Source organism: Cervus elaphus, chromosome 8, assembly GCF_910594005.1.
Source record: "Cervus elaphus chromosome 8, mCerEla1.1, whole genome shotgun sequence".
Lineage (NCBI taxonomy): Eukaryota > Metazoa > Chordata > Mammalia > Artiodactyla > Cervidae > Cervus > Cervus elaphus.
Window position 1 is genome coordinate 23,928,768 of NC_057822.1, and position 121,896 is coordinate 24,050,663.

Sequence of the window (121,896 nt, forward strand, 5' to 3'; positions counted from 1 at the left end):
TCTCCTTGCAGCCCAAGGGACTCTCAAGAATCTTCTCCAGCACCACATTTCAAAGGCATGAATTCTTCAGCGCTCAGCCTTTCTTATTGCCCACCTCTCACAGGAGAGCTTTGAGGAAGCAGCATTTGAGTTGAGTTTTGAAGAACTGTTTTTTTTTTTTTTTAATTTTTTTATTAGTTGGAGGCTAATTACTTCACAACATTTCAGTGGGTTTTGTCATACATTGATATGAATCAGCCATAGATTTACATGTATTCCCAATCCCGATCCCCCCTCCCATCTCCCTCTCCCCCCGATTCCTCTGGGTCTTCCCAGTGCACCAGGCCGGAGCACTTGTCTCATGCATCCCACCTGGGCTGGTGATCTGTTTCACCCTTGATAGTATACATGCTATTCTTTCGAAACATCCCACCCTCACCTTCTCCCACAGAGTTCAAAAGTCTGTTCTGTATTTCTGTGTCTCTTTTTCTGTTTTGCATATAGGGTTATCGTTACCATCTTTCTAAATTCCATATATATGTGTTAGTATGCTGTAATGTTCTTTATCTTTCTGGCTTACTTCACTCTGTATAAGGGGCTCCAGTTTCATCCATCTCATTAGGACTGGTTCAAATGAATTCTTTTTGACGGCTGAGTAAAATTCCATGGTGTATATGTACCACAGCTTCCTTATCCATTCATCTGCTGATGGGCATCTAGGTTGCTTCCATGTCCTGGCTATTATAAACAGTGCTGCGATGAACATTGGGGTGCACGTGTCTCTTTCAGATCTGGTTTCCTCAGTGTGTATGCCCAGAAGTGGTATTGCTGGGTCCTATGGCAGTTCTATTTCCAGTTTTTTAAGGAATCTCCACACTGTTTTCCATAGTGGCTGTACTAGCTTGCATTCCCACCAACAGTGTAAGAGGGTTCCCTTTTCTCCACAGCCTCTCCAGCATTTATTGCTTGTAGACTTTTGGATAGCAGCCATCCTGACTGGTGTGAAGAACTGTTTATAAGACTTGCACATAGGGAGATAGGAGGAAATTATATGTGTGTTACTCACCTAGGTACTCTATCCAAGAATTCTCTTCAGTGTTACTTCCTGATTATCCCTTTGGCCACATGACTGCCCTTTCTACGTGCTCTCCAAGCACCCAATACTCTCTTGAACAGCACTTACTATACTTGCATTTAATCAATACTTTCATTAATTAGCATTTAAATATTTATTTCATATGTATCACTCTTCTCCAGTAGACTAGAAGCTACAAGTGGTCAAGGTACTCACTTTTATATACCCAGGTCCTAGCAAAGAAACTGACAGAAATTATTAGTAAATAAATAATAAATTCATGATTTGTTTTCTATAAATCAAGTTATCATTTCACCTCATTCAACTCAGTGTGGAGCACGTGTACTCAATGTGTGGGCTGGGTCCCTCAGAGAGTTTACACACTGGTTCTATCACTTTCTCCAGGCGAATGTAGGGCAAGCTAGCTCTTTATAGTCCTATATAGATCAGTGGATTGGAATTGGAGTTCATCTGCATAAATACTTGTTACGTATATCCACTATTGATACAAAGTATAAAATGGATAACTAATGAGAACCTGCTGTATAGCGTGGGGAACCCTACTCAGTGCTCTGTGGTGACCTAAATGGGAAGGAAAAAAAGAGGGGATGTATGTACACGTACCGCAGATTCATTTTGCTGTAGAAAGTAACACAATATTGTTAAGCAGCTATACACCAATATAAATTAATTTAAAAAAATTTTTTTGTTACAAACAAGGGAATGTCTGTAAAGCATTTTTCACTGTGCCTACTGCCTGGTGGCTCAGAAGATAAAGAATCTTCCTGCAATGCGGGAGACCCAGGTTCGATCCCTGGGTTGGGAAGATCCCCTGAAGAAGGGAATGGCAACCCACTCCAGTATTCTTGCCTGGGAAATCCCAAGGACAGAGTAGTCCGGTGGGCTACTGTCCATGGGGTAGCAAAGAGTCAGACATGCCTGAGCGATGTGAAAAATGCTCAAAAAATGGTTGCATCAATATGATTCCCTTCACCCAACTCACAGAGTCACATCACTCCACCCATGATGTTGTTATGCGAAAAACATGTCAAAATGTATGTTCTGATATCAAAATGTATGAGAACACTCCTGACTATATAGACCCTTCTCAAAGTCCTCCCCCAACTCCCAACTAGCAGACTGTGGAATAAGGCTCACTATGCTTGGTCTCCATTGAGTGTATCTCACCCAAGAGTGCATTGCAGAAAAAAAAAATTCAATAACAACTGTTTGATTTCCCTTTCCTTTCTACCTACCCAAGATTGTATTTTCTAATTTTGCCAATAATGAGTTTGTGAGTTCTGCAAAAACATTTTAGAATTTACAAAAATCTCACACCTACTCTATCTCATTTTACATTTAGATTAACCTCATTATAACATTTTTCAATATGGGATTAGAAAATTAGAAACAGACAATATAATCTGTCCCAAGACACAAAAAGAGCAGGGGGAAGGGCCAGGATTTCAAATCTAAGTCTTCCAGCTCTGAACCTTGTGTTCTTCAGCTTCTGATCTAGAAATAATTTTCTAGGAATTTCTGCCATAGAAGAATGATATTTCTGAGTGTCTTTCGGTCTGGGTATGATGAGGCCCAACATCTGATTTCTTCTGACCCCAGGTCTAAACTTCAGGAAAATCAGATTGCACTTGATAAGCACAGGCTGGGGCTTCAAGACTTTAATTAGTCAATGTCCTTGTATGAATTTTCTGGAGTAAGAACTCAGCTGAGTCAAGTGCAATCTCCAGCAAGTAAACATCACTTGGGAAACTCCCACCCTGGAGAAGTGGTGAAATAGCCTGAAACACTAGTAGAGAAAAATAAAGTCCTAAATGTAACAGTCTCCAGAATTAACCAGATAGGATCATCCAAACATTTGCTGAACTCTGCTTCTATTTTTATTTTCTGCATCAAATTTATTCAAATCCAATGAGATGGAGTTATTTCCTTTTTATATACCTTGTTAATTATCTCCTTGTGTGTGTGTGTGTACAGTTAAGGGTAATTGTAAGAGTTCTTCTTACCTTAATAAAGCTACCAAATTCTAATGAGGAGATAAGTGTTGTGAAAGTACCTAGGACTTGTCAAGGCACATGTGGGTGCTTCATAAATGCTTATTAACCTGGAATCTGTTGAAATTTCTTTCTGAGAGCGTTTTAGCTTTTCAAAGTGGACACCGAAGCCAGTTTTTATCCTAACCCTACCATGGAACTAAATATACCCAGAATAGAGAGCTCTTTTGAAACCTTAGTTTCTTGCCTAAGGATTTCCAACCCGTCAAAATACTACTAAGTGGAGTTTCAAAGTCAAAATAATCAGACTACTTTTCACCACAAACCCTGGAGAAATAAAACTGCTAGCAACTCGTTAGAAAGGCTGAGGGAAAGCTATCTTGTGGGCTGGCCAAAATAGTCTATCACTGTTCAGAATTTTCTCTGGGATGTTTCTTCTCTAAATATTGTAAGGAAAAAAATTAGCTCTTTCACACATGCATATGTTTAAAACCATTGGCTCAACTTTCACACACAGAGACACTGACAAGCTCCTTCTCTCTGAAAGGAGAAATGCAAGCCATAGTGACGCTCCCTCATTTGCATTTCCCCCTCTCTGAGCTGCTTTCTCAGTAAATGCCATGATTTTAAAATGAAGTCTGGTTTGTTTCCAACATCCGAAATGTCTTTATTTGCACCCTGAAAATGCTGACGTCAATTGCCTTACAAATCCAAGGAGGAAAAAAATACCAATTAATTGTAGTCGAGAAGACTGTTGAATCTCTAATAATGTTAGGCCCAGAGCTTGTCAGCGCTGTATCTGTTGCCATAGTTACCTGTGAGGGATGAGAACAACTGCATATCACTTAGCTAAATGATCCCACATGGCACCTTAGTGATTATTAGAGGAAGATCTGATATTCCTCCAGTGAAGCTAGTAACCAAGTGAAATGGTCCCTATAAGCAGGTTTTGTTTTTTTTTTTCCTTCCAGATCCCAACAGAATGATCCCTTGATAACTCTTAAAAGCAATTTTTCAACCTTTGCTTTCAGAACAATTTAGAAATGCAATGTGACAAAAACTGACTTGCTGAATCACTCTGGACTATATACCAGCTTTTCCCTCTACCAAAGAGTGAAAAATATGTTAACGTGCATTGTCATAGCTTACAGGATAGCAACCAAACTGATCTTTTCTCGTAAATGGTTGATTTCATTCCAAAGTAGTGTGGAGGGAATCAGTCCAAGGGTATACTTTAGTAGGTGTATATTTTACTAACTTAAACGAATGAAGCACATTGTCGCATTTGTTTAAACTGTTTATACATGTAGCTGTGCCCACAATTTAAAGATTCTTGGCAGCATTTACTGAGCCCCATGCCCCTTCCATGGAAGGAGAGGGTTGAGAATCAGAAACAATGTTTAAGGTTGGCCCTGCTTGTTCCAGAAAGCTCACAGAGAGCCATTCTTAGCTCCTTAGAGGCTCTTATAAGAAAAACAGACACAAGAGTCAAATCTCTTTAGAGAAATAGTGTTAAATTTAATATTTAGCAAGGAGAGGATTTAAAGTCTTGATGATAAGAGAAATAATGCACTTGGCATAGAAGACTAGATTGTGTTGTTAAATGAAATACACATACACACACACTTTCTGCGGTGAAATATACTAGAAGGCAGTGAAATACACTAGAAGGCTGAGGTCCAGCGCCTCAATCAACATGTGCAGTGCTGGACACTCTATATTTTCCAAGATGAAGGATCTTCACCAGTAACTGCTCCAAAAATGTACAGAAAAGAAGCTCTTTTTGGCCAAGAATTGAATAGTGTTTTTTGCTTTTCAACAAGAAAAGCAAACATAATGCAAACGGGGTATTAATCTTTCCCATCTGATACAAACTTTGAAGGAGAAACATGCACATACCCAAGCATACCTACACATCTACATAGGCGTAATATATTCATAAGCATTAGGATACCACTGGGATTTTGGAGTCCTAGGATTTAATGAGTAACATTTTTGTTCCTGTGGTTGTTTCTCCACTGCCCGGGATAACCTGAAAGTTTCTAGCCTCATTTCCCTAGTGGTTCTGTGTCAGAGAAAAGAGCGGAAAATGAAATCAAAGGCCCTTATTTCATCAGCTGTCACAGGAGGGGACAGCAGAGGGAATTTGCAGGCTCAGGCTGGCAGCCAGCCCTTTTACTCACAGAGGAAAATTACCAGAACTCTCTGCAGAGCAGACTCAGAGCAGCCAGCAGCATTGCCTGGTGCTCCCCTCTCCTCCGAGACTGAGCAGACACGGCTCTATAAACACAGCGGCAGAGAGACCGGGATCCGGGGCGAGGCAGAGCAGGCCGCCTCCAGCCAGGTGGCCTCCCACCCTGCCTGTAGACACTGAACAGACGGCATGAAGCACTCATGGCAGAAGCACCGTCTAGAACAGCCAGCTGTTCCTAGAATAGCTGCAACACTGGGAGCCGGCAGAACGGCCCTCGTGGCGAGGGTGGGCGCTCTGGCTTGTTCATCATACGCTGTAGAAATGGTTGCCCCCCCAGAAACCCACTGGCTTATCCAGTCACCTGGCAGACATGAGTGCACTCCATGACTCTGTCCTCCATGCCTCTGCTCTGGGATCGCAGAGTTGCCAGGGCCCACGGGACTCCCAGCACAGAGAACAGAGGAGGGAAAAAACAACTGAATACTGTATTGTAGAGATAATCGAGATGTCAGTTTCTTGCCTTAACTTATATGAGTTTTGAGTCTTATAAGGTAAAGACCTCTGACTGTACCCTGCTATATTCCAGCTCCTAGGAGGAAAACTGGTTCAAAATGGGGCTCAGAGTATATGACATGAATGAATGAATGAACAAATGAATGAATGAAACATTACCTACTTTTCCTCCCTAACCAACCCTAATCATCGAAAAAGCTATGTGCATGTGTGAGGGGTAGTGTGTGTTTCTATTGAAATCCAACTTCTGAAGTACAGTTGGCCTTCTGTATCCACAGTTCTGTATTTGTAGATTCAACCAACTGGAGGTCAAAAATATTCAGGGGGAAAAAAAAAAATTCCAGAAAGTTCCAAAAAGTGACACTCGAATTTTCTGTATGGCTGGCAACTATCTACACAGCATTTACTTTTTAAAAGCTTTTATTTTGTATTAGGGTATAGCCGACTGATGAACAGTGTTGTGATAGTTTCAGGTGCATAGCAAAGGGACTCGGCTATACATATACATATATGCATTCTCCCCAAAACTCCCTTCTCATCCAGGTTGCCACATAACATTGAACAGAGTTCCATGTGTACAAAGCACTTACATTTTATAATCACAACTATTTATATAGCAGAGCATTGTATTAAGTATTATATGTAACCTAGAGATGATTTAAAGCATACAGGAAGATGAGCAAAGGTTATATGCAAATACCATGACATTTTGCACAAAGGACTTGAGCATCCTCGGACTATGGTACTCACAGAAATCCTGGAATCCATCCCCAGTGGCTACCAAAGGATGACTGTACTAAAGCCCAGAGGAAAATAAGACCTTTCTCTACGTATATAGTTAGACCATGAACGTAAAATAAGGTCTGGTCAAAACATCCTACTAATTGGAGATTTTTTGAGTCTAGCAATCCCATGGATAATCCATACATCTGAATATTTTAATATTCAATTCTTACCTTCCCTTTGTGGGTAGGAACCTGAGCCATCCCTCAGTTTTGGGGAAAACTGAACCAAGATCAGCACTCTAGGGAAGGACTCTTAAGGCCACTAGTAAGAGAAAGGGGCTTCCCAGGTGGCTCAGAGGTAAAGAACCGCCTGTCAGTGCAGGCGATGCAAGAGACACAGGTTCGATCGCTGGGTCCTGGAGAAGGAAATGGCAACCCACTCCAGTATTCTTGCCTGGAGAATCCCACAGACAGAGGAGCTTGGCAGACTACAGTCCATAGGTTCAGACAGAGTCAGACACGACTGAAGTGACTTAGCACACACACATGGAAGGTGGAGAGCAGGCAGCTATCAGCTGGCAGTGGACATAGAACTGCTAAAATGCAACCGGGTATCCTACCACCATCATCATCCACCGTCTCCTGGTTAACCCTCGGGTTACTTGTTGCCCCTCTCTGGTACCTCCCAGCTAGGCTTCCTGATGGAGATGCTCTCATTCCAAGATCACATCTACTCCGGACATTCTCTTTGACTAGATTTTTTTTCTATATTCCAATTTCAGGTGAAGGGTACGCCCCTTCCCTCACCTCTGGTGCTTTGGAGTACTGAACCCAAAGGAGGAAAATTGGTCTGGATACTCCAGAACAAGGAATAAGGACCACTGTGAGCCATTAGCCCCTTTCCAAGCAGACTCTACTGAGTGAGGGAGCTTTCAGAGCTTCTAGAGTAGCACAATCTCCTGGGAAGATCATTGTCAGTGATATTGGCAGCTAGGTTCTAAGTGCTCTTTCCTCCAGCATGATCGTCTCTTCTTTAGGCTAGAGCATCTTGCAAAAGTACTTTTTCCAAGCTGTATTCACATAAAGGGTAAAAAGATACAGCACTAAAGATTCTTCACCTAAACCTGCTTCCCCAATTTAGACAAGTCAACAGTGCTGCTGGCCATTCACCCACATGGAAAAGGCAGCGTGTTTCCATATTCCTACTGAACACAGCCAAGACATTACATGCTTAGTTCTCAGGAAAAAATGAGTTGTCAGTGGAAGACCATTAAAATCTAGCTTTTAGATTTTAATAATGGATGGCTAAATGGGTCCCAAAGGCCCTTTGGGGTTGCCAAGGTCATGTTTTCTTGTGATCTTCAGCTGAACAGGCTGGAAGGGAAGATTCCGAAGAGCTGGGAGTGAGTATGAAAAGGAAAATAAACAGAATGGAGAGACAGCTGGAGTGTGGATGCCCGAGTTCCTTCTGAACTCTGTACAGGGAGACCTCACGTGGTCTCCTCTCTTCCCTTGGAAGCAGGGACAAAAGGACAGGGCCCTGCCTCAAAGCCAGACCGGGAACCCCAGCTCGCTTTTTGAAAGTCCATGGGGATTTTTCTCTCTGGTCTTGAACTTGATACTCTAATATCTAATATCAAGAAGGGACTCGATCCTATTTGCAAAGAAGAAATAAAGACAAGATGTAGAGAACAAATGTATGGACACTAAGGGGCAAGGAGGTGGGAAGAATTGGGAGATTGGGATAAACATATATGCACTATTGATACTATGCATAAAATACAGAACTAATGAAAGCCTACTTATAGCAGAGGAAACTCTACTCAGTACTCTGGTGACTTGAATGAGAAGTCCAAAAGAGAGGCTGTACATATATGAGTGATTTACTTTGCTGCATGGTATACTCCAATAAAAATTAATTTTCAAAAAAAAATGATGGCCTTGTTTTCACTTCTTTTCTATCTCAAGTATTACTCTCTCTGTTTTGCTATTCTTGTGTAGTCACTAAATTGTAAATACTGCTCTTTGCAACCTCGTGGACTGTAGCCCGCCAGGCTCCTCTGTCCATGAGGTTTCCCAGGCAAGAACACTGGATCAGGTTGCCACTTCCTTCTCCAGGGTTTTTCTATGCTTTAATCTCTTCTAATTTCCTTCCTTTCTCTCTTTTCCATAGCTCTGTTCTTAGCCCTCCATCCCATTCTCACCAAAATAAACGGGAAAAGAATTCTCAGGAGGGGAAAATATAACTTTCTCATTACAAAAATAAACTTTTGGTGTTTGTCCTTAGAGATTATCCTAAATAACATATAGGTTTCCACTCATTCAATAAACTATCAAACTCTCCACCAAGCCCCGTGCAGAAGACATCAAGGAGAACAGAATAAAAAACCCTGCTAGCCTAGGAATCCTGTTGTTAGAATAATCTTTTTGTGTGTGCCTTAAGGTTTTCATACAGATAGAAGCCAGGCATTGTGGAAATATAGTGGAGTAAACTCTTAATTGTCCCCAGAAATATAGAAGAAAGCTTCTTAGAAGCAGTGACATTTGAGCTTAAAGGATGAATAGTAAATATCTATGCAGTCAAAATAGGGAAAGAGCTTATGAGACTGAAGGAAAATCATCTTAAAACACGAGAAGATGAAAAATAACTTATATATTCATGAGACTGCATCCACCAGCAGCATTTAGAGATGAGATTAGACAAATAGGTGGCAGCCGGGGGAAAGGGTCTTACGATCTGCATTTAAAGGTTGAGACATTGTCTCATTTAGATGGGGAAAATGGAAGTGTTTACGTCACAGAGCATCATGATCAAGTTTGCATATTACAAAAATTCCTCAGGGGACTTCCCTGGTGGTCCAGTGGCTAAAACTCTGCACTCCCAATGTAGGGGGCCCGGTTTGTTCCCTTGTCAGGGAACTAGACCCCAGATGCTGCAACTAAGACCCAACACATCGAAATAAATAAATAATTTTGTTGTAATTCTTCCAGCTATGGTGCTGGAGATCATGCAGCCAGGACAACACCAAAGGCAGGGAAACTAGTGAAGAGGTACTGACAAGTCCAAGCCAGAGGCGGTGAGGATCTGAACTGGAGCAGTGGCATGAATTAGCAGAAGGGACTGCACATTTTTTGGCATTCAGTTCTCAAGGTAACATTTTTTTTCTGCCTCACACTGTGATGTAGAATCAGACAAGACATTTGCGTTCTAAGGCAAGGATTGTGCATTTCTTTGCTTATCTTTGTTAAAAAGTCTCTTGCCCTGAGCCAGAGTTAAGCTCAGTTAAGTGACTAGTGGTGGGGGTGGGTTGTCATTTTTGATGATGATGATGATCTTGATAATGACCATGACAACCCACATGGAATGTGAAAACAAGCTTCATAGTCCTTTGAATTAAGATTGAATACCAATTATTCCTTCAAAAGGTTTGAGGTTAGGGTGAGAATACCATCATTGGAGACCATTCTTCTTCAATTAGGACACACCCAGACTCTACTAAACCTCCAAACCAAAGAACAGAAATATCTACTGAGTTTATGATGCTGAAACTTAAATATAGAGCTAGAGGCTTCCTCGAGTGCATTCTTTAAAAAAAAACAAAAAAAAAACTTTTCATTTTATATTGGAGCACAATTAACAATGCTGTGATAGTTTCAGGTGGACATCAAAAGGACTCAGGCATACACATACATATACTCGTTTTCCCCCAAACTCCCCTCCCATCCAGGCTGCCAGAGAACATTGAGTAGAGTTCCCTGTGCTATACAGCAGGTCTTTGTTGGTTACCTATTTTAAATACAGCAATGTGTACAAGTCCACCCCAAACTCCCTAACTACCCCTTCACAACATCCTCCCCCGACTTGCATGCATTCTTGCTGATGTTTACTCTGCTCTTTAGTGCTCCACCAACACCAATGGCTCCCCACTCCAGTGCTCTTGCCTGGAAAATCCCATGGACGGAGGAGCCTGGTGGGCTACAGACCATGGGGTCGCTAAGAGTCAGAAATGGCTGAGCGACTTCACTTTCACTTTTCACTTTTCACTTTCATGCATTGGAGAAGGAAATGGCAACCCACTCCAGTGTTCTTGCCTGGAGAATCCCAGGGACGGTGGAGCCTGGTGAGCTGCCATCTATCGGGTCGCACAGAGTCGGACACAACTGAAGCAACTTAGCAGAAGCAGCAACACCTCCAGGCTCATCTACTATCTTGCCCCTTCTTGTCAAACTTTCACCAGATTTTTCACACCTCTCACCCTTGTACGTGTTGTTCCATCTGACTAGGCATCCTTCTGTCTGTCCACTCTGACTGGGAGACTTTAGCTCATCTCTCAGTTTTTAGGTCCAAGGACATCCCTGCCTCTGCAACCTTCTCTGATTCCAGAATGAGGTTGGTTGTTCAATACTTTGTCCATAATACTATGCTCAACACGGTGTTGCAGTATTTACATACTACATCAAAAGAAAGAAAACTTGATTGAATGAACAAATTAGTGAAGAACTTAAGAAATGGCAACCCACTCCAGTATTCTTGCCTGGGAAATCCTGTGGACAGAGGAGCCTGTTGGGTCCATGAGGTTGCAAAGAGTGACACACGGCTGAGCGACTAACCAACAAACAACATAATCATAGGAAAAGACAAATATAACAGTGAAGTATAGATTAGAAAGCTAATATAATCCAGTAATGACCAGTGATTAAGACCAGGGACAAAGTAGCACCTATATGTGTATTTTTCTGGAGAGGGAGACAACAGCTTATGTGATTCTCAAGGGGGTCTACAAAACAAAATATTTAGAAACATATTTGTTCTAAAAAAGTGAGAAAAAGTTAACAAAATATTCTAAAAGAAAATGAAATGCTCCAATATATTTCTATTGAGGCTTGTTATACAATTATTTTATGGAACTGATTCATTAAATGCATCAATAAGGAACAGAAATAGTAAATGTAAATATACCAATTAAAAAGCAAATTTTAGCTTAAGCAGGAAAAATAATGGAAATGATCCAATGAGCTTGGCTCTCAAGTCAGAAGCCAGATAAGCTATCTAAAATCCAACAGCACACAATTTTAGAATCTTTAGGTGTTGAAAGTCTCTAAGGATATAAAAGGTTATAAAAGTGTATAAACTTACATTTCTTAAAATTCCATCAAATTCAAAGATTTGGACAAAGAAGGGAAAGACATGTACATATTATGAGCTTATCAACTTAGTGGGAGCTGGGAGCTTCTCCCATGAGACAGAGAAGTTAAAGTAAAATCAATTAAAGTGCATAACTTGCATTCATGAAAATGGAATAAATGATCATTCTCCTCATAAAGTTAAGGAATCTTTAACACTACAACATAAATAGAGTTAGCACATACCCTTAAGATGACAAACAAGAATCCGGATATATTCCAAGCCTAAATCTCTGCTGGTAATACTATCAGTAGCAACAGAACAAGCTTCTAGGGCCCAAGGTCCTTCCATCTGTCCTCACATGGTCCGCAGGAACAAGACCTGAGGGGCCCTCCTAAAGGAGTCAATTCTTTTCGAGTTATTTCTTCCAACACCCAGAAGACATGTTGCTGCCATTGCCCTTCAACAGCACGAGAGCCAGCTAACAAGCCAATAGCAAGCTTCACATCAGCACATCCTGTCCATCAAGAGAATGTGTCCACACAGAGCCTGAGGAAAGAGCTGTCTTGCTGCCAGAGGGACTGGGTCCCATGAAATTCTCCTGACCACCTTCACAGGTAGAGCTTCCCTTCTAAGTCAATCAAGCACCAGAGACCCAGAGACCACAAAACTTACCCTTGTACAAAGTGCCACCAAACAATGATGAGCTTGACTCTTCTGGAAATCACAGATACCTTGAAAATCTAGGAAGGAATGCTCATTGTCTTTGCTCTGTGGAAGCTTTAACCTAGAATACAATGGTGGTTTTCTGAGGCACCCTGACTGATCAACATAACACCACAAAGAGCTATGAGAAGACACAGGACAAGAAACATCAACTGCTAGCATGTTCTGGAAAACCCCTAAGCTGATGATACTCGCTGCGGAATAAGAAAGTCTTGACCTTTTCTCTAGTTGCGGTTTGCTTCTGCCCACTAGGAAGTGCCTCTTTCCCTTCCTCATCTTGTCCACGTCCTTCAAATCCCTCTTACAGTAACAGCGAAGAATCATAATCCCTAGAAAGTCATACTATCAGCTTGGGACTTTCCCAGAGGTCCAGTGGCTAAGACTCCACCTCCCAATGCCAGGAGTGTGAGTTTGATCCCTGGCTGAGAACTAAGATCCCACATGCCGTGGGATATAGCCAAAAAGTAAACTAAAAAAAACTTATAATATCAGCTAAATTAGAATATAGGTATAACAGAGAGGCTTGGCGTGCTGCAGCTGATGGCCTGGCATTTTTCCACCCAATATTCATCCAGAATAAGCTCCTTACTGCCAACTGGATTATCATGTAGGTACTTACTACCGAAAATGTGGTCCCCAGACCAGAAGAAGCAATAGCACTTGGAAACTTATGAGAGAAATTCAGAATCTCAGAGCCCCTGCCCAGAGCTACCTGATCACAATCTGAATTTTTCTAAGATTCTCAGGTGGATTCTTGTGCATGTATTAATGTTTGAGAAGTCCTGATGCAGAATATGGGCCTCCCAGCCAGGCTGTGCTAGGGGTAAAGAACCCGCTTGCAATGCAGGAAATGCAGGAGACATGAGTTCAGTCCCTGACTCAGGAAGATCCCCTGGAGGAGGGCATGGTGACCCACTGCAGTATTCTTGCCTGGAGAATTCCCACGGACAGAGGAGGCTGGTGGGCTACAGTCCATGGGGTCGAAAAGAATCCAACACAACTGAAGTGACTTAGCATACATGCATGCCCGCACAAACGGTGCAGAATATACTATCTTTCCTATCACTGGCACCTGGAGGACAAGAAAGGAGGAATGGCAGTCACATTTCTACTTCAACTATTGGAGGAAGGAAGGAGCAAGCTATGGGCCCCAAGGTGTTCTTACTCAGTACAGGAAGAGATTTGGATGTGATGGTGGTATGCCACTCTCAGATAGACTGGGGCCTTGCAGACTTGAATGATTTTTATAAATGGAATTCAAACTCCATTCTAACTAACATTTTTTTTTACCATTTACCGTATGCACAATGTCATATAATCCTTCTAATGATCTATCAGTAGGTTCTGTTACTTACCACCATTTGCAGAGATGGAAGCCGAGGCTCAGAGTCATTAGTTAACCGGCTCAAGGTCACACAACTAGGACTCTGTGTTTCCCTCCAGGCATGTCAACCGCAGCATCCACGCTCTTACCCTCAACACCAATGTCACTGCTCCTGTGTGGGACAGAGGTTCACGGCATGGCAATGAGCAAAACCTTTATGCACATCCGTATTCACATGACTGAGCTGCAGATGGTCGGCCAAAGAAGATAACAATGAAAGCTCAAGGTCGCAGAGAGTCAGAGGCACATATTAGCTTTAAAGAGAAGGTCAGTGCTTTGTGGGGAGGGGCCTTCCTCTGGTCCCAGCGAAACGGCTCCCAGGCTGTGATGTAGGGTAGCCGGGGCTCTGTGAAAAGGCTGCTTTTTGAAGCATTTTGCTGAAAGAGGGATGATCAAAGCTGATATCCTCCACAGGACTTTCCTGGCGGTCCAGAGGTTGGGAATTAGCCTTCCAATGCAGAGCATGGCGGCTCTCTCCCTGGTTGGGGAGCTAAGATCCCACATGCCTTGGGGCCAAGAAATCAAAACATAAAAACAAAAGCAATATTGTAACAAATTCAATAAAGATTTTTAAAATGATGCACATCAAAAAAATCTTAAAAAAAAAAAAAGCTGATGTCTTCCCTGAGTGAAGCACTCAGAGCCACTGAGAGTCCCACGATAGCATCCCTGAGATGAGTGCCTGTCCACTTCTGTGCTCCCCCTTTAAGAGGAGCGTGGGCAAGGTCATGTTACTAAGGGTGCAGGTAGAGGGAGGGGCGAGCAGTGGGGACAATGACTAATAGTGGAAGCCCCGTAGAAGGGTAAGTGGGAAGATTGTCACAAGCACAAGCGAGAGACAGGGGGCAGACATCCAGAGGAAGTGGTTTTCCTGAAGGCTTGCTAAGAGCACCAGAGGTTCTGGGAACACTGAGGACGCCGTGGGAAGGTGAGTGACCCAGAGCTTATAATATGTGTGTGCTTCTTAAAATCAGAAGATGTCTACTGACTGGCCCATTTTTTAAATTGGAGCCCTCATGGATAAACAAGGCTTCCAAATCTGAAAATCTTCATTTTAGTCAAATTCAGCCTGATTTCCATTGAAGGCCGTATTGTCGTGGCTTCAAGACAAGGCTTGAAAGCTCCCCTGAGCTTTGGAGCACAGGTGCCAGGCTCCCAAAAAACTGAGTCTACCTTCGAGGATCAGAAGGGAAAGCAAGAGCAGAAGCACTTGGTCTGTTGCAAAGGGGAGTTGTTTGTGTGAGACACAGGCTGGCCTCGGGTCTCCCAGATGTCAAAATCAAAGTGACTGTATCCAGGCAAGTGACTATATCCAGGTGGCACAGCGCTAAAGAATTCACCTGCAATGCAAGAGATGCAGGAGACGTGGGTTCGATCCCTGGGTTGAGAAGATCCCCTGGAGAAGGAAATGGCAACCCACCCCAGCATTCTTGCCTGGGAAATCTCATGGACAGAGGAACCTGGTGGGCTACAGTCCATATAATAACAGAGTTGGACACGACTTGGCGAATAAGTAGACACATACCCAGTGCGAGAGGCCAAGGTGCCCCCCACTAGCCAGATAGGTGTCCTCTGGATTCCCCAAGGCCCTCGGCCTCCCTGCAGAAACAGGGCTTGAAAAGATGAGAGTTTTCAGGAGCTGCTCCCTCTGAGATCCTGGGGTTCAAAGATGTCTACAGTGTAGCTCATGAGGGAAGCTGGCCAGCAATGTTGCTTTCTTTAATCTGAGCATTTAATTTTATTTTATATGGGAAGTTCTCTTTAATCTTACAACAAAGAGGTTTATTTTAAGTCTTTGAAAAATCCCTTAAATTAATGTTTGAGCCATCGGGCCAAAAATAGAGACATGCTACATCCAGAAATGATCGTTGAGTTGTCTTGTGTTGTCTTGTTTTCTTTAGTTTGTTTTGTTTTCTCATCCCCCCTTCTGGATCTTTGTCCTTTTATTTGTAATCTATTTAATAAAAGATGAAAGTGGACTAGTTCTGAAGACAACGCCGAAAGAAGGTTCTTTTCCTCCAGCGAGAGTGCGTCCTCATTCAGTAAACAGGGCTGGGCAGATCTGAGCAACAAAGGGAGGGAGATTGATGTCTTACTCTACGTCTTGTCATACTGCTTATCCATTAACTAATCTGTGAAGTTATGTGCTTTGCTGTGCTGTGATTAGTCACTCAGTCATATCTGACTCTTTGTGACTCCATGGACTGTAGCCCGCCAGACTCCTCTATCCATGGGGATTCTCCAGGCAAGAGTACTGGAGTGGGTTGCCATGCCCTCCTCCAGGGGATCTTCCCAACCCAGGGATCAAACAGGAGTCTCCCACATTGCAGGCAGATTTTTTACCATCTGAGCCACCAGGGAAGCCCTTGCGAAATTAGAGACATCCTTAATTCTTTTTTTAACTTTTACACTAAAATTAAGAGCAATTAACATACAACCATCAAACTAGGGGGCTTCCCTGGTGACTCAGTGATAAAGAACCTGCCTGCCAATGCAAGAGACTAGGGTTGGGTCCCTGGGTCAAGAAGATCCGCTAGAGAAGGAAATAGCAGTCCTCTCCAGTATTCTTGCCTGGGGAATCCCATGAACAGAGGATCCTGGTGGCCTACAGTCCATAGTGTCGCAAAAGAGTCAGACACATTTTGGGCAACTAGACAGCAGCAACATTCCACTAGTACCGTATTCCATACCTCTCTTTATATTTACCTCCATAAAGTGAGTTTTGTACTCACTAAATTGCACACATTTAATCTGTGCAATTTTTTTGCATACCAATAAAGCAGTTTAGAAAATCTAATTTAAAAAAAAAAGAGGAGGAAGAGGAATGTCAGACCACTTTGTCACACCCTTAGGCACGAAGGAGGAAAGTGTCAGGAGAAACTTTTAAAGAACCATGGACTCAAAGGGACTTCTGGGTTGAAACAGCCTTGGACTATATCTTAACCCCAAAAAGACTCACTGTCACCAAAAGCGGGGAGTCTGGTTGCTCCCCGCTCAAATACCATTAAAGAGTCAAAGTGGGTGGAAAGGAAAGTTTGCTTTATTTTGGATGCCAGTAATCCTGGGAGTGGTGGGGAATTCCAGTCCAAAGACTGACTCCCATCAGTAACAGCCAGTGGGCAAGAGCTTGTGTAGGCTGAGGGAGGGGGCTCCATGCAGAAACAGCACAGTCAGCTCTGACAGTCATCTTCAAATTGTTCATCGGTGATCTGACCAGAGTCATCTTGATTGTTTTAAGTACAATTAACCTTCACTTCCAGGGTCGGCTTGTTCCCATTTCCTTGAGGCCAATTCTTGGAACTGGGGCGGCTTATGTCATGGCCACGGTCCGGTCATCATGTAGTTAACTTCTTCCACCTGCTGGGGGTTGCAGTCTCTACAAGACAGCTCACAGGATATGGCTCAGAATATTATCTAGAGTCCTTGAGAAGAAACTAAAGGTCCTTGGCTATGCTTAATGACTAAATTATTATCCGGTCTCCTTTGACTGTTTTCCTTTGTTTCTGCATTTTCTCACTTCTCTGAATTAAACTTGACGGTGGTGGTTTAGTCACTAAGTTGTGTCCAATTCTTGCCATCCTGAGGATGGTAGCCTGCCAGGCTCCTCTGTCCAGGGGATTCTCCAGGCAAGAATACTGGAGTGGGTTTCCGTTTCCTTCTCCAGCAGATCTTCCCAACTCAGGAATTGAACCCGGGTCTCCTGCATTACAAGCAGATGATTTACCAACTGAGCTATGAGGGAAGCCCTCATAACTTAGTCTTTGGCTAACTAAATTTAGTCTTTGGCTAAAGTTTTTCCACAGACAAAAGCAGGTGGAGGACCTGGCCAGAGGGGAGGGGAGGCGGGGGTGGGGAAGGACCATAGGGTCCCGCTCCATTTCATTACCACTACCGCAGATAGTCTTGAAAATGAAACTGTTAGCCACTCAGTCATATCCAACTCTTTCTGACTCATAGACTGTAGCCCACCAGGCTCCTCTGTCCATGGAATTATCCAGGCAAAAATACTGGAGTGGGTTGCCATTCCCTCCTCCAGGGGATCTTCCCAATCCAGGGACTGAACCCAGGTCTCCTGCATTAATGGCAGATTCTTTACCATCTGAGCCATTAAAATCCCCCAAATACTGAAATCCCCAAGAACACCGAGAAGGGGGAGGACAACAGTACAGAAGTTAACATGGAAGCCAATTGAGAGCAGTTAATGAAGGATGGAGGCAGGGTGGTGGAGCAAAAAGAACCTCCAGCCTCACTACAGGACATAATCTACACAGATAAGTCAGGTGTTTTTGCCAGATCAGCTGGGTGGTTTAAAAACTTGCTGGAGGAGGAGATAATAGCAAATGAAGCAACTGACAAAGGATTAATCTCTAAAATATACAAGCAGCTCTTGCAGCTCAATATCAGAAAAACAAACAACCCAATCAAAAAATGGGCAGAAGAACTACACATTCATCTCTCCAAAGAAAACATACAGATGGCCAATAAACACATGAAAAGATGCTCAACATCACTCATTATTAGAGAAATGCAAATCAAAACTATGATGAGGTATCACATTATACTGGTCAGAATGGCCGTCATCAGAAAGTCTACAAAACAATAAATGCTGGAGAGGGTGTGGAGAAAAGGGAACCCTCTTGCACTGTTGGTGGGAATGCAAACTGATGCAGCCACTATGGAGAATAGTGTGGAGATTCCTTAAAAAACTACCATATGACCTAACAATCCCACTACCAGGCATATACCCTAAGAAAACCATAATTCAAAAGACACGTGAATGCCAGTGTTCATTGCAGCACTATTTACAAATAGCCAGGACATGGCTAGATGTCCTAGATAACCTAGATGTTCATTGACAAATGAATGGATAAAACTGTGCTACATGTATACAATGGAATATTACTCACCCATAAAAAGGAACAAATTTGAGGTAGTTGTGGTGAGGTGAATGAAGATAGGACCTGTTATAGAGGGAAGTAAATCAGAAAGAGAAAAACAAATATTGTCTATTAACACATATATATATGGAATCTAAAAAAATGATATTTGCAATAGCTACCATCAAGTTTTTCAACATAGGATCACTGGTAGGAAAAAATTAGAATCAAACTAAGTTGAGGGTGAAAGCAAAAGTTTTACTCGTTCGGTCATGTCTGACTCTTTTCAATCTCCGTGACTGTAGCTCACCAGGCTCCTCTGTCCATGGAATTCTTCTAGGCAGGAATACTGGAGTGGGTTGCCGTTTCCTTCTCCAGGGGATCTTCCATACCCAGGGACCGAACCTGGGTCTCCTGCATTGCAGGCAGATTCTTTCCTGTCTGAGCCGCCAGGGAAGCCCCACGTTGAGGGCAGGTAGGGTATTTAGCATCATGCTAGGGTAACCATGGGCTCCTGTAATACACCTGAAGACCATGTTGGTGTCCATGAAAGGACCCTTTCTGCCTCTTAATTTCTATAGCGCCTTGCTGGAAAGCTTTCTTAAGATATCCATTATAGTCTCCCTTGTTTTGTGTTTATTTGTACATTTTTCTTTTCCTTCATATTAGATTGTAAACTCCCTAAGAACAGAAACCCAGTCTCTTCACCTTGTTCACACTCACGCTCCGGGAGCTGCACCCACCCACCTGCAGCTCGATGACCACGATGTGACAGGTAGACCAGCAGCCTGAGTACACCTCCGAGGTGAGAATAGACCCCCAGGCGAGCGCACACCGGAGACAGCTCCTGATACTGAAAATGCATCTTCTTGAGCCCGAGGCACTGCTTCTTTTCTAAGTGAAAATAAATTGCTTGAATTCAAGAAGACATTTCAGTGAAATAGATACCAGGTGAAGACAGCCCTTGTGGCAACATAAATAGCAGACAGAGAAGGATGGAGAGGTGTTTTGAAGGAGAAAGACAAGGTCACCCTGCCCTCGGGGCTCATTAGTGGAAATAACACTTCCAGGGAAATAACATCCTTTAAAGATGTCTGGAAGTTTCCTGCCTGATCATAAAATTTCTGGTGGCAGTTTGAAGTCTCCAGAATATACAGAGCATGCTGTCTGAAAGCAACTTGATTGGCAATTAGGACTGCACAGATTCATGGAGCTAGTCTCTCTCTCTTTAGCTGATAATTTAAAAATCAGTGACATAGTAGGGGCTTGATGCTACCTAATGGGATAACACCCTTGATGGCAACAACTAATAATACTGGTGAATTCAGGATTTAATCCTCAACTTGATTTCCTGGGATGATTAGACAATGAGCAGCAAGAAGAGCCATTTATTCACTTATATCACAATAAAGCAGGCTTCCCTGGTGGCTCAGACAGAAAAGAATCTGCCTGCAATGCAGGCAGATGCAGGTTTGATCCCTGGGTCTGGAAGATCCCTGGAGAAAGAATGGCTACCCACTCCAGTATTCTTGACAGGAGAATTCCATGGACAGAGGAGCCTGGTGGGCCACAGTCCATGCGGTTGCAGAGTCAGACATGACTGAGCAACTTACACTTTCAATTCACTTTCATGATTCCCCACAGTGGGAGCTATTGCCCTCAAGTTGAGGTCAGCAGCCTTCACATACCGATGGTGTTCTTGGAAAGATATACAGGAATCCACATTGGCCAAACTACTTCTGGATCCAGTGCCCCCACGGTGCAGAGATCATATCCAAAGCCCACAGAGGGCAGTGTAGCAAAAACGTTTGAAAAACATGAAGTCAAGAATCAAGTGGACTGGCTTCATGCCTAGTTCTGCCCTTTAACACCCTCTTCTTGTAAGTTTCTTAACCCTTCTGAGCCTCAATCTTACTTATCTGTAAAATGACCACAATGTTAATACCTCCCTCAAGATTGTTGTGAAAATTAAATGAGATTAGGCTTAGTGGAGTGTCTAGTTGCTGATAAGTGCTAACAGAAATCATATTATCATTATGTTTATTCATCTCTGAAAATGCCTTATAAGTGAACCATCTCTCTTCACAGAGAATGAGCCATTTTGCAGATATTACTCCACTTGGGAAAGAAGAAAGGACCCCTGCTAATGGTGGGGAAAACAAATGAAATGAACACAGGTAGCCTTCTGCCTCCAACTCTTAGATCAAGTCTAGCTAGGACTTTGCAGGGAGCCTTAAAGATCCTACAGAGGAGACACTCCTTAACTATTTTACATCATTGTATGTTTATGGTTTCAGAGTAAATGAGGATCTTTGAAGAGTGATCTTCCATCAGTCATGTTCTTTCCACTGCTCATAGAAAAAGATCACTTCATTTGGTGCTGGGATTTGACCATAAAAATAGGGATGGCAGACACAAGGCAGTGAAGTAAAACCCTGCAAGCTGAGTGGGACTTACAAAGTTTGCATCATGACTAATGAAAAAGGGATGACATGACGAGGCCATTCATTAGGAAACGTTCGACTTTCCCCATCCTTGATGATGGAGTTATACAGCCAAGCTTGCCAAAGATACCCTGAAGAGGACAAGAGGGGTGAGTTTTTTTGAGACTGAGACCTCAAAAGAGAGAAGGTATGAAGTCCATCACTTCAGCTGATCATACACCAAGATGCATAAACTATTTTGACAAATGCACACCAACACGTATAAACTACTTTGGCCAGCAGAATCTCATCGCAGGTGCCTATGTCAGGCCATGCATGTGAGTGTGTGTGTGTGTGAGTGACTCAGTCACTTCAGTCGTGTCCAACTCTTTACAAACCTATGAACTGTAGGGCTGTAGACTGTCGGGCTCCTCTTTCCATGGGATTCTCCAGGCAAGAATCCTGAAGTGGGTTGCCATGCCCTCCTCCAGGGGATCTTCCCAACCCAAGGATCAAACCGCCATCTCCTGTGTCTCCTGCATTGCAGGCAGGTTCTTGACTGCTGAGCCACTGGGGAAGTCCTGCCAGGGTATCACTGGCCAAAGTACAATAGCGCTAAATGGTAGGGTTCATGGCCAAGGTGAACTGGAAGAATTTTTTTTTTAAAGAGAGAAATGAAAAAGTTTGCCAGATGTTCAACAGGAATCTCCCTAAAACAAACAAACAAAAAAATCAAAAAGCCATTTTTCTCAGCTATATATCTGCTATGATCTTAACATCTTCATTTAGATATCAATTTGTTGACTTTTAAAAAATGGAGAAGTCAGGGTCACAAAGTTAAAGCACCTCTCCCTTGTCTAAGACCTACAATGTCTTCATTTCTATTTAAATTGGGCAAATAATTCCCAAATGCCAATGGGGAGTCCAGGGCTATCAGAATCACCAGGGGAACATATGGGAACTACAGATGCCATGAACTTATCCCACACAGACTGACCTGGGACTCCAGGGGTGGGGCCCCATGGTTTTAAGCATCCTTGATGATTGTGATGGGTGACTAACTTCGGGAACTGTAGGAAAAGGCCATTTCCTTGCTCAGCTTTACAGAATCTGCACCAGAACGTCATCTCCTCATTCGTGATCATCCTTGGAACTCGCCATTGGGAAGTTGTCCAGCAAGTTCCAAGAAGACAGTATGACACTGGTAGCCCCTTCCCTCTACGTATCCAGGAGTCTTCCTGTTCCTCTGCTCCAAAAAGTCCCTCCTTCCAAAGTCCTCACACTTTCTGCTTAAACCACCCATTACCTTGAGCTCTCTCTGAACCTCCCTACTCTCAAAGCAGAATCCAGCTTATCCCTTTTCACACTGAAGTCTTTTCCTGTTGAGAATCTGGTAAATGCAACATAAGTTTACCCTTGGAACATAGTGGCTAAATGTCTAGTAAAAGAATAGTGGGAAAAGTCCTAATGCATCCATGGAGTTTCTGCTTTAAAAAAAAAAAAAAAAAAAAAACTGTTTTATTTAGGCTTGGTGTGTGTGTGTGTGTGTTGGAGGGGAAGAGAGATTTTGAGTCAGATTTAAGCAAAGCAATAAATTAATTGTGTGTTCCAATGGGGGGAAAACGATTTGACCTGGTATTTGGAAACTGGGGGAAAGACAAGCTTCTCTTTTATCCTTTTGGAAAGATGCCAGGGCTGGAGAGGCAGCAGAGGTGAGGGCTGTGGAAGAGTAGTTTTCTTTTTCAATCACGGCTTGTAAATGGTTTAATACGTATTGCTTTGTCTTCATCTCCCTAAATCATATTTCAGAGAAAAAAAAAATCCTTTAACCTGCAGCCTTCCTTTGTGAGGAAGAACGATGTCATGGAAATTTGCTTGTGCCAAAAGCCGGAGACGGTAGAAATGATAGGGTTGTTGCCATGACTCTGAAAGAAGTTGTCGGCCTCCCCACAGAGCTGGTTGTCAAGCATCAGGAATGGTCCCCTGGCTGAGATGCCCTGGCCCACTCTGTCCCATTACCCCTGCCAGTATTCTACCCAACCTCTAAAGTCACATTCAGGTTGATCAGCTCTTCCACAATCTTCCTCCCCACTCGGTGAGAGATCTTCCTTCCCCTGAACATTAGCTCTTCAGACTTTGGGTTGGAGCGACGGTTCTTAATCGCAGGTGACTGTATGACTCAGGGGACTTGTGACAGTGTCTGGACACATTTTTTTTTTAATTTATTTTTTAACTGGAGAAAATTTGCTTTACAGTGTTGGTTTCTGCTGTACAATGAGAAATAGTCAAAATTGTATATATAAAAATATATGTATCCCCTCCCTCTTGAGCCGCTCTCCACTCCCTACAGTTCACGCTTTAGGCCGTCACAGAGCACCAAGGTTGGACTCCTTGTGTTATGTAGCAGCTTCCTCCTGGATAGGGAGGATACAGGATATCCTTTTATGCAGGATAGTGTACACATGTTAGTGTTACTTTCTCCATTCCTCCCACCCTCTCCTTCCCCCGCTTTGACCCCAAGTCCATCCTCTACATCTTTGTCTCCATTCTTTCCCTGCATACAGGTTCCTCAGTACCATTTTTTTAGATTCTATATGTATGTATTTATATACGATATTTGTTTTTCTCTTTCTGACTTTCTTCACTCTGTATAGTAAGCTCTAGATTCATTCACTTCACTACCACTGACTCAGATTTGTTCCTTTTTATGGCTGTAATATTCCATTGTATATACGTACCACATCTTCCTTATCCATTCATCTGTCAATGGACATTCAGATTGCTTCCATGTCCTGGCTGTTGTAAATATTGCTACAATACATATTGCAGTACATGTTGGACGCATTTTTGTGATTCGAGTATAGTTAATTTACAGTGTTATGTTAGTCTGTACAACAAAATGATTCAGTTATACACACACACATATATTCTTTCTCATATTCTTTTCCATTAGGTTATTACAAGACAGTGATAACAGTTCCCTGTGCTATACACCAGGTCCTTGCTGTTAATCTATTTTATAGAGTAGTGTGTACCTTGTTAAGCACACACTCCTAATTTATCCCTCCCTCTATCTTTCCCCTTTGGTAACCATAAACTTGTTTTCTATGTCTGTGAGTCTCTTCTTGCTTTGTAAATAAGTTCATCTGTTTCCATTATTTTAGATTCTACATATAAGTGATATCAGATGATAAATCTTTCTGAATTACTTCACTTAGTATAATAATACCCAATACCTGTGTTGCTGTAATTTGCATTATTTTCTTTTTTTCATGGCTGAGTAGTGTCCCACTGTGTATATATAAATATATACCACATCTTCTGTATCCATTCCTCTATCGGTGGACATATAGGTTGCTTCCACGTCTTGGCTATTGTAAATAGTGCTGCTATGGGAAAACTCTAATTCAAAAAGATACATGCACCAGAGAACTTAGCTCCGAGCTCTGTAATAATCTAGATGGGTGGAGGAGGGGGGATGGAAGGTCTAAGAGGGAGGGGATACATGTATAAGGGTGGCTGATTCACTTCATTATACAGCAGAAACACATTGTAACGCAATTATGCTCCAATAAAAAATATTTTATTTAATAATGAACAAACTAAAAGAAACATGCACTCCGATGGATTCTTTTGTTTTTATTGTCACCACTGGCAGGGAGGTCCTACTGGCATCTAGTGGGGAGAAGCTGGGGGGTTCTCAAAACATCCTGCAGCTCACAGGACAGCCCCCCAACAAAGGGTTTCCAGCCCCAAACAGCAGCAGCTGAGGTTGAGAAACGCACCCTGCTGGAGAGTGACTCGTGTGCTGGCCCAGATGACACGCAGAGCTCTCCCTCCTCTGCCCTTTCTCCTACTTGGCTTCCAGGACACCACGCCTGTCATGTTTCCTCCGGCCTCCCTGATTTGTCCTCCTGTCACCTCTGTGGCCCCGCCTCAACGCCCCAACTTCTAAACATCGGTGTGTGCCAGCCTCGGTCCTTGGATTTCATCCTCCCGCCCAGTCTCACTCCGGTCTACACCTTGAAATATCTGCACCCCTACCCAGACCCCTCCCTTGAATTTAAATATTGGTCTGGTCCCCGCCTCCCCCACTGATTTCCAGGTTCACAGATGTTAATCGTTTTCCATGGACATCTCCAAGGCATCTCAAAACTCGGTACCTTCAAAAGTGAACTCCTGATCTTTCCCCCCAAAACCTGCTCCTCCAACCAACTTCAGTTTATGGCAATTCCATCTGTCCAGTTGCTCAGAGAAATAACCTTGCAGTCTTCCTTGACTCCTCTGTTTCTCTCACACTTTCAGTTTACTATTAAATCCTATTGACTCAAAATACATAGAAAATCTGTTATCATCATGGCCCAAGCCACCATCATCCCTCGACCAAGAGCATCACAGTGGTCTCCTAACTGGTCTCCCTGCTCCTACCTCTAGCCCCTTCTCGGTTCGGGAGCCAAGGTGATCCTTTTAAAAGATAAGTCAGAATCCTGTCACTTCTGTATTCAGAATCCTCAGTGGCTCTTATCGATGCCAAAATAAAAGCCACAGTTGCTATAATTTCTTACAAGGTTTTACACGATCCATCTGCTTCAAAATCCCCTAGTCTACCCCCCAGCAGCGTCTTGCTGACTCATATCCTACTGCTCTGCTTCCTTCATCTGCAGCCACACTGGCCGGCCAAACACACCCCCAACTTCAGACTTCTGCCTTTGCTGTACCCTCTGCCGAGAACTATCTCCCCCTAAAATTCCCCATGGCTTGCCCCGTCAGTCTTTCAGGTCTCATCCAAATGTCACCTTCTCAGAGAGACCACATGATTTAAAAATTGCAGCCTTCCACCTCCCTTTGTCAATTTTAATACTTTTCCCACAGTGCATATCACCATATTTTTCTTATCGAACTTGTCTAATCCTCCCAACAGGATGCAAGCTCTCTACAGGCTGGGGACTTTGGGCACAGCCCCCAGAGCAGAGCCCTCTGCAGTAAACGCCCAATGTGATGAAGGATCGAATCCTCAGCTAGACTTCAAGATGCTCTGGGAACGCGAGATGCTTTGCATCACCCCACCCAGCATTATGTCCAGTCTCTCCTTCCGCTTCCGTCTGGCACTGATCCCTCGCAGAGGCACTTGTACACATTCGTAATTTCATTTATTAGGAACTCCATCCATTTCTAACTGGACATTCAATCTGAATGCTTAAAATGTCAGAAGGTATCTTCGCCACGGTGAAGGCTTCATTTATCAGTCTACGAGGAGTCTTGCTGAGACTACAAATCACGCCTCGGAGGAGAGGCTAAGAGCGGAGTTTCTACACCATCTTGTGGACAGAGTGGGAACTACACTTCCTGGACCGGTTTTTCCTGTGTCCGAGCGCGTGAGATTTGAGGCTTCTGTTTATCTCTCTCCTCCCCGTCCTAAAAGCAATGCAACTCCTTCTCTCCTCACCATCTTGACGTCCCAAACTCCTCCATGACTGGGAGTGTTTTAGACTGGTGATCTCCTTTTTCAAGAATAAGTCGGTTTCCTCCTGGCCCAAAAAAGGAGAGAACCGAGGGTGTTTGAGGTTCTGTCTTCTCCCGAACTTCTTCTGCTAAGCAGCTTCACCCAATTCTAGTCCTTAAGTCAGGACATACTACAGGTAACTTCAGTGTTTCATATGGAAAGCAGCTACCCTACGAGGCACGATTTCCATGTCATCATGGAAGGCCAGCCATCTCACCCACTGGCCTGTTGGGAGTCCTCTAATAGGGCGCCTTTGATTTCATTGTCAGAACTCAGGCTTCAGATTAAATACTCCTGAGAGAAGTGACAGCTTGATTTCCAATCACATCAGCTTACATGTCCGGTGTCCAACCTACAGGCATGTGTTAAAGAGTGAGGACAGAGGAAGGTCACTTGTCAGCCAGAAGGCAAAGTTTAAAGGTAGACCCCAAGGAGCAGAGCTTGGGACAAAGAAAGTTCAGCAGAGCCTTCAAATTCAACTTCATACACCCTACCCTTTGCCTCCTGCTCAGCCCATCTACCCCCAGAGTGATCTCACTACCTCCGTCCTGTGTATTTGGGCTTGAGGAGGGGAAAGGAGCAAATCAATCTCCATTTCTGAAAACTCAACATTAAAACAACTGATAAAGCAGTCCTATTACTCTCAAGAATCCCAAACTACAAATTAACTACAGCCACCAAAGTCTGAAAAGAGACTATGGAGACAGGTGGATGGTCTGTCATTAGCCCATGAGTTGTTTGAAAGGGGCTGGCACTTCCAAAGGATGAGAAGTTTCTTGAATCACTTTAGCCAAGATGCAGGGGGGTTTTCTATTTGTTTGATTTTGTGAGATCTGTAAAGAACATGAAAGAGTGTGGAGTCTTGAGTAAATGTAAACAGGAAGGAGAAGGGAAGAGAATAAACATTTATTGAAAGCCTACTTATGGAAAGTTCTATCTAGACTTATTACACACATATTTATCTAAATGTAACAACTCTCTTTAGAGACCAGCTCTGTGACCTTGGACTAGTAATGTAACCTCTCCAAACCTCATTTTCCTCATCTGTAAAATGATTCTGATGCTGCAGAAAACTTTGATGATTCCTTAACACCTTAAGCTTAGAACCACCCTCTGGTCCCACAGTTCCTAACCTGGTGTTACCCCCCAAGGAAGCGAAAGCGGGAACTCAAGCAGACATTTGTACACCAGTGCTCAACACAAGCGTTCTTGTTCCTCAGCCGCCCAGCGGTGTCCGGCTCTGTGTTCAACACAGCATTAGTCGCCAAAAAATGTTAAAATGGGAGCAGCCCAAGTATCCACAAACAGATGAATGAATAAACAGAATGTGCTACATTCATACATATAGTGAACCCAGCTTTTAAAAGGAATGAAATTCTGACACATTTTACAACATGGATGAAGCTTGAAAGCATTATTCTGGGTGAAATAAGACAAACACTGTACTTGTCTAGGTACCTATAATAGGTCAGTTCAATTCATAGAGAAAACGCTGAACAAGGATCACTGGAGGGCAGGGCAGGTAATGGGAATTAGTGCTAATGGGCACAGTTTTAGTTTGGATGATGGAAAGTTCTGTAAATGAAGAGTGGTAGTACTGGCTCAACCTTGTGAATGTGTAAATTGCTCACTCAAAATGCTTAAAATGGTAAATTTTATATTATACATGTTTTACCACAGTAATAAACAGAAAGACAGAAAGAGAATGATGCTGAGTTACTATTCAAAGTTGTGTGACTCAGACTCCCAAAATCAATGTTCTTTTGACTATATTGTCTAATTCCAAATGGGTTGGATTATGGATTTATTAAATCTGATTCTGTGAGAACGTATCTTGAATAGATGTTGTGAATTAACTGTGGTGGTTTTATTAACTACTGAAGCACAGAAAGAAAAGACATGACCATGAATTTTCCAAGTACACAATATGAAGTAGAAAAGAATCTTCCAGCTTTCCTCCCAAGCTGGACCAGGCATGTCCGCTGGGAGACCCCAGCAGGACACCAATTTTTCTTTTTCTGCAGTTTGATGAGAAAAGTCTCCATGATGGACTTTTTTTTCCATGCCCAGTGTAGAGGAATGACTTTTGTCCTCCACATTTAATTGAGATGGAACATTCCAGGACCAAGAAAAAGCCATGCATCTGAGGATGAGTAAGCTGGACATTATGGGAATGATGGTTACAGGACATAGCTATTTGCCAAAAATGCGGCTTATGGGATTTCAGGACTGTGTCACATTGTTCCGCTTGATAGTTTTTATTTAGATGAAACAGAAGTACCAATTTGATTTTCTTTTGAGGGGAAAAATGTCCAAAGTATACTAGGGTGTGTTGGGGGGTCATGCAAGGGTGCTCCCCAATATATTCAGAGCCATGGGGAAGGGGGGGTGTCACCCCTGACCCAGAGAACTCTAGAACAAACAAGATGAAATAGCCTATGCTTCCCAGTGAACCAAACAAGGCAGGAGACAAGGGATAAAATGTCCAAGTTATGCTTTCCCCTGGAAAGAAAATAAGCCAAGAGGACTATCACTCTGAAGACAAGTTACAGAATGAATTTCTCTAGATAGAGTACTTACCATATTTTCTCACCTTTTTCAAATCCTGCAGAAGTGCATAGTCAAGACAGAAAATAGAAAGGCCATAAAGTGAAGATTCAAATGGCTCTCCAGATGTTAAGTCCATTTTAGGAGAAATTGCACTTGTGAGGATAGATAAAATGGAAAACAGGAAGAAAAATGGGGAGCTTAAATGTTAAAGCTCAGTTAATGGAGCACCCACATAGAAAATATTGGGTTAGAGTCCATGAAATAGAGAATAAACATGATCCAAAAGAATATATGCACACACACACACACAACTGAACCTCTTAGTTGCACGTCAAAAGTTAGCACAATATTGTAAATCAACTATACTTCATTGAGGGGGCTTCCCCAGTGGCTCAGCAGTAAAGAATCCACCTACGATACAGGAGACACAGGTTCAATCCCTGGATTGGGAAGATTCCCTGGAGGAGGGCATGGCAACCCACTCCAGTCTTCTTGTTTGGAGAATCCCGTGGACAGAGGAGCCTGGTGGGTTATAGTCCATAGGATCGCAAAGAGTCAGACATGACTGGAGCCACTTAGCATGCATGCATACTTCATCGAAAATAAATAAAAAGAATAAACATTATCCACCACCTAGAGTAATGAAAATAAAAACAAAAATAAACAAATGGGAACTAATTAAAAACTTTTGCACAGCAAATAAAACCATAATCAAAATGAAAAGACAACCCTCAGAATGGGAGAAAATATTTGCACATGAAGCAACTGACAAGGGATTAATCTCCAAAATATACAAGCAGGTCATGCAACTCAATATTAAGAAAACAAACAACCCAGTCAAAAAATGGGTGGAAGATCTAAATAGTCATTCCTCCAAAGAAGACATACAGATAGCCAACAAACACATGAAAAGATGCTCAACATCACTAATTATTAGATAAATGCAAATCAGAACTACAGTGAGGGATCATCTCCCGCTCGTCAGAATGGTATCATCAAAATAGCTACAAACAATAAATGCTGGAGAGGGGGGTGAAGTGTGTAGAGAAAAGGGAACCCTCTTATACTGTTGGTGGGAATGTGAACTGGTCCAGCCATTATGAAGAACAACATGGAGGTTCCTTAAAAAACTAAAATAGAGCTACCTTATGATCCAACAATCCCACTCCTGGGCATATATCCAGAGAGAATCAGAATTCAAAAGGATGCAAGCACCCCAGTGTTCATTGCAGCACTGTTTACAATAGCCAGACGTGGGAGCAACCTAAAAGTCCATCAAGAGAGGAATGACTAAAGAAGAGGTGGTGTATATATATATACACCAGAACATTAGCCAGTCATGAAAAAGGAACAGGATAACACCATTTGCAGTGACATCAATGAACCTAGAACTTGTCATGCTGAGTGAAGCAATTCAGAAAGAAAAAGACAAATATCACATAATACCATCAACATGTGGACTCTAGAAAGACTGCTCAGATTACCTTATTTGCAAATCACAGAGTCACAGCTTAGAAAACAACTTATGGTTCCCAAGAGGGGAATGAAGGGTGGGATGAAATGGGAAACTGGGATTGACATATATATACTACTATATATAAAACAGAAAACTAATGAGCACCAACGGTCTAGCACAGGTGACTCTACTCATTGCTCTATGGTAGGTGACCTAGATGGGGAGGGAATCCAAAAAAGAGTGGATATATGTGTAGGTATAACTGATTCACTGCTGTACAAAGAAACTAATGCAATATTGTAAAGCAACTATATTCCAAAAAATACATATTAATTAAAAAACAATACTCCAAAATCAAATCAAAATCAAAACAAACAAGAAAAAGAATAAACCTAATCCCCAACAATCCAGTTTTTCATTTTTAAAAACCCAGTCTCATAAGCAGAAAACTATGTTGACTTGAACAGCGAATTAAATAAATAGCATAGAAAGTTCTATATGAAAGGTCAAATATATTTAACTCCTTCTCTTTCCTGAGTTTTTGTTAAAATGGTAACCAGAAATTTTAAGTGGACATGAACCAGCAACAGTGAAGAAAATAAAAAGGGGTGGGGGGAGCTTAATGATAACTCAACACAGCTCTGGAAGTTAAAAGGTGGCTGAAGGCATGTTAAAATGAAAAGAAGAAGAAATCACAGCCTGGTGAGTCTGTGTGGAAAGGCATCCATTTCAGGGAAGAAAAAAAAAAAAAAAAGATTGTCTATTCTTCCAATAGACAATCCCCAGTGAGGTTCAGAACTCAGAAACAGCAGGAGTGACGAACGTAGTGAAATGAAGGTATGTTCAAGAAGCAGTTGCTATGCCCCACTGCACTCATCTAAAACGCCTGGAAGCCAGACAGCATTCCCCACCCACCCAATTCCCCAGTCTAAACACCAGAGAGTTCTCCTCAAAACAAATCAAATGGCCCCCCTAGAAACATCTCTGCATTCTGGCATTTAGGATGCCCTAAATCTCCAAGGCCCCCCAGTTGACAGGTACTGCCCACACACAGGACATTTTTATTGCCTCACACTTTAATTTGAATGAACACAAGGATGACCAGCCATTCAGGATAAAAACCTTTATTTTTTAATGACTCCAACCAATTTAAAGAAAAATGGGGTATAGAGGACAACTAAAAAAAAAAAAAGAAAAGAAAACTCTAATTAGTAACTGCATTATAAAACTAAATAAATTAAGGAAAATTATAGACCAAAATAAGAGCTATAAAATTATTTTAACAGTCAACAGAACAAATCATCAAAAGAGTTGGAAAATAAAACCCTGATAACTTTACCAGAATCAGGTCCAAAATACTAGAGATAAAAAAGATGAAATAAAAGATAGCAGAGAGGCATCCCTGGTTGTAAGAATTCGCCTGCCAGTGTGGGAGACACAGGTTTGATCCCTGGTCCGGGAAAATCTCACACTGTGACTGAGCCCATGTACCGCAACACCTGAGCCTGCTCTCTGGAGCCCAGGAGCCACAACTCCTGAAGCCCACGGGCCTAGTGCCCGGCTCTGCAACAAGAAAAGTCACAGCAATTAGAAGGCCGCACACCACAACTGGAGTAGCCCCTGCTCCCTGCAACTAGAGGAAAAAGCAACGAAAGAAGCAATACGGTCAGCCCTTTGTATCCACGGGTCCCACATCCATAGATTCAACCAACCACCAATGGAACATATTCCAAAAAAATTCCAGGAAGTTCCAAAAAGCAACGAAGACCCAGCACAGCTGAAAATAAGTATATAAATAAATAAAGCTATTTTTTTAAAAAAAGATGCAAATCTAGAAAACCAATCCATGAATCTAATATCAGACTAACAAGACTTCTAGAAAAAAAGAGAAACAGAAAACACGTAGAAGAAGAAATTATCAAAGAAGTAATACAATACAGTGAGAAGTCAGAGGTGGGACTGATCACTAAGGGTTCAGGTAGTAAAGAAAGATGGCAAAAAGAGGGGAGTTTTCATCTCACCCTGGAAGGATGTGCCAGATTCTGACCGATGGGGATAAGTAGAAATCACCCAAGACCCGTAAGCAAGAGTTTAGACCAGGAAAAAGCATGGTTTGTGCCCACGGAAACTGCATAGAATCAGACCATTTCCCTAGCATCAGCATCTCCAGGTACTAATCTAAGCTCCCATATATTGTAGCCAGTGGAATCACCACAGCCAGCTTATAGCTCTCATTTATGGATCAGGACACTCAGCCTGGGAGAAAGTAGCCCTTTGTATCCATGGGTTCCACATCCACACATTCAACCAACCACCAATGGAAAATATTCCGAAACAGTTCCAGGAAGTTCCAAAACACAGAACTTGAATATGTCATTTGCCAGTCATTTACCTAATGACTGGTAAAGTAACCAAGAGATGGTTTAAAGTATACAGGAGGATTGTGCAGATTTTATGCAAATACCATGCCATTGTATATAAGAGACTTGAACACCCGTGGGTTTTGATATCTGAGGGAGTCTTGGATCCAATTCCAGAGGAAAACTGAGGGACAACTGTGTCACGAAGCTGGTTGGTGCCAGAGTAGAATTCACCCACAACGTCCTCAGGTCCCAAGTCCATCACTCATTCATTCAGCTGAGGCTGATAAATGCTACAACATGGATGAAACTTGAAAACTGTATGCTAAGTAAAAGAAGCCAGTCCCCAAAGACCACATACTGTATGATTATAGAATATGTCCAGAATAGCCAAATCCACAGAGACAGAATGTACTAGTGGTCACTTAGGGCTAGGAATATACCATAATGGAAGGTCACTGCTAACAGATATGTAGTTTCTTTGGAGGGTGATGGAAATATGCTTAAAATTAGATCATGGCGATGTTTGCACTACTCTGTGAATATATTAAAAAGCATGAATTTTATGCTTTAAATGGGTAAATTATATGGTATGTGAATTATACCTCAATAAGACTTTTATTTAAGGCATGATTAGATTTATGTTTTGGAAAGATCAATCTGGTAGCAGTGTGGGAAGAATCAGGAGTATAGAAAATGAACACAGAAAGACCTGTGAGGAGGCTATTTTCACAATTGAGGTGGTTGTTGTTGACAGACTGCACTATGGTGGTGGTAATAGAGATGGAGATACAGATCATTCAAGAGAGATTTAGAAGGTGAGATACACAGGAGTTGGTGCCTACTTGACTAGCGGAAATAAGTGTTAGGGAGAAGCCCAAGATGACACCCAGGTCATGCTAGATGGATAAATGGTTGTATTCACTAAGAGAGAGCATGGTGAAAGAGCCAAGCTTGTTCTATGGACAGGATCATTACGGGTTTAATTTAGAGGTGCTTTGGGACATTTAAATAGAGTTGTTCAGGAAACAGAGTCTGGATTGGTATTCAGGGAAGACGGCTGGGGAGGGCAGTGTGTGGATTGTGTGCGTGCTAAGTCACTTTGGTCATGTCCAGCTCTTTGCAACCCCATGAACTGTAGACCACCAGGCTCCTCTGTCCCTGGGATTCTCCAGGCCAGAATACTGGAGTGGGTTGCCCTGCCCTTCTCCAGGGGATCTTCCTGACCCAGGGATCCAGCCCACATCTCTTAAGTCTCCTGCATTGGCAGATGGGGACTTTACCACTAGCGCCACCTGGGTGTGGGTTCCCGGTGTGTTTTGATAATGAAGTCTGGGGCTTGGACAAGATCACCTAGGGAGAGAAGAGGGCTAGAGGCTGAGCCGGAGCAACCCTGTCTGTTTAAATGGCTGGCTAGAAGGAGGTGCACCCACACAGGGAAGCTGAAGAAAGACCTAGAAATGTAAGGGGAGTGGTGCCAGAGGGGAGCTATGCTTCCAGGAGCCCATATGGTATTTATATTTGTCTATGATATTATTATCTCTCTTATTCATTCTCTTTATCCTCATTCTCCTTTTTGTTTGCATGTGCTTTATAACGTGCACTGTTCTGTGGAGTGAGAATGGGTGTTACACATCCCATGCTGGGCTGAACTTGTCACTCTGTGTGTTCATAAGTTCCATTTTTTCCCCCATAGCTTGTAACTGGCTCAGTTGCTCAATTAAATCATTGCATAATTTTGTTCATGTATTTATTTTAGCAGTTCTGTGTCTTCACTGCTGCACAGGCTTCTCGACTTGCCGCCAGGAGGGCTAGTCCTTAATTGTTGTGCACTGGCTTATTGTGGTGTTGTCTGTTGCGAAGCATGGGCTCTAGGAGTGTGGGCTATAGTAATTGCGGCCTGTGGGCGCAGTAGTTGCGGTTCCTGGACTCTAGAGGGCAGTCTCAGTAGCTGTGGTACATGGGCGTAGATGCTCCATGGCACATGGGATCTTTCCGGACCAGAGATTAAAAACCCGTGTCTCTTTGGACTCTGTGGGACAAGGCGAGGGTGGGATGATTTGAGAGAATAGCACTGAAACATGTATGTTACCATATGTGAAATAGATCGCCAGTCCGAGTTCGATGCATGAAACAGGGCACTCAAAGCCGGTGCTCTGGGGCAATGCTGAGGGATGGGATGGGGAGGGAGGCGGGAGGGGATTCAGGATGGGGGACACATGTATACCCATGGCTGATTCATGTCAGTGTATGGCAAAAACCACTACAATATTGTAAAGTAGCTAGCCTCCAATTAAAATAATTTTTTTTTAATTATCTCTGGCATTGGCAGGTAGATCCTTTATCACAGAGCCACCAGGGAAGCCCTAAATAATTTTAAATAGAGGGATTTTAATAACCACATAATAGTCCATCACAGGATTATAGCTTCATTTTAATCTATACCCCTGTGTTGGGTACAAGATTTCCTCCATGAGCCTCGTTACATTCCCATCTGCAGACAGGCCCCGTTTGTGTGTGAGTATCTCTGCTATGTGACCATGTCTAGTTGACTTAATGTCTCTGAGTCTCAATCTTTCTCAGTCTCAGGATTGTGCAGGCATGTGGAGCACTGGTGTGTGAAGTACCCAAACAAGAGGTGAAGGGATTGCTGTGGACCAAGTGCCCAGGGAAAACAAAGATTTTAGATTCTATGTAGCTCAGCACAAGGAGCCCCATTCCTGGTGAGAGGATCTCAGTCCACACTACAGTTCACAAGAGGCATGTCTGCTTGGCGACTTTTGCAAACGAACAACTACATGAAGTGGGACGGAGAAGAGGGGTCTGGGGTTGCCTGCTGAGGTGGGGTGGGGGAGACACTTCGTCTGCGGGTGTTCTGCTCAACAGCAGAACTGGCAAACCACTCCCAGGGCTGCTAAAACCGGAAGAAAGATCGTGGGAAGATGACGGTGCAGCCTCATGAGGCGGGAGAAGCCACAGAAGCAAAGCCACCCACCAGCATGCCCCCAGGCAGAGTGGGAGGGCATCGTGGGGAGGTCTGCGCTGACCATGAACCCAGAGAAGTCTGTCTGTGGTACCCAAGGACATGCCACCTCTTTCCTCCCCCAGAATCTCCCCATCAAGGTGAAAGCGTGCGTGTGTGCTCAGTCACTTCAGTCGTGACCGACTCTTTGCAACCCTATGGATTTTAGCCTACCAGGCTCCTCTGTCCATGGGCTTCTCCAGGTAAGAACACTGGAGTGGGTTGCCATTCCTTTCTCCAGGGAATCTTCCCAACCCAGGGATCAACCTGCGTCTCTTGTGTCTCCGGCCTTGGCAGGCAGGTTCTTTACCATTAGCACCCCCTGGGAAGCCCATCAAGGTGAAAGAGCCCCATAGAAAGACTGGGCGGAGGCAGCAGGGGAACCTTCTGGGGCTCCAGTGGGTGTCTGTCCCCTGTAGCAAGAGCTCTGGGTGAAGTCGCCAGGGGCGAGGCGGCAGGTGTCTGAGGTCTCCCTGAAGGAGCCAGCTTCTGAAGCCACGGAGTTTAGAAAACCAACAGCCAGATTGTTTGCACTGATGCCATACTAACAGAGAAGGAAGTCCCAGAGGGTCCACAGTGCAAATTCTGACCCCTTCCTTGAGAAAGAATTTAAAATTCCAGGATGGAGGCAGGAGGGAGCAAAAGAAGCCCTCAGAATGGCTATAAATGAGAGTGGGACATCTTTATGAGGTCAGAGAAACACTCTATAACTGGATTGTGGTGGTGGTTGCCCAACTCTATAAATTGACTAAATATCATTGAATTACACACTTAAAATGGGTGAATTTTATGGTATATGAATTATACCTCAATAAAGTTGTTTTTTTTTTTTAAAAAAAAAAAAGGAAATGAGTGGATGGAAAATTTTAATGGAAAATGTGGCTCTCATCATCAGATGCAACCCAAAATAGAAACTACTAGAATGACTGACATTTCAGGAACAGGATAGCTAGATTGCCCACTCTCAACCAAAGTTAACAAAGCTCCATTCTAAGGGTATCGTCGTTGTGAGGCGAGCAGAAGTAACGCAATTTAGATTAGGAGTAGGCCTTCCTACTATCAGGTAGCTTTCGCTTAACAATGACCACTGTTTGCCAATTAGGACCAATTAGCTTTCACCGATGTTTGCCAATTAGGAAATTAGGAACGGGGCGGAAACCCCCAGGAAAGTCCCGCGCGCGCCAAAGTATTGACCAATGAAATTGCTTTGCAAATGTGTAACCAATCCACTTCTCACCCTATAAATTTGTGTAACAGCTTGGGCTCGGGGCTCTCTGACCCGCACCACTGCGCTGGTTGCGGCGGGGAGTCCTGACTCGAGTCAGTAATAAACTTCCCTTCCTGTGAGTTGCATTGTCTTGGAAGCCTTCTCTCTTCCCACTCAGGGATTCGGACATCGGGCATAACAGTCGTTTTCCTGTCTGCACATAGCCAACGTGTGGTACCCAAGGACCATCATCGGTTTCAACATCACAGGCAGGGAGGTGACCAGTAGCCGTGGGTATCTTGCTACAATGCCTCTGTGTCCACCATTCTCTCTGCCTCTGGAAATAGACTTTCCTGCTTCCCAGAGTCCCCTCAGTCTGCAAGAGATGGGCTCTCTGTCCCTTCAGGAAAATGAGAAACCACAGTTGGGGACCATCCACAGGCATAGTGGACAGCATCACAGGGCTGCAGATTCATGGGAGGAGAAGGGATGGCAGACGGTTGCAGACAGAAGCATCAGTTATCCCCACGCAGCCCTGGGCCACTTCCCATAAATGCTGCAGAGGAGGGAAGGCAAGATACATGACAGCAAGGCTGCCTCAAGTTCTACAGAAAATACCTATGTGCTCCTCTTCTGCTTGATTCATGAAACAGTATTGGGCTTTCTGTTATTATTAGTCTATTTCCTAGGAAACAGAATTACTCAAAAGGCATATGAAATTATGATTTATAATCAGGGAGAAAAGGGAGGGATGGAGGGAGGGAACACATGACCAAAAATCCTAACCCAACACAGGGTCCATAGTGGCTCACTTCCTTCCCTTTGGTGGTTTAGCGGTAAAGAATTCACCTTCCAATTCAGGACACCATCTGCAATGCAAGAGAGGTGGGTTATATCCCTGGGTCTGGAAGATCCCCTGGAGTTGTTCAGTTGCTAAGTTTTGTCCAGTTCTTTGCAATCTCATGAACTGCAGCATGCCAGGCTTCTCTGTCTTTCACTATCTCCCTGAATTTGCTCAAACTCATGTCCATTGAGCCAGTGATGCCATCCAATCATCTCATCCTCTGTCGCCCCCTTCTCCTCTTGCCCTCACTCTTTCTCAACCTCAGGGTCTTTTCCAATGAGTCGGCTTTTCCCATCAGGAGGCTAAAATATTGTCGCTTCAGCATCAATCCTTCCAATGAATATTCAGGGTTGATTTCCTTTAGGATTGACTGGCTTGATCTCTTTGCTGTCCAAGGAACTCTCAAGAGTCTTCTCCAGCAACGCTGCTCAAAAGCATTAGTTCTTCGGCACTCAGTCTTCTTTATGGTCCAACTCTCACATCCATACATGACTACTGGAAAAACCATAGCTTTGACTAGACGGACCTTTGTCGGCGAAGTGATATCTCTGCTTTTTAGTATGCTGTCTAGGTTGGTCATAGCTTTTCTTCCAAGGATCTTTTAATTTCATGGCTGTGGTCACTGTTGGCATTGATTTGGGAGCCCAAGAAAATGAAACCTGACACTGTTTCCACTTTTTCCCCATCTATTTTCCATGAAGTGATGGGACCAGATGCCATGATCTTAGTTTTTTGACTGTTGAGTTTTAAGCCAGCTTTTTCATTCTCCTCCTTGATGAAGGTGAAAGCCTTCATCAAGAGGCTCTTTAGTTCCTCTTCACTTTCTGCCATAAGGGTAGCGTCTCTGCATATCTGAGGTTATTGATACTTCTCCCAGCAATCTTGATTCTAGCTTGTGCTTCATCCAGCCCAGAATTTCACAAGATATATGCCACATATAAGTTAAATAAGTAGGTTGACAAAATACAGCCTTGACATACTCCTTTCCCAATTTGAAACCAGTCCTTTGTCCTATGTCCAGTTCTGTTACTTCTTGACCTGCAAACAGGTTTCTCAGAAGAAAGGTAATGTTGTCTGACATTCCCATCTCATTAAGAATATTCCACAGTTTGTTGTGATCCACACAGTCAAAGACTTTAGCGTAGTCAATGAAACAGAAGTAGATGATTTTTTGGAATTTCCTTGCTTTTTCTATGATCCAGCGTATGTTGGCAATTTGATCTCTGGTTCCTCTGCCTTTACTAAATCCAGCCTGTACATCTGGAAGTTCTCAGTTCACATATTGCTGAAGCCTAGCTTGAAGGATTTTGAGCATAATCATGCTAGCATGTGAAATGAGTACAATTGTACGGTAGTTTGAGCGTTTTTGGGCATTGCCTTTCTTTGCAACTGGAATGAAAGCTGACCTTTTCCAGTCCTATGGCCACTGCTCAGTTTCCAAATTTGCTGGCATAATGAGTGTAGCACTTTAACAACCTCATCTTTTAACATTTGAAATAGCTCAGTTGGAATTCCATCATCTCCACCAGCTTTGTTCATGGTAATGCTTCCTAAGGCCCACTTGACTTCACACTCCAGGATGTCTGGCTCTAGGTGAGTAACTACATCTTTGTGGTTATCTGGGTCATTAAGATCTTTTTTGTATGGTTCTTCTGTATATTCTTGCCACCTTTTCTTAATCTCTTCTGCTTCTGTTAGGTCCTTGCCGATTTTGTCCTTTGTTGTGGCCATCTTTGTATGAAATGTTCCCTGGGTATCTCTAATTTTCCTAAAGAGATCTCTAGTCTTTCCCATTCTATTGTTTTCCTATTTCTTTGCATTGTTCACTTAAGAAGGCTTTCTTATCTCTCCTTACTCTTCCTTGGAGCTCTGCGTTCAGTTGGGTATATCTTTCCTTTGCTCCTTTGCCTTTCACTTCTCTTGGCTATTTGTAAGGCTTCCTCATACAACCACTTTGCCTTCTTGCATTTCCTTTCCTTGGGGATGGTTTTGGTCACCACCTTCTGTACAATGTCACAAACCTCTGTCCATAGTTCTTTCTGTGTTCTGTCTACCAGATGCAATCCCTAGAATCTATTTGTCACCTCCACTGTATAATCATAAAGGATTTGATTTAGGTTATACATGAGTGGCCTAGTGGTTTTCCCCACTTTCTTCAATTTGTGCCTGAATTTTGTAAGAAGGAGCTGATAATCTGAGCCACCGTCAGCTCCAGGTCTTGTTTTTGCTGATTGTATAGAGCTTCTCCATCTTCAGTGGCAAAGAATATAATCAATCTGATTTTGGTACTGACCATCTGGAGATTCCATGTGTAGAGTCCCCTGGAGTAGGATATGACAACCCATTCCCGTATTCTTGCCTGGGAAATCCCATAGACACAGGAGCCTGGCAGACAGGACTTAGCAACTAAACCATCACCAAACTTATGTGTACTGACCTAGGAAGATGATCATTGTCCACTCGCAATGAAAAGGCTAGTTCCAAGATATACACTGTGGTCCAATTTTGTTCTATACTAGCTAGCTTGCTAGGGCTGCTAAAACACATACCATAACCAAAATCTATTTTCTCACAATTCAGGAGGCTGGACATCAATGGTCAAGGTATCAGCAAGGCTTTTTCTTCTGAAGCCTCTCTTCTTGGCTTGTCTCATGTTCTTCCCTGTGTGTGTGTGTGTCTGTGTCCTAATCTCTCCTTAGAAGGACACCAGCCATGCTGGATTAGTGGTAGTGTTGGTCACTCAGTTGTTCCCGACCCTTTGACTGTAGCTTACCAGGCTCCTCCGTCCATGGGATTCTCTGGGCAAGAATACTGGAATGGATTGCCATTCCCTTCTCCAGAGGATTTTCCTGACCCAGGGATTGAACCCAGGTCTCCTGCATTGCAGGCAGATTCTCTACCATTTGAGCTATAGGAAAGGCCCACTCTAAAGGCCTCATTTTAATTACCTTGCTAAAGGCCCTGTCTCCAAACAGTCACATTCTGAAGTGCTGAGAACACATGGGCTTCACCATATGAATTGGTTGGGGGTCGGGGGTGGGGGTGGAGTGCTGGGTTGGGGGAGGGGGTTGGATACAATTCAGCCCATAACATGCTCTTAAAACATTCTGTGTGTAAATGAAGGGTTTTCATTTTCAGTTTATATTTCTGAATTGCTAGAAATTTTATAATGAGTATAAATTCATCTGTTAAATCAGCCATTCTTTAAAAACATTTTCCCAATATTTTATGTCTGTAATTACTTTCAAATGAAACTTTCTCTTTTAAAAAGTGCCCCCCCCCCCAAAAAAAAAAATAGAGTATCTCAGTAGGATGGAGCCACAGTCAGGTCCTTTAAAGATGTTTGGTGTCACCACTGCAGGGGAGGCCACTGGCCTGGGGACAGAGGAGACATGACAAGGACACGCCTGTGCTGAGAATCAGAATCAGAAAATCCGCCAAAGACAAAACCAAAAGGCCAACGAGAACTTTTGCTTTCAGGAAAAAGAGGAAAGTACCATCTCTCCTGATTTTCCATTTCTTGTGGCAGCTGCTTTTAAAGATTAGCAAATTCTCTGTATCTGTGACCCACAGATTTATGGTTACCAAAAGGAGGGGGAAGAAATTAAGAGATTGGGATTAACATACATCACTATTGTGTACAAAATAGGTAATGAGTGAGAGCCGGCTGTACGGCGTAGGAAACTACTTGATGCTCTGTGGTGACCTAAATGGGGCGGAAATCTAAAAAGAGTGGTAAATGTACAGATAACTGGGTCACTTTGCTATACGGCAAAAACTAACACAGCATTGTAAAGCAACTGTCTCCAACAAATTTTTTTTTAAAAGAACATATTAGCGAATTATCTACACTTACTTAAATGGATGATCTGAAAAACAATGTACCATCTGACCTGATACTGATAAAGTTGTACATTAGAGGGGAAGGAGAAGGATGGATATGATCTATTGGATGAAGGGCCTATGTACATGAAGGGCCTAGAAAAGGTCTGCTTGAAGGACAAAAATGTCCACAGAATTCAGTTATGGTAAAACTCAAATAGAGTCAGGAAACAGTAAATAAGAGGAAAAAATCAGATGAAGGACATGAAAATAAAGCTATCCAAAAGAGGGAAGGAACTACCAGGGGACTTTTTTTTTTTTTAAATGTAAGGGTGGAAGATAGGAGCAAGTACTCACATATCACAATATAAAGATAGAACAAGCAGAACAAGACTGATAAGCAAGAGTGTAGTTGAAGAAAGCATTCCAAAAAACACCCAAATTCAGCTCCAAGCTGAACTGTGTCCCCCCTCACCCGCACCCCCCCCAAAAAAAAGATGCACTACAGTCCTAGATCCTAAACCTCAGAGAAGAAAAGGAAATTGAAGTTGCTTCAGCAGTGTTCAACTCTTTGCAATCCCATGGACTGTAGCCTGCCAGGATCCTCATTCCATGAAATTCTCCAGGCAAGAACACTGGAGTGGGTAGCCACTTCCTTCTCCAGGGGATCTTCCCAATCCAGGGCTCAAACCTGGGTCTCCTGCATTGCAGGCGGATTCTTTACCGACTGAGCCACCAGGAAAGCCAATGGGAGCTTATTTGGGGACAGAGACATCACTGATGGTCTGGTTAAGAAGAGGTCGTTAGGGTGGCCTTAACCCAATAGGACCAAGTCCTTATGAAAAGAGGAAATTTGGGCCCAGAAGATGATGAGACTTGGGGAGAATGCCATGTGAAGACAGAGGATTGGAGGGTGCATCTACCTGTCAAGGAATGCCACACATCACGCAAACCTCCAGAAACAGAGACAAGGAAGGTGCCCGGCCCAGCTGACACCTCCAGAATCATGTGAGAATGATTCCTATTGCATTAATAACCCAATCTGTGGTACTATTTTATGACAGCCCTAGGACACTAATATAAATACCAGATTAGAAAATACACGTTTCTGGTTAGTTCTTTACCAAAACATGAGACAATTTCTTGCCTTCATTCTTAAAAATTATTAATTTTGCCAGAATCAGAAAAATAAAGCTTTAAACTAGTTGTTCTCATGGTGATGGTTTAGTCACTAAGCTGTGACTGACTCTTCGCGACTCCATGAACTGTAGCCCACCAGGCTGCGCTGTTCATGGGATTTCCTAGGCAAGAACACTGGAGTGGGTTGCCATTTCCTTCTCCATAGGATCTGCCCAACCCAGGGATTAACCTGCATCTCCTGCATTGCAGGCAGATTCTTTACTGCTGAGCCATCAGTTGTTCTCATAAGCTTGGATTTTTATGACGGCAGTAAGTAATGCCATTGTAAAAAGTTTTTAATAGAATATGAAGAGAAAACTAAGTAGTCACACTTCATAAACCACCACGTGAGCACATTTCCTTCCAGGCTCTTCTCTAATGCAGTATACACACAACACATACACACACATTTGTACATACATATACATACACAATTTCATGACCAGAAGGACCTACTGAATTTTTATTCCCACTTTCTTTTCCCAAATAATGCATAATATTAAATATAAGAAGCGGTAGTAATACTTTCCTTACTTATACAATCAGTCAGATGAATGTTATGTAACACCTAGCCGTTTAGGTATTACTATAAACAACATAACAAAGGTCTTCCTGCAGGAACTCTCAAGCCACATCTCAGGTATTTTCTTCGATGCCTAGAAGTGGAATTAATGGGCAGAAAAAGAAAAAGAATATTTTCAGCTTCTACTCAATTTTGTTTTTCAAAATAAGATGAACTATTGATCAGCTGAACAGGTTTAAGTCGTATTCTGGTGGCTACTTGTGACTGGCTATAGAATAGCTATCTTTTCTACATTTGTGGGAATTTTTTCTTTTTCTTTTATTCCCCAAGGTCTTGCACTCCTCCTGAGGCAAAAGTCCCTGAGACCCAGAGGTGGGTAAGTGATGCTGGCGTCAGCTCTACAGCTGAGCAGAGGGCTATTTTGCAGGGCAGGCCAAGTACATAAGCAAAGGAGAGGAGCATGCCCTGGGCTTGTCTGGGAAGTACCCAAAGGGTGCGGGGGGCCTGGGGTGGGCCCTCCACAGGATGGGGGCGGGGTGGAGGGGGCAGTTGGATCCCAGGGCACGCATGGCTGGGCTGTTAGGGTGTTATTAATGTCTTATACATCAGCACCCTCCCTTTCCAACCCAGCCTGAACCCCAACCAGATGGTGGAAGTTGCTGCTGAATGAATCCCACCAAAGTGAACAGTATTCAAAGGTATCAGTAAAAGGGGGCGTTGATGGGGGTTTGCTGAAGGCTGTTTTTAGAAGCCTGGAGGGACTAGAAAAATGCATGTAACATTAAGCGTAGACACACATATGCATCGTAATAATTTAAACACTTGAATCTGTTCATAAAAGTCAGTCCCATGTCAAGGTCCTGGGATGAGAAATGATTTCTAAACAGACATGCCCTTACAGTCTGCAAGCTGCACATGAACCAAAGAGAAGGGAATCAGAGACAGCAGTAGTTTGGGGGGAATCCAATAGAAGAATAACCTATTTTCATGACTCAAATCAGGCTACATTGGTATATAGCCTGCTGTTTTTATAGGTTATGTCAGAAGAATCTTTCCATGACCTAGCGATCTCACCCTAAAAGTATAAGGTGTATTTAGGATGATATAAACATTAAGCTACCTATGTTTAATAATTCGAGCAAAGCTAATGACAGGAATTAGGCACAATAATTTTTTTAAACTGATTCAAATAAAACAAACATTGAAGTTCCCCAGATGTTCTATTAGTTACAAGACTACATTCAAGGACCTACTTTTTACGAAAGCTTAAGTTAGTACAAAGGTACTTATACCCAGTCTTATCAGAAGCCAACATAAATGGCAGCTGAAGGCAGGTTTCTGAGACATCAGGCAGGACAGAACACTTCCTCCCACAACCCCAGGATTCAACGTTAGCACAAAATCTAGCTATTTTATTGCTGCCACTTTGCAAATCAGGAAAGGAGTACATCAAGGCTGTATATTGTCACCCTGCTTATTTAACTTATATGCAGAGTAAATCATGAGAAATGCTGGGCTGGAGGAAGCACAAGCTGGAATCAAGATGGCCGGGAGAAATATCAATAACCTCAGATATGCAGATAACACCACCCTTATGGCAGAAAGCGGAAGAGCCTCTTGATGAAACTGAAAGAGGAGTGTGAAAAAGTTGGCTTAAAACTCAACATTCAGAAAACTAAGATCATGGCATCTGGTCCCATCACTTTATGGCAAATAGATGGGGAAATAGTGGAAGCAGTAAGAGACTTTATTTTGGGGGGCTCCAAAATCACTGCAGATGGTGACTGCAGCCACGGAGTTAAAAGACGCTTGCTCCTTGGAAGAGAAGCTACGACCAATCTAGACAGCATATTAAAAAGCAGAGACATTACTTTGCCAACAAAGGTCTGTCTGGTCAAAGCTATGATTTTTCCATTAGTCATGTAGGCATGTGCAATTTCGACTATAAAGAAACCTGAGTACCGAAGAATTGATGAACTGTGGTATTGGAGGACTCTTGAGAGTCCCTTGGACTGCAAGGAGATCCTAAAGATCAGTCCTGAATATTCATTGGAAGGACTGATGCGGAAGTTGAAACTGCAGTACTTTGGCCACCTGATGTGAAGAACCGACTCATTGGAAAAGACCCTGATGCTGGGAAAGATTGAAGGCAAGAGGAGAAGGGGACAACAGAGGATGAGATGGTTGGATGGCATCATCGACTCAATGGACATGAGTTTGAGTAAACTCCAGGAGTTGGTGATAGACAGGGAGGCCTGGCATACTGCAGTCCATGGGGTCACAAACAGTCAGACACAACTGAGCAACTGAACTGCTTTAACCCCACAAATTCTAATGCCAAACTTTATCATCTCAAGACTTTATGCTATGTAAACACTTATATGCAGAAAACCTTTTATCACTACAGACTTAGCAGACAGCATGGCTCTCGTGCTGTCAAAACCCAAGGGAGGACAGGAAGGGCTGAGGGCTCAGGGCAAGTGAGGACAGATGCTGGCAAAATATATCAAGAACAGAACTTCTGGAATCAAGTCTCCCTTCAAATGGATTGCCAGCCCAAGACAGACAATCCCCCTAACGCCTTTTTCAATGAGTATTTCAGGATGCCAATTAAGTTTTATGGAGAGAGCTTTTCTTTCTTTGGAAAAACAAAATATTGAGTTTTAATATCAGAAACTTTTTTTACCTATCTTTATTCTTCCAAACTTCATGTCAAGTCACAAATCTATAGTCCATACCACATAACAGCTATCTTGCTTCTTTTTGATGTGCACTCTTTCAGGCACAAAGAGCAATAACCGAGAAAACACTGAAAATGAATTCAGTGAACCGATTTTCAGTATATAAAGTGTACAATACATCCCAGTGTGGTCCATTATGTACATTGCTTAAAAGTGCATCTCCTCTAAAACATCACAGATATACATAATTCTTACCACCAATGAACCTACACAGAGATTTCTTACGTTTCAAAGTTGTACCACAGGGAATAATTGTTTAAAACTATAAAATCTTGTGTATTTTGGAAACAAAGTCATTCCAGATTAAACATTGCTGAAAAAACATCAAGCTTTAGAGATCATGGACAGCAAATTCATTACTTAAACCAAGTAGTATTCGGAAAGTAGCTAACACTTTGTTTTGTTCTGTTGTCAATAAAAACTTTCTAATGAAGTTTAAGCTAAGAAATACCAGCAGGAAAGGACATGGGGAGAGGGGAAGGGGGATTGGGGTGGGCGTCTATCGCAGAGCAGAGCTGGCCACCCATCTACCTGATTGTAAACTGCTAGACATATTGTTGGACTTCCCTGATAGCTCAAGAGGTAAAGAATCAGCCTGTAATGCAGGAGACATGGGTTCAATCCCTGGGTTGGGAAGATCCCCTGGAGGAGGAAATGGCCACCTACCCAGTATTCTTGCCTGAAAAATCCCACAGAGAGAGGAGCCTGGCAGGCTACAGTCCACGGGATTGCAGAGTCGGGAATAAGTAACATTGTTACAGGAGAGATTCAACAATTCTCTATATAGCTTACTTCCAGAAAACAACAGTTCTCAGAAAACATTCTGTTTAGAATTGATACACATATCTGAAAATAGACTGTTAGATGATTCTTGGAAGTTTCAAGTTCTTCTAGTTAAACCAGTATTTCTTTTTCTTATATTCAAATTATAGTTGTTGGGTAGCCCCCCCTCCTTTTTTTTTTCAAATCAACCAACTTTTTATTCTTGAAAGGATAATATTAAAACATACCAGTTTCCAAGTCACTAGAGATAGTTTGGATTAAAGTAATTGGAAAGGGGATGCTACTTAATCTCATTTCTGCCGTGTCATCTGACACTTGGTATCTGATATTTTAGGAATGCCAGGAACCATAAAAAGTGAGAAAAAACAGGACTGTGTACAGATTAAGCCAGCATTATTAGATGTTTCTGAAAAATAACTTTTATTCTGAATCAGTGATAAGCTACATATTCATCTGCCACTATTTCAAGTCACAATTATATTGACATCTCTCCTTTGAAACACCAAACCGTTTTTTCTACTTTCCAAACATCATTTGAAAGCAAATAATTATTCTAAAGATAAAGCATTAGAAACAAATTCTCTCCACCCAAGGTGACTTTAATTTTCAGATCACAACATTTTAGAGACTCCATTTAATTTTTCCTATTTTTACTTCTTCTTGGCAGTTTTTTCAAACTCTGAAAATTTAAACTATGACAAGAAAAGCATTCAAAACATAATACAAATATATACAAGAATACAAGAAAAGTTTAAAACAAAAAATATTGTATTGCAGTATCTCCAAATATGTGTTCTTAAAATGACCAGAAACAAAAAAAAAAAAAAAAAAATGACCAGAAACCAAGGGTGCAGGTCCACAACTCTCTCATATCTTACACAAATCTATGTTTGTATCTCTTCATATATATGTATTTTTGTTTTGCCTTTTGGTGCCTAAAGTAACTGAGACTCAAAAAGATACCTAATATGACATGAAAAACATGGTATCTATGATTTTTTTACATCCTAATCTGAACACATCTTAATTGGTGCAATATTACTCTTAATAATAGGCAAGCAATACATATAAAAAGACATACTATAATACAATGTTTTCAGAATCATAAACAATTTCCACGATGACATGAAAAATCTACAAATTAACTCACCTCATTATAAAGTGAAATTCTCATGTATCATAGTAAGAATGCTACTATTAGGAGCATTCTATATTATTTCATTTTCTAGTGTAGAAAGGTTATGGTAGAAAAAATAAGGTGCATTTTTAATAAGCCACCAACAGACACTTTACAGTGCCTAACACACATACACCCAGTGCAAACTATCCAAGAAAATAATCCTTATTTTAATATGAGATGTTTCACTACACAGTTCGACTAAAGGTAAAATGAGAAATAACTTTCCATCAGTAACATGGCATTATCACAGACAATTCAATGTATATATATATTGTGGTCAGTGAAAATAAAGAATAACATTCCATCCTTTCATTTATTGTTTTTAAATTCTACCTTAACTTTTAGAATTGTTCCAATTCTAAAAATTTAGATGTTTTCCTAGTTTCCATAGCTAACTAGCAGACTAGCTAAGTTGGTCAGCCACTAGAAATTAACGACCCACTGGGGACGCCCTTGCTGCGTTTCCTTCTTTACTATGAAACCACAACTCTCTATTGCTATTTTGTTTCATGCGGCACCAACGCAACTTCATTTTTTTCCCTACGAAAAAATAAATATATAAAGAAGACACTGTGAGGCATATATTCACAAGGTCTCAATTTCTTAAAACAGAAGTATGGGTATATTTATTTCTCTCAAACGCATTCAAGACAATAATTACACAGCAACAAATCTTTAGTTCAACAATGATTTGATTCATAAGCATTTGAATGAAATTTACATAATTTCACATCCATATCCTAGCATTTTAAATACTGTAAGTAAAAAAGCCCCCCAAATAACCAATTCTTATATTTCCTATTTAGTCCTCTATACATCCAAACTTTAAAAAGTTACAAACTGAACATTATATAGAACATATAAATCATGTTTAAAAACTTGAGGTTTTAAAATCACTGTTCCCCAATATGATTCATAAAAGTCCTCATGCTGACAAGTGCAGTCCTAGGTGGTAAAGTAAACTGGAGGAGGGGAAGAAAGAAGAGACAGACACAAGTTTGCTGTCTTAATATTTTACTAATCCTGTCAGTTAAAAATGGTGATGTCATGAGAAATAACAGTTTAGGTTTAATATGAGGAATGGACTCTGCCTCACAGTTTGAGACATGCATTTCAAGTATTTTCCTATTTGATCTGAGCTCCCTGCAGCAAACTGATGCTGAAAGAGAATAACTATTTTCTTCCATACATTCGCTCAATGTCCGCCTGGTAATGTGTTTTAAGCTCTTTGCGTTTCAGCTTGAAGGCATCTGTCACCAGACCAGTTTCAGGGGTCCACGGTTCAGGGCTCAAACGAATTTTTACTGGAATTTCAAACTTTTCCAGACTTGCTGAGATGGTGGAAAAAAGAAATTAAAAAGTAAACACAAAGTCATGAAAAAGATACAATTAAAATTCTTAGCAAATAGTTTTAACTTCCTCAGACTCCACGTACCCATCAAAATGTAAAACCTACAGCTAATAAATCTCACTTCTAAGCAATTTATCCCTCAGAAATACCAGAAGCAAAACACAGATATATATATATATATAAGAATTATAATAGCAAAAAACTGTTTAGAAAATCTACATGTCCATCAACAGAATGAATTGGGTAAATTATGATATAGGCATAAAATGTACACAATTCATTCATTAAAAATAAGTTAGATCTATTGGTATGGGTATATAAAGATACTTGCCATATACTATTAGGTTTAAAAAAATCATTTTGCTTTGTGTTTGAACACTACATAAACTTACATGCAACTAGATATGTAGGATGAGGATACAGATAAAATAAACCATATGCCTCGAGGGGCTAGTATCCAGGGTTAAAAAAAAAGGAAGTGTCACTTTTCATCTTATACCTACTTGTTTTCTTTTGAATCTGTTTTTAAAAAACCACTTTAGAGGGCTTCCCTGGTGGCTCAGTGGTAAAGAATCCACCTGCCAACACAAGAGACACAGGGTCCATCTCTGCTCCAGAAGATTCCACGTCTCAGAGCAACTAAGCCCCTGCGCCTCAACCACTGGGCCGGCGCTCTGGAGCCCGGGAGCTGCAACTACCGAAACCTGAGCACCCTACGCCCATGCACCACCACAGCGAAGCCACGGCAGAGACACCTGCGTGATGAGAAGCTCACACGTGCTGGAACAGAGCAGCCCCAGCTCTCTGCAACTAGAGAAAAAGCCCACACGGCAACAAAGACCCAGCACAGCCAAAAACAAAATAATTAATTGTCTAAAAATCACTTTAAGAAATAATCAAGGTAAAACAGAAATCTAGTGACTGAGCCAGGACAGTCACGGTGGGCTCCCCACTGTGTTTCTCACACTGCTCACACCAAGGAGACCCTCAAGAGGGGAAGGATTGGGGGCGCGGGGGGTGAGATCTGAAGAAGCACATTTCCTTATTAAGGCTGATTTACTTTTCCAGTGCTTGTTTCACAAATATTTACCAGCAAAAATTATTGTGTAAAATGCTTTAGTAAACATTGTTTTAAAATACAAAAATGAATAGTTTCTGCTCTCAACTGCTATACTATTGGGAAAAGGGTAAACACTTAGCCATAATAATACATATATTTTAAAAGAACTGAGTTCAAGATATAAGTGCCTTGGGAACAAAAATGATATATTAACTCAAATAACAAAGTTTTATTCTTCAAAGATTACAAGTATTTCAGGAGTGGTTTCTAATTGGAAAAGCCACCATGAGAAAAAGCAGTACGGAAGGGACCGAGCATGAAGGGACCCGAGCCTGACAGCACTGAGATGCGCGGAGGCTCGCAGGCAAGCCCTGGAAGCCCATGCTCAGCTACAAACACTCAGCACTGCACTCCGCGATCGGGCTCAAAACGACGCTGGGAACAGCAATACCAGCTACACCAGATTTTAGAAAAATGAACACAGCAACAATCACATGACCAGTTGGAGAAATGGGGACTCTAATAAAAACTATGAGTATTTCTTCCTTATTTTGATGTGAATATGTTTGTATATATATGGTAAGCAAATATCTTTTGCTTTCTTCCCCTCATTCTCTTGTCATAATACATTAATAAGTTAACTTTATATCACAGTATTTAAGTTACAGGATAGCAAAGTAGCAGAGTTAAAAAAAATCACTCAGGGGTGTGCAAACACATCTGGAGAACAAGCTCATGCATTTTCAGTTGCACACAAGATAACTGTACAACGTTAGGTGACAGTCTGACTTTGTCACTGTCTTTACTTGGAAATTAACTACGGTTTAAGGAAGTGTATGTGGGTGCCAAGCTGACAACAAGAGGACTGTGGTGGTTTTATGCATCATCTGGACTAGGCTGGAGTTCCCAGTTATTCAATTAAACACTAATGTAGGTGTTCCTTTGAAAGTGGTTTATAGATATGGCTAAGTCAGTTCAAAGACCTTGAGAGCAGAGCTGAGGCGCCCCTCAAAAAAGAAGCAATGCTGCCCACTGACAAGGACTTTGACCCCTGCCTAAGACTGCAGTCCACTTTTTCAAGTCTGTCCTATAGATTGCCAGTTCTGTCCAGCCAGCCCCCAGTGAAAAGGGAAACCAACTCCCTACCTTAAAAGTTTCTCTAGTTAAATATATTTAACCTACTGACTCTGTTTCTCAGGTGTAAATTGAATACAGACTTGGCTTAAAAACGAAGCTGGATCCCTTCTTCACATCATACATAAAAATTAACTCAAAATGGATTAAGGACCCAAATATAAGGACAAAAACTACAAAACTCTTGGAAGAAAATAAAGAAAGTATTTCTTTGTAAATTAGATTAGGCAACGGCTTCTCAAATGTGAAGCACAAGCAACCAAACGAAAAAAAGGAAACTGTTCCTTATAAAAATTAAAACTGTTATACTTCAAAGGATACCATCTAGAGAGTAAAAATACAACCCAAACAATGGGAGAAAATACTTACAAATCACATACCTGATAACGGATTTGCATCTAGAATATATAAAGACCCATACAGTGACAGATTTTATTTTCTTGGGCTCCAAAATCACTGCAGATGGTGACTGCAGCCATGAAATAAAAAGACGCTTACTCTTTGGATGGAAAGCTATGACAGACCTAGACAGTATATTAAAAAGCAGAGACACCACTTTGCTGACAAAGGTCCATGTGTCCTTTGACAAAGGTCAAAGCTACGGCTTTACCAGTAGTCATGTGCAGATGTGAGAGATAGACCATAAAGAAGGGGGAATGCCAAAGAATGTGGTGCCTTCGAATAGTGGTGCTGGAGAAACCTGAGAGTCCCTGGACAGCAAGGAGATCAAACCAGTCAATCCTAAAGGAAAACTACCCTGAATATTCATAGGAAAGATTATGCTAAAGTTGAAGCTCCAATACTTTGGCCACCTGATGCGAAGAGCCAATTCACTGGAAAAGACCCTGACGCTGGGAATGACTGAGGGCAAAAGGAGAAGAGGGTGACAGAGGATGAGATGGTTAGATAGCATCACCAACTCAACAAACATGAATTTAAGCAAACTCCAGGAGACAGTGGAGGACAGAGGAGCATGGCATGAACCGTGCATGGGGTCACAAAGCAGTTGGACACAACTTAAGTGACTGAACAGCAACAAACTCAATAATAAAAAGACAAATAACCTCACTTAAAAACTGTGCAAAGAATCTGAACAGCCATTTCTCCAGAGAATACATACAGTGGCCAATAAATACAGGAAAATATGCTCAAAATCATAAACCACCATCTGAAATACAGATCAAAGCCACAATGAGAGGCCACTTCACACCAATCAGGATGGCCAGAATTAAAAGGATTAACAAGTGTTGGTAAGGATGGAGAAACTGGAATTCTCATACAACTTGAGAGGGAATGGAAAATGGTGCCACCATTTTAAAAAATAGTCTAAAATATTTAGAAAAAAACATATTCTGGAAAATAGCCTGGCAGTTCCTCAAAAGAGTCAACAAAGTTGGCAGAGGCCCATCAATTCTACTCAGGTGTCTACCCAAAAGAAATGAGTAAGCAGATCCACACAAAAACTTGTGCACAAATGTTCACAGCAACATATCATTTATAGCCAAAAGTAGAAGTGACCTAGGTGTTAACTGATGAATGGATAACAAAATATTATTTGGCAATAAAAGGAAATGAAGTGTTGGTACACACTAGGACAAAAATATAGAGCTGAACATTACATGCTAAGTGAAAGAAACCAGTCACAAAAACCCATGTACTACATGGTTCGACTTATATAAAATCTCTAGAACAGGCAAATCTATAGGAACAGAAAGATCAGTGGCTTCCCAGGACTAAGAGGTCTGGGGTACGATGAGGAGTGCCTACTGATGGACACAGTATTTCTTTTTTGAGGTGATGACAAAGACAATGATGTCATAACAACCTGAAGCTGATATGGCAATGTGTACAATTCTGCCAACATACTAAAAAACTATTGTAGGCTAAATGGCTGTTTGGTGTGTAAATTATATGTCTGTTAACATATATTTTTTAAAAATAAATTTTATAAAGTATATAAATTTTAAATTATGCTTGTTTCAGTATTCCACCTTACTGAGAAACAATATAGGTTTCTAACTTTAATTAGAAACCTAAACTTAATTCAACATCAGTGCAAAGATTTTGAGTTACCTAGAAAAGCTGGAAATTACATTCAGACTGACATGCTACAAAACATAATTACTGCTGAAATAAAGGGTCAGAATAATTTCATCTGATTAAATGAGATTTACATTTTTCATAATCTTAAATGACATATCTAAGGAGAATAAAAATGCACACTTATATCCTACTTAACGCTGATGCCCCAGAGAGCATAGCTGGCTTTATTAAACCAAGAATATCAAACTACGTCTCTCTGCCCACTCCACAGTACACACACACACACACACACACACACACACACAAAAGGGGGAGAGGTCACGTGAGTACAGCCAACCACCACCACACTAACAGTGTAGAGAGAGTCTTGGACGGCTCCCTGTGGGCTGGGGTATCTGGGAAGCCCAGCAGGGCCCTGGAAACAGCAGAGCAGAGTGGAGGAAGGGCCAACCCGGAAAACAGAAGCTGTGAGAAGAGAACATTCTGATACGTGTACATCAGGGGCAGGCATGGTGGCCTTGTGTGTCCCCAGAGGGGCTTGAACGGGGGGTGACAAGCATGTTCTTCTCCTGACTAATGGTAGGAAAATATGATTGTTTTCTGAGCAGGAAATGTAACCTAAGCCCTTGTAACAAAAACAAGTTTAAGTATTCTCTTCCCATCTCAGTTTCCAACCAGTTAACACTCTCACTCACCTGAAATAGCAGCTTCAGATAGCACTTTAAGTACCTCGTTTTCCATTTCACTACTGTTACACAACTCCTCCCAAGTCCCAGTGAGTCCTTTCTTTCGTGCTAGTTCAGTCAGTTCCTTCTGATTTGGCACAACAAATCCAATGACATAAGAATGATAACTGAAATACATAAGGGGTACCTTAGTTAGGGCACTAAATGGCAGACCATGTTAACTGTGGTTACTGATCACACTGGAATTTAGTAGCCAACTCTCTACCATTTTAAAGAACACACATAAGGCATATTTGCCACACTTATTTCATGCAACAGCCACTTTAACTGTCTGATTCATAACACGTTCTGATGCTTTGGCAGAAATTCATTGCTAAATAAACCTTAATCTGACATTTCATGATGAATTTCAACTATGCATATAATAACTATTATGAATCTTGCTTTTAAAAGAAATTAGAAAATTTATCTTTAAAAAGTTAGTAATTCACATCAATAGACTAAACAAAAATAAAAGCTAATGAAAGTAAGAAGCTTTTTCTAAAAAAATCTGGCAACAAGTCCAAGTAATGTGATTATATATATTTACTCTTTTGTTATCATGAGAATTTGTATTCCAGAGGAACTCTGAGCACGCCCACAGAAAGCAGTCAGCTGAAGAAATGACAGCCTCATCAGAAAACCCAGAACTGTTAGCATCACTAAAAAAAAACACTTTAGACTAACAGAGGGCAGAATCATTTATAAATCAATATGGTAAATCTCTAAAATGGGCTGTACCTCAAAGTCTATTTCTAAATTGGTTCTTCTAATATCAGATTTTATTTTTTCATAAGTATTATGTTAACTGTGGCAGTAAGTCTTCCAGGCTGGCCACAAAACACCCTATCGCTACCACCGGGGAATGATCGCCACATACAGTAGTGTTACGGAAAAATGTGAACAGCGTGTCAATCTGAAATTCCAACACATTTCCCAAGAGTGCATTCCTGGGATTTTAACTTTAAACTCTCCTTCCCAGCTGCCTCTGAATCATCATGGGCGAGAGACACTATGTGTTAAGACACAGCTTAACCTAGCTTAAGGGGGAAAGAAAGCCCTCCTTTGGGGTTCCTGGGGCCCCAGGCAGGCTCGAATTGAGAAGAGGCAGTAAGAACTGAGCAGAGCACTGTTGGCTGACCAATTTCCTTCTTTACTCCCCTCTCCTCTAGACTGGTTGTGGGAAGCCTCCTTGTGTAGAAGGACAAGTAGCTCGGAGAACCAAAGCAGTGGGAAGGAGGGGTTATTTTCTTCACCTTCCTATCACACGGGACTCTGCACCGAGATGTAAAACACAAATCAGACAGAGGACCATATGGAGAGGAGCATCACAAGGCAAGAATCAGCCAGTGGCTGATGAGAAGAGAAAAACACATGAGAAGGAAGAGGTCTCAGTATAATTTAACAAAGAAGGCCAGCAGAGAAAGGAAGGGCCGACCGCATTACCAAATGTTTTAAGCAGCATAAATTCTATGTTCTTACCTGTTTGCATATGCACAAATGTTGTCTATTAGTGGGAGATTCTTCAAAGCAGCCTCCACCTTCCCAAGAGAAACATATTCTCCTGCCTGTAGTTTTACAAGGTCCTTCTTACGATCTGTGCAAAAACAGGGCCAGGAGTGGGGCACATTGGAGGATAGTATTAACACACCTTTAATACATACAAATATTGGCCACTCCCCACAAATACTGGTCATCCCCAAAGTAATTTGTGATCAGTTAAGTTCCTTATAAGAGTTAGGATGAAATTTAAAACACATAATAAAAAGAGGCCCTTATTTCTGTACCACTGAATACCTTTCTTTTAAAAACTTAGCTTCTTAAGGGACCTCATCCTCAGGGCTTCAGGTATGTTCGGCTCAACAGATTATGTCCCTGGGACACATTAATACCAGAAAGGTCAAGAATATATACTCAAGTGCCATGTGAAAGCTCACATTCTATCTAAAGAGAAGCAGGATGAAAGACCGTATTACTTCAGTACAACATGGTAGTGCTAAGTGCTCAGACTCTCCAATTTGCTGATTTGGGAAGAATTCCTGCACGTGAGGCCTGAACTGAGTCTTCAGAGAAGACTGAGCAGCAGCCAAGTGGAACGGCACTGGCCAAGAACAGAGCTGGGCCGGTCTGCACAAAGGAGATGGGGGCAGATGGGTGAGCGGGGCCACCCCCTGGGAGCCACCCAAAGGCTTCCAGCAGGAAAGCAGTCAGTGAGACAAGGGTTTAGTGACCACGTGGCAGCCACGAGAGGGAGCACCTAGCAGGAGCAGGCACTGCAACAGAAAGGCATTTCCCGCAACAGGGGAGCCAAAGGTGCGGACCTGACCTAAAATCACAGAAACAGGGGGAGAGAGACAGAACGACAGGCGTATGTTACAGGGTAAAGCAGTGGGATACAGATTAACTATGGGGAGCTGGCTGCAGCGGCTGTCATGTCCTGCCAGTGTCCAGCTGGCATGGCTGGCATAGAAGTGCCATTAACTGGGACAAAGAACCCAAGAGGAGAAGCAGGAGAATGTGTTTTTCACCGGTCAGTCCTGGTACTGAGCTGCCAGGCATTCCTCAGGTCTCAGTGGCAAGAGAAGGACATGCTTCAGACAGGCAAGAGGCCTGCCCGATAACCTCTGCATACACAAACATGGCGGCTTCCCGGGCAGCTCAGCTGGTAAAGAATCCGCCTGCAGTGCAGGAGACCCCAGTTCGATTCCTACATTGAGAAGATCCCCTGGAGGAGGGCATGGCAACCCACTCCAGTGTTCTTGCCTGGAGAACCCCCATGGACAGAGCAGCCTGGCGGGCTGCAGACCATGGAGTCGCAAAGAGTTGGACATGACTGAGCAACGAAGCACAGCACGCTAAAATGAATACTGCCTCCTAAGAACTGGGCTCTTTAAGGGTTATCTCGTAGTAATTAAAAATACCACTTCTGAACAGACCTTAAGGCCTCATGGCATGTCAAGCCTTGTAATTCCATACAGTCCCTGTTGTGCATTTTTACACTGCAGACCTGATAGAGACCATACCAACGTCACAGAAAGATGAATTCTTACACTATTAAACAACTTCTCTAAATATACAATCTCTTTTTTGAAAAGACACTACAGTAACATCTACTTAAAGAAAAACAGCAATCAGCTGGCTCACCAATGATCTTCAAACAACCGTCAGGGTCAAACTCCCCAATGTCTCCAGTACAGAGCCACCTCTGTCCGTTTTCATCTTCAAAGAAATCAGCTTTTGTTTTCGCTTCATTTTTGTAGTACCCCATTGTCACATTTTGGCCACCAATAAGAATCTCACCCCTGGGATGTGGTTTATCGGTATTAAAGTATCCACCTAATAAACAGAATAATTTAGAGTTAATTGAATAGTTTTATTCCTCATGCACCAGGTGAATATTTGAAACCGCTAGTTTCTAAATAGGGACATCTGATTTTGATCCAATTAGGGTTTCCCAAAGTAAGGCAGAAACTACGAACAAAATTCATCATTAAATCTAGCTACAAATTTTCAGTTGTTTAACCATAAGCACTTCTACTTTCAAACTACTATTCCGAGAAAAAAAAAATAAACTCAAAAACCCAACATCTAGTGTATAAAACAGTTACATATGTACTGCAGGTCAGTTCCTTTAAGGATTCTGTAGAGATGCTTAAATATCATACTAATTAACTGATAAAACTGTTAAATTGTGCATTTTGAGAATCAATCTCAGTATAAAGTCAAACTAGCATATATTTAGAGGATTTATTCCTTACAGATAACTTCAGAATGGTTCCAAGTTTATGAAACATTTTCACTAGTTTTGCTAAAAGACAGCTGAAAAGTGACACCCAAGGCTTAGGATCTCTTTGTATAAAAGAAAAGTGCATCCAAACAAACTAGAAAATAATATGCACATGTTAAAAGGATCAAGCATTTTAAAAATGACTAGTATTTAAATGGAATGAGCAAACGATTTTTATGTAATTATAGTAAAAATTTCCTTCTGATAATTTTGGGTTGAAGCCCTCAGAGAAGAGAAAGAAAAAAGAAAAGAATAGGTAAAAATCTTATGTTTCATAGGATGAATTTTGTGATTTTGTTTCTATAAAATATGATCATTTGCAATTTATGGGCATTATTCATTTAATACATCTTCAACTTTTCCCCATAATTCTTACTTGCATTTATGTATAAAACAAGCAAAAAAACCAATTCTTCAAAATCATCTCTGAAACAAGTCAAAATAAATTCACTCATAGCTCTAGATAAACATATTTCTATTTATAAAGGACAAAAGTAAGCACTTATGGGTGATTTTATATTCTGAAATAAAGAAGAAAAGGAAGTAAAATTCTAATACTATACAAATTAATGCTCTGTGGTTAAAACAGGTTATTACCTTCCTCCCAGTTCTTTAATTTGATTTCACAGCAAACTAATGGTGCTCCCACTCTGCCAGTATTGTAGTCCCACACTAAGATGTAAATGAAGAAAAGTATTTGATTATGGTAGTTAATAAACTGCTTCACTTTTTTTCTTTTAATTACAAAGATTTATCCCAAAGCTTAGATATCCCCAGAGAACCTTTACAAGCAGACGCAGCCCACACTGAGGGGTTTTCTTTCTTTAATCTGAAGTGGTCATAAACAAGACACTTTACAGAAGGGTACAGAACCTCCAAGAATCGTGGGCCCACATTTCCAGCACAGCAACAACTACAGCCCCTGACAGACAGGACAGGCCTGCTCCAGTTTTCCCAGATTCCATACCATCACATTTTCTTACACCTACTAAGTAGCTGCTTGGTTCGTGACTCTGTCCTCCCTGTTTTAAAAGATGAAGGAGCACAATGGTTTACAGCTATTCCACTTTCTTACTCAACTTAACACAGCTTTGCAGGACAAATAACCTCTCCAGTCTTCCAAGTGAGACCTCTGAAGCTCCCCTCACACCAGCTTATGCTCCACACCCTATTTAAACTCACACAGTAAGAGTTCAGAGGCCAGGCTGGAGGTTCAGACTGTTCACTTCCAAAGATCTGGAGCAAGAATTCACCACTATTATGAATTACTACTGCATTAGGTTTCCTTTCCAAGGACCATTCAAGTATCAGAAATAAAAGGTTGATACATGATACTTTACAGATTTATTTACAACATAAACCATCACTGCTTAATAGCGCAGCCAATGGAAACCTTAAAAATTGAAGAAATTAAGGCTCCTGAGGAACAGAATGTGCTTGTTTTTAAGAGTGCTTGTGTATTTTCTGCAAAACAAGAGTTACAAGCAGCTCCCAAAAATATGAAAATGATAAGAGAACACAATGGAAAACTGGAAAATATGGAAGTAGTGAAGGATAAACCTGGCATAAGAATGGTACACTAAATCACTTAGGGCAAAGAAAGGAAAATGAATAAGGTTTAGTGTCTACAAATATCTAGAGAAAACAAAGGAGCAGCATAGTTTTTTCTTGGACTGGAGAACAAAGTAAGTTTCCTCTATAAAAGGGCACACGGGCACTACAGAGTCGCCTGGGCACCACTTGGGTCATGGACCAGTCACCTAAGCTCGTCGCCATGATCAGCTCTGGGAATTAGACTCTCCAGACTGAGATCAGACTCTAGTTTCTCACTGCACTTATTTTAACACAGACCACTCACCTCAATAAACATTTCTGAATTTGATCCTTAATAAACCTAAACAACAAATACACTAATTTTTCTACATAAAAAGAAATTTAATAACTGATATAAGATCATATATGTATACAATACAGCTAATGCTTGTTACTAAAACTTCTTTTCTAGAATGCTAAGTAGTTTTTAATACTACCTATCAGTTTAACATGAAAAAACTCCTCTAGATGAACTAGTGACATACCTAATACATTCTGAAAACTGATTTCAACAATCACAGTACTTGGGATTTACACAAATATTTTAACCGATTTTCTATGTATTTGCAAAAAACAACCCATACCAAATGGGCCAGGAGTTGCACCCCAACCTCTGTTGTAGACACCACTCTGCAGACAAAACTAACCTTCTGTAATTGTTCCAGCCCCACAAGATTCAGTGAGTCCATACCCCTGACCAACAGGACAGCAAAAACAGATGTTCATGAATCGCTGTGTGGTTGCAGAAAGTGGAGCACCTCCACACAACAGAAGTCGAATATTTCCACCTAGCAAGCCTCGAACTTTCCGGAAAATAAAGCTAAAAAAAAAAAAAAAATCCAATCACCGATTTTTAAAGCTGAATGGGATTTTCCAAATCATTTAGACTAATCTCCCAATTTTGATATATAGGAACACCTCGAAGATAATTTAGGGTTCAGTTCCAGACCATAACAATAGAGAGACTATCACAATAAAGCAAGTCACTTCAATATTTGGTATCTTGGTACATACAAAAATTATGTTTATACTATACTGTGGTCTATTAAGAGTGCAACAGCATTATGTGTAAACAGCAAGGCATACCTTAATTAAGAAATAGTTTATTCCTAGCAAATGCTAACCATCTGACAATAGAGGGTTGCCACAAACTTTCCATTTGTTTAAAAACAAAATCACAGTTACTTGTGAAATACAATAAAGCAAAGTACAACACAATGAGATATGCCTATGAGATGTTGAGATCAAATGACTTATCCAAAGTCACAAAGCCAATTTAAGAGATTCTCTTGACCGACTATTTAAATCTAAATGTCTATCCAACCAAATTTATTCGACCCAAGAAAATGTGATTTTCTCTTAAGAACTGTAAGAAATATTAGAATTCAAAATTGCCAGGTTTAATTTTGTATAGTAATGGAAATCCTTTGCTTATGGCCAGAATAATTAGTTTTATATCATTATATAACACACATTAATATTGAATAACTTTACTGTATCTTCATGAAGTTTATTATTAAAAGCAAATTATTTTTTTGCTTTAGCTTATTTCATTAGAAATGTATACATATCTGTAAATAGCAATTTAGCTCTATAGAGAGTTTCACTAATTCAAAGTATCTGGTAAATTTAAAAAGGAAAAAACTCAAATATCTAATTGAAATGCTTCTGAAAATACACTAAATAAAAAGACTGCTTACTACCTTGATGAAAAGAGGGGAAGGGTTTTGTTCTGTATTTAAATAACTTTGAAAAAGACAAAGACCAAAGGCAACAATTTAAAATATGTATGTATATAAATAAATCTAATATATATGTGTATATATAAATGTACATGTGTGTATAGTAGTGTTAGTCACTTAGTCGTGTCTGACTCTTTGCAACCCAATGAACTGTGGCCTGCCAGGCTCCTCTGTCCATGGGATTCTCCAGGCAAGAATATTGGAGTGGATTGCCATTCCCTTCTCCAGAGGATCTTCCTGACCCAGAGATCGAACCCGGGTCTCCTGCATTGCAGGCAGATTCTTTACAGTCTGAGCTACAGGAAAAGTATATAAATACATATATGTGTGCATATAAACATGTGTGCATAAATAGATATTATATGTGTGTGTATAAATACATGTGCGTATTTTGTATATACATATAACATATGTGTATATACAAATATATATATAATAGGTTTACAAAGCAGTTATGTATCTCACTGGAGAGATTAGTAAAATGCAGGAAAAAATTATAATAAAGCTTTAAGCGTGACACATTTGAAAACTATATTAATATCCCCATAAAAATTAATTTGAATGTCATACTGTTATTGTCTAATTTCTCAACTACTTTACAGTTAAATATACTTATTCTATTAGTGCCATGGGGGGAAGGGTGGAATAGGTCACAAAACGTTTAATATCTGGTTGCCATTTTATATTCATATCGAAATAAATTTAAAAGCAAAGAGAAACTACTTCTCAAAATAATTAAAATCATGTAAGTGGCCATCAAAGATAATAAACACACTAACAGTACAGTAAAATTTTTGGTGACAATTTTTTTCAAATAACATCGAAAGCTTCTTTAACTGCTCATGTTCTTATGCGAGACGGAATTTTTAGAGTCCCTTAAGATAATTAATGTGAACAAATGATCAAATTATGAAGGAGAGGGAGAGCCTTTACGCACCTATCACACAGCGGAGTGCTGTGCCCTTTTGAAATCTGTTCCATTTTGTAATTATAGGCCAGAATAAACAGATTGCGTTGAAAACTGCTCATTTCATTCACTTTATTCATGACATTTTTGTAGATTCGATCCATGATTTCCTAAAAATATACAAATGACTTAATACAGTCAATAATGCTCTCGGCTACCTTATTTAGAAGCTTAACATCAGATGACTATTTCCATTAATAGAGACATTTTAGAAGAGACATTCTGTCAAAAATAAACTTTTAAAAAAGAGCCACACTTTGTTTAAAAATGAGATTTCTGTAAAAGTAATTTTTAATAGATGTTCAGCAGTAGGCAAGAGGGAGATCTTAAAAACCTTAGGGCAGTAACATGCCATCACTGATTCTTACACTGCTTTGTTTATTTATCTTACTTGTGTGTGTGTGCTCAGCTGTGTCCAGCTCTTTGCAACCCCGCGGACTGCAACCTGCCAGGCTCCTCTGACCATGGGACTCTCCAGGCAAGAATACTAGAGTGGGTTGCCATTTCCTTCTCCAAGTTATCTTACTTATTCTGAGCTAAAAACTAAACTCACTAAATAAATGAACATCTGTATGAAGTGGCTTTTTAAATTCTCATAACTTTTACCTTATGAAGATATGAAGTGCTGCATTCTTTGCTCACAAAAACCATGGGGTTATTCTGCTCGCTTGTCTTGATCTTTAATGCTGCACCCAGGAAAAACTTCCCTTGCCTGCACCGTGTGTCGCTTGCTACTGCTATTACTATGACGCACACTTTATTGACTTGAAAGAGTTTCTCTCCACAATTTTATACTATACTTATTACTTATATGAATCAAAAATTTAAAGAAAGATATTATTAAGGAAACTACATACTACAGAAACTCCAAAACTACTGATCATTTATATTTGACTTATAATAATGCTCGAATGTGAACACTTGGTGTGCGTAGTAGTTCAGTCGTGTCCGACTCTTTGCAACCCTCTGGACTGCGGCCTGCCAGGCTCCTCTGTCCATGGGATTCTCCACGCAAGAATACTGGAGTGGGCTGCCATTTTCCTCTCCAGGGGATCTTTCTAACCCAGGGATAAAGCCAGTGTCTCCTGCGTCTCCTGCACTGGCAGGCGGATTCTTTACCTGCTGAGCCATCCGGAACACTCGGTATCCAGTTAAAATTCAAACAAAACAGAAAGTCTCGTAGAATGTACACTAGGGGCACCGAAAATCACTACCGCCCCATTTCTACTGGTCTCATCCCCAGGTCCCGCCCTACGCCTGACACTACATTAAGGGGCACAGTGCTTCGGTGTCAGTCATCCAGCTATACCCAACTCTTTGCAACCTCATGGACTGCAGCCCGCCAGGCTCCTCCGTCCATGGGATTCTCCAGGCAAGAGTACTGGAGTGGGTTGTCATTTCCTTCTCCAGGGGATCCTCCCAACCCAGGGATGGAAGCCAGGTCTCCCACACGGCAGGCAGACTCTTTACCATCACAGTGCTTCTCGGGCAATTCAAAGTAGCACCAACTTCTCTGTCACTTTTTTCTGGTGTCCAGGCCAGACTCTCCCTAACGGACTCAGGAGGTGTGATTTGCTTAGGAGGAGATGATCTCCAACCTTTCCTCCTATCTCCTGCTGGGCTTCAGGTCTCTACTAACAGCAAACAGATATCACAAAACTGATTTCAGCAAGAAGCTCTTTAGGGAAAGGAGTTGATGATGTCATATGGAAGCTGAAACTACTATTATGTTGATTGCTTAATTAACTAGATGAAAAAGATAAAACATAACCAAATAAATACTTCAGAGCTCAAGGTACTATAGATAACAAATAAGGAGTAAATCCTACATAGACTACCTTGTCAACAATGTCTTTTCCACTAGCAGTTACATTCTGAAGATGCTTTTTTTTTTTTAGCACTCAATATTGATTAATGGTCAATTCTTACCGGGACAGCTGCCATCAGTGTTGGTTTCAACATGGATGTATCTCCTTTGCTTCCTTTTTTTATTTTTGAAGACTACAGAGAGAAAAATAGGTTTACATAAAGTGATCATCATTTAAAAAATTCAATGAAACGCTTAAAAATCATATTACAAAATTTTATAATTTTAATCTGCGACATGACGCGAAAGTCGCTCAGTCGGGTCCAACTCTTTGCCACCCCATGGGCTATACAGTCCATGGAATTCTCCAGGCCAAAATAGTGGAGTGGGTAGCCTTTCCCTTCTTCAGGGAATCTTCCCAACTCAAGGATCGAACCCAGGTCTCCCTCATTACAGGCGGATTCTTTACCAGCTGAGCCACAAGGGAAGCCCATTTTAATCCACTCATATTCTAAACAGACCTTAAAAGGCAAGTTCTTTTGAAATGATTAACTGTTACCCTTATAGTATACTGTCATACTGAATGAAAATTGTGTTAAAGATAATTATGGTTTCTTAGTATCTCAAATCACAGAAGTTCTGTTACCTGATCTGCTAAAGTCTGTGGTGAAGAGTAGCCGATGCGGCATCCATGGGAGAGACAGACAAGCTCAGCACTTAATTCTAAGACGTGGGCCAGGGGCAAATATCCAATATAAACATCTTTCTCCCTAGAAAAAAAGGAAGATGCAAGAAGCAACAGTCAGGTGCTGTTTCCGTGAAAAGTGACTCCAGTGGGAGCAAGCTTTAAAAGGCACTGGAAGGTCCCTCTGGGCTCCGTGTGTGCATATGACAGACCCTGGGAGTGCCAGGGGAAAAGAACTGCAACACAGCTCCATCTGAAGCTGAGGAGGCACACACAGGAAGTGGCTCCGTTTCCAGTCCTCCCGGAAGGTGCTCCCTAACTGAGCACTGCACAAGCAGAGTTCTAGAGCAGAAGAGATCAGGACTCGGAGGGGGTAAAAGCATGAGGGGTTCTGAGGCACAGAAGAGTCCCCCACGGAGGGATTTGACAACTGATGGGCTATCAGAAAGGACAGTTCAGACAGAATCCACAACCACCTGCCAGCAATCTCAGGAAGAGATTCTTGTTCTGAAAGTTAAATTATACATTATATAATAAAATGTATATGTATACATGTGCATATTATTTCAAGAACTGCTCCCACTCTCAAAATATGAAGGGCAACTTCCCAGAAGGAACCAGTTGCTCTTAATTTTTTTCCTGAAAGTTATGCATACATAAGAGATTTCTATCTGCATCCCCAAATTCAATTCCACAGTAACATGTACATATTTACAATTGCTACACATAAAGGCAACAAAAATATCCAACCACTGTACAAGATCAGTCATCACAATACTGGTTCCATCTCCGGGAATGTTATCCTCACTTCCCTAAAACTCCCTCCCATCTGGCTTTCTCACTGATCTCCTTCCTGTTCCAGGAAACCCATACTCTCCCCTGCTACTACTCGACTGTATCTTGAAAGAAAAAATCAGACTGAATGCAGGAGCTCAATAAATACTTAGTGGATATATTATTTGTTCACTTGAATTATAATACTGAGGTATAAAAATGACTATGACAGTAACAATACGAACTGATTAAAATATTTCAGTTCAGTTCAGTTGCTCAGTCGTGTCCGACTCTTTGCGACCCCATGAACCGCAGCATGCCAGGCTTCCCTGTCCATTACCAACTCCCAGAGTCTACCCAAAGCCGTGTCCATTGAGTCGGTGATGCCATGCATCCTGTCATCCCCTTCTCCTCCTGCCCTCAATCTTTCCCAGCATCAGGGTCTTTTCAAATGAGTCAGCTCTTTGCATCAAGCGGCCAGAGTACTGGAGTATCAGCTTCAGCATCAGTCCTTCCAATGAACACCCAGGCCTGATCTCCCTTAGGATGGACTGGTTGGATCTCCTTGCAGTCCAAGGGACTCTCAAGAGTCTTCTCCAACACCACAGTTCAAAAGCATCAACTCTTCTGCACTCAGCTTTCTTTATAGTCCAACTCTCACATCCATACATGACTACTGGAAAAACCATAGCCTTAACTAGACAGACCTTTGTTGACAAAGTAATGCCTCTGCTTTTTAATATGCTGTCTAGGTTGGTCACAGCTTCCCTTCCAAGGAGTAAGAGTCTTTTAATTTCACGGCTGCAATCACCATTAAATCAGGTCAAGTTTGCACTTTTAAAGTAAAAAGTAAATATCAACAATGATACCTACAAAATATATTTTAAACCTCACAACTATAATTATTTTGTAATTTTTATGTCTTTTCTGAAGAAATGCCTAACTAGAAACAGACTCTGAAAGACTAATTTGATCATATACTAAGAAATGACATTAATGTAAATACTTAATGTAAATAATAACATACCCGAGTTCTGGAATCCTTTCCGCCATCCCAGTTATACCAGCAATAATGTTACTATGAGAGATCATGACCCCCTTTGGAATTCCTGTGGATCCACTTGTGTACATGATTACTGCGATATCTGAGGGCGCTGGTTTGCTAAGGGGTTTGTTTTCTGTATTAAAGAAGACACACATACTCCTGAGAAATTTAACTATATCACCAATTTTTTTATAATCATTTGTTAACAACTGTTAATTGTACTCACACAAAGGTCGATAAAATAGATCAAGCCCCTGCACATAAGACATAGCCTACTTGGACAGAGGTATACAAATCTATAATTTTAAGAGCTATGAAGAAAAATAAAGCAAGACCAGGTGAAAAAATGGTAGGAAAAGTGGCAGGAAACGAAAGTGAAGTAGCCGCCAGGACGCGGAGTCTCCAAGGTCATGCCCACAACTCTGGATTTCACACTGCGTGGAAAGCAACATCACTGTGAACAGGGACTTGTCTGCAACAAGGACCACACTAGCTACTGTGTGGCTACCTAACTTAAAAAGGAAACAAGAGGCAGAGAGACAAAAGGCTATGCCAGTGACTCGACTAAGAAATAAGGGTGGTTAGACTAGGGTACCTAGGCACTTGGTAAAACTGTTCTCTACTTCACACTGTGAAGCTAACCTGGCTATACTCAGAATCTCCCCCGCTGGCACAAGCCCAGGAAGAGCAGCCAACATCCCAGACAGGTGACACAGCAGAAAGACAGAAGTAGGTCATGGACAGCACCACTCCTCTGCCTGAATTAATCTCGGAACTACCCTAAACGTGGTCTTCTTCAGTAAATAGGGAAAACATTTTAAACTTGTTCCCAAGTGCACCCTTGCTCTCGCACCTGTCAAGATATAGTTCTTGACAACTGTTCCTACTCAAGTCCTTGCCTCCTGACCTGCCGTTCACTCCTCTGTCCCACGGTACCATTCTCCACTGCCACCACTTTCTAGAAACTGTCCTCTGAAGTGACTCTGGCTAAGTCCAATGGCACTTTTGCAGTCCCTGCGTCCCTGGGCTCCTCCAGCGCACCTGGTCCTACGAAAGACTCCCGCCTTCTGAGCGGCTCCTTCTACTCGGCCCCGATGAACCACACACCACCTGTCTTCTTCCTTCTTCTCCGGCCAATTCGTGGTGGCCTTTGGAGGGACCTCTCTCTGTGGGTGTCACCTACTCTCTTGGCTTTAATTAAAACCTGTTCTCAGCTTCTAAATCTTTTAACTCCAAACTTAACTCCAGCATATTAGACTTGTACACACCACTGCCCACTACAAAGCTCTATTTGAATGTCCCACGAGCACCTAAATGCAACATGCACAAAATTAACCTCAGCATAACCCCGTTTCGAAGCCGAGTGAAGTATAGTCCCACCATCCTAACAGCTTTTGTGAAATCCTACAAGTTTAATGATGTTATTACTAAAACTAACTTTAAACCATTTAAAAAAGAGAACAGGAAAAACTGTATCATGTATAAAGTATTTTAAATTAATTTCAAATAAATACTACTTTTAGAACCTTCATAAATGACTGTATTTTTCCTTAAGTCTTTTTTTTAAAGGGTAGATGATAGTATACTTAGGGTGACCTTTCTTCCCAAGTGATGATCTAGAAAACCAGTTTATCACCTGATCTAACTTCAGAATCAGATACCTGGATCACGTCTAGAGAACATGGTCACTGCAGAACAGACACAAGGAAGCGGGGAACCGCCACCTACCCACGCTGGCCTTGGCTCCCAGAGCCTGCACGGCCGCCATGGTATGCACGATGACGCCCTTGGGGAACTCAGACCAGGTCGGCGGCCTTCCATCCACAGTGATGATGTGCCGCAGGCGAGGGACCAGAGAAACGATGTCCTGGAAAAACACAAGGATTCACTGCATTTTTCTCTGAATATGAGTGAACGTGTGTGCATGCTCAGTCGTGTCCGACTCTGCAACCCCATGGACTACAGCCCACCAGGCTCCTCTGTCCATGGGATTATCCCAGCAAGAATACTAGAGTGGGTTGTCATTTCCTACTCCAGGGGATCTTCCCAATTTAGGAACCCAACCGGCCTCTCCTGCATTGGCAGGTGGAGGCTGTAAGACTACGCCACCTGGGAAGTGTATTCTTCATTATTCTGTATTAACGAGCTTTGCAAATAATCCAGGACACAAGAAGAGTAGTTTACCATGTTTCAAACTGTTCATTTCTTGCCTCAAAAAAGCAAGGGTTGAGGGTACTGACATGACTACCCCTTTTATAACATGGACAACTATCAGTCTGAAATACAAGTTACTGTTTTATAACATTAGATTTACTGTGTATACCTGTTCTTTGGTATAATTTTAATCAATAAAGTTAATTCCTTGCAAAAACGGGCATATAAACACATATTGCCTGAACTACAAGGTAGCCAAATTTTCCCCATGCTTTTAAGGCAAATAAAGATATGGGGAGAGAGGAAGGGAATGATCTTATAAGCTTATTTCCAAAAAATAAAAAAAGAAAGGTCAGATATTATTGTTTGCACAGAGAGTTCAGAGACTAAAATTCCTTTCTCCCAGTTTCATAAAGTTGTTAACTTCCCTTTAAAAAGTTCTGAAACTTATACTCAATGCTTCAGAAGTAAATGAATTACTGGTTTAAAAATAACCCTTAAAATTACAAATTTATTGAAAATAGACTTGAAAATAGATGAGCACAAGGAAAAAAGCTGTAATCCCTCCACCTTCCACATGAACATACAATATCTATGAAATCTACTTTTTCTTTTCTAAAGGAGACTAAATTATGATATTCCCCCAAATTTATAGAGATATTAAAGATTTTAAAGCTCATGAAAGAACTAAGTTTAATAATGAACTCATGACCCTGAAAATTCTAAAGTATCAGACAGTTATTAGAAAACTAGTTCTCACCTTCAACTTTGTCTGCAAGAGTTCTTTACTAGTAATGATGTTGGTCACCTCTGTTTCATTTAATCCATGAACAATTGCTGGACCCCCTAGAGTAGCATACAGCGTAACAACTACAGGGAAAAGAAAGGGCAAGTCAAATACTTGGACATTTCATAGAAGTATGAAGTGCAGTTAAATAAAGCTTCTGACCACTGACGGAACATCTAAACCATAAAATGTTAGATCCATAATTTGTGATCTAAATGTGCTGTGTTATTCTAAATTATTTTAATATATTAATTAACATGATGCCTACTCACTCTTCTATAATTCCCCCACAAAATTTCAACATTTAAAAATTTTTTTTCTTTCACCTATAGATGCTACTCTGGAACTGTGATATTGAAAGGAATTATATTTGACTTCTAAAATGTCAAAGTCATAGATGTTAACTATTTGAAACTAAAATATAAAAAATATACCAATAAAATAACACACTGTCATATTTAAGATATTATTTCTTAAGAAAATAGCACTAATGAGTGGTAATACTACTTATTCTAAAGTAGAAAAATTTTAAGAAAAACAGTCTTAGAAATGTCAAAATTAGATAATAATGAGGAGGACTTTTATATGCTTTCCACCTAACTCAAAAAAGTTAAACAAAGTCACTTTAAGAGATAACTAAAGCTTCTTAAAAGAAACACACTGTAAACTTAAACCTGTGAAAACAAAAAGGTACACCAGTTTAAAAACAAAATACAGTGGAGGCATTTGCAACAAGAAATTTGATGATTAAAATTATTTTTTCCATTTCATCTGAAGTATAAAACAATGTCCATGTTTAATACCACAACTGACACCATAACCTCTGAACGAAACTTCTCAGACTACCTCACAGGCATCACAACTTCCACAAGTCGTGTTCTAGTTATACAACATAAAAATTCTCTATCGTTTAACTAGCAGCTAGGTTTGAGTATTGGAAGTGTTTTAGAGGCCAGCTGTCAGCTGTAGAAATGGCCTAACAAGATGACACCAACTTTAAAGGACAATTCTGTGAAGGGGTAGCAGAGCAATGACCCACAGGTGTAGATTTAGTTCTCCAGACCCAGAAAGTCCCCTCAGAATAGGTGCAAGTCCTCTTACTACATGGGTAATTTGTTCCACAACTGGTTCCTTTTCCAAAATAGACCAGTATGTCTTAAGTTGTAACAAAGGTGAAAATTAACATCTTAATTTTATCTCGGGAGGAAATACTTATCATAAAAAGTTAGTATCATCTCTCCCACACTAGGTCCATGCTTCGAGAAGGTAAGGAAGCCCACGTACGCTGAAAATTATACATGAAGCAGGCCTGTGCAGCGACCATCCACTCAGCTCTGGTTTCACAGAAGATGGCGATGTTGGTCTTGGGCTTCTGACCCAGCATCTGTAAGCCGTTTCCAAAATTAAAGGCTCTCACAAAGACATCTTCGTAGGAAAGCCAATTATAGCTTCCAAGAATAACCTGATAAAACAAACAAAAAAAACACACACAAAGAGCTTTCAATCATCATAGTATTAATTTCTAGAAGGACGCCAGGATGTGTTCCAAATTTCAACAGAAAATTATGTTTGTATATAAACTATTTTGTTCTAACAAAAAGCTAGAAAGCGAGTTTCAAGGGAAAACTCTACTTTGAAAATTAGCTATTTTGAGATATCTTCTATGACAACTCAAATCTTCTGCTAAATTTTTATCATTTGGGCAATTGTTTTTCTTTTAAAAAAAAAATTCAAGGTTTGATGGGATCTTAAATGTCAACTTTCTGGCCAAAGGCACATATATTAGTATTTCATTTATAGACTTCATTTACTTAAACAATGTGGGTGTTGGTATCTAGTATCAAGTACTACTGATACCAAGCTTTTACAAATTTTTACTACTTAAGAATTATTGGATTTCAATATCAGATAGTACAATATGATTCACAAACAGACACTGGCCAGATCCAAGCTAACAGAAATGTTTATGGCCATTCAATTTGACCTGCTGTACCTAACTCTGGATATGCAAAGTACTGACAGTCTCCACTGATACAACCAGGTGTGTGTGTGTGTGTGGGGGGGGGGGGGGGGGGGGGTAGCTACACTAGTCACCAAAGCCCCTCTGTAGAATGCTCCCTGCCTCAGCGGGGCTCTCAACGTTTCATCCGTGCAGGTAACATCAAGTCTGACCTTAGCAGCAATCCCCTTTCAAGTGTCTTTAGGAATTTTCTCCAACTTAGATCAAACCACAAATCCCTAATTTTACATGGATGAGACAGAAAGCTACTCTTGCTGCAAAAATATATGGACAGTTCCCAAATATGCCTGTGTCATTAACATATGTCTCACACACCTTAAAACCATCTAACCATATTCATTTTCAAAAACGCATTTCGGTAATAGAAATAAGCACGTTGGATGAAGATAAAAATGGAAAAACAGTTAAATACTGCCCTCTAGTGTCCAATTCCAAGTTGGACTTAAGAAATAAATTCTTACTTTGATGGATAAGGGGCTTCCCTTGTGGCTCAGCTGGTCAAGAATTCTCCTGCAATGCGCAAGACCTGGGTTGATCCTTGGGTTGGGAAGATCCCCTGGAGAAAGGAAAGGCTAACCACTCCAGAATACTGGCCTGGAGAATTCCATGGACTGTATAGTCCATGGCAGAAAAATATCTACTTTTGCTTTGACTGTGCCAAAGCCTTTGACTGTGTGGATCACAGCAAACTGTGGAAAATTCTTCAAGAGATGGGAATACCAGACCACCTGACCTGCCTCCTGAGAAATCTGTACACAGGTCAAGAAGCAACAGTTAAAACTGGACATGGAACAACACACTGGTTCCAAATTGGGAAAGGAGTACGTCAAGGCTGTATATCGTCACCCTGCCTATTTAAACTTATATGCAGAGTAATTCATGCGAAATGCCAGGCTGGATGAAGCACAAGCTGGAATCAAGATGGCCGGGAGGAATACCAATAACCTCAGATATGCAGATGACACCACCCATATGGCAGAAAGCGAAGAGGAACTAAAGAGCCTCTTGATGAAAGTGAAAGAGGAGAGTGAAAAAGTTGGCTTAAAACTCAACATTCAAAAAGCTAAGATCATGGCATCTAGTCCCATCACTTCATGGCAAATAGATGGGGAAACAATGGAAACAGTGAGAGACTATTTTTGGGGGGCTCCAAAATCACTGCAGATGGTGACTGCAGCCACGAAATTAAAAGACGCTTGTTCCTTGGAAGAAAAGCTATGACCAACCTAGACGATATATTAAAAAGCAGAGACATTACTTTACCAACAAAGGTTCGTCTAGTCAAAGCTATTGTTTTTCAGTAGTCATGTATGGATGTGAGAGTTGGACTATAAAGAAAGCTGAGTGCCGAAGAATTGTTGCCTTTGAACTGTGGTGTTGGAGAAGACTCTTGAGAATCCCTTGGACTGCAAGGAGATCCAACCAGTCCATCCTAAAGGAAATCTGTCCTGGGTGTTCATTGGAAGGACTGATGCTGAAGCTGAAACTCCAACACTTCGGCCATCTGATGTGAAGAACTGACTCACTGGATAAGACCCTCATGCTGGGAAAGACTGAAGGCAGGAAGAGAAGGGGACGACAGAGGATGGCATCACTGAGGCGATGGACATGAGTCTGAGTAAACTCCGGGAGTTGGTGATGGACAGGGAGGCCCTGGCGTGCTGCAGTCCATGGGGGTGCAGAGAGTCAGACACGCCTGAGCGACTGAACTGAACTTGATGGTTAAGGCAACTGAAATGAACTTTAGTAATTTAACTTTAGTAGTCCCAAACTCTCACTGCAGCCCCCACCCCACCGCCACGAAATGCCCAGCACAAGGCGCTCCAATGACCTCTAAAGGAGCTCTGTGGGGGGAGAAGGCAGACGAGAATTGGCCAAAACGTGTAGGAACTGGATTACAATTTTTCAGAATTTCACACTCCAAAGATAAGCCTATGAGCTACCTCCTAGATTCTAGAATCTAAATGAGTTTCATAAGTTTCAGAGAATATATGTGCTCTGAAAAAGCACTAGATATATAACCCAAATATATAAACTCAAAAGATGCTGCAAAGAAATCAAGCTAAGAGTTTAATTCAAGTGTAAGGGAATTCTGAATTTAATTCTTTAAACCACTGAATTTTCTAGGAGTGATCTTTCCCATAAAGATTATATTTAAGGGACTCTCCCTACACCGTAATTTTACCTAATCTCTGCTAGAAAAGGCTTCTGATCCTAACTTGGTCCCTATGGTTAGTCCAACCTGGAGATTAAATTATTCTATTCCCTGCCTATACTGTTGAGCACTGCTGAAGAATATCAAACTTTTAAATCCAGGATCACAGATCTCATCATCCAGCAATCCTATTGCGCTTCCCTGGCATATTCATTTTCTCACCCTGTCTGAAACCTCTCTACTCAAATGTCCTCCACTCTTTCTCTCTCCCTTCTCCACTTCCACCTGATGACACTATCTCACACTCCACTGAGAAATTAGAAATTAAACAGAATCTCCTTTGCTTTCCTACCACCAAGTTCAATACCGTACATGTACACACACCATCTGCAGTCCCCAGGATATGACAGTGGCTGAAGTGTCCCTGAACAAAGTCCAACTCACTAGGACTTTGAAGAGCTTCCTAAATTGCCATCTCTAGTCCTGATGTGTACTTGGATATTCAACCTACTTTTTCACTTGATTATTCAACTAAGGATGACTTTAACTGATACTCCCCTCGAAACAGTCACTTCCTCCATCTTACCCTATCATCCTAGCCCATCTCTCCTGAACTTATGAATGCTGACTGGCCAACTTCCACTCTTATTCCTCTTCAGCCCCTTCTCCCTACAGTAGTGGGTTTTTAAAAACATAAATCCACGTACTGCCCTGCAAGTGTCCTGTCTTTCCAGTAGGAATGGAATCAAAACCCCACACTCTGCCTTACAAAGTCCTAACGGCCCTAGACTTTGGCAGTGTCTCTGGGCCCATCTCAAACCCTCTGTCCTGACTCACTGCCTGTAAGTACAACTTTGTGCTTTCTGTCCTTCAAACAGGCAGCGCGGGAACCAGGATGAGGCAAGACAGGTGCTTAGGACACAAAATTTAAGGAGGCACTCAGTCTCCGGTCTGAGTGCCATTATGAACTCTGCACCCTCATGCTTCACCCAGCTGGGTTCATTGCTACTTCAGAGCCACTGCACCATCCTGCCCCACTGCAGAGAGGGTCCCTACCAATCTTCACAAAGCTGGCTCCTCCACGTCCTTCAGGCCTCCACTAGGCCATCACTGACTCGGAGAGGCTACCCCTGATCTCCAGTCAAGCTTTGATTCTCTACAATCAAGCTTTATTTCTTTACAATTAAGTCTGTTACCTTACTCATCATCTCTCTTCCTCCCATACAAACGCAGGACCAGCGAAGAGTAACCTGTGTGTCTTGCTCACGCAGGTACTTGTTTAACTTCAGTAGATGGTAGTGTCTCCCAGTACCCAGGCCACTGTTAGCACACAGCGGGCACCCAGCAATTATTTGCTAAATGTGTGGAAAGAACTGGTGCAACAAAACAACTTCAGTTCACTCTGGGCCTCAGAGTCTTCCACCTCTCCTCCAGAAGACTCATTTTCTAAAAGATTTTTTTTTTAAAGTCTATATGCACCTGATCATATAACTTCCATGGCTTCTTTTGTTCTGATCACCCTTCAATCACATACGTGCTGTGCTCCCACCTCTTAAATATTCTTTTCTGTGACCCACGAGACATAAACATGTCTGACTGTCCTAAGTCAGGAAAATACACAACTAGTGTACCACGGAGTCTGAGCAGTTTCTTCATCTGTAAGCCCACTCGGCGGCTAAAGGACCCCTCCGGTCATTCTGCTCTCTCACACCGGATTGGCGGTATTCTTACTCCGTGACACGTGTGACAGAGCACTGAGGTTTACACGCATGTATCACTCAGACTGTGGCTGCCTGGGCCTCAGGGACTCAGGGATTTACTTTTGTTCAGGAACCTATGAAATCAGATGCCTGGATTACGCTGATGAGGAAGGCCTCTTATCTCAAAAGAGGACTATAAAAATAAAATAGAGATAAGATACAGAACATGCTATAAAACAAAATCACATAATACTTAAACCAGTCAGGGCCCTGGAGAATGAGACAGTCTATAAAAATTAACTTTTCAGGTAGCTGAGTTTAACCTCTATCAGCATTAGAACTTTTACTTTAACCATGAAGAATAGAGGTATTTCAAAAGTATATATTTCCTACCTTTGACAAAGTATACCTGGCTTCATTTTACATTTCTCTCTGCAAATGAGCATCATTCTAAAGAAATTATCGTGACGAAGCCAGAGAGAGTGAAAATATTCAGTAGATCTGGACAGTTGGTAATAACCATGATGATAAGAAGGCAGCTAACCTCACCTTGTGTTTACTATGTGCTAGGCATATTCCAAGTAACACTCCCAGGAATTCTAAGATAGTTACTATTATTATCCCTATTTTACAGATGGGAATATTGAGGCATCGAGGGAGTAAACAATTTGCTCAAATCCCACAGCTATAAGTGACAGACTAGAATATGAATCCAGGCAGACTCACTCCAGAATCTAAGTACTGTACTAAACCACACACTCCAATTGCACTCCACAAAGGAGATGGGGTGTTACTGGGCCGGCGAGTAAGGTGGCCTGACTGACAAGTGTAAAAGGTCTGTGTTTGAATGGACTGTATTCATAGAGGCAAGAGCGGGAGCAGAAGGCTTGCTTAAAAGAAAGGGGGCAGGGGGAGTGGAAAGAGCAGTGAGGAGGGAAATAAAAAAAGAATCAGACTCCTGGTTTTCACCTTGAGCCACCTGGTACACAGCAGAGCCTTTAATAAATGGAATGGCAGGGTGAGGAGCTAGTGTGGAAAGGAAAACCAAGAGTTCTGGCAGGGGAGAGTATTAATATAATAACCAACCACAAATTCTGACCAAGAGATCAGCCGTTATATTTTATATTTTAAATCAAGCATGTAAATATCCTAATAAGTCAAAAATAAAAGTCATACATGTGCAAACAGGATAAAAATGTGACTCAAGAATTAAATAACACAAAAGCAGGCACTAAGAGAGAAAAAAAGCTAAGTCAACTCTTAAGAACAGAAACGAGTATTTCTAGTATCTTTTTTGATCAATTCAGAAGGAGTAACACAGTGAAACTTCTCTTTCTAAGCACTATGACTGCATGATTCCTTCTATTTTCTTCTAAGGTATGTAAAACATACAGAAAAAAATGTAAAGTGTCTCTAGTAGTCAGATCACTAAATGTTCAAGCTGGTTTCATGTTTTCTGTCTCACTGTTAAAAAAAAAAAAAAAATTTATTCTTTGCAACTCTGTTCTATTACAAGTGCATGTATTTCAGAACTGTTCTAGAAAATGATCACTTCATTGTTAATTAATTTCAAAAAACATCAGTACAAGCACTTGCTTTGGGAAGTCTGAAATCAGGAGCTACCAACACTGGTTCCACACGCTTCACTCGGCCATAGTTTTCTAAAACCATACGAGACTCAGAACGACAGCGCAACAGTCCTGGACAAGCTTGCTGGGCCTCAGGAACACAGCAGCCTCTGTTTCTCTGCCTTCTATTCTTCTGCTCGTCCCCCCGAGACCTGTCTCGGTGAAGCTGACAATACCAGCTTGCCCACACTAGTGTGATATGCCCACACTATCATGGACATAACTTCAGCAGAATCATCACCACCGCCTTCGCTTCCATTTACCTTCCCTTGGGAGCTCAAAACAAACGTGTTAAGACAAAATGGAAACAAAGCTTCAGAGTTCATAGATTTGAAATAAAGGTTTCAGTATCTTTGTTTCAACCATGCCAGATACACTCTAGGGTTAATCCCCAAAGCTCAGTCTCCCAAAACAGGGAGACAACTTTTGGATCTTGCTCATTAGCTTTCTTTTCCAACGTAAGATGATCTTCAAATATGGAAACTATTAAATGATGATACACTTCAGCAAAAATATTTCCCACTCTCAGTAAGAACTCTGAGCAAAGGCCACACTGCTTAAGCAACTCCACCCTTCCATTGAAGGGCAGGCTGTAAAAGGTCCCCTTACCACTATTCTTTCATAGCCAGCTCTGCTACAGCTGCAAGACAATGGATGTTAAATAAGGAACCAAGGGGTGGCGGTGGGGGAGCCTAGTTTAAGGCACAGTGGGGATACCCCTGTCCAGAGTGCAGACCAACAGAAACTGGAGTCTCGGCTAACCCGCGGTATAGCACACCTTCTTGAGAAAGGCTAACAGAAAATATTTGCTTCATTTATGACACACAAAACCTACTTTCCCAATGAGTTTAGTTTCAAACAAGAAGAAATATTATGTATTTTTTATATCAGAGTCTATATAAAGGCTTTTAGAAAAAGTTTGATGAATCACATGCAAATTTAATGGCAAATGTCAGTGTTAGGCAGACCCTCTGACAGTGATGTAGTAGAGACAGAAAAGATTGTTAATTGAAAATAGTTTTTCTTGCCTTCTAACTCTTCTAGTGGAGTTTAAATATTTCTCTGTTGAATAAACAATGAATACAAATGCACCAGGGTCAAGGAGGGAGGAAAAGAACCACATAACACTCACACATACATACAAACACACATACAAAAACATGCACAGGGCATAAAAACTTTGCTTGTGACCACTGGGCTATCTGGCCACATTTAAGGAACAGCTATGATAGCTCCAGGATTTTATTCTGTCCCAATTATACGGACACTTGAATTAAGAAGAATTTCATATTCACCATAGTTTTCTGCTTTTCAAATACTTGGGAACTAGTTTGCCGCTGTGAGTACTGAATGACGGAAAGATAGTGCTAACTCCATAAAACGCATGTGGTGTGTGGGGGAAACTGGAGAAAAATAAAGCTCTCTGCTAAAATAGGATTTCTGTGATATATGCTACATTAAATGTAAGAGAACCCTATCTTTGAATTCAAATAGCAGTAGGAGTTGTCAAGGACAAAAGTGAATGTTTATTTTAGATACAAAAAGCACAGAAAAGAAGGCAGAGTGAAAACCTTTAGCACTCAGAAAGTGTTTTCATAAAAAAAAAAAAAAAAGTTTTCATTACCTTTTATAACTACCAGATCCCTCAAATTCAGAATCAAGGATGGTGTTTATAACCATAAAAAGCAGTGACTAAATATGACAAAAATCAGATGCCACAATAATAAAGTATTTTGCAAATTATAATCTATAGGCTAGAGACGAGTAATCAGACATGTTTAACTATATGACTTCAATTTCTCAAAATGTGCCGTTAACTAACCATAGCTAGATTTTAACTTAGCACCCCCTCCCCCCAAAAAAAATCATTTAAGTGAGGCAAAACTAAGTCAGCAAAAGAAATACGAAAAATGCCTTAAAAGCAGAGTGAACATAGAATTTATCCAAGTCACTCTTGAGATTGCAAGGGGGCACTGTTGATGTCTGAGTAACAAGTACAAGTCAGGACTGTTCCATGTAAAACTAGATAAAACATCAGTCTATTTGAAGGTTAGGAACACATACAGATTCTGTTGTCCAGAGTTAAAAGAGAGTTTTCTTAATTTCTAGGACTTACTGATATTAACTTGCTTGACATCTCCTTTATGTTTCAAAGATGACTGGAATTTGTGTGGTAAGTGGCAAAAATTCATGGACCATTGAGTAAAACAGTATCATTCTCAACCCCACCACCACTACTACCCCCCCCACTCCACACACACACATTCTGCAGCAACAGAGGAAACGCGAGCATCTCGTTCCATCGCTGGGCTTACTCGGACTCTCCTCCAAGATCTGGGACCTCCTTCATGACCAACAGGAAAAAAGGCAGCTGGAGTCAGGACGTAGTTGGGAAAGGTAGTTAAAGAGAAAAGCAACTTCACCTACACAGGTATTAAACCTATAACCTAGCCAAATTCTCAACTGACTGCAGATCATCTTACTGCCTCTAAAAAAACTTCATCTTCAGTTTTCACCTACCAGAGCTTCAAGAACAGTTTATAAGAAACACACACACCCGAGTGTATAAACAGCATTTTCACGCCACTTCTCTTCTTCACAGCGCTGCACCACGGGCCTGCACCCACTCATGCAGGTCTGCCCAGTGAATTCCCAAATGATGGAAGCTACAGCGTTTCCACTCGACACCGCAAACTGTCCCACACACATACTTACAGAACACACACACAATCTCTCTCTCACTTTCTCCATTCATTCTCTCAACAACTCTGAATTAGTTTAAGGAGCACAGAGCCAGCCAGCCCGGGTTCTGGCCCCGCTGCACCACCGGCGAGCCTGACGCCCTCGGGCCAGTGACCCCTCTGTGCGGCAGCGCCGTCAGCTGTGAGGAGGGACACCCCCATCACACTAACCCGCGGGGCTTTTTACGTCTTATCTAAGTTGATAAACGTAAAGCTCTTAAAGCAGCCTGGCTCATCAGGAATGCTAATAAAATGTCATGAAGGATCATTACTTCCAATGTTAAAGATAAAGACCCTGAGGCAAATTTGTTACGTAGCTTTTCCAAAGTCACACACAGCTGGTGGGGGTCAAGGACAAGATCTCAACCCACAGTCTGGATCTGGAGTCCGGGCTCTGAGCCAAGATGTGACACTGTTAGTAAAAGAGGTCTTATTCTCTGTTTTCAAATCAATAATGGATGGCTTAATATTTGTGAAAAGAAATTCTCCAAAAGAAGGAAAAAAAAAAAAAAAACAAGGCACTTGTCACAACCAAAGTACCAAGACATTAAACATCCAATGGAACTTACATTATAATCAGAAAAAACAGGTCACACCCCAAAACCCAGAGCAATCTCAAGCACACAGGTGCTTCTGGAACTACCAGGGAATACAGTTTCAAACCCCAAACTGCCCTAGACCTTCAATTCCAAGCCTTGTAGACACTTAGGCGGCTCAGAAGTGCTCCACACTCAACGTCTTTGTAAAACTCAGAACAAATCCAAGCCAGGGGTACAGAAAGGGAACAGACTGCAGTCCAGTCCCTAGTACATCCATTTCTCCTGCCACATCAGCAAATTCCAACAGAAGCAGGTCGCATTTCTCCCTTGCTACCATTTCTTTATTCAGAGCCAATTCAAAGGCCGTGAAAGACCACATTACCTTTTTAAAAACTTTTCCATTCGGTTGCACTTCATCTTCCTCATTTAAGATTTCACGTGTCCCCAAGAGTCTTTTGTCCTTGAATTTGTTTTTTGCATGCATAAAAACTTTATCAAGTGTATCACATCCAGGGTATAATACGGAGGCCAAACCATCCAAGCTGTTAACAGATCTGTATGCAGAGTCGGGTGTTGAATTTACAGGCTTTGCTTTAGTTCGGTTTGATTTTTCTTGTCTTGACTCAGACAAAAAATAATATGGAATGTATGTTAAAACAGTATAAAGTGATATTACGAACTGTATGAAATATAAAAGAATGGGGTTGATGGTGTGTTTCAGCTTCATGGAAGACGGTTTTGAAGACCCGTGGTTATTCATAGTGTTCAAAAAGGAGAATTAACAGCTTTCTGTAAGAATCTAGAAGGAAAAGAAAGAAAGTTATTGGTCAAAAATCATTCTCCAATAATTTTAAAGGAAAAGTCTTTACATTAGTTAGGCAGAGGACTGCCCCCCCACCCCCAGTAGCCACTGGTATACTGGCTGCCAGCAACATACTGTCCACTCCTGCTATTTGTGGGACACTCCTCTTGTGCTGTTATCTATTAACCATGGAATTTCTACAGAAAAGCTTCCACGTCATTCTGTAAACAGGTGGCTTTCCCAACCTAACCCCAAGTAACCACAAAGACTTCCCAGTGGCGAGGAGAAAGCAAACCAGCAGACCTACAACAGGATGGAGACCAACACTGCACCCACTTGCTGTTCGTTCTTCAGGGTCTCATTACATTCAGGATGGCAAACACTCAGTACAAAGGCCACATTCTCCTCTCTCCCGGCCCCTGGAGCCGCTGCTTTCTTTCCCAGGGCGCCCCCTTCTCTCACTCCAGGCAGCGGCAAGCAACTGGAGTTAGCAAACCGCATGAAATTCCCCTTCCACAGAGATTCTAGATATTTTTCACTTTAGACAGATTACATTATAAAGCAAGAAGGTAGCAGACTTTGATCATTTTATATGCTGCATTTCTCAGATTTACTGAGACTCTTCCATGTGTTAAGACAGGGACTGGAACAGGGAAGGAAACCGCCTAAGCTTCTCCCCGCACGGTGCGGATGCATTCCTTGGGAGCACCCGGTGGGAGGAACCCCATGAGGTCAGGGAAACACGAGGTGAGCAGGCAAGGCTGCAGAGGCCACTCGCGGCTGCGGGCGGGCCCCTGTGGGCAGCGATACCTGAGCCGAGCGGGGGAGAGGGCGCTAGGCAGAGGACGCAGCCCTGTACCGCGGGTAGGTGATACTATCACCTAGCAAACTACCAACCACTCCACCCAGCTCCACCTCCAGGATTGTGATTTCTGACGCTCTTCACCTCCGTGCTGCAGAAATTCTATTCCAGGAAAGTGTGGCCGAGAGCCCTGAGGAATCCCCTCACCCCGTCTCCGCTCAGGGCAGAAGCTCTACTGCTGACGCAGCAGACCACGAATACTGGGCACTGTGGTTCATCAGGTCGATGCAGGGAGAGCAGCTCCACCGGTGGCTGCAGCCAAAGCCAGGACCCCATTCAAGAGCAGAGGACACGGTGCCCCTGGAGCAATGGGACAGAGGTGCTCCACAGGCCAGAGAAGCAGGCTGAAAGGATACAGAGCCCCCTAGCAGTCACTAAGAGGACTGACTGAGTTGGAACACAGAACAGACAAGTTCAAGCTTAATGGCACTGGAGAAAACAACGTAGACACTGGTCGTGAGCACCTAAGATGAAGCCGGTAGGTCTACAATAGAAAACATGCCGAAGGGAAGCTTGGCATCCAGAGAAGTTCAACAGAATCATGGAAAGAGACACTGAGGAAGACCCCTCCTGGAGCCAGGGCAGCTCAAAGACGGCCTCAAACACAACTCCTACAAAGAACATCTAATCTAACCGGACACAGTGTGGGGCATCTTAGGGCCCAGGGCTTTGTCCAAAACGAGAAAGCAATCGACTCACTAGCTGTGGACAGTCTGTGCTGAGTGTGGCGCCAACAGGGGCAGGTCATGGAGACAGACGGTTAGAGGGAGCCCGACTAAAAACGTGCCATCACCCCCTGCGGAGGGTACTCCCAAGTAACTGCGTGTGTTCCCAAGGCTGGGCCCTGAAGGAGCATCATCAGAGGATACCCACTGCAGAAAAGGTGCACTTCACCAAAATCGGTCAGCTAAGTCACTACACAAGCAAACAACACAGGAAGGTGTGGAAAAGGAGAGGGGGACATTAGTCTTCAGAACTGCTACAAAATATCTAAAATGTCCAGTTCACAACAAAAAATTAGGAGGCATGCAAAACAACAGAAAAGTATGACCCACAAGTACGGGGGACAAACAGGCAGCAGAAATCCTCCTTGAGAGACGCCAATGTCAGGTTCGGCAGACAAGGCATCAAAGTAGTTATTACAACTATGCTCAGAGAACTAAAGGAAACCATTCTTCAAAAATTAAAACACAAATTCTGCAATTTTTACAAGATAAGGAACCCCTCTGAATTTGCTCACACATAGCTGTGAGAGGCCAAAGACTCCCAACTCATCTCTGGGCTCTGTTCACCATTCCCAGCTCTCTTCTCTGACAATGTGTTAGGTAATACCTTGAAGAATGAGTCCAAAGAATCTAGATTTCTGCCAGAAAGGGAATGGGGAGCCACTGAAGATGTCTGTACAGACAAGTGGTACAATGGAAACAACGGCCCTACCACTTCCGGGATACCAGAAATGCAGAGAACAGATGCACTTAATAACCCAGGAGAATGATGTGACCTCATTAAGTACTCTGAAATTTAATACTGCATGTTTCTATCTTGAATTTTAAAATACTGTGATTTAAAAAAACTACCTTTATGCACAGATGATATGACTGCATTACAGAAAATCCTAATGAATACACTGAAAACCTAACAGAACAGAGTTCAGCAAAAGACTTCATGACAGAAGGTAAATATTAAAAAATCAACTGTATTTCTATACACTAGCAAAAGTGAAGGTAAGAAAACAATTTTTTTTTTTACAACCCTTTCAAAAACACCTAGGATGAGATGTAACAGGAAGTACAAAACTTGTACCATGAAAACCACAAAACATTGTTTAAAGATACTAAACACCTAAACAGAAAACATTCTGTTTATGGATTTTAAGACTTAATATTGTTAAAATGGCAACATTCCCCAAACTGATGCACAGATTCAATACGAAGGTTATCAAAATCTCTGCTGACTTAACAGAATTCTGTAAGCTGATCCTAAAATTCACACGGAAATTCAAACTAGCCGGAACAGCCAAAACTGAAAAAGAACAAAGTTAAAGGGCTCACACATCTTAATTTCAAAACCTCATACAAAGCAGTATTAATCAAGACACTGGGCTACTAGCAAAATGGCATACAGATTAATGGAACAAAACAGAGTCCAGAAATAAACCTCTGTGCTATGGACAACTGATTTTCAATAAGACAGCAAAAAACTCAACAGGGAAAAAAACAGTCTCTTCAACAAACAGTGCTGGAACAACTGGACAGCTACATGTAAAATAACAAAGATGAACCCCTTATACCATACAAAGAAAGTAACTTAAAACTGATCATAGGCCTAAACATAAGAGCTGAAACTACAAAACCACAGTAAGTACTAATCACTGAGAATAAGCAGAGTTTCAGGAAGAGTACAGTAAAAGGAAGAGGTGGGTTCAGGCTTTTTCTGAAAAGTCTGCTTGGCCCAAACAGTAATTTACTATGATCTTCAAAGTGTGGACAGAGGAAGAGAGATTTTGAATAGATGATACCATATAGCGTGAAAAAACACCGAAAGTTCAGGAAACAATCAGCCACCCAGGAGAGCAGGGAAGGGATGAGGAGACGAGGGCAGGGTATTAAAGACCCCAAATCTTAAAGGTCAAATTGTTGTGGCCTTTGATGCTGAGGAAGAAACTTAGTTTACATTCCAAAGTACACATACAGTATTAGAAAATAACTGTACGCGGAGGATGCCCTGAAGGCAGAAGGAAGTGGAGGGAAGTAAACTACATAAAAGATAACAAATAATCCTCTCCTCCACGGGTCAGGAGGCTGTGTTGAGTGAGGCATAGAACAAGCAGCCAGGATTCCCGGCTCCTATCTGCCCGCAGGGTGGCAAAGGTGGCAGCTGTCCTGCAGCCTTGCCAACGACTGAAATCTTTCTGCTTTAACACACGGGGGTGGTTCTGTACCTGAATCGCGCACAGAACAAAGCCGCAAGTTACAGCAGAGGCAACAGAAGGAGGGCAAACAGTGTGGTGCCTTCAACCGAGACGGAAATACAATGAAGAGGCTGGTCAGTGGCTGGAAGACTGGGGGAAGGGAGGGGAATACAAGTCTGAACATAATGGGTTTAAGATGTCCGTGAGTCATCCAAACACACCAGCTGTGAAAGCTAAAAGGAGTCAGAGCTGCGCAAAGAGAACACAGAGGAGATCTCCAAGACAAGTTCAAGAACAGAAAACTCTGGAGGAATGCCAAGGCTGAGAGGGGAAAAATCCCACGGAAAAGATCAATGAAGGAGGAGAACTTGGAGAGGGAGGGGAAAGTCAAGGGAGGAGAGCCAAGTGGTGTCAAATGCAGCCTTGATGCAACAGTCACATGCAAGTAAGACATTTGACTTTTCTACAGTGTTTTAGATAAACCAGGTAAAATAACAAAACTTTGGTCAATTACATCCTTCCTATCTGCTCAAGTGTCTATAGAAAACTGTAGACTAGTGTTGAGTGAAATAAAAAGAACACACAACCAAAAAGTCGAGTGTTTATGTTTTATTCTGCAGACATACTGAGGACTGAAGCCCAGGAGACAGGCTCTCAGCTCTGAAGGGCTGTTGCAGAGAGATCAGGAAGGAGCCAAGGTATATATGAGTTCTGCAGAAACAAACCAGGTAGTTGCACATCAAAAGATTTCTGATAATTGAAGAAAAAACAAACACCAAGTTAATGAATTTATTAGTGCCTTTCTATGCATAGGAAGATGCAAGAGCCTGGCTCACTGAAATCATTCCTTGATATGCACCTTACTGTCTAGAGCCAGTATTGTGTTCTTCTCTACCCTGAATCTCCTGAGGATTCAGTTCAGGCAGTCGCAGAGGCTTGTGCCTTCCTGGCCACAACATCCTTTGTTTACTGATGTGAAAAGCAACATTTTTCATCCACATTAGGAAAGCAGTCACAGCTACTGTATTATGCTGTCAGACCTTAGAATATGATTATCACCTTCCAGAAAGCAAATCTGAACCATTAAGTCTATTAATCTTTTCCTTCACAGTGTCGAGGTTTCCAATCTAGTTTAAGAAGGCCTCATCCACGCCAGGATTAAACCACTGGCCCCCTGTGCACTGTATTTTCTCTAGTACTCGCAAAATCTTTGTATTTAATCAACATGGAGTTTACTTTTCCCCACTGTGTAAGGGAGAAAGCTAACTTTTTCTTTCAGATGAACTGTCTGAACCATTTATTAAATAAGCCATCATTTCCTCAATTAACCAAAGTGTCACCTTCAATAGTAAGTTACGGTTCACACTTGGATTCAGTTCTCAACCCTGTTCTGTTTCTTGGACGCACCTGCCCACAGCTCTGCTAACACCACACCACACCAGGGGCGGATTCACAGCAGCGCTCCTTTACCTGTGGTCCACGGACCAATCCTTCAGAATTACCTTAGAGCATATTTCAGTGGAGATTCCTCAGACCCGTCTTTCCCTTTCTCAGCTTCCCAATACCTGCAAGCTGAAAACTACTGGCAGACTCGGTTTTAAACAGCACCATGGGATTTTAATGTACACTAGTATTTGAGAACTACTGCTTTAAGTATCTGATAAGGCCTTCACTAGTCACATTTTTCAAAATGTTCTTATCAACTCTTACAGATTAATTCTTATTAACTCTTACAGATTCAACATTATGGTGAAACATGATTTAAAAAGATCAAAAAGGAGCAAACACATATTGCTTATATGGAAAATCTAAAGAATATATACAAATGAACTTCTTTACAAAACAAAAATAGACTCACAGACATTGAAAACAAACATGGTTACCAAGGGGGAAAGGGTGGGAGGTAATAAATTAGGAATCTGGGATTAACAGATAAACACTACTATATACCAAATAGATTTTTTTTTTCCCCCAATTATTAGTTGGAGGCTAATTACTTTACAATATTGTAGTGGTTTTTGCCATACATTGACATGAATCAACCATGGATTTACATGTGTTCCCCATCCCGATCCCCCCTCCCACCTCCCTCCCCATCCGATCCCTCTGGGTCATCCCAGTGCACCAGCCCTGAGCACTTGTCTCATGCATCCAACCTGGACCGGCGATCTGTTTCACACTTGATAATATACATGTTTCGATGCTGTTCTCTCAGATCATCCCACCCTCGCCTTCTCCCACAGAGTCCAAAAGTCTGTTTTATACATCTGTGTCTCTTTTTCTGTCTTGCATATACGGTTATCGTTACCATCTTTTTAAATTCCATATACATGCATTAGTATACTGTATTGGTGTTTATCTTTCTGGCTTACTTCACTCTGTATAATGGGCTCCAGTTTCATCCACCTCATTAGAACTGATTCAAATGAATTCTTTTTAATGGCTGAGTAATATTCCATGGTGTATATGTACCACAGCTTTCTTATCCATTCATCTGCTGATGGGCATCTAGGTTGCTTCCATGTCCTGGCTATTATAAACAGTGCTGTAATGAACATTGGGGTACACGTGTCTCTTTCAGATCTGGTTTCCTCGGTGTGTATGCCCAGGAGTGGGATTGCTGGGTCCCAAATAGATTTAAAAAATACAAGGATCTACTGTATAGCATAGGGAAATATATTCAATACCTTGTATCTATAATGGAAAAGAATCTGAAAAAGAATATATATAAATGAGTCACTATGCTCTGCACCTGAAACACTATAAATCAACTACACTTTGAGATTTAGGGGAAAAAAATACCATGACAAGATATACAAAGAATTTCAATAAATTTTTTTTTTAAATTCAAGCAATAAAAAGGAAAACTGGGCAAAGAACACATACAGAGAAACCCAAAAAAGGAAAAGCAGATGGCTAAAACAGACAGACAATATGTTCTCCTAAACTTGTAATCAAGATTAAAATGAAGGCATACTAATTTTTATCCAACAGTTTCACAAACATGTAAAAGACTACAATATCCAGAGTGCATTGAAGTAATCTGGCAGTATTTAAAACACACACACACACCCCCTTGGCAATCCCCACATTCAGAACACTATTCTACAGAAAAGCAAGTGCTTACTAAGCACATAAAAACAAGAATTCAATCATTCATTTGCCAAACAAATATTGAACACAGACTCCACACCCAGAACTCTTTCAGAGGATGAAGTCATAGTCATGAACAAAATCTGGGAAGCAAACAGACCACGCACAAATAACTAAATACCAAGAGGTAACCAGAGCTACTGAGAAAAACAAAGCAGGTGCAAGGGAATAAAATTGGGAGAGCAGACGACTGCCGCATCATAAAACCGTAAGAGGCGGCATCTCACAGGTTGTGAGCACAGTTATCTGGGAGAACAGCACTCTAGTGGAGCCCAGGGAGGAAGGGTAACAGTGAGCAGAGATGAGGGCAGAGAGGATGCTGAGAGGGACCCGATCCTGCAGGGCCAGCACCACTGTGAGCACAGAGCTGGCACGAGTGCGGCCATCTGATCTACCATACCGAGGAGGACTGCGGCCGCTGCGGGGGCCCTGACCAGGATCAGAGGGTGATACTGGCTTAGATCAGAATGGGGACGAAGGAGGCAGTGAGGAACGACCTGCTTCTGACTCTGTTTTGAAGGTACAGCTTTGGATACAGTGAGAGGGAAAAAGGAATCAAAAGTGACCCTGAAGTTTGGGGCTTGAGACATCAAAAAAATACTGAACAGCATTTACTGAGAAGGGAAGACTGCAAGAGGGCAGATTTTGCCAAAAAAAAAACAACAACAACAACAACAAAAAAAACTAGTTCTGTTTGATGAGAGGTAACTTTGGGAATTCTCAGCCTATTTATGGTATTTCAACTGTGAGACTGGCTGAGATGCCTCGGAAGTGAGAACACGTGCAAATGGCAAATAGAAGGGCCAGCAACGGGGCAGGAGAGGAGGAGCCACTGCTGACAGAGGAACAGGAGGGTGGACAGGAGGACCGACCCGCTCTATAGGTGTTGTCAGCAAAGACAGATGTAAATAGAGGCACCAATGAGATGGAGACTTCACACCCATTATCAAAAAAGAAGAAAAAAAAAAGAAAATGACAAGCACTGGCCCAGAGGCAGAAGTGGAGAAACCGGAACACTTACTGATGCTGGTGGGAATGTAAAATGGTACAGCTGCTACTGGAAACAGATGTCCCTTAAAAAATTAAACACAGAGTTAACATACGATCCAGCAATTCCACTTGTGGGTATACTTCCAAAAGGACTGAAAGCATGGACTCAAACAGATATCTGTACACCGAAGTTCACAGCAGCATTTCGTGACAGCTGAAAGAAACAAGCTGAATATTCAAGATAGGTTAAGTGTATAAACAAAATGTGACTGCCACACAATGAAATATTATTCAGCCTTAAAAAAAGAACGAAGTTCTAATACATGCTATATGTATGAACCCTGAAAACATCATGCTAAGTGGAATAAGGCAGACACAAAAGGACAAATATCTGACTCCGCTGATATGAGATACCTACAATAAGCAAAGGCACAGAGATGGTGAGTAGAGCTGCCAGGGGCTGAGGGAACGGAAGCAATGTTTGCTGGATGATGGGACAGTCTGGATGATGGGAACATTCTGGAGACAGCTGACGGTGCACAACAATGTGAATATGCTTAATGCCAATGAACTTAAAGGTGATTACAACGGTAAATTGTTATATGTTACTACAATTTTTTTTACAGTGAAAGTGAAAAGAAAGTCAAGTGAAAGTTGCTCAATCATGTCCGGCTCTTTGCCACCTCATGGACTATACAGTCCGTGGAATTCTCCAGGCCAGAATACTGGAGTGGGTAGCCTTTCTCTTCTCCAGGGGACCTTCCCAACCCAGGTCTCCCACATTGCAGGAGGATTCTTTACCAGCTGAGCCACAAGGGAAGACAACAATTTTTTCAAATATCAAAAAAAAAAAAAAGAGGAGGACTGAGAATTAAGATACTGGATTTGACAATGTGAAGGTCATTACTGACTTTGAAAAGAACTGATGTTAAAGATGAGAGCCCAACTGGAGACAGTTAAAGAAAAAATAAGAAGAGATCTCTAGGAAGAGGATTAGAGAAATGAGTAATAGGGCAGGACAAAGCAATTCCTTTTGTTTTAAAAATAAAGAGCCACGGGAATTCCCTGGCAGTCCTGTGGCTGGACTTGGTGCTTTCATTGCCAGGGCCCAGGTTCGATTGCTGCTCAGGGAACTAAGATCGCACAGGCCATGTAGGGTGGCTAATAAAATAAATATTATGGTAAGAGATAGTGCAGCTTGCAAGGACAGTGATGGCTATGACCCAAAAGAGGAACGATAAGGATTACAGTCATTCCTCTGAATCCTAGGAGGGCCGTTTCCAGGAAACTCCTGGGATACTCCAGCTGTCTACATAAAATGACACAGTACAGTCAGCTCTCCATATCCATGGATGCAGATGACAGATATGAAGGGTGCAGAAGACAGTAACATCTTTGGGTAGGAGAGAGGGTGAACATGGTACCCAAGTGGAAGAGGTTGGCCTCAGACAGGAACAGGAAGGCAGAGACATGTGGGTGGGAAGGAGCTGGTGGGAGATCCTCTTCTGGGTGCTTCTATGTGATCAGAGTAACAGGACGCAACACTGGCTGAGAGGGAGAAAGAAAGGAAACGACTAAAAAATTGAGAAAGTGTAAGACAGTCATCTAGGAAAACAAGAGAGTGAGTGGAGTAGGAGACACCAGCAGCTCACCTGGCAGCTCACAAGGCCCACGTGTGGTCGGTGAAACCGATCAAGCCAGTGTGTGCGTCCCTGACAAGGTCAGCTGGCAGAGCACAAAGACGATCAGGGAGAGCTGCCTGAACCAATGAGGGGATTCTATTAGGCAACACCAGAACAAAAGAGGGTAAAGCGGCGGGCGGGGGGTGACAAAGAAACTAAGGCTATTTCCAAGACAGCGAATAAAATGACTGATAAGGGAATTTTAACTTGAGAAAGGAATGCCATGAAGAGGGAAAGGTTTATGAGAAGGAAACAGATGAAGAGAATTAGATCCTGGCTTGGGTTATAGAATTGTCGGAGTTGAGGCACAAGAGTTAAGTTGGAACCACAGGAGGTAGTAACAGTAAGTAGTCTGCGTAGAGTGTCTGAAGTTAGGACCGCTGAGGGTGTTTAGTTACTGCTCGTGGGGAGGTGTAGATACAGTAACTGAGAAAGGGGAAGCAGAGGCAGACTGGAATGAGATCATTTAAGGACAGGAGGCCAAGGAGCAGAAAGGCTGAAACCACTGAAGCTCAGGATAGGATAGGAGTAATGAGTGAGAGAAAGCCTGAGGTTCTAGTATTCAAGGAACAAAAGGAGAGATGATATAACAAGGAATTATGGTAAGTAGTACAGTCGGAAGGCAAGGCTTAGAGGATGCAGACAGTACTGCTTCAAAGGCAAAAAAACTGTTGAAGTTAACCAGATTAGGCCCAAGATGGAGTAGCTCATGCTAAACCCCATGTCAGCAAAGTACAACCTGGCTAAGTTTCTGTGCTCAGCTTTCCCAGAAACAGCAGGCGTGTGTTATCCTATCAGCCTTGCCTGCTCAGCACAAGTTACCTGACCCAGGTCCAATTCCTTTGCTCCATATAAAGCAAAGTAACCCTCTTGAACCAAGTAGCAAATGCCCAGCATAATTTCCTTTCTCTCACTTATTGTGATCTATAAAAATATCTTGCTGGGATTTCCCTGGAGGTCCAGTGGTTAAGAATCTGCGCTTTCGCTGCAGAGGACACAGTTCAATCCCTAGTCGGGAACTAAGATCCTGCATGCCGCATGGTTAGCCGGGGAAAAAAAAATCTCCTGCTTCGTACAACTCTTTGGAGCTCCTTTCTGTCTGCTAGACTGGATGCTGCCTAATCTGAACTGCTGAATAAATCCTACTAGATAGGAAAATTGTCTGGAAATTTTTTTAACAACTGAAAATAGAAAACAATTTAAAATCAAAGAATGGTTAAAGAACTTATACATCCACAGTGTGGATGATATACAGCCATTAAAAATAAGTTATATGTACATGTAGTTAACCTAGAGGGACTTCAATGTACAGTCCTAATTATAAAAAAATTGAAAAAAGCTATAACTGGTCAAAGTGCATTAATCTTTGAAGACTATAATAACATCCACCTTTACTATACTCTCACAACTGCTAATTAAAATAACAAGATGAGTCAAGTTTAACTTTAGGAGATGACCCATCATTATTTTGGAGGAGGAAATGGCAACCCACTCCAGTGTTCTTGCCTGGAGAATCCCACGGACAGAGGAGTTGGCAGGAAACAGTCCATGGCGTCACAAAGAGTCAGACACGACTGAGCACCAGCACAATCATTATTTGTGCAATGAAAGATTCGTCAACACTAAATCTTTAAATGTGAAAGTGTGATTATACCTAGTTAGGTTCAAACACCTGAAATGTTTTTAAAATATTCTATATAGATGGTCAACTGTATTAGGTCAAAATAAGTTATTTACATCTTACATAATTTTACTTAGCTTCTGTTTAAACTCACAATGATCAGGTTAAAGGAAAATCTTTCCCTGTGGGGCATCTATTATTTGAGAAGAACACAGGAGACAGAGTGGAGGCAGGAGGAGGGCAGACAGAACCATGAGTAATTGTCAGAAAACAGAAGAGAGAAGTTGGAGTTATAAAAATAATTACACATAAAGTAATGGAGATTAATACTCACCTACAAAATCACCTTCAAATAATATGCTTCAGGAATCTATGAAATTCTGATGTTAAATTGTTACCAAGGGGTATTAGTAATATCATAGTCATACAAATTGTATTAACTCCCCCTCCCCACAAAAAGCTACAAATCCTCATATGAAAAGCTTCCAGAGACAATGTGTTTCAATAAAAGTTAAAGAAAAAAAAAAAAAAAACTGTAGATGCCTGAATATATGGGGTAGGGGGCACAGGCTATCAAAGGGACCACCTTCACACTGTAATAATATTCCACGGTTCTGCCTGCTCAGATGTGGCTCATCTACAACAATGTCACAGGCTCAGGAGAGATGCCACATAAGAGTGTCTCAACCCATCAACCTCCACAAGTTGGAGACCTGACAATGGAATCAGGAGGTGCTCTGAATCCATGACTTTGCCATAGCCACAGGAGGGACTAGGTCAATAACCCTGATGTTCACCCTGCCAATACAGAGAGTCTTCGCTCCTACACTCACCGCCACCAAGAAAAGGCATCTGAAAGTTCAATTTCCAGAGCAGAGAAAGAACCCCTACACTTGAAAATTCTCCTACAAATTCACTGGGGGCAGAGGGAGTGACCCACACAGGGAGAGAAGGTGACAAGAAAATGCTCCAGAGGGGGCACTGTGATGCCCACAATTAACTGATGTCTTGGTTAACCTTGCCCACCACCCAATTCTATCCCCCTCCCCCCCGTCTTCCGTGTAGCCTACAACACCCAAATATGCATCCAGACTACATAACTATTCATATCTGGAAAAATATTCAGCTTAGCATTTTATCTCTAACAAATTTTAAGTAAGTGAATTGCACAGCGATGAAAAGCAAAAATCTGTATTTGGTGGCATGAAGTGTTAACTATAATTTTCACCCAGCTTGCAATTAATAGGAAGCAATTCTGAATACCAAGCAAGGAAGTACAGTGTAGGAAGCTTTGTATCATCTCATTTTAATTGTCACTAAAACCCAATTTCAAGCAGATTGTGTCCAAAGACACATCTAACAGATAAGGTGAAATTTTAACCAACATGTTTGACTCCAAAGCCCACCTGAACTTTAACTCCCCACACTCCCTAAACTCTAGAGCTAATACTTTATTATTAGTTTAAAAGGGGGGAGGGGAAGATAAAAAGGTCCTCTGCTGCTGCTGCTCCTAAGTCGCTTCAGTCGTGTCTGACCCTGTGAGACCCCGTAGACGGCAGCCCACCAGGCTCCCCCGTCCCTGGGATTTTCCAGGCAAGAACACTGGAGTGGGTTGCCATTTCCTTCTCCAATGCATGAAAGTGAAAACTGAAAGTGAAGCCACTCAGTCATGTCCGACTCTTAGTGATCCCATGCACTGTAGCCTACCAGGCTCCTCCGTCCATGGGATTTTCCAGGCAAGAGTATTGGAGTGGGGTGCCATTGCCTTCTCCGCCTACTTACAATTCTCCTTTTCCACAAAAGTCGCAGTCACATTGCTACAGAACCAAAAGAGTCCTGATAAATTATCCAAATTACTTATTTTGAAATGAGAAACTGGGGTCAAAAGGGCAGAAAGAAAGATTTCCTTCCCAGAACCAGACTTTACTGAGTTGTAATGGGAAATGCAGCCAGCAATTATGATTTGCTTTCAGGAAAGTGTTTCTTTAGGTAGGCGCCTGGCTGTGATGAACATGTTTGCTTCTCTGTCACCCAATACTAAGATCCTAATAAAAATATGAAACATACACATCTGCTTCAGAACAATGGTTTTAACATTCACTTACTGTGTGCACTGCTGCAAAAACAAAAACACACCACCCAGACCCAACTGAACATTTTTAACTCTTACATATAAGCTAATTTATTACCTTGACTCAATACTGCATTTATTCTCACTCTTCCTTTACTGAAAAAGATTTTTCCTTTCTAAAACTTCAAAAATTAATAAAATCTTTAACAACTTTTAAAACCTGAACTCTGACCTCACAGCTGTTACTGTTTTATGCATGAAATTAGACTGTACAGCTAAAAATCAAGCCCATTAATCCATGTAAGTACTTCCTTAATACAACAAATTAAAAAGGTCAAGAGATTCTGGACCAGAAAGTCTATTAAGGACATTTTTAGAGGACTGAGTCATGTACCATCTGGATTAAATGAACTTTCAATTCACAACTAGGAAATCTGATGAGGAAATAATAGTTTGGTCTTTTCTGTTTAAGAAAACTACAAGGCTTTTATTTATTCTAATCTCAGAAAATAAAATTTTGGGCTCTAAAGACACACTGGAAGGAAAGAAGGAAGAAAGGGAAAAGGAGAGGAAGGAAGGAAGGAGGGAGGAAAATTCAAGTCTTCACCATAAATATATTTAAATTAAAAACTGAAAAGCAGTTTAAAAAGTCCCATTTAAAGTTGTGTATCAGTGAACATGTACACACTGCTATATTCAAAAAGGATAGCCAACAAGGACCTACTGTATACTACATGGAACTCTGCTCAATGTTATGCGGCAGCCTGGATAGGAGGAGAGTTTGGGGGAGAATGGATACATGTGTATGTACAGCCGAGTTCCTTCAATGTCCAACTGAAACTATCACAACATTGTTAATCAGCTATACACCAACACAGAATAAAAAGCTTAAAAAGTGTCCAAAAAAAAAACCCTAGAAATAAATTTAACCAGTCTCCCAAGGCAAATTAAATAAAATAAACAGATAAGATCTAATTAAACACTTTCGCCCAGTAAAGGAAACCATAAAAAGACAACCTACAGAATGGGAGAAAATACTTTCAACAATGAGACTAACTAGGAATTATATCCAAAATGTACAAACAGCTATACAAACAGCTCACATAGCTCAGTATCAAAAAAAAAAAAAAAAAAGAAAGAAACAATCAGAAAACGAGCAGCAGACCTAAATAGATATTTATTGAAAGAAGAGACAGAGACAGCCAACAGGCATGTGAAAAGATGTTCAACATCACTGATTAGCAGAGAAACGAAAATCAAAACCGCAATAAGAACTTATAAGTAACAAATAATGGAGCGGGTGTGGAGGAAAGCAACCCATCCTATGCTGGGAATGCAGTCTGGTGCAGCCACTGCGGACAACAGTATAAAACTGAAAACAGAGCTGCCATATAATCCAGCAGCCCAACTCCTGGGCGTGTATCTGGAAATGATGAAAAGTCTAATTCAAAAAGACATATGCTTCCCAGTGTTTATGGCAGCTATCACTACTTACAATAGCCATGAACTAGTGCTTCTGAATGTCCCAAAGAAGAGCAACCTAAATGTCCACTGGCAGAAGAATGGGTACAGCACACACACTCACACACACATGGGCTACCTCCCAGCCATAAAAGAGTATCACCATCTGCAGCAACATGGATGGACCCAGACACTACCATACTAAGTCAGAGAAGGACAGCATCACACATATCACTCATATGCAGATCTAAAAACAAAGATACAAATGAACTTATTTATAAAACAGAAACAGACCCCAAAGACAGAGAAAACAAATTTATAGTTACCAAAGGAGAAAGGGAGGAAGGGAAAATGAGGCACTTGGAAATAACATATACACACCACTATATACATAAAACAGATAACCAACAAGGACATAGTACATGAAACTCTACTCAGTATCTTGTAACAAACGATAAAAAGAATCTGAAAAGGTATTTATATTCTGTTATACATTCTTTACATATATAGACAAGTGAGTACACATATTTACATATACATATATAACTGAATTCTTACGTGTATTCTTTATATATATAAAAACTGAATCACTCTGCTGTATACTTGAAACTAACATAACAATGTAAATCAACTGTTTAAAAAAAATTCAGCTTTCTCAAAAGGATAAAAATAATAATAATACAAATGGATCTACACAAAACAGAAACAGAGTCTCAAAACTTAGAAAACAAACAGGTTAGCAAAGGGGAAGGGAGGGAGGATCAATCAGGAGTATGGGATTAAAAGCTACAAACTATTAATACTATACATAAAATAGATAAGCATCAAGGATTCACTGTAGAGCAGAGAACTACATTCAGTATCTCATAATAATCTACAATGGAAAATAATCTAAAATACAGATATCTATCTGAATCACTTCGCCATATACCCGAAATGCACAATATTGTAAATCAACTATGCTTCAATAAAGAAAAAGAAACATTAAATTTCAAAATTAAAATTTTTGGAAATATTTTTAAAAATTAAAAAGCTGCTGAACAGAGACAACTTTACATAATCTTCAGCCCTCCACTGTAATTTTTAGATTTTCAGTCCTTTTATACTAATAGTTGAAATAACTTAGGACTCTTGGGTATTCTCCTTGAACTACAAATACAGTACCTTGACTTCCCTAACCTTGACTGAAGTACTTTATTTAAATTTACTACTTTTATTCCACTTTCCTTTTCTACATAAAGTCCAAGACGGATGTTTTTTCAAAAAAGAAAAAATGCTGGGTATTGGCATAAAATTAAATAAAAAACAAAGAAATTAGAGGAATCTTTATCTTTTCCTGCCTGACATAGAACAAGGGTTTTAATCAATACCTCTGTGCACAAGAATACTCAAATACACACCTACACCAATCTCAGCTCTGCAACCAATTACTGTAAGTCATTGTTCAAGTCACTAAGTCCTAATTTGCTCACCACTAATGTTGATGGAATTAAACTAGTTCTATTTCAAAACTATATTCTACTGATGTAAAGGACTCCTAAAATGATTTAAAAGTACCAACAGACCACCAAACATTGGAGATTTAAATGACCTGTGAACCCATTTCTGTCTTCTACATAAAGTACTTTCCCCTCTCCTTTGGGGGCTAAAGGGAAAAGAAGCAGGAAAAGAGTTCTCCGTTTTAAATAACAAAACAAACAAGGGAAAATCCTCAATGAGAAGACATCTACAAATTCATTTCAAAAACTTAACATTTTCCAATCAGATGAGATTGTCTCCGTGGTGGGAAAAAGAACAAGTGTAAGAAAGGAGTACGGAAAGCCCTTACTTCCTTTTCATTCTGAATCACATGAATGTACTATTTTAACAGAAGTACTTTTTAACACAAAGTCTAAAGATGATGTGGGTGGTCTATGAGATTGAGCTGGTAAGGAGAGGAGTTCAGATCTGGGTTAAATTTCCTGCCGAGTAAAGGAGAACTGCTCATACCAACACACACAAGTTTTAATGCATTGGCAAAATCAGCTTTCATACATTCATCCTGATCTCTCACATGTCTGGCCACCTGGCTAAAAGAACGAGTCAAGCACCCCGGAAAAGGAAACTGCCAGGTGATCTTCTCTTACACAGATAAATGTATAAAAGCCTGAGGTCCACATGCAAAAAGGCGTAAAGTGGATTTATCCACTGGAATTTCCCTTCACTCTTCCTTAGGGTTGCCAGATTTAACAAATAACAAAAACTCAGTACAGTTAAAGCTGAATTTCAATTAAACAACAAATTTCAGCGAACGTATGTCCATGCAATATCTGGGACACATAGTAAAACATTATTCAATGCTTATCTGAAATTCCAATGCCTGGTATTTTGTATGGCAACCCTACTCCTATCCCCAATCCATCACAAAGTGGGACAATCAGGATACCCAACCACTCTGGTTTGCCTAGGACTTCAGGGTTTCCTGGGATTCAGGACTTTTCAGTACTAAAACCACAAAAGTCCCAGGCAAACCAGAATGAGCCAGTCATCCTGCAATTAATCACTTCCTGAACTAAAAAAACCAATTACAGCCTGAGATCCATAAGTGTGATATTAATGAAATAACTTTTCTGTACCTTATTTCCCCATATGCACGAAATTTAAAGTGCAGCAGATAATAAGGGGGGCTTCCCTGGTGGCTCAGACGGTAAAGAATCTGCCTGCAATGCAGGAGACCCGAGTTCGATCCCTGGGTTGCGAAGATTCCCTGGAGGAGGGCACAGCAACCCACTCCAGTATTCTTGCATAGAGAATCCCCATGGACAGAAGAGCCTGGCGGGCTACCGTCCATGGGGTTGCAAACAGTTGGACATGACCTAAGTGACTAAGCACAGCACAGGTAATAAGGGACTCTGGGAAAATGCAAAGGCATGATAAATGCTAGTTATTAGTGTAGCTGGTTTTGGTACAAATTTCTTTTTCATGTGGAGTTTCAAAGCAGACAGGTACTTGCTTCATTTACACACTTTTTATAAGATCTACCAAAGGTCCTACTACCTGCAACACTGGTTTGATTGCACATAAAAACTGTTCAACAGACCCGTTCCTTTCACAACTACAGCTATGCTCTAGGTGTGATGATGGCCCCTCATTCACCTGCTGTGTAACATGGGACAAGTCAATCAGCATCCCCAAGCTTCAGATTCACTGTAAGACTGGGGTGGTAACAAATACCTCACAAAACTCCCGTGAGAGAAAAGCAAGAAAAGTAGGTGAACGCACTCTATATAAATTACAAAACACAACGTAAGTTTTAGTAGCATTTTAAATTTGTTTATTTATTAAAAAAAACTGGGGGTACCAATATTAATATTTTGTTTTACCTTGATAATTTCTTCTTCCCTCTGATTCTAAAGGTACTAAAGTCAATTCAACTGTACTCTTACTGAGAGTTTAGGCTATGGAGCCAAAAAGACTAGGCTTGACACTTAGCTCAACTACTTACTAAATGTCAGTCAGTCAGTCCAGTCGCTCAGTCGTGTCCGACTCTTTGCGAACCCATGGACTGCAGCATGCCAGGTCTCCCTGTCCATCACCAACTCCCGGAGTTTACTCAAACTCATGTCCACTGAGTCAGTGATGGCATCCAACCATCTCATCCTCTGTCGTCCCCTTCTCCTCCTGCCTTCAATCTTTCCCAGCATCAGGGTCTTTTCCAATGAGTCAGCTCTTCGCATCAGGTGGCCAAGCATTGGAGTTTCAGCTTCAGCATCAGTTCTTCTAATGAACATTCATACTAAATGTCACCCGAGATAAATTACCTACCCTCGTCTCCTCATCTGTAAAATGGGGAGAGAAATATCTGTATCACATAAACACCTAATACATGTGAAGAATATCACACTTGCCTCATAATAAGTACACAATTCCCAGCTGCTATTATTACTGATTTAATAAAGATTCCCTGGTAGCTCAGGGGGCTTCCCTGGTGGCTCAGACGGTAAAGAATCCGCCTGCAATGTGGGAGACCTGGGTTCAATCCCTGCGTTGGGAAGATCCCCTGGAAGAGGCCATGGCAACCCACTCCAGTATTCTTGCCTGGAGAATCCCCATGGGCAGAGGAGCCTGGCGGGCTACAGCCCATGGTACCGCAAAGAGTTGGACACAACTGAGTGACTAAGCACACAATAAAGATTCAAAAGTTAGAATAGGCTGAAATCACATGTATATCCTTGAGTCCCTTATAAAATAATAATAGGAAATAACTATGCTTAACACATCTTGTATTTGGAATTGGTACCAGTCCATTCAGCCTCCTTAGCCAGCCAGTCAATTTTGTGAATTTCTTTCCATGAGCTTTAGTTAGATGAATACAAATTTATGTTTACGAAAAGACATATGCTAGTATTTTTTTGCATATCTAATATTCCATGCAAAGATTTACATGTCCTTGGATTTTACAACAAAGAACTACTGAAGCCCACTCTCTGGATCCCACTCCAGTCCCATTCCATAAAATGCTTTCTTCTTTTCATAAACTCAATTATTTTACCACTAATCTGAACAGGTTTCAAAATGAAAAGCTACTAAGATTAAGAGTAGTCTTCCTGCTCCTCTCTTCCATTCTTCAATGTGCCCAGTTTTTCCTACCCTCTGCAGCTTTTTCATAAATGTTCAAAAACAAGTTTGTGTTTTAAAAGTAGAAGGTGTAACAAAAAGGAATCTACTTTCGATAGCTATGAGACATATTTGGCCTGACTCTAAGAAATCTTTTCATGTGAAGTCAAGGGAGCAGCAACCCTGACACTGTCCCATTTCCTTTCTAACTTCTAATCAACTTCACATACAAAAAAAATATTCTGAACAATTCCTCTCTGCTGCACGACTATACATGCAACTAATACTTTCTGCTACCATCCAAATGTGGAATATTGGATCAAGTGAAGGCCATCAAAACGTCGCTACTCTATAAAATACTTAAGTATGACTCACTAGAATCATAGATAGAATTTCCCTTTTTTTAATCAATATAACTGAACATCAAGAAAGTCATCAACTTGCTGTGAATCTGTAACATAGACTTAAAATACTATTGAGTAACAATGATAATGAATCTAAATGTATTCACATACAATTCTATTTGTTAATGTCTTCATTTAAACTCTACATGTCATTTTTAGGGGGACTACTAATAACTAATATTAACTAATAATACTACTAATAACTAGCATTAAAATAAAATTCTAATCAAAATCTGCTTCTCTTGATTTTTCTTAGAGGAGTTTTAAATGCTTCAACTCAGCAACTACACAAAGGACATTTATACATGTGAAACAGATCAATTTTTACATCATTTCCTAACTTTTAGAACTTCTAAATATAAGTAGCTCCCAAACATGAAGAGGTAGAATTCTAAGTTTTAGAATTCAAGACACTGGGTTTCTCAAATCGTCCATGAAATTCCATTTACTTCATAATACAATTAACCTGGTTAATTACAGTCATCATACAATTAAGACTGGTTCCAAATCAGGAAAGGAGTACATCAAGGCTGTATATTGTCACCCTGCTTATTTAAACTTATATGCAGAGTACATCATGTGAAATGCCAGGCTGGATGAAAAACAAGCTGGAATCAAGATTGCCAGGAGAAATATCAATAATCTCAGATATGAAGATGACACCACCCTTAAGGCAGAAAAAGAAGAACTAAGGAGCCTCCTGATGAAAGTGAAAGAGCAGACTTGGCTTAAAACTCAACATTCAGAAAACTAAGATCATGGCATCTGGTCCCATCATTTCACGGCAAATAGATGGGGAAATAATGGAAACAGTGACAGACTTTTTTGGGGGTCTCCAAAATGACTGCAGATGGTGAATATAGCCATGAAATTAAAAGACACTTGCTCCTTGGAAGAAAAGTTATGACCAACCTAGATAGCATATTAAAAAGCAGAGACATGACTTTTCCAACAAAGGTCCATCTAGTCAAAGCTATGGTTTTTCCAGTAGTCATGTATGGATGTGAGAGTTGGACTATAAAGAAAGCTGAGCACCAAAGAATTGATGCTTGTGAACTGTGGTGTTGAAGAAGACTCTTGAGAGTCCCTTGGACTGCAAGGAGATCCAACCAGTCCATCCTAAAGGAGATCAGTCCTGGATGTTCATTCATTGGAAGGACTGATGATGCTGAAGCTGAAACTCCAATACTTTAGCTACCTGATGTGAAGAACGGACTCATTTGAAAAGACCCTGATGCTGGGAAAGATTGAAGGCAGCAGGAGAAGGGGACAACACAGGATGAGATGGTTGGATGGCATCACCAACTCTATGGACATGAGTTTGAGCAAGCTCCAGGAGTTGGTGATGGACAGGGAAGCCTGGCGTGCTGCAGTCCTTGGGGTCGCAAAGAGTAGGACAGAACTGAGTGACTGAACAATCAACCTATGTGAACAATGGATTTCCTTTCCCTTTCTTGGGTACATGATCAAATCTAGGCAAACTTATGAGACAGTTACCTCTGTCACTTTGCCATAGCACTTGCTTCTCCTCCGCCCTAAGGAGATGAACTAAAATTCCCAAATCACTTCTTTCTGTATCCCGATCTAGCTGACTCTCAATAAAGGCAATACTAACTGCAGTCATTTATATAAGTGCTTTACTATTTAACACCTATTATTCAATACACAGTAAATTAACTCTGCAATTTCAATATAAATCTGAACTCCATGGATCTATTCTTAGCTACAAATTTAAAATTTGGGGTTTCCAAAGAATTTCCCTTTTATTCTTGCTGAAAGAAATCTATAGAGAAAATACTATGCTCTGATATATTTGGTCACTTCTAAGCATTCCTCATTTAGCCAAGTATATTGCTTAAGAAGATGTAGGCAAAGAACTGTCTGAAGTAAAGTGAAGGCACACCAATGTGCAAGGTATAGTCCTTTTCCCTCACACTTGCTTCACTAAAGGACAGCACTCTTGGACATGCATGTTAAGAAGTCTGGAAGGACACACTCCAGATTGGTAAGGGGTAAGAATTGAGCAAAAGAATCAGGGAACAGGGTAAATGGGAAGGAAATACAATAAAAGGGGATGTATAAACACACATAGCTGATCCGTCCTGCTCTACAGCAGAAACTAAACCACTGTAAAGCAACTGCACAACTGAAAACACAGAATCAGGGAAGCTCCCCTCTCACTTACACACTCTTACCGTATAGAGGGGCTTCCCCGGTGCCCACACAGCAAAGCATCTGCCTGCAACGCAGGAGACCCGGGTTCAACCCCTGGGCCAGGTCAATCCCTGGAGAAGGAAATGACAACCCACTCCAGTACTCTTGCCTGGAAAATCCCATGGATGGAAGAACCTGGTAGGCTACAGTCCATGGGGTCTCAAAGAGTCAGACATAACTGAGCGACTTCACTTTTCACTTTCATACTGCGTCTAGTTTTTAATAATGAACACTATTTATGTAACTTCTTAAAAATCAGTAGTGTAAAATCAGTGAACACAACAGATGTGAGCAAAGATTCTGAAATGATCTTCTGAAATAGAAGCTAAATGTCAATAAGCATGTTTCTAATAGATAAAACATTTATTGTTTCTACAGTCTCAAAGCATTTGACCACTAGACTCTTCCTTCTAACAGTTATATACAATTTTATTTTCATTTCTCAAAATACTAAAAACTTCCAGACACTTGATCTTTAAATTCTTGCCCCAAAACTTCACAAACTGTAACTCACTTCAGAAGTCACAGCAAGGAAAGAATAAAACTATGCTATATTTTACTCCATGACAACTATTTAACAGGCAGCTCTTGCTACAGATTACTGTATATAGATAGATAGATTGCCATTTTCCTAGCCTTCAACCTACAATTTCTGTTAAAACGTACAATTAAAAATTTTAAATAAGCACAAATTTCAAAGGACCAGCACACGTTGAAATGTTACTACCGTCTAAATAGTGCTAAACTTTGAAAAATTAAAAGGACACTAAGTTCAAATTCTTGCAGAGATACTTAATGAAATTCAAATTGAGGAAAGACAGGTTAAACAGTACTGCTGAACAACACGGCTCAATGTTCCAATGGGGCTCATGTGGAATTAAAATTAATATCAAAGCTACCGTCTCATAGCTTTCATAATTCTACAATCACAAAATAGAAAGAAAATATTTCTTTCTGATAATTTACCCACATTTGGTTTTAACTTAATACACTTTACAGCTAATAGAAATTTTATAGTTGAAAAAATTAAACATTTTACCAGTTGACAATGGTAGGAGGTGCTAGCGCCTTCAAGATATGTGCCTTTGTTTCAATACCTGTTAAAACAAACACATGAAGGCAAGCATTACTATTCCTCATCCAGTTAATCTGAGAGCCAAAATCAACCTTTTCCTGGAGATATTTCTACCTCCAAACCTCACAGAAAAATTTCTGCTGAGCTTTTCTGGAATCATCTTCTATTATACTAGCAAATGACATTTTATCATGTAAACTTTTACCAAAAAAAAAAAAGCCTATTATATATATTACTACATAACTATTAGTGTAGCGAAAATCCAAAATACTACTATCACTGAATGCTACAAGAATGCACATCAACAGGAACTCTCCTTCAACACTGGTGGGGATGCAAAATGGGAGAGTCACTTTGGATGACAGTTTGGCAGTTTCTTACAAAACTCAACATACTCTTACCATGTGATCTGGCAAACGATACTTACTTACGAGTTGAAAAATGTATGCCTAGACAAAAAAGAGCTGCACACAACTGTTTACGGCAGCTTCGTAAATGCCACAGCTTCAAAGTAACCAAAATATCCTTCACCAAGTGAATGTACAACTGCTACATCCAGGCAATGGAATATTATCCAGCACTAAAAAGAAATCCGTCATTAAGCCAAGAAATGATGGAGGAAACTCAAATGCAGATTACTGAGTGAAAGAAGTCAATCTAAAAGGTTACATACTATAAATATGACTCCAACTATATGACATTCTGGAGAAAGCAAAGCTATTGAGACAGATTGGGCCTATTGAGACCAGAAGGTGGCCACAGGCTAAAGATGGAGGAGGGATGAACAGACAAAGCAGAGAGGACTTTCAGACAGTAGAACTACTCCGTATGATACTATATTGGTAGAAAAATGGCATTACATACTTGTCCAAATCCATGGAAAGCACAACACCAAGAGTGATCTCTAACGTAAACTGATAGTGATGCGTCAGTATAGGTTCACTGACTGTAATAAATATACCACTCCGGTGCAGGACGATGAGTATGGGGTGGCTGTGCAATATGGGAGGACAGAGGATATATGGGAAATCTTTCTACCTTCTGCTCAATCTTGTTGTGAACTTGAAATTACTCGTCAAAATAAAGTATATTAAAAAAAGATACATCCAAAACTTTTTATAAAGTATATTGAGATTTTCATTCATTGTTACAACGGTCAAGAAGAATTAAATATATAATAATATTTCACTGTGTATACAGTAATTTATTAATACTATCTCAATGTTTTCTTAGTCACTTTTAAAGCAGATAGGTTAGCTGTCATTAGTTATTTTTAAAAAAATACATTAACAAACATCAGCCCAAACTCACAGAGCCACTAAGTACAGCTAACAGTAAAGTAGAGCAAATGATTAAATATTTTGAGTCAAAATTCAGCACAGCACTGCCTCACTATTAATTTCCTCATTCCCTACAAGACAGCCAAATATACTTTAAAAGAGACAGGCCTTAAGATTAGATAAATCTCAGTCTAAAATCTCTGCTCTGTTTTTTATTAGGTATGATTCTAGACATCTTCATTTATTTAACCATTCATCTATCCATCTGTCCATAGAGGTGGGGGGGAGGGTCTTATCAATTTAACTTATTTCTGTGCAAGTTTCCTCATATATAAGTAAGGACAGCTACAACACTATGAACAATTTATACCCACATTTGTAGATTTCTATAAATAAAAGGCAACTAACTAGAAAAAAATGGGCTATGTATACTCACAGGAAAAAATCCAAATGTCTATTAACTATGAAAAACATGGTCAACATCACCAGTCATCAAGGAAATACAAATTAACACAGTATAATTTTCCCCTACCAGATTTTTTTTTTAATGAAAAACGCACAAGTATTGGTGAAGATACAGGAAACAAGACAGCTCTTGGCATTACTGGGGAAAGTGCAGCCACTATGGAGAGCAATTTAGCAGCAAAAGCTAAAAACGTAAATTCCTACGACTTAGCAAATTCCTTCTGAGAAATTTGCCCTGGAGAAGCTTTGACACAGGTGCGTACTAACTTTACCTTGCTTTGTTAATTACTCTAACATGACAAGTCCTAGAATTGAACTGACCCTCAATAAATGCTGAATCTCCTCAACAAAGATTAACTGACCCATACATTTTTGTACAAAAAAGATCTTCATGACCCAGATAATCATGATGGTGTGATTACTCACCTAGAGCCAGACATCCTGGAATGTGAAGTCAAGTGGGCCTTAGAAAGCATCACTACCAACAAAGTTAGTGGAGGTGATGGAATTCCAGGTCAGCTATTTTAAATCCTAAAAGATGATGCTGTGAAAGTGCTGCACTCAATATAACAGGAAATTTGGAAAACTCAGCAGTGGCCACAGGACTGGAAAAGGTCAGTTTTCATTCCAATCCTGAAGAAAAGCCAAAGAATGCTCAAACTACCGGACAATTGCGCTCATCTCACACACTAGCAAAGTAACGCTCAAAATTCTCCAAGCAAGGCTTCAACAATGCGTGAACCGTGAACTTCCAGATGTTCAAGCTGGTTTTAGAAAAGGCAGAGGAAAGAAAAGATAGAGCTAAATTGTGTCCAACTCTTACAATCCCACAAACTGTAGCCCACCAGGCTCCTCTGTCCTTGGGATTCTCCAGGCAAGAATACTGGGGTGGGTTGCCATTTCCTTCTCCAGGGGACCTTCCCAACCCAGGAATTGAACGCAGGACTCCCCCACTGCAGGCAGATGCTTTACCGACTGAGCTACGCAGGAAGCCCCAAGGCAGAGGAACCAGAGATCAAATTGCCAACATCCGCCGGATCATCGAAAAAGCAAGAGAGTTCCAGAAAAACATCTATTTCTGCTTTATTGACTATGCCAAAACCTTTGACTGTGTGGATCACAATAAACTGTGGAAAATTCTAAAAGAGATGGGAATACCAGACCACTTACCTGCCTCTTGAGAAATCTGTATGTAGGTCAGGAAGAAACAGTTAGAACTGGTCATAGAACAACAGACTGGCTCCAAATAGGAAAAGGAGTCCGTCAAGGTTGTATATTGTTACCCTGCTTATTTAACTTATATGCTAACTGCAGCCATGAAATTAAGACACTTACTCCTTGGAAGGAAAGTTATGACCAACCTAAATAGCATATTAAAAAGCAGAGATATTACTTTGCCAACAAAGGTCTGTCTACTTAAGGCTATGGTTTTTCCAGTAGTCATGTATGGATGTGAGAGTTGGACTAAAAGAAAGATGAGTGCGGAAGAATTGATGCTTTTGAACTGTGGTGTTGGAGAAAACTCTTGAGAGTCCCTTGGACTGCAAGGAGATCCAACCAGTCCATCCTGAAGGAAACCAATCCTGAATATTCATTGGAAGGACTGACATTGAAGCTGAAACTCCAATACTTTGGCCACCTGATGCAAAGAGCTGACTCATTTGAAAAGACCCTGATGCTGGGAAAGATTGAAGGTGGGAGGAGAAGGGGATGACAGAGGATGAGATGGTTGGACGGCATCACCGACTCGATGGACGTGAGTTTGAGTAAACTCCGGGAGTTGGTGATGGACAGGGAAGGCTGGCATGCTTCAATCCATGGGGTCACAAAGAGTCGGACACGACTGAGGGACTGAACTGAACTGGAGACAAGAAGAGAAGAAACTGCAGGCAGTAATGGTATCAGCAAGGGCAGAGGTATTCAAGAAAAGGGCCATTTAAGAAAAGTATCTGCCATAAGCTGATTAACCACCTCGAGGTATCGGGTCCTAACTCCCAGAAGCAGTGAACATTACTTTACTTGGAAAAGGGGTCTTTGCCAGTGTTATTAAAGTAAGGCATTTGAGATGAGGCACTCCTGGGCCTCAAATGCCATCAAGTGTCCTTGAGAGAGACAGAGGCAGTAGGTTTGACAGCCGCAGTGAAAGCAAAGAGAAGACAAAGCAGAGATATGAAGGCTATGAAGGCGCTGGCCTGGAAGCCTGGAGGGATGCCACAGGCGCTGAAGAGTGACAAGCTTCATTCCTCTCTCACGGCCTCTCGGGGGCGCCCAGGCCTGGCAACACTTTGATTTCGGCCCAGTAACGCTGACTCAAACTTTTGGCCTCTGAGAGAATAAATTCGGAGAAGGCAATGGCACCCCACTCCAGTACTCTTGCCTGGAAAATCCCATGGACGGAGGAGCCTGGTAGGCTGCAGTCCATGGGGTCGCACAGAGTCGGACACAACTGACGTGACTTTGCAGTAGCAGCAGCAGAGAATAAATTCCTGTTGGTTTAAGCCACCAAATTTGTGGCATGACAGCAGTTCTGAGAAGCAAACACTGCATCTCACTCCACCATCCCGTGTGCCATGTTAGATGCTAAATGGTTTAGAAGTTATTCAGGTCTCTGAAGAGCCATTCAGATTTTTATGCAACAGAACAGCATAATCATAATCTGCCTCATAATGTTAAATCTAACCCCAACGTTAAAAATTTGTTAATAGGAAAAAACTAGAAACACAAAGATGTATCAGAACGAAACATCTGAACAGAAGATAAAGCTCTAAATCACCAGGTACTTGAGGGACAGAAAAGCACAATGAAAGAGATAAAGACAAAAAAAGTGGCAGAGGGAAGAAATGGAGGTAGGAAAACACAGGAAACACTTTAAATATGTGTATGTAATTAACTTCCTCAAAGGGATAAGAGAGACCATCTATAGATGAAACAAGAATAGGATGGCATACAGAAGACAAAAGAAGTTCTTGTAACTGAGTAACACCTACAGCTTAAAAGTCAATAGGTATATTAGAAAACGAAGCTGGGAATATTTTTCCAGAAAGGAAAGCAAAAGCAATGAGATAGAGAACAGGAGGTTAAGAAGATTTTTTTTTAATCAGGTGTCAAATTAATCCCAAAGGCCAAGTTCCACTAACCGTTCTACAAAGAAAGAACAAAGAGAATGAAGAGGCAGAAATTACTGAAGCATTCTGCAATAACCTATCCCAGAGCTGATGAACACCACTCTTCAAACCGAAAGGGTCTGCTAAGTACTGAGCCGATGAAGGCGGGGCGGGGGGGGGGGGGGGGGGGGGGGCGGACCTGAACTCCAAACACAGCCTTGTGAATTCTCAGACCACCCGGTGTAAGAAAGCTTCCAAAATACCACCACCAAGTCACTTACAAATCAGGTAATTCTATAATTAATCAGCAAAGAAGGATACTTTGGAGAGTAAAAGCACGTACTATTTTAAGATGAATTTGAAGGCGTTCTAGGCAAATGAGGGTGTACAGTCATCCTTCCAATAAAGGAGTAAGAGTCCCACTGGCAGCGCTGCAAGGCCATGAACAACGCCTCCCAGGTTTTGTGGGCATTTTTTTTTTTACTGTTTATTTATATATTTATTTGGCTGCGATGGGTCTTAGTTACAGCATGTGGGATCTCGCACTCCAGCCAGAGATCAAACCTGAGCCCCCTGCACTGGGAGCAGAGTCTTAGCCACTGTGTGCATATACTCCTTTGATAAAAGTTTTAGAGATAATTTTTAAGCCAGAATTGGTCTGAGTTTTATAATCTATTTCATAAGAGAGGTCAGTCCCATAAGACTGTTCCCCAGTTGGTAGTTACAAGTCTCCAGCCAGCTATAAATCAGCATTTCCACAAACTCCTCCTCGGGTTCAGTCATTTGTTAGCCTCCAATTAAAAATAAATTTGAAAAAGTAACAACAAAAAAAGAATTTGCTAGGATGGCTCACAGAACTCAGGAACACTCTTATGTTTATCAGTTTGTTATAAAGGATACAACTCGGAAACAGATGAATGGAAGAGATGCAAAGGGCAAAGGACCAGGGTGGGGGAGTGGACCACACAGCTTCCAATCTCCCTCCAGGGGTGCAGGCTTCCCAGCACCTGGACAGAAATGTTCACCAGCCCGGAAGCTTACTGAATATCCCCTTTTCAAGAGTTTTTACAGAGCTCAGTCTCCAGGCCCCTCGCTCCTTGCAGGAGACGGGGAGAGGGGCTCAAATCCTCAATGAGAAGGGTTGAAGTTCAAGCCCTCTAATCCCTGGGTCTTTCTGGTGACCAGCCCCATCCTGAGGTGCTCTAGGGACCAGGTCCTAAATCACTTCATTAACGTAAACTCAGGTGTGAGCCAAAGGAGCTTTTTTGAATAAGATTCTGAGCAATCAGGAAATTCCAACAGTCTTAGGAGTTCTGTGCTAAAAGTGGGGATTAAAAGTGGGGACAAACAGTGTTGCAATGAACAAGGGGATGCGTATATTTTCTGAATTAATATGGAACATTTTCTTCAGATGAACTGCTGAATTACATAGTAGTTCTAGCCCCAGTTTTGCAAGGAACTTCCATAGTGTTTTCCAACCTGGATGCCCTCTGTCCCTCCTCTCTGCCATGCCAATTTCATTCCTTATATTTGAGCTCCTTCTCTGAACTCTCAGCTCACTCCCAATCAGCTGCTACCTCTCACAACCCTTCCACCTCAAGATGCTCCTGGAGACAACATCTTTTTACACCTCAAAATAATGTTATACAAACTAAACATTCTTCATCTCTAAGAAGTGCACTACCCGGGCACTAGGCCAGAGAGTACACAGGCATCAGTCCAGAAGTCAGGCCCAGTTTCAGAGTCAATGACGAACACCAGTTCTTGAACTCTAACACACTAGCAGTAAGGCAAGTTACAGTACAAAAGAACAATGACTCCTGGTATAATTGCAAGAGAGGTCAGTTATCTTTCTGTAAAAATGTCCAGTACAGCTCTAAGATGAATTCACTCAGGTTCATTCTGGTTTCCTATGGAACTAAAAAACTCCCTACTTCATTTTAGAAGGAACTCAATTACCCCAACCTTCTTCCAAACAAGAGGCAATAACTTCAAGGATCAAGTCAGTTTTCAAACAGAATAGGAAGATTTCTGATTGTTAATGTTATGGTTTAAAAAAAAAGCCAAAGTGAAGGACCAGAATGAGGATCACTTCAACCATGATGAAAATAAGAAATTTCTCTGATTGAAGTAGAAACTTTTCATAACTCTGGCCAAAATGATAATGAATATTTTATAACCCAGAAACAGCGTTGCAGAAAAACGAACTGTTTTATGCTAACAAAACCAATTTAGAAAATAATATTCAAAACGTATGGCTGAACCACCTTGCTATACAGCTGAAATACTGTAAATCAACTAGACTTCAATAAAATATACACATTAAAAAAAGATTTATGCAGCAGTGTAACTAGTATTTAGTAAGTGAGAGACAGTCATGTCCAACTCTTTGCGACCCCATGAACTATACAGTCCACGGAATTCTCCAGGCCAGAATACTGGAGTGGGTAGCATTTCCCTTCTCCAGGGGATCTTCCCAACCCAGGGATCGAATCCAGGCAGGTTCTTTATCAGCTGAGTCACAAGCGAAGCCCAGAATTTAATAAAACACATGCAAATACCCTAGTAAATTACAAGTAGCAAACACATAAACACAGGGGGAAACACACAACATTAACTGATAAAGTTTCAAAGAAGCTGAAGAAAGAAACAAGGGAGAAACAGAAAAAGTCCTGAGCCAAGTGAAAAAGAGAGACAGGAAGGGAAGTGAAAGCAGCTCACAAGAGCGAGCGCTGAGCAAGAACGGTTCACAGACGAGGAGACAGCTCCGTAAACGGTGACTGGTATGGGCAGCGTCACATCCACCGTCACCGCAGTGTCAGAGACAACTCGGGCCAGACCCGAAATGCAGAGTGCACAGGGTTCTCGTCCCTTACCCGCTGCCCAGCCTCCCTTCCTAGTCCCGTCCCCTGCTACCATTCGTTTGACAATTACAGCACAAAGTTTTATAAATCACCATGTAATTTTATAGGCGGCCCTCCAGTCATGGTTCCACATCCAGGGATTCACCCAACCTTGGACTGCGTAGTGCTGCAGTATGCATCGCATTGCGGGGAAGCGGGGAATCCACAAGTGGACCTGCACAGTTCAAACCCATGTTGTTCAAGGGTCAGCTGTACTTGGTGAGTTGAAGGAATCAATAAATGAGTCAGGCAAGATCTTAATAGTCTTTATCCTCCAAGGCTCCAGTGTTTTTGTTTCTCCCCCAGGATGTGACTTATGCTCACAGCTTCTCTAGTCCTCCAGAACAGAGGATGCCTCAATTTGATTTGTCAATCCTGCTCTTCCCCAATTGCCCTGGACATCCCCATTAGAGTACCTCTACCTTAAACCCAACTGTTTTTTTCAAAGCCAATCTATGTCTCAATTGCTTAGCTAATCTTTTCCTGGAGACCCTGGCCAATAGGACCTCTCTGACGTCTGTACTGCTCACTTAACATTAACCATACCTTTTATGTATCTTCAGACAGCTTGAACACTCTCATTCTTAAGGAATTAGTATTTCCTAGTCCCCTTTAAGTAATGTATGCTCTTACTCACATGATGGGTTTGCTCATGTACTGGATTCACAATACCTTGTCACTTCCTGCCAACAAACTACTTCTGAAGGAGAGAAAAAAAACAAGACCCCCCCCCCTCAAGTCTCCCATTTTTCCTGCCCTGTTCTGTCTGTATGAGCTATACTGCACAGTAACACGTATGCTCGGATACCTTCTTCCCTTATACATATAATGTTCATACATTTCCTTTCATGAATCCTGAGCTCTTTTAGAGCAGGGACGATCCTTACTCATTTTGAAATTCCCAGTGTCTTGCAAGATATGCACTAATTTGAGTAGATTCCTTTAAAAAAAAAAAAAAAAAAAAAAACTAGGACTAAAACTACTAGATGACTCAGCAATCTCACTACTGGGCATATACCCTGAGAAAACCACAATTCAAAAAGACACATGTATTTCCAATGTTCATTGCAGCACTATTTACAATAGCCAGGACATGGAAGTAACCTAGACGTCTACTGACAGATGAATGGGATAAAGAAGCTGTGGTACATATATACAATGGAATACTACTCAGTCATAAAAAGGAACAAATTTAGTCAGTTGAACTGAGGTGGATGAACCTGGAGTCTGTTATACAGAGTGAAGCAAGTCAGAAAGAGAGAAACAATTATAGTATACTAAATGCATATATATGGAACCTAGAAAAACAGAACTGATGAACCTATGTGCAGGGCAGGAACAGACGCAGACTGGTGGACACAGCAGGGGAAGAAGACAGTGGGACGAACTGAGACAGCAGCACTGAAACACATACACATATGCAAAACAGACAGCCAGCGGGAAGCTGCTGGGTGACACGGGGGGCTCAACGGGGCTACAGAGTGCTCTGTGACAACCTGGAGGAGTGGGATGTGCGGGTGGGAGGGAGGCTCGAGAGGGAGGGGATACTTATATACTTAAGGCTGATTTAAGTTGTTGTATGGCAGAAACCAACAGAATATTGTGAAGCTATCATCCTCCAATTAAAAACAAATTTTAAAAAAAAATTTTTTTTTAAAAATCAATGCCCCCTACATATCCTCATAATACCTTCACAAACAAGCAGATTACTATAGTTAGCCAGTTTCTCCAAAACATTGGTTATTTTGGTATCTTCAGTTCCAAATAAAAATTAGCAGATCAATTAAACCCACTGAATCATATGACAATTCTTTATCCCTCCAAATGGGAAACATGAAACATAAGTAAACATATTTCAGTAAAAATAGAAGTTACAGTTTTAAACAAAAAGAATTTAGGCACTTAAAATGTCAGGAAAACAGAAGCAGTCTGAAAACATTTATTATGAAACTAAAAATAGCACACAGAAGAAATCACAAGATTTCATGTTTATAATGTCTCCTCCTTTATAAAAGAAAAACTATGATCAAAAGTCAGATGAAAGTATATACTATATTAAGGTGAATAAAATCAAGACTAAGTCACATGTTAAATCAGCTTCACACAATGCTGTGTAGTAAGGTTTTCTAAAAAGACTGTCATGAGTCAGTGAAAAGTGGCTGATTTTTAGGAATTTAACAGGTCTTGGCAATTTTCTGGAAATTGCTCAAGGCTCCATTTTGCACCAACAAGTAACAGCTTCCTCATCTATACTCAACCTACCCCACTCAGACACTTTCCCATCAGCATGTTTTTTATTAAGTTTATCTATTTTTTTAATTGAAGGATAATTGCTTTACAGAATTTTCTTGTTTTCTGCCAAATATCAACATGAATCAGCCACACGTATATATCGTGCTACCAATCAACACTCTCCAGAGCAGTTTCCTATTCTTGCGATCCCCACTTTCCCCATCTTCCCCTTACTTCTGCTCCCCATCCCATCCCTACCACCATATCAGTATCTCCTGCCAAGGTCAGCTGTGACTTCCAAGTTGCTAAGTCCAACAGATGGTGCTCCAACTTTCTCACAGGAGCATTCCACAGTGGTGAGTGCTTCTCCACGGCAGCAGGGACCCCTGCTTCAGGCTGTCCCTCTCACATGACTGGCCACTGTGCCCATCTCCCAGGCAAACTCAGCCTCCTCCAGTTCTCTTTCCAGTCTCTCCACAGGCAATCTCACCCATCATCTCTCCACCGATGGCGCCAAAATGGTAAACTAGTCATCATTCAACTTCCCCTTCTCCCAATCCATATACTACTATTAATTACCACATCTGGCAATTTTGCCTGTAAATCTCCCTTTTCTCAGTATTTCTGCTAACGATATAAGGATCCAAGAATCAAATAAGCTAACACGAAAGCACTTTCATGTTAGCTCAAAAAAGGGGAAAAAAATTAAATCTGAGTATTAGTATTCATTAAGTTGAAATCTCCTTGAAAGCAAGGACTTTACAAGTTCATCTTTTCATTTATTCCACATCATACATCTAGCACAGTACTTTGCAAATGGCAATCAGTAAAGGTACTGACTGCAATGAATTATTTGTACTGGTTTAATACACATTCAACTGAAATAGTCACACATTTAATGGCAAGTATTTCCCAAACCACATCATCATTTGACTCCTAAGAGATTAGAATTTTAAGTCACTCTGTAAAGTGTAAACTACATCAGATACTTTTGATAAATATAATGCTACTTACCTAAAGTTAGAAAAAACTGTCATCTTTTTTTGGCCTAGCTTTCCTGAAAAATCCAAATCCCAGCCTTTAGTCCAAAACCCATGTAAAGTTTCTTGCTTCCCAACTGCTCATTTGAATGGGAAAGTTAAAATATTACAGGAATATTTAAGCTGTAAATACTCAAAAGGCAGGCAGAGAATGACTTCCTGAAAAAAAAATCCCCTCTCTCATTTTCACATCTTGCAATGTGAGCTGGAGTGACATTCTGAAGAGGAACAGATACTGAGATTAAAAAAGTACTGTTGCTCAAAAAAGTTCCCAAACTCTTGGCTACAGGCGCATTTAACTACAGCATCAGAATGCAAGACTGTCATCTAGTAGTATCTCACCAAATCAATTCAAAAATCTCCCCAGAAGACAAGACAGGCTCTACATAAGTGGTGCTGGGAATGCTGGACAGCTACAGCTAAGACAACAAGTTGGAACATTCCTCCAAACATATACAAAAATAAACTCCAAATTGTTTAAAGATCTAAGACAAGGCTTCCCAGGTGGCGGTAGCAGTAAAGAATCCACCTGCCAGTGAAGGAGAGGTAAGCAATGTGGGTTCAATCCCTGGGTTGAGAAGATCCCCTGGAGGAGGAAATGGCAACCCACTCCAGTATTTGTACCTGGAAAATCCCATGGACAGAAGAGCCTGGCGTGCTACAGTCCATGGGGTGGCAAAGAAATGGACATGACTGAGCAACACAATATAAGACATGACACCATAAAACTCCTAGAAGAGGACACAGACAAAACATTCTTTGCATAAATCACAGCAGTATTTTCTTAGATCAGTCTCCCAAGGCAAAGGAAATAAAAACACAGTTCAGTTCAGTTGCTCAGTCATGTCTGACTCTGCGATCCCATGGACTGCAGCACGCCAGGCTTCCCCGTCCTTTGCTATCTCCCAGAGTTTGCTCAAACTCTTATCAGTCAAGTCAGTGATGCCACCCAAGCATCGCATCCTCTGTCGTCCCCTTCTCCTCCCTCCTTCAATCCTTCCCAGCATCAGGGTCTTCTCTAATGAGTCAGTTCTTCTCACCAGGTGGCCAAAGTACTGGCGCTTCAGCCTAAGCATCAGTCCTTCCTATGAAGAATCATGATTTCCTTTAGAACTGACTGGTTTAACTCTCTGACATAAATCACAGCAAGATCCTCTATGACCCACCTCCCAGAATATTGGAAATAAAAGCAAAAATAAACAAATGGGACCTAATGAAACTTAAAAGCTTTTGCACAACAAAGGAAACTATAAGCAAGGTGAAAAGACAGCCCTCAGAATGGGAGAAAATAATAGCAAATGAAGCAACAGACAAAACTGACAAAAATATACAAGCAACTCCTGCAGCTCAATTCCAGAAAAATAAATGACCCAATCAAAAAATGGGCCAAAGATCTAAACAGACATTTCTCCAAAGAAGACATACAGATGGCTAACAAAACATGAAAAGATGCTCAACATCACTCTTTATGAGAGAAATGCAAGTCAAAACCACAATGAGGTACCATTTCACGGCAGTCAGAATGGCTGCTATCCAAAAGTCTACAAGCAATAAATGCCGGAGAGGGTGTGGAGAAAAGGGAACCCTCTTACATTGTTGGTGGGAATGCAAACTAGTACAGCCACTATGGAAAACAGTGTGGAGATTCCTTAAAAAACTGGAAATAGAACTGCCATATGACCCAGCAATCCCACTCCTGGGCATACACACCGAGGAAACCAGATCTGAAAGAGACACGTGCACCCCAGTGTTCATCACAGCACTGTCTATAATAGCCAGGACATGGAAGCAACCTAGATGCCCATCAGCAGACGAATGGATAAGAAAGCTGTGGTACATATACACCGTGGAATATTACTCAGCCATTAAAAAGAATATATTTGAATCAGTTCTAATGAGATGGATAAAACTGGAGCCCATTATACAGAGTGAAATAAGCCAGAAAGATAAACACCAATACAGTATACTAACGCATATATATGGAATTCAGAAAGATGGTAATGATAACCCTATATGCAAGACAGAAAAAGAGACACAGATGTATAGAACAGACTTTTGGACTCTATGGGAGAAGGTGAGGGTGGGATGATCTGAGAGAACAGCATCGAAACATGTATGTTATCAAGTGTGAAACAGATCGCCGGTCCAGGTTGGATGCATGAGACAAGTGCTCGGGGCTGGTGCACTGGGATGACCCAGAGGGATGGGATGGGCAGGGAGGTGGGAGGGGGTTCCAGGATGGGGAACACATGTAAATCCATGGTTGATTCATGTCAATGTATGGCAAAAACCACTACAATGTTGTAAAGTAATTTGCCTCCTACTAATAAAAATAATTGGGAAAAAAAAATTGACTGGTTTAATCTCCCTGCAGTCCAATGGACTCTCAAGAGCCTTCTCCAACACCACAGTTCAAAAGCATCAATTCTTCGGCAAAGTAATGTCTCTGCTTTTTAATATGCTGTCTAGGTTTGTCAGAGCTTTTCTTCCAGGGAGCAGAAATCTTTTAATTTACAAACGAGACTTAAAAGCTTTTGCACAGCAAAAGGAACAGTAAGCAAAATGAAAAGACAACCTATGAGAGAAGTATTTATTATAAATGATGCAACTGACAAAGGGTTAATATTCAAAATATACAAACAGCTCACATAACTCAATCAAAAAAAAATTTTTTTAATGGGCAGAAGACCTAAATGGACATTTCTCCAAAAAAGATATACAGATGGCCAACACGCACATGAAAAGATGTTCGACATCATTATCAAGAAAAACGAAAGTCAAAACCACAATGAGGTTGTGATGAGGCTCACACCTGTCAGAGTGGCTACCATCAAAAAGTCTACAAATAATAAATACTAAAGGAGAAAAAAGAACCCTACTACACTGTTGGTGGGAATGTAATTTGGTGCAGCCACTAGAGAAACAGTAAGGAGACACTTTAAAAGACTAAAAATAGAGCTACCATGAGACCCAGCAATTCCACTCCAGAAAAGATGAAAACTGTAATTCAAAACAAACATTTGAGTACATGTATATTAGCGGCACTATTTACAACAGCCAAGACACGGAAGCAACCAAAGTGCCCGTCAACCGATGATTGGCTTAGAAAGAAATTTTCTACCCTAGTGATACTGGGCAATCCTAATTTAAACAAAACTGGAACCACTAAAAGGGTTGATATTAGTAGTTTATTTTACATATTCATATATCTACTTCCTTAGTGTTCTATACCACTTACTATTACAAATTATTAAAAGTAAAATCATAAAAGGGAAATGTTAAAATTACCATTTAATACTAGAGGAGACTAAAATAACATGAATGCAAAATGCCAGCTGGTATCATGGACTCAACCCTGGAACAGAAAAAAAGGGCATTCGTGGAAAAATTGGTGATACCTGAACATAGTTTACAATTTAGTTAAAAGTATACTATCAATATAAATCTTTTGTTTTGACAAATGAACCAAGGTTCATTTGTCAAGGTGATGTGACATGCTAGTATTAGAGCAGGGTAGCCAGGTTATGGTATATAGGAATACTCCATATCTGCAACTTTTCTATAAATCTAAAATCATGCCCAAATTTAAAAGTTTTTTTTTTAAATAGTACCTAGTCACCCAAGCACCTGTCACCCACAATTAAAAAAAAAAAAACAACCCTCCCTAGACTAGATTTCCATCTAAATCACAACAGTCTATATTATACTCATTCACATGTTACTTTTCCTTCATTATACATGTAATTTCTAATTATCTATTATTCATATGATGACCTGTTTCATATTCTTTCCTCTAAAAGGCAAAAATGGCATCAATTCTGTTCTCTTCTTCATTCCTAGCACCTTGCCTGACATAGAATAGGAATTAAAGGCTCTGAGGAGCAATTAACTAAGGAATTGTTAAACAGAACCAGACAGCAGAGGAGCACATAAGCAACAAGAAAAACGTTGGGACTTTTTGGGGCTCTGACTCCCCAAACCAGGCAGGGATTGATTTTCCCCATCCATCCTTCCTTCAAGAAGGACAACTTTAAATCATCCAGTGTACACAGCTCACAAACCCAGTAACTGAGACCCAAGGACACTAGGTGACTTGTCACCTCAACCCCATACATCCAGCGTACATCCCCATACATCCAGCCCTACACCCAACACCACCATCCTACTACAGAACCAACTCTTTTTACAGAGAAAGAATGAACTAGGAAAAGACTAAAAGGAAAATGCCAGTGACTGAAGAAGCCTTACTCATTCCTAAGTTTTAAGAGCTGCACAAGAACACTCCAGAACACAAAAGGATAGAAAAGTCTATACAGTACACTCCCGTGTCGCCACACTTCTTCCCAGTAATAACCTTCTAATACACAATTTTAGGAGCAACTCAGCAGCACCCCTCAACTCCTGAAACAAACCTGGGGAACCAGAAAAGGTTATCATCAAATGACTGCTCTCCTGGCCACTCAAACAAAACTCCACGGTGACAACTATTCAGCCAGCCACCAAAGAGAGGCAGCATAATATAACGCTTGGGTAAGAGAGCTCTAGATTTTCAAACAGGCGGGTCTGATCACAGCTTTCCCCCCTTCTTGCAGTCATCTGGGGGCAAGTTGGTGTGTCCAAACAGCAGTTCTCTCTACCTGTAAAATGGGAATAACCACCAACTTAGACAGTGGTTAACAGTTAGAGATACTATGCAGAAACTCTTCGTAGGAAACCTGGAATGTTATAAAGGCTCAGTAAGTGTCAGCTGTTTGTCATCTTATTCCACTACAATCAATTTCACAAGGCCTATTCCATCTCAGCTGACATTTATTGAGCCTTTATAACATTTCAGGTTTCCTACGAAGAGTTTCTGCATAGTATCTCTAAAACTGTTAACAACTCTCTAAGGTGGTGGTTATTCCCATTTTACAGGTAGAGAGAACTGCTGTTTGGACACATCAACTTGCCCCCAAATCATGGCAAATAAGAAGAGAAGCTGTGATTCTCTCTGCGATTCCTAGCTGACTCAGTGGTAAAGAATCCGCTCGCCAATCAGGAGACAGGAGAGATGGGGGTTCAATCCCTGGGTCGCGAAGATCCCCTGGAGGAGGAAACGTCACCCTACCTCAGCGTTCTTGCCTGGAGAATCCCGTGGACAGAGGAGCCTGGTGGGCTACAGTCCATGGGGTCGCAGAGTCGGACACGACTTAGCGACTAAACAACAAAATACACAATAGCTTAGAGCACATTTTCTAAAGTCAGCCTGGACAAACCAGCTCAATGTCTCTGGGCCTCGGGTTCTCCACCTGTGAAACGGGCTGGATCATTCCTACCCCGCTCGGGTTGCTCGGAATTACCCATTCCATTATCGGTGCATAATTAAAATGTACCTAGGGAAAAGTAAACCTTCAACTCCCAACCCCAGACCAGTAGGATTCATCCCAGGCCCATCGCCTCCGATCGCGGCCAGAACAAATACCAAGGTCGACCCACCTCATACCCCCCAATCTCTCCTCAAGGCCCGCAGCAACACACCCCCCGCCCGCCCCTCCAGCACCGTTTCGGAAACCGCAGGGGTGTTTCCTCCCGAGGACCGCGTCAGAGCCCGGCTAGTGAAAGTGGCCAACCCCCAGCCCACCCCGCCCCCAAAGCGCCGGGAGGGAACCCCGCGCATCCTTCCTCCCCCGGACAGTTCGGCCGCTCGGGGTGCGGTTCCCCCCCGGGCTCACATGGGCTCTGCGGCCCGGGCCCCACCTCACCCGCTTCCCGGATCCCACGGCGGCACCTCCCACCCACGCCGCGGGGCAGCCCGGTACCCCCGCACCGCCGGGATAGGCGGCCACGTCGGGGATCCGGGCCTCCAGGCCCGCCGCATCCTTCCCCCGGGCCAGGGTGGCCCTCGGGGCGCAGCCCTGCCGCACGCGGAGGCCCCGCCGTGCCCACAACGGGCGCCGCACTCACCGCGATGCCGGGGCCCCGGTTCCTCGGGCCCACGCAGGCCTGGGTTGCGCCCCCAGAGCACTCGCGCCCTGGGCCGCCTCCTGGGGACCCTGACGGTGCCGCCGCGGTCGCACTGCGAGGGGACGGCCGTCTGCGGCTCGGTCCGCCGCCACCGCCTCGTCCCAGCCCCGGCCGCGGCGACGAGCGCGGACTCGCACCCCGGCGCCGGCAGACCAGCGTCTGTTGAGCCGAACCGCCCGGGACGCGCACCCCCGGCCGGCGCTCGTTGCATATGCAGAGAGGCCGCCGCCCATTGGCCCGCGGGCGGTGGCGCGTGCGGGGCTGGGCCTATCGAATTCCGGCCGGGAGCGCGGCGGGCGGCCGGGGGCGGGGCGGGGTTACTACGGGTCATTCGCCCGAGCCGCGGCGGACGGGACCCAGCCGCAGCCTGCGCGGGGCGGGAACCGG

At 41.5% G+C, this 121,896-nt stretch overlaps 1 protein-coding gene across 3 annotated transcripts; it reads right to left on the minus strand.

The window, feature by feature from the left end:
- Positions 1-48,614: 48,614 nt before the first annotated feature.
- On the minus strand, positions 48,615-121,581 carry ACSL3 (acyl-CoA synthetase long chain family member 3). 3 transcript variants are annotated; one of them, XM_043909879.1, is made up of 16 exons: positions 121,450-121,523; positions 104,447-104,504; positions 81,023-81,439; positions 71,142-71,319; positions 69,831-69,940; positions 68,645-68,783; positions 66,899-67,049; positions 65,059-65,182; positions 64,535-64,606; positions 62,576-62,715; positions 60,544-60,716; positions 58,901-58,975; positions 57,661-57,852; positions 55,999-56,113; positions 54,487-54,644; positions 48,615-49,534 (listed from the first exon to the last, which is right to left on the minus strand). In XM_043909879.1, the coding sequence occupies exons 3-16, from the start codon at positions 81,398-81,400 to the stop codon at positions 49,377-49,379; spliced, it is 2,163 nt and encodes a 720-aa protein (XP_043765814.1). In that variant the 5' UTR covers positions 81,401-81,439; positions 104,447-104,504; positions 121,450-121,523; the 3' UTR covers positions 48,615-49,376. The 3 variants fall into 3 exon arrangements, with proteins under 3 accessions (XP_043765814.1, XP_043765816.1, XP_043765815.1); XM_043909881.1 differs by lacking the exon at positions 121,450-121,523 and adding an exon at positions 89,390-89,441 and having other exon boundaries at positions 104,447-104,490; XM_043909880.1 differs by lacking the exon at positions 104,447-104,504 and having other exon boundaries at positions 121,450-121,581.
- Between the last annotated feature and the right edge of the window lie 315 nt (positions 121,582-121,896).

Coding starts and splice junctions, on each gene's coding strand:
- ACSL3 (XM_043909880.1), bottom strand. CDS start 81,400: ATGAATAACCACGGGTCTTCAAAACCGTCTTCCATGAAGCTGAAACAC. Junction 56,114..57,660: donor CGGTTGTTTGAAGATCATTG/GTGAGCCAGCTG, acceptor GTTTTTGCACAG/ATCGTAAGAAGGACCTTGTA. Junction 54,645..55,998: donor ATTTGTGCATATGCAAACAG/GTAAGAACATAG, acceptor TATGTATTTCAG/TTATCATTCTTATGTCATTG.